The following is a 144,179-nucleotide window of genomic DNA, read 5'->3' as shown; positions in this document are numbered from 1 at the left end:
GGTTGTCCAATATCACATTGACTAACCCGTGTTTGCAATCGATCCACATGTCGAGCCAACCAGTCTTAGTTCATTCCATTAACAGAACTCAAGATCATGGTCCACCAAGTTATCTAATATCACATAAATAACTAGTGTTTGCAATCGACTCACATGTCGAGCCAACCAGTCTTGGTTCCGACTAGCCTATGCTTTCTAGGTTAACAACCTAAAGCAATATATCACACACAACTATTGGTAGCACTCATGCTCCAATATCACACAAATAATCTCATTCAATCAATTATCAATAACAATAACAATAACATAAACACGAATAATCATTAGCGTCTAGGCTGCTGTCCGGATGTATTTTCTACTATGTTTATATAATCCTAATAGTCTAGGTTGCTGTCCGGGTATATACATACCCCATTAATATAACTATAATCGTCTAGGGTTACTATATTGTTGTTGTAAATAGTTTCTAATCATAATGGATATCTATTGTATTACTAATTGGTTCTAAGTTGATGATAACCTAGTAAACAACAATGGTTCAAAGCTATTATAGTCCTACTATCCAAAACTAGGTTAAAAATTAAAGAGGGCTATATAAACCCTAGGGAAGAAGAAACCTACTTGATTTTTAGTACCAAGAAGAAGAAACAAATCCCCTAGCAAAGCCTTTTTGATCCACCTTCTCCTTCTTCTTCACTTTCTCTCTCTAAACCCTACTATCTCACTTTAAAGTCCTCTCACAACTCACGGGTGTAAGGGAAGAAAAGAAACCAAATTGAATCTGGTGGGTGTGTAGGGATTTAAGGGGTATTAATTTCGTGTTGCTGAAGGCACCCCCATAAATTAGTAGGGACACTACAATTTCTACTTCCTAAACAAAAAGAAAAAAGGAAAGAAGAAACTGAAACAGGGGGATGGAAGGAAATAAAAAAAGACAGCTATCACTGATTTAGAAGGATTGGAAGATTTTGAAAAACAATCAAAAAAGGAAAGAAGATAATTCTTTAAAGAGATTTATTACTATCATTGTTTTTCTCTCGTTTCTATCTCTTTGAAACAGAAACTTTGAAAAGAAATACAGAGAGAAACCGAGAGATGAAGAAGGTAAGTGATATATTCTTAGATCTAGAAGATCATATCAAGTGATAAGATTGAATAGTTGTGATTGAGAGGAAATTCCTCTTTATGGAGACAGAGAAAGATAGTTGGAGATGGATTTGTTTGATATTCTTACCATGTTCAGAGATTGTTTGAGAAGATATTAGAGGGAGATTGTTATTTTATTATAGAGGGAAAGAGATCAATTAAGGAGGAAAGACAGAGAGATTGAGGGGACTTCACTCGGTTATAGATATAGGAGAAAACAGAGAGCACGATTATCATCTCTCGGCTTTGAACAGAAAATACAGGGAAGCTCCAGAGGGCAAAAGAGAAAACAGAGAACCACCATTGTCATCTATTCTTCACTTTCTACTTCTTTTGTATCCTTTCTTTTTTGTGAGAGAAAAGGGAGATAACTAGAAAGAGAAAAAGTGATTGTAGAGAGAGGATTGGAAATATTCAGTAAAAACAGAGAGTTAGAGAGAGAGAGAGAGAGAAGAATTGTAAAGAGATTGATAAAAAAATTGTAATTCAGAGTTTTAATCATCTTTTCTTCTTCATCTTCTACTGTGTTTCTGATTTTTGTGAGAGAAATCAAGAAACAGAGAGTTATAGAGAGAAAAAGAGTTGGAGAAGACGAGGAAATCAGTGGGAAAATCATTTTCCGACAGAGAAATCGATTCTAAGAAGACGAGAAAATCGACTTCTCTTAGGGGTCTGTTTGGTCTGTTTTCTTGGAAAATCGTAAAAACATAAGGAAAACACTTCCCTTAGGGTCTGCTTGCTTGAAAATCAGCAAGAAAGTTAATTATCTTTACTCTCTTACTTATATATGTTTAAATATTTATCTCTTTCAGCATGAGTAGCTAATTTTCTTTAATCTAGGGTTAGGATGATACTTTGATATGCATGAGAAATGACCTCTTTATCACATGATTATCTTTGAGGTTCCTAATTGTTTGATTTATTAATCTTCTAGTATTCAAATTGCGACATTTAGCTTTACTATCTATGCTTCAGATTTGATGTATTATATTTGGGTTGTTTACCCTTAATAGTTCATGCTTATTAGTTGATAGATAATTATTGTGAGTTAGTGTTTGATTCAAGGATTTGTGATTGAGAAATTGATTTTAATTAGAAATTATCTTCCGAGGTTATCAAATCTTGAGTTATTAGAAAGATGTGAGTGATTAGGTCATGATTTATGCATGTTATGGTGGATTCCGAAACCCTAGGTTCTCTCCTCATAAGTTTTACACAAATTATATTTTCGTTGTTTTAATCAAGTTTGTTATTTTCATTATTTTATCACAAAAACCCAATTTCAATGGAAACCGTGTTACTTCTAAGTCTTAGAATAGGTTTCACTTAGCCTCTGTGGATCGATCCCGGTCTTATCGGGAAATTACGACTTGACACCTGTGCACTTGCGGGTGTAGACCTATTTAGGAAACTTTTTAGGCCCATCAATTAGATCCAACTAAATAAGCCAAAAAGGTTCGAATGGAGATTCAGAACAAAGATAAAATGAGCCAGGCTTAAAAGATAAGCTCGGAAGAAGGCTAATAATAGCCGACCATAGCATGGGCGGGCAACATTTCATAGCCATCAGCTTCTCATACGCTCCGAGAGAATGCAACTCAGAAGCAGACGCACTAGCTAAATGGGGACGAAAATAGCTTCAAAGACAGACCTGAAACGCCACCCTGCCTTTTATTTTCGCTTTTATTTAAGAGTATTTAATGTATGTATTTGTAGTTGGATTTGCCTTTATATATCTCAACAAAAAAAAGTCCAAAATAGATGGAAATTTTTTTGATTTACTCTACCTACAAATTGGGAATTGAAGATGACCCTACTTTAATAGGTAGTTGAACTTATGTTTTGTTAATTAGGGAACTTAGCCAAAATCAGTTAATCTTTTTGCAGGTGATGAGAGAAATTTGTAATTGAAAATGTTCCTTTATTGAAAATAAATAAGTAATTTGTTGAGTATGTTGTCGAACTTACTCCCTCGAATAGAAGAATTCTGTCAAAATTCATTAAAAAGTTTGACCGGAGTTCGTTTTAGTCAAACTTATATGTAAAGATCGAAAGGGTTTTTCAATAGTGGATCTTTGAGGCATAAAGAAAAATCTCCGCAACATAAAGATTGGTCTTTGGTAAAAAGGATCTGTCTCTAGTGTATTCGGACACACTTAATTTAGGGACATTGGTCCTGTTTTGTAAGTAGACATTTTCCTCAAAAAATTAAATAAATCATCATATATTCACTTTAAAATGACAACATTGAAAATACTTTAATATTTAAAATTAACACAAAAAGAATAAATATTTTAATAGTAACAGTCTCTTTCTCTATCTAAAAATACAGGACAAATGATGAAATAAAATTTGACAGAAAAATTTCGGACAAAGTAATCGAAGTATTCTTAAAATTTTGACCAATATGACCGAAAATTTGGACATATTTCAACCACTATAGTCGAAATATGTTCAATATTTCCACTACAATATGACCAAAATTCTGGCGATAAAAAATAAAGTAATCATGGTAGCCGAAATATTTACTTTTTGAGAGAAAGCTTCACGAACATTTTACACTAACAGGATAAAAAAAAAATGTAAGAAAGAAAGAGATGCGAACAACTTAAAAGTAAATAAGAATTTTGTGTTTACAGGTGATGGTTGTTTTATAGAATAAGTTAAAAATAGGATTTTGTGCTATGAGATGTGGATCTAAGGAAGGAAATGAAAATAAAAGAAAACTTCGATACTTGCATTGTTTTGATCTTAGTTTTTATCTAAATAAAAATGAATTTATTCGATTTAAATCCCTAAAAAAAATGTCTATTTTCTAATTAGTAAAGGGACTTCTAATCCAAAAATAAGATATTTTGACCATGTCCCTATACCATTTGTCCGAGTCCCTATACTATACACCTATAGATTTAGTCAATCAAGAATGATTTAGGAGGCATATTTATTTTTTAGCCCAAAAATTCACTTGATCAAATTTTGCCCCTTATGATTCATCTTCTTCTATCTTCCTCTCTCATCCTTTATCTCACTCTCTACTGTTTCATTCTCTCTCACTATTATTTTCTCTCGACCCCTATCTCCCGCGAATGATACCTTCAATCCTTCTGACTGATGGATCCTCTAGTTTCTTGGTGATTCTTGTGAAATATTAGGGTTTTTAAGGGACAAATAAACCTGTTCACTGCACCATTTTTGGTCTTCTTCTTCCCTTTCGGTCTTCTTCTGCATTTCCATACAAAACCAGACCTAGAAGAAACTCTTCACTTTCAATCTTCTCATTCACTTTTGATCTAAAAGAAACTATCTCATTTAAACCTAACTCTCTTTTCGGCGTTTTTGAACGAATATGGAGCAAACATAAACGGGTCTTCTTCAGGTTCTTTTTTTTTTGTTGAAAGTCTTCATGTTCTTATGATAAGTCTAAAGTTTATGATGTTAAGCCTTTAAAATGTTTAGTTCCTTGATTTCCAGCTCCACCGTTAGGAAAGCAAACCCCTCCATTTGTGCAAGCACCTTATTTTGGTTCTTTCCCTCCTGGGCACTCTTCTTTTTACCATGTTGATGTGACATGAAAATGTCACATTTGAGTCCTTTAACTTGGACGAGTTAGTCCATTTCGAGGTGTTATTCTAATAAGTTAATCGATTTTTCTTGATTAGGTACTTTCTAAGGAGTTATCCAAAGAAATGAGCAAAGGAGGTCCTATAAGAGTCAAGAGCGCTTACAAGAACCCAATGAGAAGTCCCTAAAGCCTAAGGAGCAAAGATGAAGTAAGGAGAGAAAAACTCACCAAGGGTATTTTGGTCATTTTACACCTAAGAGGGTCAAAATATGGTTTAAGAAAGTCTATGAAGTCTCGGGAGCACGATGACCACTTTGGTGAAGACTAGAGATGAAAAGGATAAGAAATGAAAAAGTTATGAGATAAGGGCAAAATAGGCATTTTGCAACCTTGGGGTCAAGTTATAGAGTCTATGGGTCAAGCTAGAGCTAAATAGAGTCAAAGAAGAAGTCAAAATAGCTTGAAGAAATCAAAATGAGGAGCTAACTACTAAGGAAGGGCAAAATGGTCTTTTGATAAAAATAGAAATAAAATACCCTAACTTGGTCTCTAGACTTCATCTTCTACCTTGGAAAAGAGAGAGAGAGGAAAGAGAGGAGAAACTAGGTTTTTGAGCTAAAAAAGAACAAGAGAGAGAGAAGGAAGGACTTGGCCGGACCTAGGAGCCTTTAGCCCGGCCAAGAACTCCATTGGTCCGGCCAAGCAAGGAAAAAACAAGGAGAAACGAGCTTGGAGTGAAGGAGCAGCACCTGGGAGTCGCTCGGGCATTTTGTCAAACAGTTGGTGTGCATTGGGTGCTCGGGCTAGAAGCTTCTTGGAGCACGGCCAAAAGCTTCTTGAGCCAATCTAGTGGAGGTCGAGCTTGGCACGGGACGGAGACGTTGGAGCACGGAGGTTCCCCTCGAGCATTTCATCAAACAGCTTGTGCGCGTCGGAAGTGCGGACCAGGAGCACGCCAAACATAGGCCAGAACATAGGAAGGGCCGTGCTTAGTAGGGACGGAGCGCATCTGGAGCACGGAGTTCCCTGACGCATTTCATCAAACACCTGCTGGGCATTGGAAGCACAGGCCAGGAACGTGCTCAGCTCGGGACGGGACGTGCTCAGCTCGGGACGGGACGTGCACAGCATGGGACAGAACGTGCTGGCCCGTGCCAGAAGTGTTTTGCCCGGGCCAAATTGATTTTTTCTCACTTTTGCTCGGGCCATTTGTGTTTTTCTTGCTTTTCCATCCTTCCTTGAGCATTCTAGGGTTATTTTAAGTTATCTTGATTAATTCTAGGGTCATCTTAGCTACCATAGTTGTTAATTTCTAGGGAGATAACGTGCCAAATAAGAGGAATTCATGCTTTCATGCATATTTGTGATATATCTATGATTGAATACTCTTATAAGTGATTGAATATTGTCTAATTATCCCTCTAGTTCTTAATTACTATATGTTTTCTTATTCTTACTAGTAGATACATGTGAATTAAGTCAAGTACTATGCCATGACCATGATTTTAGACTTGATCTCACTTCCGATTGAATGTTTATGTAAGAATGAAACCATGAGTAGCTAAGTCTTTTGTCTAGGGTTTTGTGATGAAGTCTTGATTGCATAAAAGCATATGTTTGGTTGGTTTGGTTCTTAATTTCGATGCAACACTCATGTTTTGGTTTATCGTTTAAGTTTGTTTCATGTCTTATGTCAAACATATGTCATAGTTACTTATTAATCGATCTTTCCTAGTTAAGACTCGATATTACTAGCATATGATGACCCTTTGACTAGTTATGACCATTAGGTATATCTAGCACTTAGAACATCTAACTTTGAGTCGAGTAAGCTAGAAATCTAGAATAAAACCTAAGCAAACACATATGTCTATGTGTTTCAAGATGGATTCACGAAACCCTTGACCTCTCTCACATTTCGAAATAAACTCTAGACTCTCAACCACTAGTCTATAGGTTTAAGTTTAGTTATCTTTGTTTCTTGTTTCTTTACGGTTTATACTTTATTATAAAAACCCCCCGTTTATCTTTTCTTTTCCGTTTTTGTCTAAGTTAGCCTTTGATATCTAAACCGACGAATAAGACCATTCGATATCCAAACTACATTCCTATCCTTGGATCGATCCCGGCTTTGCCGGATTACTACTTGATACCTCCGCTTGGGTGTGCAACCTTTTCGGGTGCATCACATGTTTTCATTCCATCTCAACCTCAAAAATCACGTCAAACTAATACCCTCAAAACTTTAATGGGAAAACATTACCTTTATCTCAAACCCCACCACTAGTTTGATGGAGAAAAATGGAGATGGGTGGAGCAATAACAAGAAGACAACACATAATTATATTGCTCGTACGGATTTAGAAGATGAAGAGACTCTGAATTCATCAGTGAGAGAGAGAAAAAGAAAGATGTGATAGAGGATGAAAAGGACAGAGAAGGTGTAACACCCAGATGTTTGAGTCGGAGAATACGACGGGTTAAAACGTTGAGGAGAGCTAGTGATTTTTTAGGATCTGGTTTTGAATATCTATTTGGGTTGAGATGGGAATTTAGGCTGGTAAGGCGTAAAGATCAGACATGGTTTGGCTATCGTTGTGTTCGATGATTTTCTTCGTTATTGAATTAATAGGGGTTGAATTAGTTAAAATTAAATATGTTATGACTTGCTCAATAAGTATTTAAATCTTAAGGACTTAAAACAAAATTTTGTCACATGATCACTTTATGCTGTGACACTTGGCAACCAACCCACTTTAGTTTTTTTTTTTTTTTTTTTTTTGTTAAGGACCAACCCACTTTAGTTGTTTTTTTATTTTTAAGGTCACCCACTTTTTTCTTTAAACAAACGTAACATCTATTCCATAGTTGTTTCGAAGAAGAAATAAATCATTTTCCTCCCACTATCACGTACTGCCTATTGCCACCACCTCTCACACCCCATTTTCATTCTTTTTCAAAATCATATACTCATTTCTTTTCGAAATTATTTACAAGATACTAGAGAAGGTAATACCGAATTGTATATTAGGGCTTCGAGGAATAATCAACTACAACAGTCGATTACTTCGCGCTCGATATAATCGAAATTCAATGAAACTTGTTACGGGTAATCTTATTCGTTCAACATATCTATCCGTTCAGAATTTTCTATTTCGTCCAAATTTGATGGTTTTATTATATTTACTTCGAATACTATATAGTTAGGTCAGATTTTCATTAGGTTCGTAATTTGGAGCTATTTAGATGGATATTATTCAATTTTTTCGAATAATTTATGTTCAAGAACATGTTTAAGATATTATGGACTATTTCAGGATGTCCATATATAGACGGGGTGTTGTCGAATTATTTTACTGCTCAATTTCTTATTTAGACTAGTTTTGACAATGAATCAGAATATAGATGCTTACCCGAACTTTGTCATATTTCACTTTAATGAAGAGTTTTAGTTATATCATTTGACAGCTTATGTAGACTTAAAAATGTAAACTAAAGTTTATGGGAAGTTGGTCTTTGGGGTTGTATAAATTTCAAGTGTTCGATGGAACATCTCAGTGGACCCTATAGTCCCGATAGGACATTCTTAGTCTAGTTTCATTCATTGTTATGCATTGTTGTTTTGCAAGAAATCTCTTGACAGTTATGAAACTATCAAATGACCATTTTTCCCTTTTATATTTCATTAGGACTATTGTACTACAGTCTACAAAAAGCGTGATGGAACTTAGTAGTCTTAGTTAGGAGGCATCGCTGGAGGCGCACTAAGAGGTAGGATCCTACGAATCTTAATTGGAGCACAGATATTTCCCGTTTCACCATTGTAGTTATTATCTTTCTTTAGTTCAAATTATGACATGATATGATATGAATGAATGTGGTGTGCTTTACGTTATGGATGTTTATCTTTACAAAACAAATTATTTTTTTTTTGAAAATAATCACGTGGTGGCTGAATCGCTTGAGCTATGTGGTCGTTTTGCGTGCATTGTATACACATGGTGGCAGAATCGTTTGAGCTGCGTGTATAACATGGTGGCAGAATCGCCTTGACCGTGTTACGTGTAATGATTGTTTGGCGTCGGGCATTGATTGGTTCCCATGTTTATTTTTTTTGTTATGGATTAGTCATGAATTCATGTTAAAGGTTACACTCGGTGCGTGGCCAGCCGTTTGGTAACGACCCTTCCAGTTCACCCAGAATAGAGTCCGAGAGAGATTGGGATTGTTTGTCTATTTATTCTGCAAAATCACAGGTGTATGTGGTTTGAGTTCTATTATGACTTGTGGTTGATACTTGCAATGTTTTCACCGAAATGAAAGAGGGTGTTTACTCGAGTTCTCTTAATAAGAAAATACTTAATCCCGTAAGTGGAAACTTATAAAAGTTTGGCTTTAAACAAGGTTTACCCTACCTTGAGACGCAAAAATGTTCTTCTCCTTTGGCGGATGTTACCTGTTAGGAGGGCTCTGTTCTTGTAGCTTTGGGAGCCACTAAGATTATTTTATATTATGTAACGCCTCAAGTCCAGATTTTCATGTCGGCCTCCATGAAAACCTAAAACTTAAAGCATTTCTCTGCAGAACAGTGAACATATTCGATATATTCATCAAAAGAGACAAATAACATCATATTTGAAGCTCATAAGAAACAATAAATCATCTAAAAGAAACTTTATTAAGTTCACAAAACTAGATAGCGGTCTCTAAACCATCAACACATGGGTCGGAAATGAAAGAATAAAAAAAATTACTATTTAGGAGATGAAACTCCAAATAACTACCTAAGAAAATGAATAAAACTGCTACAAAAACTCCTCCAAGGGCTAACTACGATTCAAGCAGGTGGCACCACGATTTCCTTGACCTTGAAAAATTAATAGGCCGGGTCAAAACCCAACAAGTAGATTTCCAAATCCCTAAGACCCTAATAGACGGTTTCAAGGTCTATCAAGTCGACTAGATTTCTTCATTACATATAAAGGTGTCAGTATATACATAGGTATAAGTTTTGAGGTATGAAAGAAATAGGCAAGTAACATTCCACAAGCAACACGAGTGATATGATAAGTTAGTGTCCATCCAGGGAAATTGGATCCATCATCTGAACCCTCCTATGACCCATGTTGCACGACAGTGTGGTCCACAAGGTTACCCTTGTATTAGTGTCGTATCCATACGCTCAATACCTAGGACATACCTCAGTACGCCTTCCCATGCAAACCCGCCGGTCATCGCATAAATACTCGGTAGAGAAGGTCGAACCAACCACCAAACTCAACAACTTCCCACCAATTCACCACATCACGCATACAAATCACTCATCATACCATACCAACATAGCATTCATATCCAATAATAGCATATAATAGAGTTACTTAAATAAAAAATTGAGTAGTAATCGAGCATTATATCACGAACATATCATCGAATTTTCTTCTGTTTATTGTTAAAGTTTATTCATCAAAGAGCATATTCATAAGCGATTCATATCAACTAGTGAGAGAGGTTTAGTTACGAATGTCATACGCTTTAGATAAGCTAACTAAGTAATTTACTAATGTACATAGTTGTTGAATTCTCCTAATATTATGTCAATATAAGTCCAATTTAGTGTAATATATATAACAACTGTCATCAAAGTTTGGGTAGTTTAATATGTTAATAGTTAAGGCTATTTTCTACTATAAATAGGTCTCTAATTATGATAGAAAGTGATCTTACTTCCTGATTTTGTAGAATGTTTAATCAAACGTGACATATCAGATATCTATGTTATAACTCTAACTCTAATTTGGTTTGTGTATAGTTTTGGGTTTCATGAATACTATCTAATTCCACGATTTTTCTACGAAAGAGACTATTAAAATCATGGGGAGAAGAAACCTACCTAGAATATACGCAAAACAAATCTCGTGCGAAGAATAACAAAGAAAAACACCAACTTTCGATCCCTTCTTCTTCTTCTTCTTCTTGGCTTTGCCCTAGATTTCTCTCTCTAGAACCAAAGTTCCTCTCTCACTGCTGTTTTGATGTCCAGGGAAAGTATGGGTTAGGGGGTTTTCACGGGAAAAAGAAATCCCCATTAGGTTGGGTTGCTAAAGGCACCCCAATATTTACTCATGAGCACTACAATCTTCTCAACTAAAAGAAGATTTCGTCCTCGAAATCGAACATAACTGACGAGTGAAAAAGATAGGGATTCTGAAGATGTATATCATCCTCGCGCTCCTAAGTAACTTCTTTATCATTGTGATGATGCCACTGAATCTTGACCATAGGAATAGTCTTTCTTCGAAGAACATGTTCTCTACGGTCAACGAAGCGAACTGGTGTCTCTTCATATGATGCGTCGGGTTGGAGCTCCAAATCGTGGTAGTCGATAACTAAATGTTCATCTTCATCTCTCGCATGCTTCTGAAGCATCGATATGGGTATATGACTCTGCTACACTAGACGAGATAGTTGTATCGTTGTGGGTATATGTCTATGCTACATGACGATGTTCTTATAGTTGTCCGGGTAAGTCATGACATATTATAAGCGTATCATTGTTTGGGTGAGATTTATTATTCGATGCGCATTGAGATCACAAGCTAGCTCGACGGGCGATTATGACGAAGGAAAAGTTACGGAAGCTCTTACCAGGTATTATGTGGATCCATGTATACACTGCAGTAGTCAAACGTTCAATAAATCGCCGCATGTCTACACGCTAACACATGCCGACCGGTTCTTCTTAGCCAAATAGTAGGTGACCTTGACTGAGGGCGTATTTAGTCGTAATCTTGTTGCAAGTATTGGTGACGTGGAGTGACATAGTTTACATCGTGGACTCACATTATGTAAGCTCGATATAATTTTTATTATATTTTCAACTTATGGTTTTATCACCACATTAATATTATATAAGTATCATTTATAATATCTTAGGATCGTCCTCTCACTTGCTTGTGGTTGTACGCATGTAACTAGTATGCATCTTGCCACTTTGAATTTGATGTTATTAATATGTTGAAGTTTATGAAAACATGTATGAATGTATGAAAGGTTTTTAGGTTTGATGGGTTCAATTTATAGAGGAGACTCTGCCTAAATTCCGTCTCTTCTGTGAATTGTTCATATATATGAATTCAAATTGTTTTTCTCTATATGAAAACTACTAATTTGGGGTACACCTTTTCCAACCATATTTGAAAAGATTTAAACTATATTTGGTTTTCCGCTGCGTTTTTTCTTGATGCGTAACCCGTGACGGGAGTTTTGGCTTGGGTTTATATTTGAAACAAATTTCAGTGAGACTTAGACCAAATTTCTTTTCTAAACTACTCGACAAACCGTGATTTGGAATAAGGTACGTCACAAAAGGAGATGACGACTAAGGGTAAAGGTCTATCACGTGAATCATTGGGCTAAAAAATAAATATGCCCCCTACGTTAATCTTGACTTACTAAGTCTTTATGTCCTTGAGACTTTTTTTTATACCCCAAAGTTGCGACCTTTTTGCAATTTACCCCCAGTAGATAACTGAAACTGAAAAAATACTTTAATTATTCATCAAAATGAAGAACCCCCAAATTTAACTTGAGAGGTAGTTTGACCGTCAAGTCAGTCAAAGCTAGTTATTTAAAATAAAATCGAAACTATTCTGGATAAATTATTTAAACCCCCGTTAGTCTTTTAATAAAATGCAACATCCACGGTTCATAAAAAAGAAACTCAAAAATCGCACTGACCATTACAATTAATCCCCCTACTTTCATTCGTCATATTTATTCGGTGGAAAGTTTCATTGCCTAATAAAAAAACTATTTTAGCTGTTAACTTTTACCACTATTTCGGGGAAATAAAAAAAAAATCAAGGTTCAAAATTTTGGGTTGAAATTCTTTTTTGTTTCCCCAAGTTGTCCATCACCATTTCTTTAAAGCTGGCAAAAGTCGTCGTAAAATGCCATTGTTGGCGACTTTAAAAATTTTTCTCTCCTCCGACCACCACATTCACCATCGCTACCATCATTTATCTTCTCCATTACTTGATCTTCTCCCTCTGTCTCTCTCTCACCTCCTCCCTATCTCTCTCCTCTATCTCTCTCTTTCTCTCATACCTTTACCTCTCTCTCTCCCTCATACCTTTATATCTCTCTCTCCCGCCTTCATCTCTTTCTTCCTCCTTCTTTATCCCCCCAAAACCATTGTCTCGTGACCTTGTATCTCTCCTTCTTCACCTTCTTATTCTCTTCTTCCATTGAACTCCTTGACTTCCTATTTGCTCATGACATTGCATTATACTTGTCAACTTGTCAAAACGACAAAAAATCGTAATAGACAAAATCCTAACCAATAACTATAGAAAATTGAAAACTGAGTATAAGAACTTTCCAGATCCCCCATTAATGGAGTATTCCTAAAAATCCCAACACCCAACCCTAATCTATATAACAAAACAGAAAGGTTATGACTAGGACTAGGACAAAATTAATGTTCTTGTTGCTGAGTTAGATGTTGATTTGGGCAGCCACATTGACAACCATCCTCTTTTAATGTGGATTTTGTTTCAAAATTAATGTGACACCTGAAACCCTTCTCATCCCCCACTCGATGCTTCTTCATCCACGATCAGTGGCCCCCCATAGTCATCTCTCTCTCTCTCTTCGACTTCTCTATCTCAGAAACTCATTCAGCATCATGGATTTCAACCATCTAGATATATTCAATCTAATACAAGAAGACGGACTTAATTTTGAGTAAATGAACAAAAAGTGATAGTGTTCAATAAATTTATCTCTGCCCCACTCTCTTCAAAACTTTGCTCCAACTCTTCCTTTCTCAAGCACGTCTAGGTTTATGATGATTTAATTCTCTTTCATGGTTCAAAATTCTTATTCTTTTACCATTTGATGTTCTTCTTTAGGGAAAAACATTTTTTACCATGGAAGATGTAAAAGTCCTATAATGAGCTCTTGTTCCTAACTTAATTTATGTTTGTTTTTAGAGTTTGGGAATCAACTGATCATTACATTTTTCCCTTTCAATTACCAACCACTTTTATAAGGATTGAACTCCATAATTAGGATATGACTTTGAATTTGTTAATCTCATCTTTGTCTTTCAAATTGGGATTTATTATATCTTTCATCCTCTTGAAAGGTAATCTACACTCTTTGTCTCTAAATTTATATAGTATCATATTTAACGTTTGTACATTAATTTGTTATTTTTACAGCAACCACCTACCTCAATTGCTTAAGTGAATTGCACTAGAGAAAAATACAAAGAACAATTGTCTTGCTCTTGTGATTGAATCAAAGATTCATTCCTAATTATTTATATATCTTAACAGTTAAGTTTGTGTGGTGTTCTTAATTAAGATGATGATGAGTTTGAGAAATTTGAAAATGTTTGTTTTTCAATTATACTTTCAACTTTATTTCAGTCAGTGATTTTATGGTTTGTGGATGGTGTTAAGTTTGTGGCCTTCCAACTCAAAACCAATTGACAATGAGTGGAGAGGACCTCTACTTTATATTCTTGATTGCTAGTTACCCATTTTCCCATGTGGGACTATTCTCACACGCCCCCTCACGTGTGGCGTTCTTTGAGCCTAACACGTGTGTTTTTTTTCTTTACGGGTGACATGGAGCACGTGTGGCTTTTAAGCCTATCACGTGTGGGCCTAGCTCTGATACCATGTTAAGTTTGTGGCCTTCCAACTCAAAACCAATTGGCAATGAGTGGAGAGGACCTCTACTTTATATTCTTGATTGCTAGTTACCCATTTTCCCATGTGGGACTATTCTCACAGATGGTGATTAGATTATAGAGCTTATAACTTTAAATGTATTTAATATGACAAAGTACAACAAAGCTAATTGCCTCATCTACTGTTTTACCCCATCTTTTTATCTTTAATTGTGATTTTACTATTTTGGGTACTTGGTGATTATTATTATGCTAATAGTATATTATTGTGTGCAGTTGTGTATCTTGATGAACAAACTATTATATCAAGAGCATTTATGATCTATTCAGATGTAGGTGGTTTTGTGCAAACTGGAAGCACTGAAGTATATGAATTTAGGTGTCATGAATGTTGCACCATCTGCTAGGGCTACTTCCATACTTATGAAAGCGCATAAATATTTAGGATGGTATGAGATGGACATGTGATGTTGTTCAAGATGGTATGTTTTTTGTGGTTGTAATTCTCTACTTTTTCTTTTGTTTCTATAAATCTAATGTCAAAGAAGAAATAGCATTAAGGAATTAATTTTTTTACTTTCATTTGGTGTAAAAGGAAGGGATTTAAATTGACGAAATGCTACTTTTATTGTGTAACAAGAGTACAACATCTGGAGCTCTCTGCCTGCTAGAGCTCAATGACGACATTCAGGTTGCTAAATACGTGAAACTTTGGGTTAAATTGTTGTTAGGCATTGTTTTCAAGCTTATGCTTTAGATAGTAAGAATCACTCTAGAACTCGTTTTGTTTCCAACTATTAATATTCTTGTTATTTATCTATTCCAAACCTCATGTTATGAGTCAAAGTTGATTTTGATGTCACTTTTGATTTTCTTAGGCTTGGGGATGAAGCATCGCAAGACACAAGAACGGTATACTCAGAATCAAAATGTTATAGTTAAGAATATCAATTATTTTTATTTAGAATAAATTTTTTTTCTTTTGTGATTAAATTTACCCATCAATTTTATCGAATAAGAACACTCAACAATTTTCTTAAAATTTTGCAGTGGAACATCTTGAAGGAAAACTCTCTACACTTTTGTGTGCCTGTTTACTCGTATATTTGATGACGCATCCAGAATGTTTATGGTCCCAAGGTTAGGTTGTCACATCAATTAATGCAAACAAAAAAAAATTGTCAATTCAAATCAAGTTTCCTACACCTTTTCCAGAAATTAATAGTTTAATATAATTTCCCACCTAAAACATGTCCTTTGTTCCTTATAATCTCACCATTCTCTTGATCTTCTCTTTCTCTCTCTAAACACAACCTTATCGCGATGAACATCTGAAATGCATAAAAAAGAAAGTATAAATCAACAAAAGCGAAAATTATGCCCTAAGAGTTTACAGATGGATATTGAAGATCTAGAGAGAGAAAGTACCTTGAATTGTAGAGAGGTAAAGAGAATGAAGAAATTTGATTCTCATGAATTCCATTAGATGACGGCTTAAGAAAATAAATAGTATTTGCTAATTTTCCTTCGAAATTCTTATCAGCGACAACTCCGGAACTGATTACAGTTTTCAATAGCTGTGGATTTATCTTCGAAACTCCACCTTGTATTCCTGAAATCAAACATATATAGATATTGAAGTCTGATTCAACTCAAAAGCAAAAGAAGAAAACGATGATTGAGAAGAAAACACAAGAAGAAAGATGAAAAATTAACGTTTAATACCTCGAAATGTTCGTCGTTGATAAAAAACCTTTTGAAATTGAGGTTTTGATGATGATGATGATGAAGCGTTTTGTTTCTAATCTACTCTGAAGAAATCGTGTTCAATTGGAGATCCAGAGGTGACTTGTTTTTCTATCTTTGTTTCTTGATCTTTAGAATTTGGATTTGGAGTTTTTTGTGTTTAGAGGGAGAAAAAGAAGATCAGGAAAATGGCGAGATTATAAGGAAGCAATGACATGTTTTAGGTGGGAAACTATATTAAACTATTAATTTCTGGAAAATGTGTAGGAAACTTGATTTGAATTGACAACATTTTTGTTTGCATTAATTGATTTGACAACTTAACTTTGGGGCCATAAACATTCTGGATGCGTCATCAAATATATGAGTAAACGGTCAGGGGTAAATCTGGCAAGAAATTGCCAACTCACTAAGAGCTAACGGAGTAAATGACGGCAAAACGAAAAAGGGGGCCATATTGGAAGCTGGTCATCTTTAGGGGGCCATTTTGGTCAGTTGGTCATCTTTAGGGGGACAAAATGGAATAACCCTTCTTAATACTGAACCAATTTGTTTTTGTATTATTGCATGTAAGAGCATCCCCAATGGTTGGCACCAAAAATATCACCAAAAAGGAATCTTCACCAAATTTTTTGGTGTTTTCAAATTGTTGAACCCAAAGACAAAACACTAAAAGCCCCACCAAATCACTATTCATCACACTTAATTTCATTTATACTATTTTTAACACTAATTTTTTATAAAATAAATCTAATTAGTTGAGATTACAAGACTTAACCTACATATTAAACTAATACCACATTTTACTAAAACAATAAACGGAAACTAATACGACATTTTACTAAAATTACGACATTTTACTAAAACTACAACATTTTACTAAACCTACAAATTAAAACTAATACGACATTTTACTAAAATTACGAATTGAAACTACTTCGTTAATAAGGAGGTAAATCATCATCTTGGTAGCCACTTCCGCATCCACCTCCATCTCCACTTCCATCTCCACCTTCACTTCCATCTCCTCCTCCATACGGACCTCCAAACGAGCTACCACTTTGTTTTCCAAAATATAGTTGTTGTTGTTCTCTTCGAAAGTATGCTTGTCGTATAGGATCTGTAATTGTATTGACGTCCATATGCATAACGTCATACTCCATCTTTTTTCGTTCATAATTAATTCTCGCCATCTCAACTGCACGTTCCTTATCATTTCGTTTGTTAATAGCGTCCATTAGCTTATCTTTCCTAGCATTCCTTTCGATTCTTGCTGTTTCAGTCCTTCTCATTATCTCGATTGCTTCATCGCCGCGATTGTGCATTCGAGCAACGTCTTTAGTTTTTTCCTCGTCTACCTTCTTCCTCATCTTTTCTTTCTTTCTTCCAGTTGGTCGACTAGAGGACTCTGGTGTAGTTTGATTATCATCTTCATCAAGATTAACAGAGAAAGGTAATCCAGGAGAACCAGATGGAGGAGTCCCTATTTGCGTCTCATTAAACGAATTCATTAAATTTATCCTTTTTGGACCAGCCACGGCAAATTTTTCACAATCTTTTAGTATAGGCCATACATGATCAAACTGAAATCCTTTTTGTTTTGCGTCTTCTTGAAGGTACAAGGTTCTCGCACTTTGGAGCTACAAGGTTGAAAATAAATCAAATTAAATGTATTAAATATATTTTTTCACTTTATTTGTAACATTATATGATATAAACTTACAGTGTCTATCTCATTGGTACCACTTTGATTTCGATTCTCAATTTGCCGGACACATCCTCGAAATTTTGAAACAGCAGTAGAGATCGTTCGAAAGCGAGCGTCCAGAGACCTATCTGATCTACATACTCCACCAGATTTTTCCATCTCTTCGTTATAACTTTCAGCAATACGAAACCATAATTGTTCTTTAGTTTGACTCATACCCACTATTGAATCTTGAGATATCCCAAGATACGTCGTACATAAAACTATATTATCATTAGCTGAGAAAGCTTGTTTGCGAGTTACGTTGTTGTTTTTGGCCATATCTTTCTAAGTATTGAGATGAAAAGATAGAAGTATTGAAGAGTATCAAGCTGAATGTTTTGTAATACATTATAAAGAGTTGTGAAGGCATGTATTTATATACCTTATGAAGACTGTAATTTTATGTGATTGAATGGAGATAAAGTGTGTAAGTGGGTAAGGAATCTGTTAGACTGTAAGACATTGGGATAAGTTTTTCTCGAAGACTGTAATTTTATGTGATTGAATGGAGATAAAGTGTGTAAGTGGGTAAGGAATCTGTCAGACTGTAAGACATTGGGATAAGTTTTTCTCGAAGACTGTAATTTTATGTGATTGAATGGAGATAAAGTGTGTAAGTGGGTAAGGAATCTATCAGACTGTAAGACATTGGGATAAGTTTTTCTCGAAGACTGTAATTTTATGTGATTGAATGGAGATAAAGTGTGTAAGTGGGTAAGGAATCTGTCAGACTGTAAGACATTGGGATAAGTTTTTCTCGAAGACTGTAATTTTATGTGATTGAATGGAGATAAAGTGTGTAAGTGGGTAAGGAATCTGTCAGACTGTAAGACATTAAGATAAGTTTTTCTCGAAGACTGTAATTTTATGTCTTTAAAATGCATCCTAACTTGTAGAGTAAATCACATACTTCTTCAACATTTTATTTGCAGTAAAACAATGTATTCTTACCCAGGCTCATCAAGTTACCCAAGCTCGGATTCTGATGAAGATTTGGATAACCAACAAAATATGAACGCATTTATGCTCATCAATAACGACGCGATAAACTATCATTTATTAAATGAAGATGATGAACCACGTTATATGGGTTCAGTTCCTGGACATATAATGATTAATCGTGAAAGAGAAAAAGGGCATAAGAAAATCTGGAATGACTATTTCTCAGAAACTCCATCTTTCAATGAGGAAAAGTTTCGTAGACGTTATAGAATGAGAAAGAATGTATTCCTACGAATAAAGTCTGCGATCGAAGCGCATGACCCAGAATTTGTTCAATCAAGTGATGCAACAAAGAAACTTGGATTATCTTCTTTACAGAAAATGACAGCCTCTATGCGGATGTTAGCATATGGAATAGGAGCAGACGCAACAGATGATTATGTAAGAATTGGGGAATCAACGGCGACAAAATATTTCAAAAGATTTTGTCGTGCAATAGTTGAAATTTTTGGTACTGAATACCTAAGAACTCCTAATGCTAATGACACTGCAAGGCTCTTGCAAAAAGGAGAAGAAAGAGGTTTTCCTGGCATGTTGGGGAGTCTTGATTGCATGCACTGGGCTTGGAAAAATTATCCTGCGGCTTGGGCAGGACAATACACTGGACGTAGTGGATATCCAACTATAATTTTAGAGGCAGTTGCCTCTTACGACCTCTGGATATGGCATGCATACTTTGGAATACCGGGTTCTAACAATGATATTAATGTACTACAGTCTTCCAATTTATTCGCAAATTTAGCAGAAGGTAAAACTCCTCCGGTAAAATATAATATCATGGGAAAAGAATATGATACGGGATATTATCTTGCTGATGGTATATATCCGAAATGGTCGACTCTTGTTCAAACTATCTCTCAGCCTCAAGGTTTGAAGAAACAACATTTTGCAATGATGCAAGAAGCATGTCGCAAAGATGTTGAACGTGCATTTGGAGTTCTTCAAGCTCGGTTCGAAATTGTTAAGGATCCAGCGCGTTTTTGGGATAAAAATGTCCTCAGTGATATAATGTTTGCTTGCATTATAATGCATAACATGGTTGTAGAGGATGAATATGGCGATCGTACGGTACCCCAAATTTTTTCTGAGATTCCAACGGTAGAAATTGTTGAAAATGAAGCCGAACGTTTCGCACGATTCTTAGTTATGCACAAGCAAATTAAAGATAAAAAGGCTCATTTTGAATTACGAGATACTCTGATTGATCATCTATGGGAAAAAAAGGCAATGATGAACATTATTGATTCTTCAATAAGTTGTTCACTTAGTACTAATAGTATTGTAATGTCTCCGAAAACCCGGAGTACACAAAATCGATAACGGTAGAAATGAAAATCATAATAGTCCGATTATGTGTTATTAAGGGTATAAATAAAAATATTTAAGGTAGTTTTTTTTTTCGAATATTTAGATTAAATGTTTAATTTTTGATTTTAGTGTAATTTAATTAATAATTAAAAATTTTATCGGACCAAACACAAAAAAAAAAAATCAAAAAGGGACCAAAAAATTAAACAAGTAACAAAAAAAGGACCAAACATTAAAGAAAAAACAAAAAGAAAGACTAATAATTAAATAAGAAACAAAAAAAGGGGCCAAACAATAATTAAATAGACCCCTGGCCCACCTCTCACCATTTTAGTGAGAGGGAACAGTAACTGCCCAGATTTGGGCAGTTACTGTTCACGGCACAGCAGATTTTTGGCAATCTGCTGTGCCGTTGGGTATTGGATTTCCAGGAGATCACCAGAATTTGGTGATCTCCTGATCCGTTAGGGATGCCCTAAGGATTCTTTTTATTTTGTTTGTTCATTGGTGAATTTGGTGAAAACATGAGATTTTTAGTATTTGATGGATAAAGCAACAGGCTGATGTGACCGTTTGTAAGATGGGTATAGAATAATCCACGGAGTGCAATCAAACTTCATATAACTTGTGTTAATTTTCATTTTTGTTTTAAATTGCATACATTTAATATTAAATCAAAGCCTTTGATTTACGATATACTTAGTGCCATAATTGGATCAACAAAGAGTTGTAGCTGAAGCCGCGACTTTGGGGAATAAAGAAAAATCTTTGGGAAAGAAATTCTCCAGAGCATCCATGTTTATTTGTAAAATCTCTAGAGAATATTTTCCAATGGCGAATACAGAAAAAGTTTACAATTTACAAAATTAACTTGAAATAAAAAATAATAATTCATCCATCTCATCTCCTCCATAACTTCTAACGAAATTTTTTGTTCTTCCTTCTCCATCACTTGTGTTACTTATCTTCCCGAAATCTCCAACCCTTACTACCCTTATTTCTCTAAAATAAAAAAGAGTTAATTCTTATATGGCCCCTTACTTTGTGACCAGCTTCCTTTATGGCCCCTTTTTTTTTTCGTAAATTCAAATATGACCCCCTATTTTCAGACAAATGTCATAACTACCCCTCTGATTAATGTATTTTCAAAATAAAATAAAAAACAAAACCTAAATTCCACCTCACTTCCTTCTCCACCACTCATCTCTCTCCACGTCACCTCTCTCTCCAACTCACCTCTCTCTCTCTCTCCAACTCATCTCTCTCTCCAACTCATCTATCTCTCTAACTCACCTCTCTCTCTCTCCAAGTCACCCCTTCTTCTCCGACGAAGGTCGTCGGCCGGCGACCTTAAAAAAAAAATTTACCCTCATCTCTCTCTCTCTAGAAACTCCGGCGAAGGGGTTTCCCCTTCGCCGGAGAACAGATCTTAGACCACGAAGGTCTGTTCAAGAACAGACCTTCTTCGGCGAAGGGGTTTCCCCTTCGCCGGAGTTTCTAGAGAGAGAAGAGGTAATTTTTTTTTTTTTTTTTTAAAGTCGCCGGATAATGATGACTTTATTTGGAAGATCAATCAATCCAATTAAATTAGGAGTCGTAATGCTTAGCTAGAAGTCGCTTACGATTGTCGGATCACTTTGGTTATTCGTGGCTAACATAGACCGGATCCTACAACGGATTACACATAAAAATGGTAACTTGAACAGTGATAATAGACTGATGGAAACTAGCATATAGATGGATATGATCCAGTCTAATAGTGCTTAAAAGATAGAAAAGAACCAGGCTCGAAAGGGAATCCCGAAAAGGAGCAAAACCCACTTTTGGGCCAATAAGGGAACTCACTTAGAGGGAGATCCCTGGCCGGCCATATGTGGGATGTGGGTCGGGCAGACTAAGCCCATTAAGGGCTAGTCTGGCCGGCCACATCATAGGGAAACCCTAATTAGGGTTTTATCCCTAATTAGGAGTCCTAGTTAGATTTAACTCTAACTAAATCTTATCTTTCTGAGGGCCTTTTAGGATTCCTTATTTGAGTGGGACTCTACTAAGTTAAACCAAGGATTCTCCATGTGGAATGCTTCACTATTTTTTGACATCAACATGTGGCGCTAGAATGAGGGCTCTCTCCAGCAACTCTATCAATTCGGTAATCCGAATTCTCTATCTCGCTGTCAACAGTCACCTCACCAGTTTGCCCTAACTCGTAAGTCATTGTTGTCCATGCAATGACCCGGACTAGGGAATTGATAATGAATCTATTCCAAATTCACTTAGTACGGTTTCATTTACCAGATCACGTATCTGATAATCCTACTTGGAATGCTTCACTATTTTTGGATTGTCGGTTAAATACTAAACCACGATTTAACGACGAAATAATTAAATTATTTCAGATAATAAGACTTTGTAAATCTTGAGCCTTCCTATGTAACTCCTTACACCCTCAAGTTTACCATTCTAAGCTTTTCATGAAAGCTTAATGCCTATGACCCTGGAATCACTTCCATCTTTAATCTTAGGTGATAGTCTAGTTAATAGATTTAATCTATGTGGATTTTGCTGGTTATCATCCCGATATAATCTTTAGTATTTTAATGCTAAAGTAAAGCTTCTTAAGCGTTAACTATTTTCTTTTGTTTGTAAAGTTTGCAATAGTCTTTGTCTGGAATCCTTACAGCTTACTATTCTTCCAAGTCAAGATTGTCATCTTCTTCTGGAAGTTTGCAACATATGACATTTTCAACCGTTTTATTTTCCCACCGAGTAAAATTCTTCTCAAGAACTGTATGCAATCCAGATTAGCTCATCTGGACTTGATTGGTGACGACCATGGATACTCCAAGTATTATGAGACGTCAAGGTGAATGCTAATCATGTCTAACATGACCGATCTTATGCTTTCCGCATAACAATCTTTTCTCATGCATGCTTTGCTCATCAGAATATCTCGAATTCTGAATCTTGCCAAGCTATGTTCCCTGAGACTTGGGTAGAAATACTCTATTGGAGTCTTTCACATTGGACTTTTCAAGACTTTTCTTGAATAAGTCTTATCATCTTCTCGATCTATTTCCATAGATCTTTTGATGCCAAAAAGCCTTACACCTTTGTGTGTGGTCCTTTTATTGAGCCAATTCAAGATGTTGTTCTCAATTTCTAGTATGTCTTCTACATACTGGATCAAAGAAAACTGGGTCACTCCCACTAACCTTCTTGAACTATCTGAATTCAAGATTTCTCTTCATTTCTTTAAAGAAACCAACTTTTGATTACTTTGCAGAATCAAAGATTCCTACTCCTACTTGCACACTTCAATCCTTCGATGGATTTCTGAAGCTTGCAATCGTCACTTAGCTTTCAGGAGAGTCAACTCTCCTTCGGAATGTGTCAGGTGCACATTCTTTTGCTTAATGATTGATCATTATGGCCTTAAACATCGTGACTTGAGAGATGGTCTTTTCAGGTCTAAACCAAGAACTCTTTGACCTTCTTTTCTAGTATAGCTCTGGGAAACACTAATGTTCCCATCCTTGTCCGTTTTTTCAAACTCTTTGAAAAACCTATTTGTACTTAACGAGAATTATTCCCTTAAGAAATTAGATCAAGTTCCAAACTTGACTTTAGACGTAGATTCCATTATGATCTTATGGCTCCAAGCCATATTTCGGAGTGATTCTGACATAACTTTTGTAGGTAGCTCATATTCTTCTTCAGCAGATTTCCAATCCTCTGAGACGGATCTATGAGCCTTCAAGGGCTATTAAGGGTTTGAACAACTTTGAGACGCTCTCAACTTCTTGAGGCCTCTCCTGTGAATCTAATTCGACTTATCCGGAAGGATCTTCTAAATCTACTATCTCTACCTCTATTTCCATATCTATCGATTAAAATAGATAGGAACCGCAATTTCTGACATCCGTTCACCACCGTTGGTTTGTAATACTATTGTCAGTTTGTTGCTCTTATCGAATTTCTTCGATATCTTAAATTTCTCCCACTTGTTGGGGGAAGAATCCCTGTATTTCTTTATCGCATAAAGAAATATTTTGTTTGATATGACAACTTGGTTCTCGGTAACCATTTACGTTAGTTTCATATCTCTAGACATTGAGAAAATACCTCTTTGGAACCATTCCAAACCCATACTCTTATGGTGTCTTTTCAGCTATTGACGGAATCTGGTTAGGGAGGAAAAACGACCGTGTTCAGAATATACCCCATAAAGTGTTCAAACGATTGGCATAGCCATCACTAATCGACTCATGTCTAACATGTTTGATTACTCCCACTGCACTCATCACCCATATGATGTGTTTGGAGCAAGATGAGAAACTATTTCTCAACCTCTTTATGGTCATCAAATTTCTGACTTAAATATTCATCATCTCGATTCAATCGAATGACTTATATTTTTGTGAAGTAGATTCTAGTTAACTCTAGTTAGTGTGTTAATAGTTTTACATACATCCGTATGTATGAAGACTATTAGTTCACTAGTCATAGCTTCCTTTCGAAAAGGTGACTTTGTCAAATAGTCATTTTCAACAAAATTCACATGTGTCGTATGATTCAAAATCATTAGACGTAGAATTCCATACCATTGGAACTTCCTCATGTGTCTTATGTCAATTTGATGCAATGACAAAACCAGAGTTGACCGGTTTGAATCCTTTGATTGTAGCCTATGGTATCATTGTTAACGTTTCAGTTTTCCTATAATCGACTTTTGTTAATTTAGCACCGATTTAAAACATTAGATGTTTCTAGAAGAACATAATAACACTTATTAAGTTTTAAGCTAGACCAGTGTCTAAAAGAAGACTTTGATCCAATTCAGCATCCTTAGTAATTACTTACTTCTGCTCCCTCTTAGATCTTTTCTCCTTTTAGTCAAGTATATAATTCCCACTAAGGAATCTAATAAACTTGCTAGATTAACTTTTGTTAACAAAGATCTAAGAATTGGAATTCTCAATTCCATTTCTTTGTCTTCTAGGTACTTAGGGTAAATTCCTGTAATGGCTAGCCATTGCTTTTAAAACTCTGACCCTTTGTCCCTATGAATCATAAGTACTCTTCTCATATTCCTTTGGTTGCTGAATCTGAAGAACTTGCTTCTTAGATTCAAACGTTCCTCAATGTTCTTTTCAGTTGTCTTCACAAACTGAGGTAACATCGAACATTAGGAATAGGATATTATCGGACTTTTGTTTCGAATTCGAGAGCGTTTCTCGGATTTAATCCAATCAAGGAAATAAGTTTCGTTTCATTCCTTCTAATGAAATGAACGAAGGTTGGAAAACTATATTCTAATAGTCATATATATTCTACTTTAAAAGAAAAAACAAAATCCTAAAACTTATTATCATTGCAAAAACATAGTTTTTGCCACATTAATACACCGCCCCCGGTGGAACAATGCGATTCCAAGACCCCATTTCTTTGAGGTTAAGCATACTAGGGCATTGCCCTTAACCCCATCGTCCTGGGTGAGTAACTCTTTACTGATCATACTCCTATGATTCTTAGTTGATGAATAACACGTTTATGTGTTCAATTCATCCTTTGCCTCGAAATCCAAAACCCTTTTGTTGACTCGTTGAGAATAACCAGTTACACATGTAACCTCTTCATAGATCTAACCGTACTGTCCCGAGGTAAAAGATGGCACCCTGCGGAGGCAGACCCACCATCGATGAACAAGGGCTCAGCAGGTGTCTTATTCTGGGTAGGCTTTACTTAAAAAAATTTTTGGGGACTTTAACGAAATTTATCAAGTTTGCGTTACCTTGAACTCTATCATAACCATTCATGACTTAGTACGTAAAGTTTATGTGAGTTTACGTAAGGAATTACTTAGTTCCTAGTATAACCCCTAAAAGATCTAATCTTTTATGTTACCTCTTGTTCGCCTATGGTTCGTTTGGATTTACGTCCTTGAACCTCCATTGATTACTCCCACTTAAACCATGATCTCATCGTTCGGTTCATCAATGGATTCTACGACCCTATACTCTAAGTATTATTCGGGCTCACTTGTGCTTAGAAACAAGAGTCGATTACTTATCTAAAGGCAATATTACTCTACGTATTAACATATACATATATACAAAATATGACATTCATAAAATAAAGTATGTATCCTAGATTCGTTTCTAGGTTCGCTATTTGTGGGAAATTGTGACATCTCTATATCTAACATGCTACTAAGTCAATTTTCGTAAAATATCAACTAATGGCACGTTGTGTTTCTTCCTTAATGATTTCTAAAATCGATTCAAGAAAAAAATCCGTTTAGGCCTTCTGATGGCCCGGGTCGATTTCGAAAAATTTGGGTGAAATCAAAAGAAGAAAAGTCAAGACCTCCCACTCGGATTAAGACCCGAGTCATACTCGAAAGACCCAAGTCAAATTGGTCAACACTCCCCTTGACTAGCCCGTGTTGCCCCATGACAAGTCTAGGACCTAGCCTTAGAACTAGCCAGACTGGACCAGCATGTTCCAAACGTGTCGGACCCATTGGTCCGAAGGCGTCTTGGCCCTAGGCTAACGCGTCCTTTGGCCTTGGGCGCGTCTCGGTGCTCCAGACGCGTCCAGGTTGCGTCTGTCGGAGTCATGGACCTTCTCGGACAAGAAGTCCGAGAAGTCTGGCCTTACCAAACGCGTCTGGGATAGGGTCTCGGTACTATACCGAGACATACTGAGACTCCAGACACATCTGGATGCGTCTGGATGTCTGAGACTTTAGGTCTCGGACTCCCAGTTCATCTCGGACTGGGACTATCCCAGTCCAGCAATCCCAGATATTTCCGCACCCGGGAATATCTCACAGGATCCGGCTCTAAGGGAATTCCTTGGTTGCCCTTAAGATTGGGTTTTGCCCTTTTTCAAACTTCCCTTCCGAGCCCGATTCTTTTCTATAATTTTTAGCACTATCAGATTGGATCATATCCATATATAGGCAAGCTCCCATGAGTCAACTCTCTCCGATCAAGCTACCACTCTTTGGTGTAACCCGTTGTAGGATCCGGTCTATGTTAGTCGCGGATTACCGAAGTGATCCGACGATCGTAAGCGGCTTCTAGCTAAGCATTACGATCCCTAATTGAACCGGACTAGATGATCTTCCGGATAAAGTCATCGTCATCCTAACTGACAAACTGTACGCATTACCACCTTGGTCGAAGGACACTCTTTCGGAAGGACATCTCCTTCACATCGAAGGACTATATTTGGAAGTCTCCCACTTGTAGTTAGAACAAGTGCAATGCTCGATTCCTATGTCACTTCGCATCTCATCTGATACGTCATATCTTTTCAGACTTTCTTGATCTAGAGAACAACTGCAAAGCTAATGATTAACTATTAATCCATTAGAGTACGGTCGTACATTTCAGTTGCTTCTCCTCAAGTGGCCCGGAGATACTAATCCTAACCTTGTTAGGAAGACATAATCCAGTCTTGTACTCCCACTTAACTTCATGCCATTCCTAGTAATCCGCTTTTATAACCTCCTTTTACGGCGCGGAGTTTGGCGGTACAAAAAGTTTGACACCAAAGAAAAAGGGTTCGATTTTTCTCAGGAGAAAACTTCATCTCTCTCACAATATACAACTAAGTGGAGAGAAAGGGTTGTAGAGAAAAAGCTCTCAATCTATCTATGGAGTTAAAAGAAGAATGGTTCTTCTTCTCAACCTTCAATAGAGTTTTAGCAGACAACAAATAAGGGAGTTCAAGTTATTTACTCGGGTGTCTCAAGTAGAGGAGCGACAGTTAAAGCTCTCATCTTCTTCGGACAAAGTTATTGGACTAGTTCGTGGAAAGTGAATCCAGGTATTCTTCTTTCAGTTTCTAGTTCATTATTAGTTCATGCATATGATCCTGGTTAAACTAGTGTTAATCATATGATGATTGAGATTCCGCTTACAACATTAGTTAGATGGTTAGTGTATTAGATACATACAAAACCCAACAGTGGCATCACGAGCCGTTTGCATGTAACAAGTTTTGGCTAGAACGAATTAGATCCATACTTGATTTATTAGATAGATTAGTTTGAATAGAGATTCATCAAAAATTTTGAGATTTTGAGATTTTTGATAAGGGTTTCGAAAACGGATCTAACGGATTATAGATTTTGAAAAACGGGTTTCCAAATCATGAGTTTTTGTGTTGAATTCATCAAAAATAGCAGCTAATTAGTAGCTGTAGCAGAAAAAAGGAAGAAGAAGACAAGAGTTTGGAAGTTTCTAAACTCTTGTCCCGGGGCAAGTTGGCCGGTCGGGTCTAGGACGGGATCGGGACGCGCACAGAACGCGTCCAGGATGTGCTCCAGCGCGCATCAAGGACGCTACCGACTCTGCCCGACCAGACGCGTCTTAGACGCGTCTGGGCAAACCTAAGTCATCTCGGAGTTGGAGTCCGAGATGATCTAGGATGTGAAAGTCTCGGTCTAGGACCGAGACCTCGACCATGCTCCCAGAAGCGTCTAGCGTCCTAACTTCTCGGACTTTTTGTCTGAGAAGGCTACAACTCGGTCATACGCGTATGAAGCACCAAGACTCGTCTTGGACGCGTCTAAGGCGAATGGACGCGTCCAGGCCTATGGACCTGACATTTGGATTGTGCCGTTCCGGTCCGGCCAGTGCTTCGCCTTGGTCCTAGACTTCTCATGGGGCAACCCGGGCTAGTCAATTGGCATGTTGAGCAAGTTTGACTTGGGTCTTCCGAGTATGACTCGGGCCTTAATCCGAGTGGGAGGTCTTGACTTTTCTTCTCCGACTTCTACAAAATTTTTCCGACATTGACCTGGGCCATCTAAGGGCCCAAACGGAGTTTTTCCTTCAATCGATTTTAGAAATCATTAAGGAAGAAACATAATGTGCCATTAGTTCATATTTTACGAAAATAAACTTAAAAGCCCGTTAGACATAGAGATGTCACAATTTTCCTCAAATAGGGAACCTAGAAACGAATCTAGGATACATACTTTATTTTATGAATGTCATATTTTGTATGTATGTATGTGAATGCTTAGAATAATATTGCCTTTAGATAAGTTATCGACTCTTGTGTTCTAAACACCAGTAAGTATGTGACCGAATAATACTTAGAGTATAGGGTCATAGCCTCATAGGACCCATTGATGAAAAGAACGATGAGATCATGGTTCAAGTGGGAGTAATCAATGGAGGTTCAAGGACGTAAATCCGAACGAACCATAGGCGAACAAGAGGTAACCTAAAAGATTAGATCTTTTAGGGGCTATACTAGTAACTAAATAATTCCTTACGCAAACTTACATAAACTTTACGTATTAAAGTCATGAATGGTTACGTCAGAGTTCACAGTAATGCATCCAAGATAATTACGTAAAAGTCCCCAAAAAGAATTTTGAGTAAAGTCTACCCAGAATAAGATACCTGTCGAGCCCTTGTTCATCGATGGTTTGGATGCCTCTGCAAGGTGCCATCTTTTACCTCAGGACAGTACGGGTAGATCTATGAAGAGGTCTACATATCTAACTGCTTATTTTCAACGAGTCAGCAAAAGGGTTTCGAATTTCAAAGCAAAGGATGAATTGAAAACATCAACGTGTTATTAATCAACCAAGAGTCATAGGAGTATGACCAGCAAAGAGTTACTCACCCAGGACGATGGGGTTAAGGGCAGTGCCCTAGTACGCTTAACCTCAAAGAAATAGGGTCTTGGAATCGCATTATTCAACCGGGAACGGTTTTCATTGAATAATGTGACAAAAACTGTGTTTTTGCTATGATAATAAGTTTTAGAATATTGCTTTTTCTTTTAGTGTAGAGTATATATAACTATTAGAAAATAGTTTTTCAACCTTCGTTCATTCCTCAAGAAAGAATGAAACAAAACTTATTTCCTTGATTGGATTAGAATTCGAGAAACACTCTGGAATTCGAAATAAAGAAAACGTCCGAGAATATCCCATTCTTAATGTTCGCTGTTACCTCAGTTTGTGAAGACAACTGAAAAGAACATTGAGGAACGTTTGAATCTAAAAAACAAGTTATTCAGATTCAGTAACCAAAGGAATATAAGAAGAGTTATTATGATTCATAAGGCATATGGGTCATAATTTTAAACGTAATGGCTAGTCCATTACAGGAAACTACCCTAAGTATCGGGAAGACTAAGAAACAGAATTAATAATTCCGGTTCTTGTATCCCTGACAAGAAAGTTAGTTTGGCAAGTATAGTATACTCCCTCCAACAGGTGTTTGTAACCGGATATGCAGCTCGGTAGGAGCTCAAGGGAATTACATACTTGACTAAAAGGAGAAAAGGTCCAAGAGGGAGCAGAAGCAAGTAATTGCTAAGGATGCTGAATTGGACCAAAGTCTTCTTTTAGACACTGATCTAGCTTAGAACATAATAAGTGTTATTATGTTCTTCTAGAAACATCAAATGTTTTAAACCAGTGCTAAATTAATAAAGTCGGTTTTAGGAGAATTGAAACGCTACCAATGATACTATAGGCTACGGTTAAAAGATTCAAACCAGTCTTGTAACAGACCGAGTTTTTAAGGGTTTTCGTTTTTGGGGAGAACAATTCGATCAAAAAGGGAAATTTCAGGTGAAATTCATAGGGGAAATTCGAATTACTTGTATAAAACATGTGTATTAAGGAAGGAGATGGAAGGAGTATGAGTTTTTGTCGAAGATCTTCAACCTATAATCTCATTTGAGTATGAATTGAAGGTGATTTTGGAATTTAAGCAATGTTAGAGAGAAGTTATTTGGATTAAATTATCGATTGAACGCCGATTTGCGAGACTGAATTTAGTCTACTGTCCGAGACTTTCTGGGCTTTATATGTTACTTGGACGGACTATCATGAAACACAAAAGTCGTAGATTAGGACCATATCTTTCCAGAATGGTATGGTACAAGTCGTTCCGATATCGTACGAGAGAGTTACGACTGTTTTACTAAACAACGCGCTATTCAGCAAATCTGAAAACTGCCTACTGTTTTTACTGAATTAGATAGTCATAGAAGTTCCAACAGATGTTTGAGTCTTCACCAATATTGTAGTATGTCTTGTGACGATTCCAGAAAGGTATAGTACGAGTTTATTGGAGTTCGGATGAGGGAAATATGAGCATTCGAACACACAGCGTACGGTTAGTCAAACTGATGCACTACTGCGTATATTTTGTGGTTTTCGGAGATGTTTTAGTTGGAATTAGAGGACACCCCCTTAAAGAAAAACATCATAAATGATATAAGATTTCTAACGACTAAAGATTTGATTGAAACCGACTAACGATAAGAGAGTTGTGATTGTTATAGTGCGTAATGCGTTGTTAGGGATATCTATGGTGTTGTTGTGTCTGTGGTAACTTTCGAGGGTGGTTCACTCGGATTTGGCGTAAACATTTAGTAACCAAATGTTAAGGACATAAGTACCGGTCAAACGGTGTATGAGTGGGCTTGAATGGATATGTCTGTGGAAGTTAGATCGATCGAATCCGGTGATATTCAAAGTCTTTCGAAGTTCGCGAATTTAATTTTATGTTTTAAGTTTTCTTTACGTTATTGCTTTGTTGTGCGAAGGTTCTTAGTATAAGAACCTAATGTTTTTATTCGGTTTTGGTTATTCTTCCTTATCTCAGAGTTCGCGAATGAGGAGGAATTGGGTCGTCTGGTAGGCGGGAGGTCTTTTGTTATGCAAGGACTGAGGTAGGGGTTCTGAATCCTTTATCCAGCATGGTTTTATAGATAATGAATATGCTAGATTCTATAGTTATATATGCGCCATTATAACTAGAGTTTAGGTAGCATGAAACTCGATTTATGTGATGAACTGAAATATGATTGAATTGTTTTACTGCGATACAAGAAATGCTTTCGAACTATTTTTACTGTTATTGCGAACTACTTAGGATTTTCTTGTATGTACCTGACTGCGGATTATGTCAACCTACGGGCATGTAGCCATTGAGGGTAGAATGACATGTCGACACGGGTGTGACCTGTGTGAGACCGGTGAGGTGGGCGATACTAGTCATGAGACCTATGGGAGTAGAGTGCTTCATTTGCTGGCCATTGGTGCTCGTGCCTCCAGTTCGATGCTCAGGGACGTACTCCTGACCGCTCGTCTGGGAGGTGACATTGATTGGGAATCCCTCTGCTTTGTGTGTGATATGGCTATTGGTTGTTCCACTTCCGTGTTTGATAAGATAATGAATTGAATATGAATATTAGTTTTGATAAATGAATGAAACTGGTTTTGAAAGATCGCATTAGATGCATGACAGGGTACCGAAGAGAAGGAGGTTCAGGTCCTTCCATGCTAATTGGGGGACGGCTCTCTTATTCGAACTCGGTGATCAAAAATGTATTTAGATACTTAAGGTATATATATATCATGAGGTAAACTCTTCAATGATTGCGGAGTCCCTTAGTGGGAGAGGAACTTACCGGCTAGGGGTAAGTCTTTTCTCGAGGAGACGTAGTGCATTAGCTAGTGCCTAAATGGGCTGGTACTATCTCACGCACTCTAGGCTCTCCTGAGGAACTCTCCTCTTATTGGGAGCGCACCATGGGTGGGCAGCTAATCACTGCTATTGCTTGTTAGATGAAGGAAAATGGTTTTGTATATAGTATATATGGTAACTGGTTTGATAACTCGTTTTGTCATGATGTTTACAACTTATTAAATGAACTTTTGAAAACGTGATGGATTTTGGATTGGTCTTCTACCAGAATAACTCATGTCGGTGAGTATTCTGACCCCCTACCAGTTGTTAGTGTGCAGGTGCTTTGTCGTAGCCTCGAGGCGGAGTTGTATTCCAGCCGGTGATCTTGTTTTACGAGGCTAGAGGTGTTGCATCGTTTTCTTTGGTTTTCGTTTATTGGCTTCTCGTTATTTTAAATTTATGTATTTATTGCAGAAACCAAACTCTAATATGTATATACGTAACACTTAGAGTTGTTTATAAGTTGTATCGATGTGTATGAGGCTTTTATAGTTCTTTTTGTGGTTCGGGTTTCGACCCGAAACTGAGTTGAGTTTGTTTAGCTTCCGCTCCATAGTTTATTTTTTGAGTATGCGAATGTATTGTTTGCATGACAGGTTTACAGGTGCGACCGGATCGATTTACAGAGGAGACTCTATCGGATTTTTGTCTCGTCTGTGAATTGCCGGGGCGTGGTCGTGTCTATTTTGGGACATGGGGTGTCACATTTGGTATCGGAGCAGTTAGTTCTGGTGTTCGATAAGTCTTGTATAGTGTAGAGCATTGACTGCTCTAGACTTTAGGGAAAGATAAAATTGGTCAAGATTAGGTGTCTAAAAGCTTCAAGATTAAAAACTACCAAGAATAAAAGATGTTATATATGTATTTGTTTCTTTTGATTTTCGTTTCTTGATTTGTTTTTTTTTTCGCGAAAGGAAGACTCAGAGCATGATTTAAGATGGTTACGTATTTCCTTCATTGATGTACAAGATGTTATAAGAGGATAACCAAGGGTTAAGAGGTTTTGATGATAAATTTTGGGTAGGTCGACATATTGATGATGTTGAAGTATTGAAGACTGAACAGTACGAGGAGGTTAAGTGTGATTGGTATTTGACTGTACACAAGTTTACAACGATCGACGACAACGAACTATTCAGAAATTTTACAAGATACATGTATATATCGGCTCATTTGGGAAGGATGCTGTATGTGGTCAACTTGTTTGATATGTATGGACTAGTGGTGAAAATTTGTGAGCCTAAGTCACACGAGCAGGTGATTCTCATATGAAGGCATTGCCAGGAGTAGCTAACCTAGGCGAACCGAAAATATGAGAAATGCCATCGGGTAATGAAGAAGTTACATATTGAACCACTTAAGAAGTATTGTGGACACAATGGTGTGACCGTAACATTAGGAAGGAACCATAAGATGAGGATTGGTAGAGAGATTCAGATGGATGAAGACGAGTTATGGTGTGATTTGGTTGAGAAGCGATGAAATGAAAATAAATCGATTCGAGAGAGATCGATGGGATAAGAAGTGAGTTGATCTAAATTTCGGGGACGAAATTTCTATAAGGGGGAAGAATTGTAACAGCCCAAGTTTTTAAGGGTTTTCGATTTTGGGGAGAACAATTCGATCAAAAAGGGAAATTTCAGGTGCAATTCATAGGGGAAATTCGAATTACTTGTATAAAACATGTGTATTAAGGAAGGAGATGGAAGGAGTATGAGTTTTTGTGGAAGATCTTCAACCTATAATCTCATTCGAGTATGAATTGAAGGTGATTTTGGAATTTAAGCAATGTTAGAGAGAAGTTATTTGGATTAAATTAATGCCGATTTGCGAGACTGAATTTAGTCTACTGTCCGAGGCTTTCTGGGCTTTATATATTACTTGGACGGACTTTCCTGAAACACAAAAGTCATAGATTAGGATCTTAGCTTTCCAGAATGGTATGGTACAAGTCGTTCCGATATCGTACGAGAGAGTTACGACTGTTTTACTAAACAACGCGCTATTCAGCAAATCTGAAAACTGCCTACTGTTTTTACTGTATTAGATAGTCATAGAGGTTCCAACAGATGTTTGAGTCTTCATCAATATTGTAGTATGTCTCGTGACGATTCCAGAAAGGTATAGTACGGGTTTATTGGAGTTTGGATGAGGGAAATATGAGCATTCGAACACGCAGCGTACGGTTAGTCAAACTGATGCACTGCTGCGTATACTTTGTGGTTTTCGGAGATGTTTTAGTTGGAACTAGAGGATACCACCTTAGAGAAAAACATCATAAATGATATAATATTTCTAACGACTAAAGATTTGATTGAAACCGACTAACGATAAGAGAGTTGTGATTGTTATAGTGCGTAATGCGTTGTTAGGGATATCTATGGTGCTGTTGTGTGTGTGGTAACTTTCGAGGGTGGTTCACTCGGATTTGGCGTAGACGTTTAGTAACCAAATGTTAAGGACATAAGTACCGGTCAAACGGTGTATGAGTGGGCTTGATTGGATATGTCTGTGGAAGTTAGATCGATCGAATCCGGTGATATTCAAGGTCTTCCGAAGTTCGCGAATTTAATTTTATGTTTTAAGTTTTCTTTACGTTATTTCTTTGTTGTGCGAAGGTTCTTAGTATAAGAACCTAATGTTTTTATTCGGTTTTGATTATTCTTCCTTATCTCAGAGTTCGCGAATGAGGAGGAATTGGGTCGTCTGGTAGGCGGGAGGTCTTTTGTTATGTAAGGACTGAGGTAGGGGTTCTGAATCCTTTATCTAGCATGGTTTTATAGATAATGAATATGCTAGATTCTATAGTTATATATGCGTCATTATAACTAGAGTTTAGGTAGCATGAAACTCGATTTATGTGATGAACTGAAATATGGTTGAATTGTTTTACTGCGATACAAGAAATGTTTTCGAACTGTTTTTACTGTGATTGCGAACTACTTGGGATTTTCTTGTATGTACCCGACTGCGGATTATGTCAACCTACGGGCATGTAACCATTGAGGGTAGGATGACATGTGGACACGGGTGTGACCTGTGTGAGACCGGTGAGGTGGGCGACACTAGTCATGAGACCAGTGGGAGTAGAGTGTTTCACTTGCTGGCCATTGATGCTCGTGCCTCCAGTTCGAGGCTCAGGGACGTACTCCTGACCGCTCGTCTGGGAGGTGACATTGATTGGGAATCCCTCTGCTTTGTGTGTGATTAGGCTCTCCTGAGGAACTCTCCTCTTATTGGGAGCGCACCATGGTTGGGCAGCTAATCACTGCTATTGCTTGCTAGATTAAGGAAAATGGTTTTGTATATAGTATATATGGTAACTGGTTTGATAACTCGTTTTGTCATGATGTTTACAACTTATTAAATGAACTTTTGAAAACATGATGGATTTTGGATTCGTCTTCTACCAGATAACTCGTGTCGGTGAGTATTCTGACCCCCTACCAGTTGTTAGTGTGTAGGTGATTTGTCATAGCCTCGAGGCGGAGTTGTATTTCAGCCGGTGATCTTGTTTGACGAGGCTAGAGGTGTTGCGTCGTTTTCTTTGATTTTTGTTTATTGGCTTCTCGTTATTTTAAAGTTATGTATTTATTGTAGAAACCAAACTCTAATATGTATATACGTGACACTTAGAGTTGTTTATAAGTTGTATCGATGTGTATGAGGATTTTATAGTTCTTTTTGTGGTTCGGGTTTCGACCCGAAACTGGGATGAGTTTGTTTAGCTTCCGCTCCATAGTTTATTTTTGGTGTATGCGAATGTATGGTTTGCATGACAGGTTTACAGGTGCGACCGATTCGATTTACAGAGGAGACTCTGTCGGATTTTTGTCTCGTCTGTGAATTGCCGGGACGTGGTCGTGTCTATTTTGGGACACGGGGCGTCACAAGTCAACTCTGATTGTGCCATTGCTTCAAATTGACATAACTCACATGAGGAAGATCCAATGATATGGACTTCTAAGTCCAATGATTTAAAATCATACAACACATGTGAATTTTGTTAAATAGGACTATTTGACAAAGTAACCTTTTAGAAAGGAAGATATGACTAATGAACTAATAGTCTTCATACATACAGATGTATGTAAAACTATTTATACACTAACTAGAGTTAACCAGGATCCACTTGAGCGAAAATATTAATCATTCGATTGGATCGAGATGGTGAATATTTAAGTCAAGAATTTGATGACCATCAAACAAGTTGAGAAATAGTCTCTCATCTTGCTCCAACAACACACGTCATATGGGTGATGAGTCCAGTAAAGTAATCGATCATGTTAGAATGAATCGATCAAGATGGGTATAGGCAAATCTTCCAAACACTTTCTGGGATATATTCTCAAACAAGGTCGTTCTTCCTACCTAACCGCATTCAGTCTAAAAGCTGAAAGACAATGTATTTCTTTATGAATAAAGAAATATAGGAGATTCTTCTACAACCCATCAGAGAACAAAGCGTTTGTTGCTCGTTATGTATTTTCCTTAAAATAATGGTTATTTCCTAGAAGACAAATGGGAGAAATTTAAGATATCGAAGAAATTTGATAAGAGCAACAAACTGACAATGGTATTACAAACCAATGGTGGTATACGAATGTTAGAATTTACGGTTCCTATCTATTTTAGCCGATAGATATGGAAATAGAGGTAGAGATAGTAGATCTCGGAGATCCTTCTGCATAAGTCGAATTAGATTCGCAGGAGAGCCCTCAAGGAGTTGAGAGCGTCTCAAAGTTGTTCAAACCCCTCGTAGGCCTTGAAGGCTCATAGATCTGTCTGAGAAGACTAAATCCTACTGAAGAAGAGATGAGCTACCTACACAAAAGCTATGACGGAATCACTCTAAAATATGGCTTGGAGCCATAAGATTAGAATGGAATCCATGTGTGAAATCAAGTTTGGAACTTGATCTATTTTCTTAAAGGAATAATTCATGTTAAGTACAAATAGGCTTTTCAAAAAGAATTTGAAAAACGGACAAGGATGGAAACATTACTGTTTCCTAGAGCTAGACTAGGAAAGAAGGTCAAAGAGTTATTAGTTTAGAGCATGAAAAGACCATCTCTTTAGTCACGATGCTTAAAACCATAATGATCAATCACTAAGCAATAAAATGTCCACATGACACATTCCGAAAGAGAGTTGACCCTCCTAAAAGCTAAGTGACAATTGCAAGCTTTGGAAATCCATCGAAGGATTTAAGCATGCAAGTAGGAGTAGGAATCTTCGATTCTGCAAAGTAATCAAAAGTTGGTTTCTTTTAAGAATAAAAATAAATCTTGAATTCATATAGTTCAAGAAGGTTAATGGGATTTAGCCAGTTTTCTTTGGTCCGGCATGTAGAAGACATACTAGAGATTGAGAACAACATTCTAATGTTGAAAACATTTTAGAACTGACTCATTATAAGGACCACACATAAAGGTGAAAGGCTTTTGGGCATCAAAGATCTATGAAGATAGATCGAGAAGATGATAAGATTTATTCAAAAAAAAGTCTTGAAAAGTCTAATGTGAAGACTCAAGAAGAGTAATTATACCCAAGTTTCAGGGAACATAGCTTGGCAAGATTCAGAATTTGAGATATTCTAATGAACAAGCATGCATGAGAAAAGATGGTTATGCTGAAAGCATAAGATCGGTCATGTTAGACATGATTAGCATCACCTTGAAGTCTTAAATACTTGGAGTATTTATGGTGATCACCAATCAAATCTGGATAGCTAATCTGGATAGCAACTGAGAAATATCATAAAGTACTTGAAAAGACTTATGATAGATTCTCAGTACAATGCAAGGAAATAAAGCAATACAGTCATATGTTGCAAACTTCCAGAACGAGATGACAATCTTAACTTGGACAAACAGTAAGCTGGAGAGGTTCCAGGAAGAGACTGTTGCAAACTCTAGGAATAAAAGAAAATATTTAAAGCTTTAGAAGTTTTAATTTAGTATTGGAGTACTAGGTTTATCGGAATGATAACCAGCAAAATCCAAATAGATAAGGTCAATTAACTAAACTATCACCTTAGACTAACTACAGAACTCATATTACGGTCATAGGCATTGAGCTTTTCTGAAAAGCTCAGACATGTAAAATTAAGGGTGTGAGGAGTTACACGAGAAGGCTCAATATTTACAAAATCTTATTATCAAAAATAATAATTATTTCGTCGTTAAATCGTGGTTTAGTATTTAACGTACAGTCCAAAATAATAAAGCATTCCAAGTAGGTTTATCAGATACGTGATCTAATAAATGGAACCCTACTAAATGAATTTGGAATATATTCATTATTAAGTCCCTAGTTCAGGTCATTGCATGGACTACAATGACTTATAAAGACTAGCATGTGAGATTGACTGATAACACAGTTTCATGGGCTATACGAATTGGGAATTCGAGTAAATTAAATGGGTGTATGATTTGGAATATACACTGGTAACCCAATATGAGAGTTCTTCAATGAGTAATGAAATATGTCATGAAATTTCCTAGACAAGATTGAAGAGATTCCTTAAACATGAGTGCTCCACTCATCTAATTGAAGAAGTGTCAAACTTTGGTACACCCAAACGCCGTGCCGTAAAAGGAGGTTATAAAAGCGGATTACTTGGAATGACACGATAGACATGAAGTTAAGTGGGAGTACAAGACTGGATTATGTCCTCCTAACTAGGTTAGGATTAGTATCTCCGGGCCACTTGAGGAGAAGCATTTAAAAATGTACGGTCGTACTCTAATGGATTAATAGTTAATCATTAGCTTTGACAATTGTTCACCAGATCAAGAAAGTCTTAAAAGATATGACGTATCATATGAGATGCGAAGTGACATGGGAATCGAGCATTGCACTTGTTCTAAGTACAAGTAGGAAACTGAAGGATATAGTCCTTCGGTCTGAAGGAGATGTCCTTCCGAAGGAGTGTCCTTCGACCAAGATGGAAATGCATACAATTTTTCAGTTAGGATAACGATGACTTTATCCGAACGATCATCTAGTCCGGTTAAATTAGGGATCGCAATACTTAGCTAGAAGCCGCTTACGATTGTCAGATCACTTCGATAATCCACGGCTTACATAGACCGGATCCTACAACGGGTTACATCAAAGAGTGGTAGCTTAATCGGAGAGAGTTGACTCATGGGAGCTTGCATATAGATGGATATAATCCATTGCGATAGTGCCAAAAAGATAGAAAGAATCGGGCTCGAAAGAGCAACCCGAAAAGGTGAAAAACCCCACTTATGGGGTGTCCTGATCAAGCCCATTAAGGAGTTGATCAGGACCGGCCATAAGAGTAGAGTGGGCCGGCCAGGCCGAGCCCATTAGTGGGCTTAAGTGGCCGGCCACACACTAATTAGAGGAAACCCTAATTTTAGTCAGAAAGAGTTCTGACGTGTTTATCTTTTCTGGGACTCTTATGGAAACCAAATTAGACCCAAATTCTAATTAGGGTTTCTCTATATAAGGGTCATTAGAGAACAGAAAAAGGGTTGGATTTTTCTCAGGAGAAAACTTCATCTCTCTCACAATATACAGCTAAGTGGAGAGAACAGAAAAAGGGTCATTAGATAATTAGTGTATTAGATACATACAAAACTCTACAATTCTAGGGTTGATCTGTCTGTGCTGAGGGCAAAACAGAGCTGATGCCTTTTAGCTTGTCCGGGCCGACCTTCCAGTTAGGGTTTTAGGTGGTGGAGCGTCGAGGGCTTAGCTGTTCTGCTGCCTTAAGCTGGGTTGACCCGTTGGACTTCAGGTCAAGGCTAGACTTTCTGACGTCAGTCAACGTCTAGACATTTTATGCGTCATCATATACTAGAGATTGAGAATAACATAGGGATGTAAGGATCAGTTGAGAACTGACTCAATGAAAGACCACAAAGGATGAACTGTTTTTTAGCATCATAGGTCTATGAGTATAGATCAAAAGATGATAGGACTAAGATAAGAAACTTGGGATTCTTAAAAGTCCAAATGCGAAAGACTCTAAAAGAGATATTCGACCCAAATCTCATGGCACATAGCTCGGCAAGACTCAGAGTCGGGGAGACCCTGATGAGAAAACACGCATGAGGAAGATGGTTATTTAATAGACATAAGATCGGTCATGTGGGACATGATTTAGCATTTGCCCAAGACACCTCAAACACTGAAGTATTAAGAGGCGTTAACATCTTAATTCAGATAAGACAATCTGAACCACAACTAACATCCTAAAAGGCTTGAAAAATACTAGAATGAGTTAGTTCAAAGTGGAACATGGAAGGAATTTAGGCTGAAAGTGTTTCAAGCCGTGAACTGTTGCAAACTCTACAAACGAAAGAATGAAATTAAAGCCTTTAAGCAAGTAAACGGTTACTAGTAATTATCAAAATTGAAGAAAGCAACCTTCAATTAATTGGTAATTGGCAAAGTTTAATCAGATTACATCCGTAGTCAACGAAACTATCATCTAAGACAAAGTACGAGAGTCATACATAAGTCTAAGGCATAAGGTATTTTCTAGAAATAACCTTGACCAGTAAATTGAGTGGGTAAAAGGGGTTTTACGAAGAAGCTCAACTTTACAAACTCTCATTATTAGAAATAAATTAGTTATTTCGTCGCCCTAAATTTGGTTTAGTATTTAAACGACAGTCCATGGATAATAAAACATTCCAAATGGGTTTGTCAGATACGTAATCTGATGGAACCCTATTAAGTGAACTTGGAATATTTCATTATCATCTCCCTAGTCCAGGTCATTGCATGAACAACAATGACTTACGAAGACTAGCATGTGAGGTCGACGAGATAACGTTGTTTTATGGGCTATAGGAATAGGAGTATTCAAATCGACTACGTGGGTGTATTATTAAAAAAACAATGAATAACCCACAAATGAGAAGTACACCAATCATGGTGAACGTCAAACGCTTCTCATTGACAAGATTGGAGAGATTCCTCAGAACATGAGTGCTCCACTCATCTTATGTAAGGAATGTCCGACTTTGGTTCCGCCAAAAACCGCGTCGTAAAAGGAGGTTATAAAAGCGGATACTGAAAAAGAGAAGATAGCCATGAAGTTGAGTGGGAGTACAAGAATAGATTGTGTCATCCTAATTAAATGAGGAAAAAGTATCTCAAGGCCACTTGATGAGTAGCAACTGAAAAATGCGTGACTGCGCTCAAATGGATTAAAAGTTCATCATTTGTCTTTGACCGTTGTTCTCGGGATCAAGAAAGTCTGAAACATGTGACGTATCAGATGGGATGCAAATTGACAAGGGAATCTAGCATCACACTTGTTCTAAGTAGAAGTGGGAGTCTGAAGGAGATGTCCTTCGACCAAAGATGCAGTGCGAGCAATTTGTCGGATAGGACAATTGATGAAGAAGATCATCAAGTCATGATGATTTAAGGGTCATAGTGTATAGCTAGAAACCAACTACGATCGTCAAATCGCAAAGAGGTTTACAGCTAACTTCGTCCGGATCCTACAACGGGCTACACAAAGAGTGTCAACTTGATCGGAAGATATGATTAGAGGGATGAGACATATATGGAGTTTATGACCAAGAGATCGAGTAGTTTCAGTCGATTAAGACAAAAGTTAATGGAGTGTCCGAGGTACCCACAAAAAAGATAAAACCTGCCCAAATGTTCAACAACGTAAGGCAACAATAAAAGTTGACCCACCTGTAATTTGAAACATAACTTCTCTCGGCAGGGGAGAAGTGATATCCATCTCCACTTTAATCCGTCCCTAATTAGTCCACTTCACCACATCTGAGTCTGGCACCGGAACGAAAGGGTTTGCCAATGAATTTACCACCTTTGAATTCAGATATAAAAAGCGAGATTCCATGTAATCGAACATAAAACTAGGCTTCGTTAAACATATAATCAAATACAGTATTGTTCGTCGAGCATGTCTCCATCAAGAATGTGTCATCTCACATAATCCAAGGGGTGCGATCCAAGGCAATGTCCACGTCTCTGAATGTAGCCATTTGAACCACAAATATGTTGTGGGACACTTCTTTGAAATTACATGCATGGGTAGATTCCAAACCCCTTTTAATTTTTGGAAAAGGAGATCAATTGTGAAATGTTTGTAACTGAGGACTTTTAACATACAACCGTGCCTGAAATTAATACTTTCACTCTCTTAATGAGACGTTTGAACAATCACCGATGTCGGGTAGTCGGTTGTCAAGGGTGAGAGTTGTTGAAGAAATTCATCCGCTGCTTCCATATTTGAAGCAATTTTGAGTAAAGAAATAAAAACCACACCCTTTAAGCCAGAGTAAAGGTCCTAAAACCCATCTTAAAACCTAGAATAACCGCCTCAGGAGGAGGTTTCCAGTGAGAAACTACCTAAATTTAATTAGTAGCCTTTTGCCCCACCAAGATAACTCCTTGCTCCGCTCCACATAGAGAAATCTTAAGTAAGTTGTTTATGGGATTATCCATTTTTTTTTTTTGTTAAGGATGATTATCCACTTCAATTGGAAATGAATTCCTTAAAAAAAAAACTGTTGTTTCCATTAGTGCACTCTTGTTTCCGTTATAAAGACTAGTCAAACTTTGAATCTTAAACGTACGTAGTTAGCTGGCTTGATAGTATTTTGTCATCTAATTGACAATTATGTTCCCAACAACATCAACTTGGTAAAGAAAAACCAACAAAGGTCTCTACACCCCACAAAGACAGAAAAGAAAAACAAAGACTCGCATCCGCGAATACCGCGGCTATCCCAGAAAACCTCTCTCTCTATTCTATCTCTCTCTCTCTCTCTCTCTCTGGTGTCCGTCTGATCAAATTAGGAAGAATACCCACTGATGAAGACGGATTTGACACTGTTTCTTTTCTTCTTTCTTTTCTGTTTCCCTAATTTCTCTCTTTTATCCGCTCTCCCAGATTCGGTTGGTGAATCCAAAACGTATCTCTCTCTACTTTTTCTTTGTAGTTCCTTAATGATTTCATTCAAGAATCAAAATGACTTCTGTTTTTCTTTTATCTTCATCTCAGGCACGAATCCTCCTTTCGATTGAAACGAAGTTTTTCGAGCTTTGATCCGACCAGAGTTACCCAACTCTCTTGGCACCCCAGGTATCTCTCTCTCTAATTTCGTTAGGAATATGTTTAATTTTTTATTCTCTGATCTGGGCATTTGTGTTTTTGTACAGGGCTTTCTTGTACAAAGGGTTTCTCTCCGATGACGAATGTGACCACCTCATTATTCTGGCTAAAGATAAGCTAGAAATATCGATGGTGGCTGATAACGAATCTGGCAAGAGCATAAAGAGTGAAGTTCGGACAAGCTCAGGCATGTTTCTCAGTAAGGGTCAGGTGAACAACTTCCCCATCTCTCTCTAGAATTCCTAGGATTAGGGTTCAACTGATTTGAATGTTCTAATGTTTGATTGATCTGGTTTTTTACTTTTTCTTTCAAGTTGCTAGATTTAGATACACTGAATGGAGTATGAATTTGGGGTTTAATTGAATTAAAAAGGACAGATGGGAGTTCCATCTATCTAGTAATCTATCATTATGTGTGACTGCGAAACCCTACTTTTTCAGTTGGGAATTTTGTCGAACAGCTACACCCGTTTAAAAAAGCTTCTCGTTGTGATATAATTTCTGAAACAAATGACCCATCATCACCAATTGGCAATGAGTGGAGATGACCTAGACATTATGTTCTTGGTTGCTAGATCGCCCTTCTCCAATGTAGGACTACTCTCACGCGCTCCCTCACGTGTGGCGTTGTTTGAGCCTAACACGTTTTTTTTTCGGGTGTGGAGCGCGTGTGGTTGTTAAGTTTTAAGCCTATTATGTTTAGCTCTAGCTCCGATACCATGTTAAATAAGTGGTCATCCAACTCAAAACCAATTGGCAATGAGTGGAGAGGACCTAGATATCATATTCTTAGTTGTAAGATCGCCCTTCTCTCATGTGGGACTATTCTCATACATCCATGTACGATCTCGACAATCCCTCTTCCCAACTACTTAGCTTCAACGATGCCTTACATATGCTCGTCAAAGCTGAAAGGAAACACAGATAAATACAACCTCAGGAGCTATGTCCCTTACATCGCCTTGTAGACATTTTTCGGAATAAACATTAATTTAATATTAAGAATCTTGCCGATGTATCTTGTTTCTGAAAAATGTATTAACACTTGAGTTCTCTTAGTGCATAGTGACCACTCCTAGAAACCCGTGAAAAGACACTACTAAGAACATGAATTGTTATTCGTATCTCTTCCGCGTTGAGGTGTTGGGCGAATTATTGGCCTCATCTTGCTAAAACCATAATTAGTTCTTCATGGGCACTTTTGAGGTTGCCCATTTCGGCTAAGAGTAAAGTTGGTTTTATCTGTAACTCCTCTTGGAGAGACATGTTACAGCATGCGACGAGCTGAAACTTCACTACATGATAACCAAGTTCTGATATTGGCATTGTAGCTGAGTAATTCCCTTAATATTCATCATCAACCTCATTAAATTGCTTTTCTTTATTCAGTTAGAGGCTCTTTTGTCGCACTGTAAGATGTGTGGTAGAGTTTCTCATTAACGGTTGACATGAATATTCTTACGATCTTCTGATGATCGCAGATGCAGCTTAGAAGAAGCCTAACATTATATTAGTTCCATGTTTAGAAATTGATATTTTTATTTCCCTTTCAGTTCACAAAATATCATGTCTTGGGAAGCTTAATCAGTTTCTTTTTTGTTGAAACTTTGAATTAATTAATAAACGAAAGGGGAACTATACAACGAGAAAAGGGAGGGCGGCATCCTCACGATATCCACGCCTCCCAATTATACACAACATCTATGAAAGAAATGTTGCCAAACATAGGTAAACTTCTTGCCCAACCAAAAATTACAGATTTTATATCCTCCACGTCTAGCCCAGAGTTTTCATTAGCATCCTTGAAAATCTTGTTATTACGATCCTTCCAAATACTCCACACTATAGCAGATGGGACTAAGTCCCAGATATCCTTCTTTCCTCTTGGCTTAGGAATTTGTCCCATTGTTCGAACATACAAGCCACCGACGATGGCAAGCACCAGATGATGGCAACTGACATGAGGTAGTACGTCCAAAGGCTTTGCACCACTTTGCAATGGAGGAACAAGTGATTGCTTGATTCCTCTTCCTCCTTGCACAAGATGCAACGATTGATGATCATGAAGCCCCTATGTCTGAGAGCCACTGTTGGGATCCTATCGATAAAGGTCGCCCAAAGCATAAATCCAACTCTCGGAGGGGTACCCTTCCTCTTAAGAATTTTCACTAGTGTTGGATGCATGATTTGATCACCTGATTCCATCAACGAATAACACTACTTGACATACATCTTTTCTTTCTCCTCTTGTCTCCAAACTCTACTGTCTAGGTTACTGTCCAGCCTAACCTCCTAAAGAACCTCGAGCAACTCCACATAATCATTGATCTCCCAATCATTTAGGCTTCTTCTGGTTTTGATGTCCCAAGTCCCTGACTCTAAATTGAACATGTTGCTCACCATCACCTTCTTCTGTATCGCAATAAAAAATATACTAGGGAACCGATCCTTAAGGGCCATGTTCCCCAACCACATATCCTCCCAGAACAAGATCTTTTGGCCATTACCCACTTTCCACTTAGTTAGGCTTCTGAATTTGGTCAAGCTGTTTTGAATTCCTTTCCAGACTCCACGCCCATACGACGATTTTTGAGTTCCTGGTCAAACTTCCATAACCACTTAGTTAGAAGAGCCTGATTCATGAGCTTAAGATTCTTTATTCCCAGCCCTCCCTTAGCTCTTGGAGCCTTTACATAACTCAAAGCAGCCCAGTGTAGCCTTTTGGAGTCAGACTTGCCATTCTAGAGGAAATTACACATTTTTGAGTCGATCTCCTTCAACACTCCCATAGGAATAGAAAAAACAGATAAATAATATGTAGGAAGAGCTTGAATTACTGCTTTCAATAGTGTTATCTTACCACCTCTTGAGAGAACATGCCCTTTCCAAGAAGCCAATTTGTTGTTCACCCTCTCCATAGCCAGATCCCATAGAGATTTTGCCTTGTATCTATGTCCTAACGGTAGCCTCAGGTACGTTGAAGGGAGAAACCCCATAGGGCATCCGAAACCCCTCAGCAGTTCGTGATTCCTATTCCCTTCCCCTACCTTAGTAGCCTCATAAATGAAAGACTTATTAAGATTCACTTTCAACCCTGAACATAACTCATACCAGATTAAAATATCACGAAGTTTGTTAATCTGACCTATGTCTTCGTCAAGAAAAAATAGTGTATCATCAGCAAACTGAAGGTGGTTAATCCTTCTGCTGGAAGCCGCTACTTGAAAGCCAAAAATTCAATATCTTTCTTCCGCCTGTTGCATACAATGGCTCAGCACTTCGCCGACTAACAGAAATAGGAGGGGAGAAATAGGATCCCCTTGCCTAATCCCACGCGAACTCTGAAACACTGGGGAAGGCCTACCATTGATCAGAACCGAGAAAGTGACCGACGAGATGCAAACATATATCCAGGACCGCCATTTATAACCAAAACCCGTACGGTTTATGATTTGATAAAGGAAGTCCCAATTTATGCGATCATAGGCTTTTTCCAAATCTGCCTTAATGATAAAACCCCTTCGCCCTTCTTTTCTTCTTGAATCTATTAGCTCATTGGCCATCAAGGATCTGCCTGCCACCTATAAAAGCTCCTTGAAATGGAGACACAACCTTATCCATAAGCGAAGCCAACCTAGAGGCTAATACCTTCGAGATAATTTTGTAGGTCCCTCCCACTAAGCTGATGGGTCTGAAGTCAGTAAAAGAGGAGCTTTGATTTTTCTTGGGGATGTGAACAATAAAAGTCTGATTGAGTCTCCAGTCCAAATCCGCTGAATTCGAGAAGGCCTCAACCATTGCCACAAAGTCATCCTTAATAACATCCCAGCATCTACTATAAAAAGATATAGGAAAACCATCTGGGCCTGGAGCCTTATCTTTGGCCAAGTCAGCTATGCCTTTCGCACTTCTTTCTCAGACAGGTTTACCTCCAGCATATCGGCCTCATTGTGCATAATATGAGGAAGGTCCATGCCTTCAATACCCGGCCTCCAGAACTTAGGTTCACAGTATAGCTTACTAAAATAGTGTATAGCTTCTTCCATAATATCCTCTTCCTTGGTAATGTTACCATTATCTTGAATACTGATGCTAATTCTGTTTTGCCTCGCCCTACACTTCATGATTTTATGAAAGTAAGCTGTGTTTTTGTCTCCCTCTTTGAGCCAGATTGCTCTCGACTTCTGAAGCAAGCTAATCTCCTCCTGAGTCATTAGTTTCTCTAACTCGCACTTCATCTTCTTCCTTTCGGCAAACTCTGAAGCATCCAAAGTATGATACTCCTCCTTCTTATCGAGCTCGCAGATGTCTGACTGTAATTACCTAGTATCGTTTCTTTCATAGCTATAAGTTATAATGTTGTTCTAGATATCTTACTGCACGTAACTTACGATACTTGTGTCTTAAATCTGTTGGTAAAAAAGTGTTTATTTTGTTTTTCTTTCTTTTCTTTCAAGACATTACACAAAAAGTTTTCTGAAAGACTTTATATCAAAGATATAATTAAAAACTTATACTTTTGGGAGAGGAAAGAGAACATCAAAGATATCTGTGCGTACTCAGATATCAGATATTTATACTTTTTGTGTATCCCTCAATCGATCTCGTATCTTACTAGATACATTACCTCAGGAATGTCTTACCTTTCAATACACGAAAAAGTTACTTTTCCAGAACTAAGCTTGGAACTATTGTCTAAAAAGTTACTTTTCTTGGTACTTGCACATTAATATCTGTAGAATCCAATGAATGATTTTTTCATCCTTTGTAAGGTTATTGTTCGTTCCCTTGCAATTTACATTTTGTCATTTAGAATAGTAACAGTTTCTGAACTGCTTTTTTGGCGTTTATGTTCTTTCTTGAGGTTCTGCACTCACACTTTTCTCTAATAGTTGAAATGAATGCTTATTGCTTTTTGTATGCTCCAAAATTTCATTCTCTTTGTTTTTGTCTTTGAAGGATGAAATTGTTAAAAACATCGAGGCAAGGATTGCTGCTTGGACTTTCCTCCCAGAAGGTAGTTCTATGAAATGTTACTCATTTTCTGTGTACAGTTGTGGTTTATTTTTAGTTTAACATTGAGTTTCTGACAGAAAATGGGGAGGCCATGCAAATACTTCACTATGAAAATGGTCAAAAGTATGAGCCACATTTTGACTATTTCCATGATAAGGCTAATCAAGAATTTGGGGGTCAGCGTGTTGCTACTGTACTGATGTACTTGTCTAACGTTGAGAAGGGTGGAGAAACTGTCTTTCCCGATTCAGAGGTAAAATGAGTTCTATTAGCATTTATAATTTTTCCTAGTTATTTTGTGTTTCCAATTATCGAACATTCATCGGTTTGCAGAAGAAGTTATCACAAATTAAGGATGATTCCTGGTCTGACTGTGCCAAAAAGGGATATGCAGGTATTCTTAAACAATCTTAAAGTTGAATAACCCATATATACTCAATGTGTCAAATATACTGTTTAACTTCGTCCTGTCAATACAAAAATGTTTCTGTCAACACTTGGTTGCCCAAGTGGTTAATAGTGTTGACACAAACTCCAGCACCCTGGAGGTCTCAGGTTGGACTCCCAGAGGAGGTGGAATCCATGGTTATTGAATTTGGGTTATACCATGTTATGTAATACGTTGTCTTGCATGTCGGCTAGGTCTTTTTTGAGTGTGGAAGCCCACGTTGCTCTATGCAAACCCACTTTAAAAACCATGTACCATGTGGAACTGAGCTGAATGAGTCTAGGTGTTGCCTACAACGAATTTGGTTGGTAGTTGTTAAATCAAGTTGTGACTCTTGAGACTGTTAAAGTCCCAACCACAAGAACCAAATCTAAATATGGCGCCGAACCTAAAGCCTTGGATAAACTAGATGATGTTTATTACCGGTAAATGTTTGTTTATACTGTTATACAGTAAATACATTGGCAGTTCAAACCCACCAGATTTATTTAATTCACGTGCTCTATGTACTTCTCAATTTGCTAATTGTTTGAGTTTGTTCTTCACTTAAAAAGTGAAAACTCGGAAAGGTGATGCCTTGTTGTTCTTCAGTCTAAACCTAGACACGTCAGCTGATACGACGAGCTTGCACGGAAGCTGCCCTGTCATTGAGGGCGAGAAATGGTCTGCTACCAAGTGGATTCATGTAAAAGATTTCGAGAAACGAATAACACGAAGTAGTGGCACGGACTGCAATGACGAGGACGAACATTGCGAACAATGGGCAGCAGTTGGTGAGTGTGAAAAGAATCCAATTTATATGGTGGGATCTGACAATTCTATTGGATATTGTAGGAAGAGTTGTCGTGTTTGTTGATTTGATCAAAGGACATACAGATGGATCTCTTCTTATATATTCAGATTAGGGTTGGAGTTTTGCTAATGCTAATTACTTTAAGAGTTGTTGATATAATCCTCAGAACTAGAATGTATCAAACTTGATATCGAACTGGGGTCTTTGACACCCCTTTTGCAGAATTTAAGTATATTTTATACCACTTGTCTATCTTGATTTCTAAACAGGACAATGGTAAAGCAAAAGACTACGAATCCAGTGAATTGATTATTCCACCACTTCTTGGGGCATAATAAGATTACTACTTGTGTATATTAATTCGTCTGGCGAAAAGATTCAAGGGGAATTATGAAGCTGACATCTTTCAAACAATTTCAAGTCTTGAAGCTATTGACAGTGACCCTCGTAAAAGATATTGCTCCATAATAAAGAGAAAAATATATAATGTTGAATTTGTTCACCTACTCACTCCCAAATTACTTTCTTACAACAATCAAACAAGCCATCCAAAGAATTGCAGATCACAACTGTGTAAAGATTTAGCTATCCATGCAACTTATAGCATTGATTATAAATGTCTCGCACTTCATCTTTTTCAACTTTATAGAGAGGGATCTGCTACTCTGTGTAGTGGTACAAAATCTTCAGAGATCCTAACAAAAAAACACAACAAGAAAATTAAGTTCTTCGCCACACGCACAAACAGTTACATTCTCAAATATACTTTCAGTTTTATAGATGCAAAGAAAGAGAAGGAATGAAGTTCTTTCTCACCTCCAGAAGGATCGTGTGTAGTAAAGAATTAGAATCTAGAGTTGCTTGGGATTCTCACTGCTCCAACTGGCATTGTAACAGCTCGTTTTCGTCTGAAGTATATAAATGACCCACTAGATAACACTAAACACAACATAATCCCCTGTCGAAAAAGTAACTTAAAGATCAGATAATCCACCTACATGTAGTGAGTATAAACCCAATGTTAAGCTTTTACCTACTTTTAAGGAAATCAGACTAGAAAAGAGAATACCTCGAAACCAATCACTGACAACTTCTCTTCATTTACTGCCGGTATACAACTCCTGTATGTAGTATAAGCTTGTCTTTTATCGTCTGGTGTAGGTGAGTCCTCCAACAGTCTTCTACTTTTTATGAGAGAAGAGAGATCTTCATCTAGCAACAATGAATTTGCGTTTGCATCAACAGAGGAGACTTCCAGAGTTGATCGATTTTTCTTCGACTTCTTGCCCTTTGATTTCTTCGGACCACCTATGACTTCTACGCATTTCAAAGGGATACGATAGCCAGTCTCACTGCATCTAAATTTTTCTTCACGCTATAAAAATATTAAGAAAAACCAGAAGTCTCTAAGTACAACAATGAAATTTGTCAACTGCCAAGTAGAAAAATGGAGATGTGAATACATTAAAGATCCAAATACACTCTCAAACGATATGAAGCAAATCCCTCATACAATCTGCAACCGATTTCATGATACTCCAACAGGCACTACTACCCCAACCTGAAGCTTAGGCGGAAACTTATAGACTGTAGATCTTAAGAATTCAGACAACCCCAAACGAGTAAGAGTCCCCTTTGGGTTTTGGTCACTCCAGAAACTCTATATGCCATTGCATTTAGTGTTTCAAATCTCACCCACCATTTCTTTGTACTCTAATGAATAGATTCAGTAATAGTAAATTGTGTGAAACAAAATCTTTACTCTGATTCTCCCAATTTGTTTTCAAAAATATATCAATCAAGTAGTTCTAAAATCTCTTCTAGATAACTAGCTAAAATTTTCAATTTTTTCAATTTTATCGAAGATGAAATTTGGGAGGAAATGTCGGTATAGATAGATAGTATAAAACATATTGTGTCTGAAAAGGGGTTCAACACGATCTACTGCCATACTAGCGTAGCAATCACTGAAGATGGGTCCCACTAACATACGCATAATAGGCAGGGAGTCGTACCTCTGTAATTGTTTGATTTGTTTTTTCCACTTATTTTACCGGGTATTGGACTAGAAAAGAGAAAACCAAAAGTTATAGAGGAGCTGTGAATACATTAAAGATCCAAATACATTCTCATACAACATGAAGCAGGCCAGTCGCCCAATCTGCTAACAACTTGGTGATATTCCAACAAGCACGACTACACCTACCTGACGCTAAGGCGGAAACATATGCTAAGGACTGCATATCTTCAGTATTCAGGCAACCCTAATTGATTGAGAATACCCATTGGGTCTTGGTCTAACCAGAAACTCTCTATGCCCATGCATTTAGTGTTCCAAATCTCACCTACAATTTTGTAGTACTCTAACGAATAACAATTCAGTAATGCTAGATTGGGCGTACCAAAATCTTTACTCTGTTTTCCCAATTTTTCCCAAAAAAATCTATGATGACTTCTACAAACTCTTCGAGCTAACTAGCTAACGTTTAAGAACTTCAATTTTATTGAGATGAAAATGTCTGGGAGTAGATGCCGATATAGATAACTAATATTTTATAGGTAGCACAAGGAAATAACTAATATTTCAACAAGTAAACTTGCAGTTTTTTGGCTGTTTTATACGAGATCACGTAAAATTCAATTATGAGGTTTTGAACAATTTTGGATGTGATAAGGTAAAAAAGTTTTTGAATCGTGATTTGTGTATTGACATTATCCCACTTTGCTTGCACATTAGAATTTGTGAGTTAGGCAAAGTCTTGGGCAATCCTTTTCCTTACAAACCAGTTCTCAGTGGGTGTTAAACCGATGTGGCTCTAACATGGTATCTGAGCTAGTGTTTGAGGAAGGTGAAACTTTGTAACCTAATCCTAAGTACGAGCAACGAGAAGCGCCTAGTGACTCCATCGCTCGCATTGCGGGGAAGTATTAGCATTATCCAACATTGTTTAGGCATTAGAATATGTGATGTATATAAGTCTCAAGCAACCCTTTGTCAGTAACCCGGTTTTCAAGGAGAGTGGGGCCTAGTGGACTCTAATATCATGAATGACATGAGCAATTAAGAGCAAACTCAATAGTTGGGAGCTGCCAACCCCCAGCCTGGGTGCTCCGAGAGGGGGCCCTTAGCCATTGGGGCTCCCACACCTGTCCAGATTGTTGGTTTGAGGGGATCCTTTTTTTTTAATTTTCTCTTTTTAAAGTTCTTTTTTTTATTTCTTCAAATCCTTGTTAGCAATTTTTTTCTTCTAATCCTTTTTTGAGTCCCATTCATAGAAATAAACGATTGACACATGTTAAATTGAAGCCAAGAATTTTGTAATGGAAAATTAGAACTAAAATCCCACACACGTACATCACACACGCACTAAACAAATTAAATTTGGGTTGTGAGCCTCTCTTGGAGTAGAGAAATCAAAAATTTAGAGATTCCCAAAATGAGATGGGATCCTCCCACTCAGGAGCCTCTAGTGGGTTTGCTCTTAGGTTCTTTTTCTAAATCATAGTTTTTCTAAAATACTACATATAGAAACTACTACATTAGTCAGAAGAAGAGCATCCATTTCCTTTCACATTGTTGTTCACCCCCTTTATGAAAAACTTTGGAATCAAATCTAACCGAGCCATTAATCTTCACCTTTTAGAAAACTGTTCATTTCTTGAACTAATGAATCTAATAACTTTCTCTAAATCCTAATTGAGGAAAATATCAAGTAACCCACAAGTCTCCATTTACATGGCACCATAATTAAGTCAACTGTTCTTATTTCTGGAAATCAAAATCACACAACCCAGAATCAATTTCTACATTATCTCACTAGGGCTATAAACTAAGATGGATCAGAGAAATTTCAGGTTCCTTAATTGCAGATATAACTGAATTAAGAAGAGTAAAATAGACAAGAAAATAAGTATGTGTTTACCTTTTCAGAGTATAGACAGGGAACACAGGGTCCAGAAGGAGAGCATTCAAAGGTAACGTTTCCACCACCAGGGGTTTCCCTGAAACTCAAAAGTGAACGACTTCCTCCTCTCACAGTGCTGTAAATCAGAAATCAGAAATTTCTCAAACCAGATCTCAGTAAGATCAATGAAATTTATGGTAATCTGAGAAGGAAGAAAGGGTACCTCAGGGAGACGACCAGGGTGATATAAGATGAAGATATGGAGATCAAAAGAATGGAAGGTAGAATTAGGGCTTGGAAAGAGAGGATTGGGGAAATCATGATTATCTCTCCTCCCAGTCCACGACTGGGTATGGTTTTCTTTTTTTTCCCCTTTCCTGATTCTCCTCTCAAACGAGCAAATAATTCTGCAAATCAACTTCCTCATGTTCTGGTTTAGATACAACAATTGACCCGACCCAATTCCAGCCCGAATACTTTTTTCCTCTTTTTATTTTTATTTTTTTTGAGAAATCAACTACTGTCCACGTAAGTCGTTACAAGGGATTGATACATCATGAAGGTGTGATGAACACGATAACTGTCTAATTTAAATCAAAATAAAAGAGGCCTAAAGCCTGAAAACATGAAAGAGGCCTAAATCCGGACAAATTTATTACATTATTTACTATATATATAAAAATCTTGATGACAAACTGTTTCAACAGAGACTCGACCCACGACCTCATGGGCTTAAGAGCGGTGTCCAACCGCTGCACCAAAGAGTGGTGGACACATCTTTTTTTCCATCTAATCTTGATTTTCTTTTCTTTTTTGCTAGAGGGGGAAATAATTTGTTGTGACGTTTTTTTTTGTTCCTTCCACTCCATCACTATATTTTTTGAGTTAATTCCTATTTAGCCCCTACTTTGTGACCAGCTTCCTTTATGGTCCCTTTTTTTTCGTAAATTCAAATATGGCCCCCTTTTCTTAACACCGTCAGTCAACTTTTATGGTTAATCTTTTTGTTTCCATTATTACCCTTGTTTATAAAAGGATTTTGGAAATTCAAATTTGACCCCCTTAAAAAATGTGTTGATTCCGAAAAAACTTAAGTTGTTTAGAAAAAAATAGGGGTCAAAACAGAATTTCTTTTAAAAATACCAAACACACTTCTCTCACCTCCATGTCATCACCAATATGCCCACGTCATCACTCACCTGCCACCTCACCATCTTCTCCGGCAATGGTCGCCGGCCGGAAAAAATTCTGGCGACCATGTTTTTTTTTTCTTCTCTTCTTCTATCTTCTTCTTTTTCTTCTTCATTCTCTTTCTTCTTTCTCTTTCTTCTTTATTCTCTCTCTCCCTCTCCTTTCTACTCTCTTTCTCTCTCTCTATTGCTCCGGCGAAGGGGAGGATCTCGTCTGGTTTCAAGACCAGACGAGAGTCTGGCCTGGTTTCCAGACGAAACCAGGCCGGTTTCGTCTGGAAACTAGTGCTACGGCGAAGGCGTCCTCCCCTTCGCCGGAGCATTAGAGAGAGAAAGAGAGTGGAAAGGAGGGAGAGAGAGAGAATAAAGAAGAAAGAGAAAGAAAAGAGAGAATAAAGAAGAAAGAGAAATAAGAGAGAGAAAGAAGAAGAAGAAGAAAAAAAAAAAAGATGGTCGCCGGAATTTTTGCCGGCCGGCGACCATTGCTGGAGAAGATGGTGAGGTGGCAGGAGAGTGATGACGTGGCACATTGGTGATGACATGGAGGTGAGAGAAGTGTGTTTGGTATTTTTAAAAGAAATTCTGTTTTGACCCCCAATTTTTTTCTAAACAACATAAGTTTTTTGGGAATCAACCCATTTTTTAAGGGGGTGAAATTTGAATTTCCAAAATCCGTTTATAAACAAGGGTAATAATGGAAACGAAAAGATTAACCATAAAAATTGACTGACGGTGTTAAGAAAAGGGGGTCATATTTGAATTTACGAAAAAAAGGGGGCCTATAAAGGAAGCTGGTCACAAAGTAGGGGGCTAAATAGGAATTAACTAATACTTTTTCTCCACTTTGGGGATGATCGCCGATAAACAACCATTAGCGACAATCTTTAATTTTTCCAATTTTTTTCTCTGCCACCACCTTCGACCGTCATTGTTCTCTCTTCTCCTCTCTCTCTCTCTCTCTCTATTTTCACCCCTCTCTCTCTCTCTCTCTTCTCCTCCCTCTTTCTGTCCCCTCTTCTCATCTCTCTAGATTTTTCGGCAAAGTGGATTATCCTCCTTCGCGCGGAAGGTATTGGACTAGTTGGGGGAAATCCAAAACCAGTTCATATTGTTTTTGGGATCTCCCAAACCGATTTTTCGGTGAAGGGATCCTCTCCTTCGCTGGATTAGATAGAGAGATAGAAGAAGAGATGGAGGAATAGAGAGAAGAATAAAGAGAGAGGATGGGAGGGAGTAGTAGGGAGAGAAGAAGGATGAAAACAGAGATTGTGGTTGTATTGGAAGGAGAGAAGAAGAAGAAGAAGAAGAAGAAGAAGAAGAAGAAGAAGAAGAAGAAGAAATGGTGGTGGTGGTGGTGGCCAGAGTTGGAGTTCGTGGTTGGAGTTGGAGTTGGTGGTAAGAGATGATTTGTTCCCCTTTAATTTTTGGTCCCGAAAGATTTGTCAAAACTCACATTTTCCCTTTAAAATTTTGTATCCCGTAAAATTTTCTTATTTCCCTAAAGAACCCACTTTTTTAAAACAAAATACCTTATAAACCCAAATTACATCCGCGTATTGTTTTATTTTGATGGGACTAAATCGTTACAAGATGATTTAGTAATGATACTTCTCGCTAGGTTATGGGCTATTACATTAGGTTGAATAATGCATTTTGAGAATTGAATTGAAGAAAATGATTTCTTAAGATCTTGAAGGCCATGCAGAGTTGCTTGAGTAGTCCAATGGAGAATGGATCATTTACCTTAAAGGTTGAAAGTGATTGTTTGAGTGTCGTTCTGAATGGTGTTCTGGTTTAGGTCCAAAAACTTTGCCCATAAAACTCTTTCTACTATCGCCTTAGCTCCACCCTATTCACTATCTCGTGTCTGGTAAGCCTCCTAGTGGTGATGATCATGGATGACTAAGCCAATTCTCACTTTCTCCGTGATGTCTATAAAAGCTGCATCGACGTTAATTTTGTAAAATTGGCCTGGAAGAGGAATCCCTATTGCATGTGTGGAACTATGGAGTATGACATCCTCTATCGTGTCTCAAGTGGTGATGTTCTGGGTCTTTGGGAAGTTTTGAATATGTGTCACTATTTCGTCTGGCTAAGTACCCTTTCCTAAAATGAGACTTATAACGTGCTTTCCATATCATCCATAGAATAATTAGGAATAAAGACAATTGTTGAGTTCCGTCTGCTTGCTGAAGCGAAGTCTAGGATAAAATCCATGTTGTCATAAATTATATTCTAGAAGATTGAACGTTAAAATAAAGCCAGATATTTCTAACATAATCACAGTGTAATAACGCATGTACAATTGTTCAGTCCCGTCTGCTTGCTGAAGCGAAGTCTAGGATAAATTCCATGTTGTCATAAATTCTATTCTAGAAGATTGAACGTTAAAATAAAGCCAGATATTTCTAACATAATCACAGTGTAATAACGCATGTTCGATCGTTATTTCTTGATTGCATATTTGACATATGTCTGAGTGATCTAGTATTTAGCAGTTCGTGTTTATACTGGTATGGACCCAGTGCAACATTTCTATAAGAATAATTTAATTTTCGGAATAATATCAAGATATCAATGAAAAACCAATTTATAGGAAGATGTCTATATAATGTTGAGATGTAGAGAGAGTCCATTTTAATTAATCACTTCCTGATTTATGAATATTAATAGCCTGAAATAAGATGAACAATGTTATCCTCAAAGGTTTCCTTAAGAATGTTTTGATTCCATTTTCCATGGGATAAAATTGTGACACTCTACTGAGGTTAAATGTTGGTGATTAGCAATAGGGGGTTTATTGTTCGAACTCCAATAGTCTGACCAGATGTCCACCTTTTGGCCATGTGAATTTCTCATATGGAATTATTATTTATATATTTGTTTACTTTATAGATGTTTTTCCAAATCCAAAAACGGTGATTTTTCGGTGTTATATTGATTCGAGTGATGAAAATATTTAACTCTAAGGAATTCTGCCTAAGGAGCACTAAACTCCGTCTTAAGGCGCCATGCCAATATAAGAAAAGTTTGTCTGAAGTTTCTTATGTTGAATCCTAAACGTCCTGTTTTCTTGGAAGAACAAATGGACTCACAGTTCATTGTATGAAGTTTCTTATGTTTTCCCAACCAAAAAAAGCTTTAAACGACCTCGATGCGTTTACAAATTCCTTTAGGAATCACGAAATATTGCATCTGGTATATGGGGACGACTGCTACTATTATCGAAATAACAATAGAGCGACCAACTTGTGACATAAATTGGATCTGCCATGCTGAGAGCTTATGCTTGATTGAGTCAATCAATTTAGAACACACAAAATTTTCCTTTTTCCAGTGAGAAGTTAAGCCCCTAGTAACTATCCAATGAAGAGCTACGATGAACTTTAGGATTGCGAGAAGTCGATTGTTTGAATTTTGGTTGAGTGGTATTTGAGAAATAAAATTTGAGATTTCAAGTAGTTAATCAGTTGACCTGAAGAATCACAAAATTTTTTTTTTTGAATAGTCTTAAGACTATGAATATCTTCGAGATAATTTTTTACCGAAAATGATACAATCATGGGCTAGGAATAAGTGATGAATGTTCGAGATTGATTTGGTTAGGATGAGAGCTGTTATAGGTTTGGAGTGGGATGCTTCCATAAGAAGTTTGCTTAAGCCTTCCATGCAAAAGATGAAAAGGAAAGGAGATAACGGGGCTTCTTGTCTCAGGCCTCTTGATGGATGAAAAGTCTGGCCTAGATGCCAATTTATAAGTATCAATGCGAACGGTGTAGAAATACAGGTATGAATGAGCTTGCACTAGTGAGGTGAAAATTTTAGTTTTATGAAAATAGCCAAAATAAAAGACCATTCAATACGATCAAAAGTCGTAGACATATCTATTTTGAGGCCAAAATAACTATTCTACCCTTCTCATTCTTGAAAGAGTGAATAATTGCATGCACTATCATAATGTTATCTGAAATCAGGCAACCCGGAAGAAAAACAGATTGAAAAGGAGAAATAATCATATTGAGAACCAGTTGGAGACAATCAACGGGAATCTTAGTAATAATCTTGTAGGTAGTATTAAGGAGACTAATAGGCAGAAAGTCAGAGGGAAATTTCGGGGGATTTTGTTTTAGATAATAAGAGATGTGAGTATAATTACAACGGGCCGGAAGCTGAGCACTTCTGAAAAATTTTGTAACCATCTCATGGATATTAAGTTTATGAGTGTGCCAGTTACATTGATAGAACTAAGGGGAATATCTGCTAGGCCCGGAGCATAATCCTTTTTGAGATCTCGAATGACATTGTCAATTTCCTCGTTAGTAGAAGGGGCAATAAGAAGATCATTTTGAGTAGGTGAGATGTGATAAAAGAAAAAATTGATAATGTTCGAAGATATTTCTGGGATTGTGGTTTGAGAAATAGACGAAAAATGATCATTGAAAATATGATGGATTTTAGTGATACCTGAAGTCCACTGGTTGTGTTGATCCCAGATGGACAAAGCAAAAATTGTTAAGATTTCTACTGGTAGCAAGAGAATGAAAAAATTTGTTACTCTTGTCCCCTAAGTTGGAATGATTATCTCTAGATTTCTCTTTCTAAGTACTCTCTAGTTTACGATAAAGTTCCCATGCTCTCTAGGAAAAATAAGATGTTGACTAATAAATTTATTGGTAAGGAATTTTATGTTGGCATATATATAACAAAAGATCTTCTCTTATTCCATTTGGATAGCTTATAACTAAGTTTTTTTTTTCTTCAATATGAAAAGGATTGGTAAGATCATGCAGTTAATGATCACAAATGAAATTGTGGCAGTCTGGATGAGACATCCACGTGCGAAGAAATTTTGAATGGTTTACAATTAGAACTATCGTTGTAGGTAACTTTAAGTAAAATAGGAGAATGATATGAACCAATAAAAAGAAGGTGATGAAGAACCCTATTGGTATTGAGAAAAGACCAGTAAAAATAGACTAAGGCTTGGTCTAGTCGCTCTTGGATAAAGTTAGCATTATATTACGATTAGACCAAGTGAAAGGATTGCTTTTCAAACCTGGGTCCCGAAGACCTAAAATGTTACCGATTCGATTTGAGCTTGAAACAATTAGGAGAAGGAAAGGTTGAACCCCCTATTTTATCATTTGAAGAGAGAATGCTATTGAAATCGCCAATGATGGACCAGTGGGTAGTGATGTTTTTTCTTAAGGAGTGAAGAATATGCCAAGGCATAAGTTTATCTTTAGAGTAAGGGTTTCTGTAGAAACCCGTCAGAAAAACTTTCTGATTATTGGTACTGGAGGTGTGACTAGTATGGATCGTGTTTTTATCAGAATAAACAAAAGAGAGCTCAAAGTTGTCTTTTCAAAGAAAAATGAGATCCCTTCGCCTTCTGAATTTGATCGACGTAATGATAATTGTAATTAGTGTTATGAACTAAGTGTAATGAAGAAAACACTTTATCTTTTGGATATTTGGTTTCAGAGAAGAAAATAAATAAGGTCGGTGAGTAGGGAATGCTGGGTTATGTGGTCTCTAGTGTTGGTAGCGGAATCTCAGACATCTAAATGTTACCATTAGTGTTCTAGCTTATGCATGAGATCCTGGGGATACTAGCGTTAGACATATTAGATGTCTGAGATTCCCTTACCAACACTAGAGACCACATAACCCAGCAATCACCTTGATCTCTCACCTTGTTGATAGCTAGAACACTAATGGTGGTTAGATGAAGAACACCTTCTTCCTTGACTAGGTAGATATTTGAGACAGTTCTCCCTTTCTTACTCTACTTGATGTTGTAGAATAAGAGAGCTCCTTGAGAATTCTCCACACCTTATTCAAGTTTTAAGAAACATTATGACCATGTTCGGCGCGGGAATGGAATGTGATTCTTGGGAATCACATTCCCGTAACGTGATTCTTAAGAATCAGATTATTATAGTTTGATGTTTGGTTTGACCAGGAATGAGAATTTGATTCTTGACATATTCCTAATTAGGTGTTTGGTTCGTATAGGAATAGGAATGTAAATATTTGCAAAAGTTCACTTTTACCCTTACATAAACTACATAAAATATACATCAACTTTTTTTTTAGCGTAAAATATACACATCAACTTTGTAATATTTTAAAATCAGTATTATTTATTCAAATTCGTAGATATGAAATAATAACACGATACATCCAAGGGTTAGAATTTAAAGATAATAAATAAATATCTTAATAAAAATTTATCTAAAATAAAATTTTGTTCGTAAACCTATATAGAAATTTATCTAAAATTAAATTTTGTTCATAAACATAAATAGTACTTATTTATACCAAATCCTACAAAAAAATAAAATTGTTAATTCAATATTTTGTTAAGGATATATTTGTCGATAAATATTAATATATGTGATTCCGGGGGAATGGGAATCACAAACCCACCTCCCCCCTGGGTTTGCTATTACTCCTTTTTGAGGGAATCACATTCCCGGGCCCACACCATTCTCGCAAGCCAAACAACGGTCTGGAATGTGATTCCCGGGAATCACATTCCATTCCCAAGCCATTCCCGCGCGCCAAACTTATATAAAACCGTAAGTTAGAGTAAAACCCTAATTAGGTCTCCCAAAAAGTCTCATTTGAATAAGATTAAGGAAATAGTCGAAAATAGAAACTAGTTTCTATTTCCTTATTTCCTTGCTTTGGGTCGGCGAAGATATGCTTTAAAAGGGCAGATCTGGCCGGTCCCCTTAAGCTGGTCGGCCAAGAAAACCGACCCCTATAATGGGCCCAAAAGGCCCTTTTAGGTGCCCGACCCGACTAACTCTTATTCCGCACGTTTGTACTATCTTTGCCCAAACTTCCTTTAGGCCTTAGGGACATATTTATGGGTCTTATCCATGCATATATGTCTCATCCTTCTAGCCATATCTTCTGATCAAGTTGACACTCTTTGTGTAACCCGTTTAGGATCCGGAAGAAGTCAGTCGCAAATCGCTTTGCGATTCGACGATCGTGGTTTGTTTCTAGCTAAACACTACGACTCCTAAATCATCCGGACTTGATGATCTTCTTCATCAATTCTCCTATCCGACAAATTCCTCGCATTGCATCTTTGGTCGACGGACATCTCCTTTAGTCTCCCCACTTGTACTTAGAACAAGTGCAATGCTTGATTCTCGTGTTTATTTGTATCCCATCTGATACGTCACATTTTTCAGATTTCTTGATCCCTAGAACAACCGTCAAAACAAATGATTAACTTTTAATCCATTCGAGGGCGGGAACGCATTTTTAGTTGCTACTCATCAAGTGGCCTCGAGATAGTTTTCCTAATTTAATTAGGATGACACAATCCGTTCTTGCCATCATTCCTCTACGACCACCATCATACCTCAACCGCCACCAAACCCCGTAACCATACCTTCAAGGCACCGCCACCACTACCACTAATATCGCCACCACTTCGTATACAAGAGTAATCGTGGAAATCATAAATAAATTCATTAAAATCAAGTATCTCTACGAGTAAAAGAAAAATAAAATTATCAGAAGTAAATTGGATTACCAAACTAACATTTTGACTTTTTTACTTATAAGTAACATTTTTGTCAAATATACTTTTGAATTTTTTTTACTTTTTTAAAGCAAAAGAACTTTTACTACAAGCAAAAATACTTATACTTTTGGTCGCCAAACGACACCTAATAGTACTGGAATCAAACAAACTTATTTAATAGAAATTAAAATACATTTACGAGTCATTTACTCACTTGTAGATGCATCCTTCTTATCTGTTGTTCCCTCTTTTTCTTTTTCTTTTTCTCCCTCTTTTTCTCCCTCTTTCTCTTTTTTCTCCTTCTTTTTTCTCCGGTCAGTGACCCTCAAACATAAAAAAAAAATAATAATTCTCTCATCTATCTCTGTCTCTCTCTAATTTTCTCTTCTGAACTCTCCGGCTGGAGGTCTGTCAACAATCTGGAAGGTCAGTTCAGCTTCCAAAACTGATGAACCAGACCTACGGCGAAAGGGGTAAACCCTTTCGCCGGAGTGTTTAGAAAGAGGGAGAGGAGAGATTCTTTTGTATTTTGAAGGTCGCCGGCCGACGATCCTATCGGAGAAGATGATGAAGTGGTGAAGAGATATGACGTGGCAAAGAGAGGTGATGAGATGGAGGAGAGATAGAGTAAATGTTATTTAACGACAACGGAAAAAAGAGTTTTCTGAGTGTTTTTGATAAAGTAGGGGGCTTCGCGGGAAGCTGGTCACAAAGTGGGGGCCTTTGAGGAACTAACCCATTTTTTAACCAAATTTATTGTATCAATTTTGCTTTTGTTGAAATATGTGGAGTTGTTTCTTTGGTTAGATTTGTTATTAATTTGGAACGAATCATATAATTAAGAGCATCTCTAATGCAAGTTTCAAATGGAAAAACTTAAAGCGCCATATATTGTTTTTCGAATTTGAGCCTAAAGATGACATGACAACATTTAATTCTACGATGTACCAAGAAGAAATTTAATATTTAAGATTTATCTTGGGTAACTTAATTGTCCACTATATATTAAAAGCAAAACTACCCATCTAGGAGATAACACTTAAGTCATTTTTAAGTTCTTAGAGTGTTGGCATTATTTATTTATTTTTTGTTTAAAGTGCTGGCATTTAATATTGCTAATGTCAAAAAATGGTCTTCCGTTATATCAACATGAAAAAGGGAATTGATGCATGACAGCCTCCGTTATGTGTGAATATTCTGTGATGTTGAGTCTGATTCTTTCGCCTGGTCCTCGCTCCAGCTCTGGTTCTTGCTCATGCTCCTTGCTCTAGCTACTCCTTCTTTGATTCCAGGGGAAAAACCTGCAAAGGGTTCGAAAATCGCTCCGATGGTCAAGATAGTCATGGTGTTTTTGCAGTAAAAGATTGAATATTGATTGAACCTTTTGGGGAGCGAGAATGTATTACTCAGAGAAAGTGAACATTTCTTGTGCAAGACGATGGGCGGGGGTGGGGGGGGGGGGGGGGGGGGGGAGGGAAGGTTTATAGGCAATGTTAAACCGACTTTGATTAGTGGTTGTGGTAAGGCGGTGGCCATCGAACCGTTAGAGAAGTTTCCTCTTATTCGTATCTAGGGTTTCCCTTAGAGTATCTTTGGGGAGATACTTTCTCCTCTCAGATTCTTGAAGTCCAAGTTTGCTTAAACACTTAAGATCTGTAACCGACTAGGATCTTTTAGGGAGGTTCCGGGATTGAGTTGGTAAGCTGTAGGCACTTTCTTGTCTCCCCAGTTTAGGGCGTGAGATAGAGGCGTAGGTTACACGGACCCCCCTTCATTCCTTTGTGATTCTAAGGCTGATCTATCTATGTCGGGAGCGAAACAGAGCTAATGCCTCATAGCTTGTCCAGTCCGACCTCCCTGTTAAGGGTGTAAGTGGCGGAGCATCGAAGACTTAACTGCTCTGCTGCCTTAAGCTGGGTTGACCCGCTGGACTTCGGGTCAAGGCTTGACTTTCTGACGTCAGTCAACGTCTAGACAATTTATGCATCATCAAATATGATTTTTTCAATTGAGGATCTCGATAATGGCATCGAAGAAAGAAAATCTCAATTGAGACTTGACACGTAGGAAAAATTGATTTTTTTTTGAGTTTTACGTTGAATAAGCTCTTACTATAAAACATATCCGCTACAATTTGATTATGTTTCTTATTTTGATTTCGCCTATACGGAATTGTAATTTTACATCTACGAAAAAAAGATGTTTCAAACCCCATTAATGCCAGTTAGAATACAGAGTTTAAACATGAAAGTAACTCATTAGTGGGAATAAGCATATAGAATAATGAATGTTGAACCAAAAATGAAAAGCCATTATGTGCTGAATATACTAAAACGACTTACATTTTCTTGGGTTGGATTAAGAGATAAAAAGGACTGATTTGAAAGTAGTTTCTAGGTTTAATAGGTCGAGAAGGGGAGAAAAGAGGAGGCGTTTTTTTGCTTTGGAAGGACCAGTTTTTTGCTTTGGAAGGACCCGATACCTCTTTCCAATTATATTTGCCTTAAACCTTACAAGAGTAAGGTAAGATCATCGCCAATGGAACACTTAATCTTAAAAATTGCGTTACGCAAGATTTTTAGTGTTACCCCTTAAAATCTCTCTAATGCAAAATTAAATTTAGATCTCTAAAATTATGTGGCGGTAGTCAAACTCCATTTCTAAAGTGTCCTCTTCACATATCTCTAATTGGCCAACTTATAATATTTAAAATTTATACCAACATAAATCAAGTCTCCATATATCTTCAAAACAACTAAAAGATTCTTTACAAAAATTATCATGCCACATACAACTTTCACATTAAACGCCATAAGTACATTGAACCAGAGAGGGATGATAACTAGTGATACAATTCATGTAACAAGTTTAAGAAAATGAACTCTTATGAGATAGAATGAAGTACAAGTCTATCATTCATACTAAGCTTGTGATTCGTGGACAAGGGTGACTAAAGCTTCTTACAGGACATCGATGGAGAAGTAAATGATCCTTTATTTGAATCGGCAGATGAAGTCGCATAGACAAGAAAAGTTAAAGCACACAAACAATTTTCTATTATACACATATTACACAAATGAGGTTGTAATTGGAAGTACAAAGTGAACAATATCATTCAATTAAAAAGCTTCACATACCTAGCTTGAGCTGCAGAGTTTGCAGTGTAGATGTTCAATTCAATCACTGTTTCATCTGCCCACGATTACTATTTATTATCAGGTTCTTGTTTACCAAATATGAGTGGAAATTCATCAAACTGTTCTGAGAAACCGTGTGGTGCCCCAATGGTCTTCAACGATTGATAAGTTTGGTACATGGAAGCCCTATCTTTGGGCCTAGAAGCCACACAAGTACTTGCAATTCTCAAAACTTGTAAAACTTCTTCATCGAATCCCTTCCCAGAAAGAGACTTATCAATGACATCTCTGATTCGACCCAAGCTCGATAGGTGATTAATCCAATCTACTAAGTTACCCTTAAATTCTTCTTCGGCATTACTGATGTCCAGAGGTTTCTGCCCAGTAACCAATTCAAGAAGCACAACACCAAAAGCATATACGTCTCCTTTCAAAGATGCAATCATGGTACTAGAATACTCAGGAGCAACATAACCAAATTCACCTAAAGCCCCACTTATAAACGTACTATCATGTGTGACATCTGAATTTATAAGTTTCCCAAGGCCAATATCGGTTATTCGAGCTTCAAAATCATCATCAAGAAGAATCGAATTAGAACTAATATTTTGGTGCAGAAATGGAGGTTGACAGCCATGGTGAAGCCAAGCTAGTCCTCTTGAGATACCAATACAAATTTTAAGTCTTACGGACCAATCCAACAACCCATTTTGACTATTGAATTCTGATTCACTATGCAACATAGAATACAGAGTCCCATTTGGCATATGTTTATATACCAAAAGTTTCTCATCTTCCACAACACAAAACCCTAAAAGAGGAACCAAATTGGGATGTCTGAGTTGCCCTAATCTTATCATCTCGGATCGAAAATGCTTCTCGTTAAGGTTACAACTATGAAGTCTTTTGATAGCAAGGCCTGATCCATCACGGAGAATCGCTTTGTAAGAAGTACCCGTTCTCGTTGTTATGATGATGTTTTCTTTACTAAAATTCTTAGTTGCAGTTAGTAAATCTGCTAATTTGATCTTCACAATAGGTTTCTTAAACAAATTAACCTGAGTAAGTTTTCGATGTTTCAACCTCTCGCCCCATCTAGTATCATCAATTTTACCAGTTCCTGCCCTACCCTTACCTCGACGACTTGATCTTAAGAAGAACCACCACCAAATAGCAAACCCTAACAACAATGAAGCAACGGCACCCAAAACACCAGCAGCAATTATAATTATCAAATTTTTCTTCTTACCACCACAGTTTGATCCAAGAGGACCACCACAAAGTCCTTTGTTACCATCAAAATTAGCAGCATCAAATTTAGACATAAATGAAGGGATTTCACCAGTAAGATCATTCTTGGTAACAGAAAATTTCTTGAGACGATCAAGACGAGCTAATTGATAAGGAATCTGACCAGATAATCGATTATCAGAAAGAACAAGACTATTGAGGAACTTACAATTAACAAGGTCTGAAGGTATAGAACCAGTAAGATCATTTCCTGAAAGATCTAGGGTTACAAGGTAAGGTAACCAAGTACAAATTTGAGAAGGAATTGTACCAGAGATCTTGTTCCGTGAGAGATCTAGTGTTTGAAGACTTGGACAGTACTGTAAAGAAGCAGGAACTTCACCAGATAACTCCATGGATTGAAGTTGCAGACTGATTAAGCGATTCTCTTGTTCATTCCAACATGAAACGCCGGGGAATTTACAAATATAACCGACTGTTGAGTTCCGGAAATTCCATGAAGTAAATATACCTTGAGGATCTTTGAGTGAGCTCTTAACTCCTTGAAGACAACGAATATCATCTTCTTCCGCCATAATCACATCTGAGAAAATGGTGAAAAGAGATAGAGAAGATAAGAGTAGATGAAGAAGAAGTAACCTGGTTTTGTTTCTGGACCTGATCATGGTGGGATCAGTTGAAGCAGTAAAGTTAGGAATATCAGATTGTTTTGGGGATGAAACTAAAACTATAGATTCTTCTGATTAGGGGTTAGGGTTTGAAGGAGAAAGAAATTTGAAGAGAAAATGCAAGAAGACCATTGACATTTAGAGAGAAAGTAGTTGTCTGATTTTAACCTGTTTGGTGGTATGTTGAATTTCAAGGGGGTTTTAGTAACTTGAAATTACAGCTGAAGAGTTCAGATAGACAAAATTGAAAACGAAATTGGGCTAATTCTGGTTGGCTGAATTCCATTTTGGCGACCTAAAGATGACCAACTCACCAAAATGGTCCGTTTTAGATGATCTGAGCTTCCACCATGACACCCTTTTGAACTTTTCTGATATTCAATCATAGTGAACTTTTGAACTTGGCTGAATTCCTTTCCTTTTAGTCCTCCTATAAATAATTTTGGGGGAATTTAGCGATACCCCTCACCTCTAATGTTCAATTAGCGATACCTCTTTTTAATTAGATATTAACACCCTTTTTTTATACTTAATAATACGAAAATAGCCCTACACTTATTATATATTTTCCCCTTTCATATGACTACGACCTACATAACTCTTTAATATCGGTCTTGCATAACTTTTTCTATCTAATTTGTAAGTTCATGGTCGATATAACACTCTAACTTCGGTCTTTTCATGAATTTTTCTATTTAATTTGTAAGTTTAATTAATAATTTCTCTTCTAACATTTAAATTTTTCGTTCATTCATAATTTCAGTTCGCATTTTTATATTTTGAATGTATAAGATTTATAATTAATAGAAAAACAACAAATATCAAAAAGTCTTTTTCAAATTGATTACACTTGAAAACATTAATTATAATGTACAACAAAGAACAAATGAGAAGTAATATTTTTTTTTTTTGTAGAATTTACGATTTTTATTTCAAATTATTTTGATTTGTTATTTTTAAATTTTGGGTTATTTCCTAAATAGCTCCCAACTTTATGACCAGCTTCCTGCCTAGCCCTCTTTAGAAATACCCAGATGGCCCTCTTTTTCAGTTACCGTTATATGTCCGTTAACTAGTCATCACCTCTCTCTCCTCCATCTCATCACCTCTCTCTGCCACCTCACCTCTCGCCACCTCGTCCTCTTCACCGACGAAGGTCGCCGGCCGGTCAATTTCTCGACTGACGATCTTCAAACATAAAAAAAAAAACTTTTTTTCTCTCTTCTCTTCTTCTTCCTCTCTCTTGTTCTCTCTCTCTCCAATCACTCTTTCTAACTAATCTCTCTCTCTAACTAATTGCCATCACAATCATTACCCATCATCACCTGATCAATTAAAAAAATCAAAACCCACTTCTCGAAATTCAAAGAAATCATCTTCAACGATTTATGGGGTTGAGGAGATTCAGAAGAAGATCAATCGTATTGATAAAACTGCAAAATCATTACTTGTTAGCATACCAGGTTGGTCTAAGATCCTTAGAGAAGATCGAAGAGATAATAATCGAACCTTCTTTGAATAATACTTATATCGATGAAGATAATGATGAAGATGAGGGAAATGAGATAATTCCCCCTCACGAGTTTTTGGCGAGACAATTAGGGGGAACTAAAGTTTCTTCATTTTTTGTTCACGAAGGAATTGGGAGGACTTTGAAAGGACGAGATTTGAGCAGAGTAATATATGCGATTTGGGAGAAAATTGGATTTGGAGATTAGTAATTTCATAGATAGTAAGTGAGTTCAAAACAAGAAACTTGATCGAATTAGCTGATTTCAACTTTTTGAGGCATAAACCCTTAAAAATGGGGGAAATGAGATAATTCCCTCTCACGAATTTTTGGCGAGACAATTAGGGAGAACTAAAGTTTCTTCGTTTTCTGTTCATGAAGGAATCAGGAGGACTTTCAAAGGACGAGATTTGAGCAGAGTAGGAGATGCGATGTGGGAGAAAATTGGATTTGAAGATTAGTAATTTAATAGATAGTAAGTGAGATCAAAACAGAAACTTGATCGAATTATCTGATTTTAATTTTTTGAGGCATAAACCCTTAAAAAATTTATGATTTGCCATAAAAATAACAACATATAACTTATTATCAAGCTATCAAGGTATGAACACCACCAGGCACCAGCTCTTTTTCCTACTGTCCCTCTCTTGAAAGTTTAACCTCTCTCTATATCTTCAATAAAACAAGAGTTGGAGGAAGAAATAGTAGTAGGTTTTAGGGAGAGAGAGAAAACCCTAAAACTGATGAAAGAACAACTTCAGTTTGAGCTTCATCTCTGTCTTTTTCCTTCATTTTAGAGACAAAGGGAAAGATTTGATATTACCAAACTTGTAGTCCACTAGAAACCTAGAAAGTATTGATTTCTTCTATTCTTGCTCATTTTCTTATGAATCGAAGGTTAGATATTGTTATCCTTAGGAACATTAAATGTTCGATAGTTTTCTTGATTTAGAAGGAGAGATGGGTTCAGAAACCCTAAGTTCATGAAGCCTACAAAGTTCAATGAGTTGTGAAAGTTGTAGTAGTTTCAGTAGTTTTTCCTTTCATACACAACTTGAAATCCAAACAAAATCAACACCTTCATCATCATCTCCAGAAAACCCTAAATCTTTAAAACCTCATAGATCATCTGATTCAGGCTGGAAAGCTATTCGTTCTGCCTTATTTCGTAAGAAAACACACCTTAAATTTTAGAGAGAGAGAGAGGAGATAAAGGGAGGGATAACAGGAGAGGAAGAAGAAGAAGATAGAGAAAAAAACATCTTTTTTTTATGTTTGAATGTCGCCGTTCGAAAAATTGGTCGGTCGACAACCTTCGTTGGTGAAGACGATAGATGAGGTGGCGAGAAGATGAGGTGGCAGAGAGAGGCGATGAGATGGAGGGAGTGTTTTCCTTTGTTAGGAACCTTCGTCTCTTTGTCTTCTTCCTTCTCTCTCTCACTCCATTCTCAACTTCTGGCAAGGGAGTGTTTTCTTTTGTCGGAATTCTTGCAAATTCCAGACTAATCTGTGATTTGGAAGGTTAATCCAAATGACTTGGTCGTCTAAGTTAAGATCCAAGATGACCACTTTATCTAGCTTGAGACTTGAAATTCCTTGAATTTTTCATCCATCATCTTTCATAAACAAACAAAAAATAGTCGTTTAAAACCTACATATATATATATATATGTAGTTTCCGATAACCTCGTCTCTGTAAATATATTTGAAACTTCAATTCTCAATATCCCTTTTGTCTTTCCTTGAGTTTGATTGAGCTTAATTTCTTGTTTCGATCTTCACATCTAATCATTTTCTTCTAAAAATTTTTATCATTTTGATTGGACTCTTTGTTGTTTAAATAGAAGACTGTGTGATATAGATAAGATGATTGGAGCCTTTTCTTTTGACTAATGTTTGTTCTAATGATGATTGTCTTCTAGCTTCTCATTCTGGTAATCTTTCTTTATGTCTTTTTATGATATTATGAAAATTGAATTTCGATAATAAAGATTATTAACTTATCTCAAATCATCGATTATCTACCTACATTTTCGATTTATTTAACTAATTCATGCTTTTAGGATTCGAGATTATTTTTTCCACATTGAAATACACAACATTTGAATCAAATTGAGACAACAGAGATAATAAAGTAGACAGAGGAGAAAGAGAGGGAGATAAAAAACTAAAGGGGGATGGAGAGAGATAATGATGGTGGTTATGGTAGTAACAGATTTTTCTGTGATGGTTGAAGGGGATGAAGAAGAAAACTAAAAGACAAGGTGTCGGCTGAAAAACCCTTCTTCCCGATGGAGAGAGAAAATAAATAAAGATGACATGTTTTTTTAATGGAGCGGTAAAAATCGAAAAAATTAGTAGTTGACTGATCAGGTTGACTAACAAAAAAGCTAAAAGGGGCAATATTAGAAGCTGGTCATCTTTAGGATCAATTTTGGTGGTTTGCTCCTCTTTTGGGGCTAAAACTGAATTAATCTAATCTACTTTAGCCCCCTGAGATGTGACAGTCGCCCATTCGACCAACTTCTATTTTAGCCTCCATATTTAGAATTTAGTTATGACTTTTCTTTCCACTTTGTCTTTTTTGTTAAAAAAAACATTATATGAGTGCAATAGACAATCATACATCATACACTAATTAACTTTTTTTTTTTTTTTTTTTTTTTTTGTTGAAATATACACTAATTAACTTGAATACATCATAAGGATAAAATATACACTCATAACCGTCGTAATTGTCTTAAAGACATTCATACATCTTAAAGATCATACAAATTACCCTATATACCACCCCCTTAATAAGAAAAAATCAATAATGGATGGATTTTCGCCTCCATTGAGTTTCAATCATGTGATCTTTGGGTTCCAAAATAGATGCACAAGTAACTGAAGTAACAGTTATTTTCAGCAAAAGATATCATAAACCATCTGCTCTTCTCTATCGTTGTTGTTTTTCTTCTTTTGTTTTTCCTCAATCTTCATCTTCTCTTTACTTTCTATCACTACTCTGTCTTTTTCACTCTTTTCGCCTCTCGTTTCTCTTTATCCAACCCATGAAACCCCATATGAAGTTTCAAATAAAAGCAAAGAGTATTAGAAGTCAATGTAGACTTTTGATTAATGAGAACTTTTTAAGTCTAAAATTGTCTAGGACCTCCATTGATGGAGGTTCTTAATAAACAGATTTAATTTGAAGACGGCGGAAAAGAGAAAGAGAATAGAGAAAATAATGAATTAAACAAAAAATTATAAAATAAACATAACTTTCTCTTAATAGAATGAGACCAAAATGGGAATTGGTCAAATAAAAGGGGTCAAACAACAAAATTAGTCACATCTCATGAGCTAAAATAAAATTAGCCAGAAAGAAATTGTGGGTGGGTGTGAACCTTTTTGGATAAATGGATGTGAATCCTATTCTAGTCTTTTTTTTTTTGACTTGCATGAACTGTTACATATTCCCACTTTCCTTTCTTTTTCTTTAAAATGTTATATTATTCTCTTTCAACAGCGGCCACCTCTGCTAAGGGAAACATCAATCCGATTTTGTTTCAATTTCTATCAGTGATGTTGTATCTATAAGCATCATTTAATATATTTTTCTTCTCTTTTATATTTGAGGAAGCAAATAATAGTTTCCACGAACACTAAGGGTTCGTTTGTTAAGTGGGAAAGAAAATGCCTTTCTTTCTCATCGGAAATTCATATTCTTGTGTTTGATTGGTCGTAGGAAAACTGGGAGTGCCTTTAAAATTCAATTCAATTGTCCCTATTCTGCAACTCAAATCTTCAATCGTCTCTCTTCTTCATTTGTAACTCTTTCATCCATTTTTTCCTCCCTCATGCATCTCTCTCTCTCTCTCCATATATATATATATATATATATATATATATATATTATATATTATAAAATATATAATATATATATATATATGTACAGAGAGAGACTGGTTATGTATAGAACATAGAAAAGGAAAAATATGGTACAACTAGGAGGTGTATTAGGGTTTTGTTAGCATTTTTAAGTGGGTGAATTAGGTTTTAAGGTATTACATTAGCTATAGAGATATTGAGGATTGTCGCAATTGCTGATGTCAAAAAATGGTCTTCCGTTATATCAGCATGAAACAGAGAGTTGATGCATGACAGCCTCCGTTAAGTTGATTGTACTTTTAAGTCAGGTTAGATTCTATCGGTCGAATCTGCTTGCAGCTCTGGTCTCTGCTTCTCCTGCTCCTCGCTCCTTGCTCCTGGCTCCTGCTCCTTGCTCCTGCTCTTAACTTCTTTTTCCTTGCTCCTGCTTATTGCTCCTGTTCGTCTGTTCCCAAAGGGGGAAAACCTGCAAAGGGTTCGAAAACCGCTCCGACGCTCAAGCCAGTCAGGGTGCTCTTTGTAGTAAAAGAATGAATATTGATCGATCCTTTTGGGGGCGAGTTATGAGAACTCAGAGTTAACTGTGATCTTATAGGGTTTTGAGATCGTGTCCTGTGAAAGACGATTTGGGGGCCTTTTATAGGCTTAAGAGGCGGCGATGGTTGCTGTGGAGGGAAACTTTCCCTTTATGTTTATCTCGCATCCAGGATAGATGAAAGTTCCTAAGTTCAAGGATCTTTCGTAGATATCCTGCCAATGTGATAGATCTTTGGGGAGTAGTTTCCTCTCTTGGACGCGTGAAGTCCACACTTGCTTAAACACTTGGACATCTGTAGCCGACTGAGATCTCTATGGAGATTCTGGAATTAAGTCGGTAGATTGCTGGTGCGCTTTGCCTTCCCAGTTCTGGGCGTAAGACATCGACCAAACCTACTAGGACCCCTCCTCATTCCTATAGAAACCCCAGGGCTGATCCGTTCATGCCAAGGGCGCTGCAAGGCTTGTTTCCTCTAGCCGACCTCCCAATTAGGGGACTACGTGACGGATAGTTAGGGGTCCAGCTGAACTGCTACCTTAAGTCGGGTTGACCCGATGGACTTCAGGTCTGATCTTGACTCTTCAGACGTTAGTCAACGTCAAGACATTTTGTGCATCATCAGCAATGACGTTTCTTGAGCAATTGAAGATGAAGAAAATAAAGAATCAATCAGAATTTGAAGAACAATTGATTTAGCTTAGTGGACGACTTTCTGGATCGTACTTTGAGAATTGGAAGTTCATAAATTGATTTAATTTGGGTATTTTCAGAAACCTTAAGCTTGTTCATCAGATATTGAAGAGAGATGGTATCATTTTGTTAATCAAAACTCTAAACAAAATAGGTTTAACATTACTTTCGAATTTTCAGTCCTTTTCATATCCAAATCCCTTAATAGAACTACACTGATTTTGCTGCTAATGGAAATTACTCTGATTATTAATACGAATCTCTCTCCAAACTAATAAGAGATGGTGATGGTGGTCGATTTCCGTGGAAAAGATGGAATCATAGTCTGCAAGTTTGATGGCTAATGGCAACTACACCGGTTATTGGTACAAATCTCTCTCTCAAATCGACCATCATCACAATCTCTTATTAGTTTGAAAGAGAGATTTGTATGAATTCTAGAGAGAGGCAGGGATGCATCAAAATTATGAAGATATTTGTATTAGATCTGTGTTTTCTCTCTGTAATTCTTGCATCACTGATTGTTGGTTTAACTATTGTTAATGGGTGGTGTTGTTGATGAGTCTTTTGAGAGAGAGAGCGAGCGGAAGAGAGAATCTGAGAGACGGGAGGAGAGAGGGCAAAAATGTGAGAGGGTGAGAAAGTGACTTTCCCATGTATTAGATGGTAAAAAATTTCATTAGATTTTCTCACTTTTTTTACCAGAGAAATCGACTTCCCCACTTCTTTGGTCCAACCAAATAGTGGAAAATGGATTTTCTCGCGAAAAATATATTTGCTCACGAAAAATGGATTTTCTCAGCCTATTTTCTTATGTATCGAACGGATCCTAATTCGCAATAAAATCCAATTTTGACTCAAAATATATGTGGTTTAACCAAATTGGTCAAAAATAATACCGAAAATAAGTAAAAAAAAGAGTAAGTATTTCATAATTATTATCAAGGTAAAAAAAGATGTAAAGATTAAAATACTTTTGTCATTTGGAGCAACTAAATTCTTTTCATTTTGAATCTATATTATTTTTTCTTCAAATGTCGAATTTTTATGAAATTTATATGTTTATAAAGGATTTTTCACTATCTTTCTAACAAGATCCACTTTCAATACTTTCTCCAAAAAAAGAATCCTAGAAAAAAATGGCGTTTTATCTTCTGTAAGCTGAGTTCGCAATATTTCTTTTACAAACTGAGTTTGCGCCTAATATTTCTTCTGATACAGAGTTTGCAATATATCCTCTACAAATTGAGTTTGCGTTTGTAATATTACAAACTCAGTTTGAATTTGCATTTCCAATATTGCAAACTGAATTTTCACAAGTTTATAGCTGCAAAGTGGTTGTCAAACTCGGTTTGGTGATACAAATAGGGTTTCAAATTCAGAAGCTTTGGATCTACTTTTAGGATTTCCTTGGAGAAAAAGAATGAGAATAAAAGTCGAATAAGAATAAGAAGTAGAAGATCAGAGACGAAAAAGAAGATCAAAGACGAAGATCTTGGAACCAAACATTTAGAAACCCTAAAATATTTTTGGCTACTCAATGAAGCCCGTAAAGCTGTATGTGAACGTTAATACTAAACTTCAACAAGAGTTCATTATTTTCATCAGAACTAACAAATAACTGATCTCGTTTTGTCTTGACTAAAAACCCATCGTTTATGAAACCCAAAAATTTCTTTAATAATCTTGCATAATGTCTAGCCTTGGAATTTTAGCATGTGAGAAGATCCTTTGCTTTTGATGACAATGATGGTTGCAAGGATGAAAATGGGTGGTGGTATTTCATACTGGACTGGTACTTTGTAAATTTGTCCAGATATAACTTGTCGATAGGCATGTCAATAATCTAGAGGTTCAAGATCGCGCATTCTATAGTGACAATCCGAACTTGTTCTGGTTTGAACATGAATCGCCTATGTTTGATCCTTCTTCAACCGAATCTCGTTCAATTTCTTCAACAATTACAGGTTCTTCTACAAATTCAACTTTCTATTCAATCTCTAAACCAGAATTTCATATTACTACAAAATCATAGTGAGTTTGATGAAGCAAATCGATGAAGAAGCAACACCTAAGAAGTTAGAATTGTAGGGGTTTGTACGTCTCTAAGACTACTTAATCACCTAACTAGTGTTGTAAGAGGAATCTCAAACATCATATGTTTAACAGTAGTCTACCAGGATTGCATGGAAGAACTAATAACGAACTATAAACTGAAAGTAGAATACCTGGATTCGCTTTCCCGAATAAGATTCCTACTCCTTTATCCCGAAGAAGAGAGCTCCATGTGTAGCTCCTCTACTTGAGACACCCGAGTAAGTGACTTAATCTCCCATCTTTGATGTCAGCTAGAACTCCATTGAAAGTTGATAAGAATAATCATTCTTCTTTTGACTCCTTAGATAGATTGAGAGCTTTTTATCTAAAACCCTCTCTCTCCACTTAGCTCCGTGAGAGAGAGAGAGAGAGAAGTTGTCTTTCTCTTGAGAAAAATCCACACGTTTTCTATTCTATAATGCTCCTTATATAGAGAAACCCTAATTAGAATCTCAATCCAATTAGGTTTCAATAAGAGCTCCAGAAAAGATAAACATCAGAGTCCCATCTGATTGGGAATCCCAGATGATAGGGATTATTATTAGGGTTTCCCCTAATGGTGTGGCCGGACACCTTACCCCATTAATGGGCTTGACCTGGCCGGCCCATCCCCTTTATGTGGTCGGCCAGATCAAACCATTAATGAACTTGATATATCCGACCCATAACTTCCTTTTTAGCCATCCAGGGTTTCCCTTTCAAGCCCGGTTCTTTCTATCTTTTTGCGCCTATCAAACTGGATCATATCCATCTATAGGCAAGCTCCCACTAGTCAACTCTCTCCGATCAGGCTACCACTCTTTGGTGTAACCCGTTGTAGGATCCGGTCTATGTTAGCCGCGGATTATCGAAGTGACCCGACGATCGTAAGCGGCTTCTAGCTAAGCATTACGATCCCTAATTGTTCCGAACTAGATGATCTTCCAGATAAAGTCATCGTAATCTTAACTGACAAATTGAGCGCATTTCCATCTTGGTCGAAGGACACTCCTTCGGAAGAACATCTCCTTCAGACCGAATGGAAATATCCTTCAAGAATTTCTATAAAACTTTTAACAATAACCTACATTCAGAAACATATGATCTTGCCCTAAATTAATCATCATGATATAATAAAAGAACAAATCAAGTCTCGTTAGAAATATATAAATAAGTTACATACCTAATAATCCAAATGTCTTTCCTTTCTAGTCAAAACCAAAAGTAAGTAGTAAAAGAGTCTTCACCTCTCTCACCTCTTTTAGCAAAACAAAATGGATTTCTGAGAATTGCTTTTACGGTTGAGAGGTGGGATTCCCCTTCTTTTATATAGTCAAAAAATCTTCTAATTATCCCACCATTAAGGGAAGTAGAGAAATAAAGGGGTACACCAACCAGTAGGGAACTGCCAACACATCCTAGTAGTTTTATTAAATCACGAAGCAATATTAAAGTTAAATTACTATTCTATTTTCACTTTCGCAACAACCAAAAATCTCGATAAAAAATAGTGTTGTATTTGACCAAAATAGTTTTATTTAATGGTAAAAGAAATTTACAAATTTTATAAAACATTAAATAAAATAATTTACATTCTCTCACTTGGTCAATACAAACACAGTTTTATTTTATAAAAGTAATAATATGGGATTTTTAATGTTTTTAGAAAACGGGTGGCCACCTTAAAGTTCAAAAGAATTTGCTGCATTGGTGTTTATTGAGATCATTCATGATAACCTTCACCCAAATTAAAGAACACCACTAATACCAGATCATGAAGATACAATACATTAATTTTTTATGCAAAGGTCATTCCATGGTCTCAATGCTAGTACCATTAATCTTTTTGAGTCATCCTTATACTTTACGGTGGTTATGAATATGGTGTATTTGGGCTACGCAATCTGCGTTCCCATTGTTGTCCAAACTTCATGCAACAACATGTGTATGTCATCTTAATATTTTACAGCATCCACCATGTGAAAAACCAACATTTGATATCCAAGATGAAATCCTTTTGAAAAACATGATGCCCTGCCATGTTCGGCCAAAGTTACTTCTAAAGATTAGATAAAACTCATTGGGCTACTAATTGATTATACTCTGCATGTGCAAATTTATTCGTAATGCAGAAAAATAACATTTATTTCAAAAAAAAGAAGAAGTTACAATTACTCACTGATAAACTCAAACAAAGGACTTTACAACTCTCATAAGTGACACAAGTTCTTTATAAACCTTAGGCGGAAGTCCTTTCATTAATGGATCTGCAATCATGAGTTTAGTTGAAAGACAATGAGACCTTCTCGAACCTTATCTCTCACATAGAGATACTTGATCATGATATATTGGCTTCTCTTAGACAGATTATCACTCTCCACAAATCTTACAACAGAAGCGTTATCACAATAGATTTTCGTCGGTCGATGAACGGAATCTACAATAGACAACTCGTTAATGAAGTTCTTCAACCGTTCAACATGTTGAGTAGCCTTGAAACAAGCAACATATTCTACTTCCATGGTTGATGACATAATTAGTGATTGCTTTGTAGTCCTCCAAGATATTGCACTTCCCGCAAGCATAAAAATAAATCCTGTAATAGATTTCAGACTATCTCGACAACCAGCATAGTCTAAATTAGTATATACACAAGCTTCTAGGACACAAGAATTTATTTACATAAGTATGTACTCCTTTGTTCTTTGAAGGTATCTAAAAACTTTCTTAACTACCTTCCAATGAAGTACTCCAGGATTCTTTTGAAGTCTTCCAAGTATTCCGACTATAAAACCAATGTTAGGTCTGGTACAAATTATCACATACATCAAACTGCCAACCGCTGATGCATATTCAATAGGATTGACCTGTCGCTTTTCAAACTCGTTTTTCGGGCGTTGTTGTTGGCTGAAAACATCTCGCTTCACAATTGACACATCTCCTAGTGCACAATCCTCAATTCCACATCTCTTTAGAATTTTATCAATATAAGATCTCTGAGATAAACATAATACTCCAACATCTCTATTTCTGTGAATTTTAATTCTAAAAGCAAATGAAGCATCCCCCAAATCCTTCATGTCAAAGTTTTTCGACAAGAAATGTTTAGTTTCATACAACAAATGGATGTCATTTCTGGCTAAAAGAATATCATCCACATAAAGTACTAGTAAGATGAATCGACTCCCACTGATCTTGAGGTATATACATCAATCTATTGGATTTTTCTTAAATCCAAAATTTGTATTTACTTGATCAAACTTCAAGTACCACTGTCTTGAGGCTTGCTTGAATCTGTAGATTGATTTTTTCAGTTTACATGCCAAGTGGTTTTTGCCCTTTTCTATAAATCCATCAGCCCGCTCCCTGTAAATATCTTTATTTAGATCTCCATTAAGAGAAGTTGTTTTGACGTCTATTTAATGAAGTTCCAACTCATTAGGTTCAGGTACCACTTGGTCCAGCTCATCAGGTTCAGGTACGACAACTTCCATTGGTATAGCTTCCTCATGTTGGGTTATAGTGTCTTCTAGTGTTCTCAGAGGAATCTCAGACATTTAATGTCTAACACTAGTATTCCCAGGATCTCATGCATAAGCTAATAATGATGAACTAAGAAAACTAGTTGCATAAATCCCTTTATCGCTAGTTTTCCCTCGAACCTTTCCAATTACTTTCGAGAAGACCAAGAGCTCCAATTGTAGCTCCTCTACTTGGGATACCGAGCAATCACATTGATTTTCAACTTTTTTTTCTAGCTAGAACACCGATAGTGGTTAGATGAAGAACACCTTCTTTGACTAGATAGATAGTTGGAAATTTTCTTTCTTTCTGTACTTGATGTTATAGAGGTTGAAAGCTTCTTGTGAATTTCCCACACCTTCTTGAAATGCCAAAGAGATATTATATAGAACCCTAAGTTAGAGTCCCACCCTAATTAGGTTTCCCAAAAAGTCCTTTTGAATAAGATTAAGGAAATAGTCAAAAATAGAAAGTACTTTCTATTTTCTCTTTTCCTTAAGTTGTGGCCGCTCCATGCAAGCCTTTATGGACTTATCTGGACGGCCCCTTATGGGCAGCATATCATGTATGGTCTCTTTTGGGCCCAAAACATCCCTTTGGTGCCCCGACCCAAAATCCATCCATTCGGGTCCTTTGTACTATCTTTGCCTAAACTTCTTTTAGGCCTTTAGGACATATCTTATGAGTCTCTCCCATGTATATATATCTCAGCTCTCTAGTATTATCTTCCGATCAAGTTGACACTCTTTGTGTAACCCGTTGTAGGATCCGGATGAAGTTAGCCGCGAATTGCTTCGCGATTCGACTATCGTAGTCCAACTAAACACTACGCTCCCTAAATCACCCGGACTTGATGATCTTCCTCATCAATTATCCTATCTGAAAATTTCCTCGCATTGCATCCTTGGTCGAAGGACATCTCCTTCAGACTCCCACTTGTACTTCGAACAAGTGCAATACTCGATTCCCATGTCACTTAGTATCCCATCTGATCCGTCACGTCATTCAGACTTTCTTGATCCCGGGTATAATTGTAAAAACAAATGTAATGTTTAATCCATTTGAGCATGGCCATGCATTTTCCGTTGCTACTCATCAAGTGGTCTGGAGACACTTTGTTCTAATTTAATTAGGAGGACATAATCCATTATCGTACTCCTACTGAACTTCATGTCTATCCTCTCCTTCCCAGTATTCGCTTTTATAACCTCCTTTTACGATGCGGCGTTTGGCGAAACCAATGTCAGATATTCCTTACATAAGATGAGTGGAGCACTCATATTTTGAGGAATCTCTTCAATCTTCGTAACGAGAGGTATTAGACGTTCATCACTTTGATGTGCTCTTATTTGTGGGTCATCCAGTGTATAATCTCTATTACACACCCACGTAGTCGAGTCGAATACACTATTTCTATAGCCCATGAAATTGCGGTATCTCGTCGACCTCACGTGCTAGTCTTCATAAGTCATTGTTGTCCATGCAATGACCTGGACTTGGGAGATGATAATGAGATAATTCTAAGTTCACTTAATAGGGTTTCATTCGTGAGATTAAGTATCTGATAAGCCTATTCGGAATATTTTTTTATCAATGGACTGTCTCTTAAATACTAAACCAAATTTAAGTGACAAAATAAAACTCTTTTATTTTAGATATCGAATGTAACTAATTAGGTACATAAACTCCTTTATGAATCCCAATTACATTTGTTGTCATTTTCCAATGCGCTTTATACCAATGCCCCTCATGTGTGAGTTGTGTTTGGGTTGAGGTAACGGTTTAGTAAACGGATCAGCTACATTGTCATCCGTTTGGACTTTGCAAATGACCACATCTTTTCTTTCTGTGATTTCCCTAATCACGTGGTACTTCCTTTGGATATTTTGGATTTCTGGTGTGCTCTAAGTTCTTTGGCTTGGGCGATTGCTCCATTTTTGTCACAATACAGAGCTATTCCTTCCTCTAAGCCAAGTACGACACCAAGTTTCATTATGAACTTCTTAATCCAAACTCCTTCCTTGGCCGTTGCCAAAGTTGCTAGGTGTTCTGCTTCAGTGGTAAAGTCTGCAACAGTGCTCTGTATGGAACTCTTCCAGCTTACTGCTCCTCCATTTAGACAGAAGACGTAATCCGACCGTGATTTGAAATCGTCTCTATCTGTTTGAAAACTTGCATCCACATGGCTACAACCTTGAGTCTATCTTCCCCACCGTATACCAAGAAGTATCCATAGTCCTTCTCAGGTACTTTAGAATATTCTTGGTAGCGGTCCAGTGTGCTTCGCCTAGATTCGATTGGTAACGACTACACATGCTCAAGGCACACGAGACGTCCGGGCGAATCCGGATCATGGTATACATGATTGATCCTATTGCTGAAGCGTAAGGAACATCGATCATGTATTCTAGCTCATTAGGTTTCTTAGGACACTGATCCATGCTAAGTGTGATGCCATATGACATGGGAAGGAATTCTCTTTTAGAATCTTCCATTTTGAACCGGTGTAGCATCTTATCTACATAAGTTTCTTGACTGAGTCCAATCATCCTTCTTGATCTATCTCTATAGATCTTGATGCCCAATATGTATTCTGTGTCCCCTGGATCCTTCATTGAGAAACATTTCCGAAACCAGTCTTTAACTGATTCTAACATCTGAATGCTGTTTCCAATGATTGATACGTCATCGACATAAAGGACCAAGAAAACTTGGTTGCTCCCACTAACCTTCTTGTAAACATAAGATTCTTCTGCATTCTTAAGGAAACCAAACTCTTTGAACTCCTGCTTGCTTGCTTTAGTCCATAAATGGATAGATAGGTTTCTCGAGTTCCTCTAACTCTATCTCATTATCCTCTACCATTTGTTGTGGATAGATAGGAGCCGCTAAACCTTTTTATATCTCCATATCATTGTTTATTTGTTGCTCATATCGAATTTCATCGATATCTACATTTCTCCCACTTGTCTTCTTGTAAATAGATTCCTTTTCCAGGAAGACACCATCACGAGCAACAAACACTTTGTTCTTTGATTCGTTGTAGAAGTAGTAACCCCTTGTCTCTTTTGGATAACCCACAAAGAGACATTTGTCTGACTTGGGTGCGAGTTTATCTCTTTGTAAACGCTTTACATAAACATCACATCCCAGACTTTGAGAAAAGACAACTTTGGAACCTTTCCATACCATAGCTCATAGGGCGTCTTATCTATATCTTTTGGCGGAGCACGGTTAAGTGTGAAAACAACCGTTTCCAGAGCATATCCCCAGAACGTGTTTGAAAGGTTGGCTAAACTCATCATAGATCGAACCATGTCTAAAAGGAGCGATTTCTCCTTTCAAAAACTCCATTCATTCATGGTGTTCCAGGCAAAGGGAGTTGGGATATTACTCCGCAACTCTTAAGATGATCATCAAATTCTTGACTCAAATACTCACCACCCCGATCGGATCGGATGGCTTTTATTTTCTTGCAAAGTTGATTCTCTGCTTCGTTCTAAAATTGTTTGAACATTTCAAATGATTCAGATTTATGTCTCGTCAAGTATACGTAACCATATTGCCTGAAATCATCTGTGAACGTGATGAAGTAGCTAAAGTTACCTCTTGCAGGCGTACTCATCGGTCCACACACATCCGTATGTATGATTTCCAATGGTTCTTTGGCCCGTTCTCCTTTTCCCTTAAAGTAGGACCTTGTCATTTTACCCATTAAACATGATTCGTACGTGTCGTATGTCTCTAAGTCACTGTTGGGTTATGGTGTCTTCTAGTGCTCTAAGCGGAATCTCAGACATATAATGTCTAACACTAGTATACCCAGTATCTGATGCATAAGCTAATAATGATGAATTAAGAAAACTAGTTGCATAAATACCTTTATCGCTAGTTTTCCCTCGAACCTTTCGAATTGCTTTTGAGAAGACCAAGAGCTCCAATTGTAGCTCCTCTACTTGGGACACCGAGAAATCACCTTGATCTCCCACCTTGTTGCTAGCTAGAACACCGATGGTGGTTAAATGAAGAACATCTTCTTATTTGACTAGATAGATAGTTGAGAATTTTCTCTCTTTCTTTCTCTACTTGATGTTGTAGAGGTTGAAAGCTTCTTGAGAATTTTCCACACCTTATTCAAATGTCAAAGAGAGATTATATAGAACCCTAAGTTAGAGTCCCACCCTAATTAGGTTTCCCTAAAAGTCCTTTTGAATAAGATTAAGGAAATAGTCAAAAATAAAAACTACTTTCTATTTTCTCTTTTCCTTAAGTTGTGGCCGCCCCATGCAAGCCTTTAAGGACTGATCTGGACGGCCCCTTATGGGCATCCTATCATGCATGTTAGGCCCCTCTCTTGGGCCCAAAACATCCCTTTGGTTCCCGACCCAATATCCCGCCATTCGGGCCTTTTGTACTATCTTTGCCTAAACTTCTTTTAGGCCTTTTGGACATATCTTATGGGTGTCTCCCATGTATATATGTCTCATACCTCTAGTCGTTTCTTCCGATCAAGTTGACACTCTTTGTGTAACCCGTTTTAGGATCCGGACGAAGTTAGCCACAAGCGATTCGACGATCATAGTTGGTTTCTAGCTAAACACTAGGATACCTAAATTATCCGGACTTGATGAACTTCCTCATCAATTGTCCTATCCGACAAATTGCTCGCATTGCATCCTTGAAGGACATCTCCTTCACCTTGACTTGTGGGAGATCAACTAAGGTACCCGATAAAACACCAATTGAGTTATCTATAACTTCTTCAAAATTTGAACTCCGATGATTCGAAGTACTACTATTTTGCTCAAGCTCCACAAACTTAGCATTATGCGTCTTTGCAATCTGGGTTGTCCTTCTAGGGCAATAAATCCTGAAACCCTTGGATCTCTCTAGGTATCTAATAAAATAACATTTTGAAGTTCGTGGATCTAATTTTTGAATATCTGGATTTTAAACTTTGCCTCTACTGGACAACCCCAAACTCGTAAGCAGTTCAAACTTGGTTTTCTTCCAGTCCAAAGTTCAAATGTGGTTCGACACAGATATACTAGAAACTCTCTTAAGTATGTAAACAACATTTTCCAATGCCTCTCCCCAAAAACTTTCCGGCAAATCAGAGTGACTCATCATATTTTTAACCATATTCTGGTATGTTCTATTCCTCCTTTCTGCAACTCCATTTTTCTTCAGTGTACCAGGAGTTATATACTGAGGAACAATTCCATTTCCCCGAAGGTATTAAACGACTCACACCGTTGTTATCTGATCTTCTATAATACTCTCCACCACGATTAGAACAAACAACTTTGATCTTTCGATCTAATTGCTTTTCTACCTTCACGGGACAAAGCTTAAAGGTTTCCAGTGCCTCGTACTTATGATGAATAAGGTATATATATATGCATACCTAGAGAAATCATCGATAAAAGAGGTAAAGTAACGTTGACCTCCACGAGATGAAGTTGATAAAGGTCCACATATATCTATGTGGATTATTTCCAAAGGACCAGAACTTCTAGTAGCAGTGAGTTTCCTACGTTTTGTCAATTTTCCTTTGATACAATCAATACAAGTATGAAAATCACTGAAGTCCAATGCACCAAGCACTCCTTCAACAACCAACTTTTGAAGGCGTTCTTTATAAATATGTCCTAGTTGTTTATGCCATAATATCAACGAGTTTTCTTTAAGCAAAGGTCGTTTAACACCAGAAGATGAAGATGCAACAGAATCGACTGATAAGCATAATGATGAAGCAAAACAAACATCTAAAGACATTTTATACATCCGATCAATTAGAGTACCAAAACCAATACTTGTCTTATTCAATTTAATGGAAACTGTAGCATCCTCCGAAAGAAATCTGGAATCAATAGAATCTAACTTCGAAACAGAAATTAAATTGTGTCTTATTGTAGGCTAAAAAAATGTTCCTTCTAGATTCAGGGTCGTGGATGAAATTGTTATATAATCGACCTAACATTTTCTCCATTTCTTATCTGTTGAGATTATTGTTTCCTCCTAGCATATTATAGGATGAGAAGATTGATTTTTTTCATTAAAGGAAAATACCTTTCTTACGAGATATTGAGACGTTAGTATTTGGAAACTTAATGGGAAGATTAACCTTTTAATTTTTCCATGCGTAACATCCAAAGTTAGAGTTTATTTTGTGCTTCGTCACAAAAATGTAAAATTAGAATTTAGAATGATAAATTTTATAGAAAGGGAATTAGACTGAGAGATATAGAGAAAAAATATGGCGAAAAAATATGAAGGACGAAAACAAAAGAAAAACTTGCAAGAACGAGATGTTGAAGAGGGATCAAGAGTAAAAATGTATTGGAGGCAGGGTAGCCCATACACTCGGAGTAACAGGCAGTTCGGGGAAAATCTTATTCAAGAGAGACTGGATAGAGCTTTATCCATCCTCACTTGGTTGCAGATGTACCAATTTTCTGGTATTACCCATCTTGACTCGGTGGGTTCAGATCACCTTCTTATCCTTCTTTCTGATACCGACCAAAACCAGCCTAAACCTAAGCCGTTCAAATTCATTCTTACGTGGATGTCTCACCCAGACTGCCATGATTTCATTGCCGCTAAGTGGACCAGAAATCCCAACATCCAGTTAGATCCGAAGAATCTGAGCAAGCACCTTACCAAGTGGAATAAGAGTGTCTTTGGTAACATAGAGAAGCATATCAATAGGATTGTTAACTCAATACAGAATAGTAGCAGCAAAGAGGATATCACTCAGCTTCACATCTAGCTGGAAGAATGGTACAGAAAACAGGAGAGCTTGTGGAAGGAAAATCGAAAAACAATTTTTTCTCTGCTGGCGACAAAAACACTAAGTACTTCCATTCTCAAGCCATCCAATACAATCGTACTAACAAAATTATAGCCATTAAAGACAACAAAGACGACTGGCAAGAGGGCATTAGCAACATCCAATCTGCTTTTACTTCCCACCTCCTCAATATCAGTACCTCAGTTAACACCAGATCGGATCCCAACATCCTTAATCTTTTTCATAAATCCATTACTCCTTCTCAGAATCATGAATTAACTACTATCCTAGATCACGAAGAGATCAATAGGGCTATTACGGGGCTGAAGAGAGATGCTACTCGGGGTCGGATGGATACCCTCCCTTCTTCTTCCAATCCAATTGGGATACGGTGAGTCCAGACATCCACAAATAGTTCAGAACTTTTTCCAGTCTGCCTCACTACCTCCGGAAGTCAATCACACTCATGTCTGCCTGATCCCGAAGACGGCTTCCCCCCAAACCCCGATAGATTACAGGCCTATCTGCCTCCTTAACACTACGTACAAGGTTATCACCAAAATCTTGGCGGACAGGCTTAAAAATACTTTGAATTCTATCATCACCCCATTCCTAGCTGTTTATATCTCGGGTAGACAGATCACGGATAACATTATTATTAGTCAGGAGATCATTCACTCGCTCAAGAAGATGAAAGGAGCTACGGGGTACTTTGGCCTTAAGCTAGATATGTCGAAGGCATTTGATAGAATTAAAGGGAACTTTCTGACAGATATCATGGACAAACTGGGTTACTCGGAGCACTGGATTAAAATGATCTCCAACTGTATCTCCACTTCGTCCATGGCGGTGTTAGTCAATGGTCACCCAGGTCCTACTTTCTATCCTACCAGCGGCATTAGGCAATGAGACGCTCTATCCCCTTTCGTATTCACTTTAGCCATAGAAGGATTGAGTCGACTTATAGTAGCAGATCAAGATATCGGCCAGTTCATGGGTTTTCCCACCAACAACCCCAACCTTATGATTTCGCACCTTCTCTTTGCTGATGATTGCATCATCTTCGGCCGTAACTCTCTTGATAACATCCACATCCTCAAAGCCATTCTCAATACATTCTGTAAATCTTATGGGCAGATGATAAACTATAATAAGTCTAACATCTTCTATTCCAAAAACTCACACCCCAAATTCAAACGCCTTATCACGCGCACCCTTAAAGTCAAGTACGCTTCCACGTTGGAAAAATACCTCGGAGCTCAGTTGTTCATTGGGGCGAATAAAACTAAGGTTTTCAATGATATTGTCCAGCAGATAAAAACTAAATTAGAGAAGTGAAACCACTCTTTCCTTTCTCAAGAGGGTCGCACTGCTAATAGCTGCGGCCGTACCCCGATACCAAATGCAATGCTTTGTCATCCCTAAAGGTATAAGCAAAAGCATTAAGACCATTCAACGGTCTTTTTGGTGGGGTAAGTCTAAAGGTATTTGCACCAAATCTTGGTCTTCTGTATGTCTTCCAAAAAGAATCGGAGGCCTAGGTATTCATCTTCCAGAGCTAGACAACAAAGCAATGCTAAGTAAATTAGCATGGAAACTCAAATATGAACCTAATGCTATTTGGGTTCAATTCTTAAAATCCAAGTACTACCCACATACGGAGAAACCTGTACCGGCCAAGGCTCACCACTCTTGGAACTGGAAAACCATCAGTAAACACCTCAATCAAATTGACGACTTAACTATCTAGGAGGTCCACACGGGAGAAAAGATCAACATATGGAAAGATAACTGGATTCCCTCTATCCCCAATCCCCCTAGTAATAGCCGTAACTTCAATCTTATCAAGGTATCACAACGAATAAAGAATAATAACTGGAATGACGAAGCTCTTACTAGCGCTTTTGATAACAATACTAGAAACTTGATCAAAGCTATTCCTATTAATAATAACGGTAGAGACCAAATGAAATGGACCCTTACCGAATCGGGTAACTACTCTGTTAAATCCATGTACCATTATCTTTACATGAGTATGCACACTCCCCACCCCCCATCCAATAACTGGAATTTCATTTGGAATATTCCCACTGTGCCTAGGATCCAACTTTTCCTATGGAAAGTCTGCTCCAAGCCGCCCCCGGTGAGAGATGGAATTGAAAAATACATTGATAACAATTTGTATTGCCCTAATTGCAATGAAATAGAATATATCGAACATGCTTTGCTTCACTATTCTTTAGCGAAAAACATTTGGTTCTACTTTAATATCATATCAGAAAACATCACTTCGGTGGCAGAATGGATCTTCTCTTGGCACCTGCCTTCTCAACATAGTATCACGGAAAATAATATACACTACGCTACTATTATGTGGATCATATGGAAAACTAGATGTGATCACTGCTTCCAACACGAAATTAACTTTATTAATAAGGTGATAAGCATGATATCAACTTTCCCGGAAATTCAAAACACTTAAGTGAACAATAAAACAAAATCTCCAAGAAAAATGGCAACCACCAAAACGTCCTTTCCTGAAAATAAATGTAGATGCATCTTTTACCAACGCCCAATCTAATGCGGGTATAAGCTTAATCATTCATGATGCATAATCTAAATTTGTAGAAGCACATGCATCCACAACAAGGAGTAGAAACAGTGAGGAAAGCGAAGCAATATCAATACTCAATGGCCTCCAATGGGCAGAAGCACACAATTACCGGAACATCATCTTAGAAAGCGACAACATTAACATCATCAGAAATATACAAAACAGTAGACACAGAATACAATGGCAATCCAGAATCCACATCCAGAGAATTCAAGAAATCAGAAACAGACTGGACAGGGTCCAATTCAATTACACAAACAGAAAGTTCAACTCTCCAGCGGACAAATTAGCAAAATGGGCTAAAAAAAAGAACAGTACGAAGACGTAGAAAAATGTACCTTATCTTCTAGTTAAAATGTATTGTAGTAACGTTTTAATTCCTTGTAATAATGTTTTGTCTCCTTAATATTATAAATACATTTCAAGAAAAACAAAAAATCATTACTTATAAAGGATAATACCAATATTGATCTAAATAAAATATTGATCTAAATAAAATATTGATCTAAATAACAAATAATAATTCAAAAAAAAAAATCTGATTTGTATAACCAAAAGACTTTTTACAAATATGTAAATCATATTTGAAGTCTTAGATGTAAACTTAATTTCATTATAAGAAACTAAGATTAATTAGGGCATAAGTCAGGCTCTGATACCACTGTTAGAATTTCTGAACTGTTGTCCCTTCTTTTATAGAGTCAAAACATCTTCCAACTATCCCACCCATTATAATCACCTTCGAACCAATGGAAATGAATAAGATAACGAATTGATAGAATGGAACCACATATGGAATATTAACACTATTCCGCGGATAAAATTATTTCTATGGAAATGTTTTACCAACAGTCTACCAGTTCGCGACAAAATAGGAAAATTCATTGGTAATATCTAATCTTGTTTGAAATGTAATCATAACGAAACCATTGATCATGCGTTATTATACTGCAACTATGCGAAAGCAATATGGTTCTATTTTCAGGTCAGAACAGACAGAATACCATCCATCAAACAATGGATCCTGGTGTGGAAAGATATAGATGAGGAATTAACAACTCTGTATGCTAAAATATTATGCTTCACATCTAAAAGACAAATGCCCATGCAGGTGATTCAAACAATTCAAGCCCTCTCATCAACACCACTGAAAACGACAATTAAGATTAAAAAACTAAAGAATCAAACATGGAGCCCTCCATCGACACCATTTCTTAAGTTCAACACTGATGCTTCTTTTACAGATCTATCAGAACCAATAGGAATAGGCTGTGTGATTCATGACTCCCAAGCAAATTGGATTTCAGTTTACGCAGATAGGACCAAAGGTCAAACGGCAGAAAAATGTGAGTGTATTGCTATTAAGAAGGCTCTCCTATGGGAACTCCAACTCAACACAACACATGTACACATTGAAAGAGACAACCTCAACGTAATTACATTCCTGGATGACCAACACTACACAATGCAATGGCAGTCAAGAAAGCATTTATAAGAGATTACACAATTGAAAGCGAAATTGACCAAATTCAAATATTCTTATATCCCTAGAGCAGCTAACTCCACAGCAGACGCATTAGCAAACTGGGGCAGACAACACCGACAAAAGAAGATTTGGAGAAATTTGTTAGAGTTTTGTATGTTTTAGTGGTTTGTTTGCACTTTTTTTCAACAAAAAAAATTAGAGTTAATTCCTATATGGCCCCCTACTTTGTGACCAGCTTCCTTTATGGCCCCTTTTTTTTCGTAAAAATTCAAATATGGCACCCTTTTCTTAACACCGTCAATCAACTTTTATGGTTAATCTTTTTGTTTCCATATCTACCCTTCTTATAAGAATGATTTCAAAATTCAAAATTGACCCCCTTTTAAATTTGGGTCAATTTCCAAAAACTTATAGCTACTTAAGAAAAAACTAGGGGGCCAAAATAGAATACATATAAAAAAAATTTAAAAACACCTCATCTCTCCCTCTCTCTCCTCCACATCATGTATTCCGCCACCTCATCATCTTCTCCGATGAAGGTCGCCGGCCGGCCAAATTTTCCGACGACCTTCAAAATATATATATATATTTTTTAATCTTTCTCTAACTAATCTCTCTCCCATCTCTCTCTCTCTCACTCCCATCTCTCTCTCTCTCATTTCTTTCTCTCTCTCTCTCTAATTTCTCTCTCTCTATCTCTCTAATTTCTCTCTCTCTATCTCTCTAATTTCTCTCTCTCTCATCTCACTATAATTCCGGCGAAGGGGTCCTCCCCTTCGCCGGAATAACCAGACCGAGTCTGGTCATTAACCAGACCTTGAAGGCAGGGGCAGAACTAGGGGGTGGCCGGGGAGGGTAATGGCCCTCCCTGGAATTTGACTTCTAATAGTAATTTTGACTTCCACAAAATTTTTATGTATGATCTCTTCTATTAGATATCATTTTTGCCCTCCCTCACACTATTTTCTGGTTCCGCCCCTGCTTGAAGGTCTGGTTATTCCGGCGAAGGGGCTCCTCCCCTTCGCCGGAATTATAGAGAGATGAGAGAGAGAGAGATGGGAGAGAGAGAGAAAGAGAAATGAGAGAGAGAGAGATGGGAGTGAGAGAGAGAGAAATGAGAGAGAGATTAGTTAGAGAAAGATAAAAAAAAATATATATATTTGAAGGTCGCCGGAAAATTTGGCCGGCCGGCGACCTTCATCGGAGAAGATGATGAGGTGGCGAGTTACATGATGTGGAGGAGAGAGGCGATGAGATGGAGGAGAGAGAGGGAGAGATGAGGTGTTTTTAAATTTTTTTTATATGTATTATATTTTAGCCCCCTAGTTTTTTCTAAAGTAGCTAGAAGTTTTTGGAAATTGACCCAAATTCAAAAGGGGGTCAATTTTGAATTTTGAAATCATTCTTATAAGAAGGGTAAATATGGAAACAAAAAGATTAACCATAAAAGTTGACTAACGGTGTTAAGAAAAGGGGGCCATATTTGAATTTACGAAAAAAGGGGGCCATAAAGGAAGCTGGTCACAAAGTAGGGGGCCATATAAGAATTAACTCAAAAAACTATCCCACCCATTAAGGGAAGTAGAGGAATAAGGGGTACACCTACTAATAGGGAACTGATGTGACACGAAAATGTCACATTTGGAGAGCCTAACTTAGACTAATTAGTCCTTTTCGAGTGTTATCAATAATATTTTATGTGTTTTTCATGCTAGGTTTCTATTTTGGAGTTAGGCGTTTGATTCGGAATAAAACGCAACAATTATCACTTTCATCTCATGCGAACGAAATGGGAGAAAAAGATACCAAAGCAAATCAAATGACAAGTGGAGTTAATGACGAGTCCGCCGGTGAAAACGGAAGTCGAATCGGAGTTCGGACGGGGAGGTTATTAAAGAAAGGAGCCCGAGGGTATTTTAGTCCTTTGTGAGAATTTGAAGATGTAGAAATAAGGATGGAGGCACCCTCTTGGTTTCTAAATAAAAGCCCAAGAGCCCAAAGAAGAATGACAAGGAAGATTTTATGAGCACTCTCTCTTTATGGATCTAAGTCAACAAAGTCTAAGTGAATTGACTAAGTCAAGGGACCCTAGGATTTTAGTAGTCTATTCTACTATTCATCATCTTCTTCACCAAGCACCAAGAAAGAGAGAGAGAAAGGAGGCAAAAAGGGTTAGGGTTCTTCATCACTAAAGCCTTAGCTTGGTCGGCCAAGCTATGCCAGCACTACAGGAGCTCGGGTAAAGCAGCCATGGAAGCTGCTTGGGTAGCAGCATAGCACACGGGACGTGCACTGCTCACGGGGCGTGCACTGCTCACGGGAAGATGCGAGCAGCAACAGCAGCAAGCGTCGACAGCTCGGGCTGGTGCAAGCTCCGACCGGAACAGCACTCGGGGAACTGTTCCAATAGCAAGGACGCATCTACGGGATGCGACTGCAGGACGCGCACGGAGCTGCTGGCCGGACCTTCTTGTTTCCTGGCCGGATTTCTTCCAACTTCGGCAAGATTTTCTAGGGTGTTCTGGCTACTTTCTTGGCCGGAAAACTAAGGGCTTTTGGCCCCATGTCATGATCTAGCTACCCATGTGGTTTGATTTGGTTTTGGACTACAAATTGCTAGAGAGAGAAAGCTAGGGTTTAGCTTTAATGGAGGTTGAGTTCTAAATGGAGAAGATGATGATGGTCGCTATGGGGAGATCGGTTGCACCTTAACTACTCATATTTTTCGACAATCTTAGCCTCGAACCATATCGAAAAGGGGGGATTCTCTCATCATTTTCTTTCCATTTATTATTCAATCACCATGTTTAGCTAACTTTAGTGTGTCGTTTACATGAGATGAAATGTGATGAATTCGTGATGATGTCTAATATGATTTGATGTTTTGATTATAAATTGATGTTCATTTATTTCGATTATCGTTTCGATCGCATTTTCATGTGTCTTGTCAAGCACTTCGCATAGTTAATAGACGAAACAAAGTATTTGATATCGATCGTAGTCTAAGACATATTTTCATGTGTCTTGTCATGCACTTCACATAGTTATGCGACTAGACAACACTTTCTTTGACTCGCGATTAACTGATGCACCCGAAAGGTTGCACACCCAAGCGGAGGTATCAAGTAGTAACTCGGCAAAGCCGGGGTCGATCCAAGGATAGGTTGGTAACTCAGATATCGAAGGGTCTTATCCACCGATTTAGATATCAAAGGCTAACTTAGACAAAAAAAACAAAAACAAATAAAGTAAAGAGGGGGGTTTTAATTAGGCATTGACAAAAAAGAAATAGAAGAGAAATAAGTAAACTTGAACTATTAACTAAAGATTCTTGGGAGGCTAGGGTTTTATTCTAAATATGAGAGAGGTTAAGGATTTGGGAATCCATCGAGATATATTTGCATAGATGCTTGTTTGGGTCGATTCTCAAGTTTGAGTCTTCTCGACTCTAAATTAGATGCTCTAAGTGCTAGATATACCTAATGGTCATAACTAGTCAAAGGGTCATCATATTCCATTAACATCAAGTCTAGATCGGAAAGATCGATTAACAAGTAACTATATGACATATGCTTGATAAGACATGAAACAAGTTTAACCGATTAACCTAACATTATAGAGATATCAAACATACTAATCTAATCAAACAAACACATACATAAACATATCAAGATTTCATCATAATCCTCAACAAGAGGTTTAGCTAGACAAGGAGAGATTCTTGAATTCAAGCACAAATGAGAGTGTGATGAACATTATAAACACCATAAAATCCATAATCATACTCACTTTATTTTAATTTCTCTCTCTCTCTCTCTAAGGTGTATGTAGCAAGAACAACTAGTAATCAAGCTTTAGAAGGATTATTTATAAACTTTGAATCAAGAATGAGAGTAGTTATTCATAAAGATAATCAAATCAAAGCATAATAACATGAATCACTCATATAAGTACTTTATCTCTCTAAAATTCATCACAAGCAAGTTCAAATAACTCAATACAACCTTAAGAATAGCTTAAAAAACCTTAGAAATCAAAAGAAGAAGAAGATACAAACAAAGGAACTCAAGGGAAGCAAGAGGGGTGTTTGGACGACCAAACCCTATGCAAAACAAGCTTTCCCACGCCATTAATGGGCTGAAAAAGCTGCTGGCCGAGCTGGGTAGCCATGGCCAAGAGCACCAAAGCATAGCCAACCCATTCTTCACCTTCTCCACCTTCTTTGTTTCACTTCCTTTTGATTTCTTCTTGTTTTCCCTCTCTAGATCTTTAAATCTCCATGAACCCTAGGCTCTATTATCATTTTCTCTCTCTAAAGTTGAGTACATAAGCAAGAAGATGTAGCCTAGAGACCTAGTTAGGGCATTAATATCTATTTCCTACCCAAAAGACCACTTTGCCCTTCTTTAGTAGTTATAGCCACTCCTTTGTCAAGCTTGACTTCTTCAAGTTATTTTGACTTATTCAATGACTCCATTTAATTCTACTTTGAATAATGGGCAGTCTAACTTGACCACAGGATGCAAATGATAATTTTGCCCTTGTCTCCTAACTTGCTCATTTCTTATGCTTTTCATCTCTAGTCTTCACCAAAGTGACACTCATGTTCCCAAGACTTTATAGACTTTCTCAAACTATATTTTGACCCTCTTAGGTGCAAATGACCATAATACCCTTGGTGAGTCCTTATCTCCTTACTTGCTCCCTTTTGCTCATAGACTTTAAGGACCTCTTCTTAGATTCTTTTAAGTGCTCTTGACTCTTCTAGGGTCTCCTTAGCTCATTTCTTTGCATAGTTCTTTTATGGTACCTTGTCATGAATATAAACATATCTTATTAGAACTGAAGCATAAAATGAACTAATTCATCTAAGTTAAGTGACCTAAATGTGATGTTTTCACATCACATCAAACATCCCCAAACTTAGGTTTTGCTTGTCCTCAAGCAAACAATAGAAATTACACATTAAAGCAAAAAAGTCTTAGTCACTTTCGGAGGAATCCCGGTTGCATTTAGCCTATGCAACAAGCCTTTAAACCCTTAGGTTACCCCTAAAGGACGAGTGTTGTCTCGTGAGGGTTTCCAGTGAATACATCCACAAAATTCAAGATTTCTAAAAGACATAAGAGTTCAATTATCGATGCAAATAAGGTGATGATCAACGAGTGAGAGACTTAAGTATGTCAAACATATGAATCAAACCAATAAACACAAAAGCATACTAAGAGCCTCCTCACTATTAATTTCATGCTCAAATGCAAGTGTCCCATCATCATGAGTATCATCGAAGTCTAAAGTAACAAAACCTTATTTCCTATCATAGCACATTTCGCCTCGACTTTGGCCTCACGGTCATACGCTCTTAAACATGAAATCACTCAAAATCGAATCGTAATGGTTCACTCTCATGTGTGAGCATAGAATAAAGTAAACTCAACACATACAAAAGTAAATGAGGATAACAAGTTATAAAACGAAATGATCTCTTTGGAATGGAAATAACCACTAACGGAATGGGGAAGCTCACTCACTCTTCTCACCCACTCTACCCTCTAATAATGCCTCCTAAAGGTAAACGGATACAAGTGATGGAATGGAAGATGTATGAAATCCCGAGAATGTCGACGCCTTCAATGATAAAAGAACACTCCAACAACCTTTAAACTTGACTTCTTGCATTGAATACTTTATTTTCCACAACACTCAAAAGTTCACATGAACTTTTACACAAAAACAACTTCCCTTTTTTTTCTTTCTCTTTTTTTTTCACTTCTTTTTTTTTTCTTTCCTTTTCTTTGCTTTTTTTTCACACATAACCAAACACAAAAAATACAAACTAGTATTCTCAACAATTCACTTTTCAAATCTTGCTTTCACATTCTTTCTTCTTTACTTTTCATGCCTTCATTCTCGGGAGTAGTATGATGAATGGATGGTGGAGTATCCGTTTCCCTAAAGTTGACACCATTATCGGATTTCGTGGACTACAAGAGTAAGGTTTATTCGCTATCCTGATGTCACTCCTAGTGGCTAAGGAAGTTGAGCTCATGAGATCGTCTAAGCTCTGTTGAAAGTTGCGAAGTTGAGTAGCTCTTCATTTTACACGGAGTTAGCGCGGAAGAGTACACTCAAAGGCAATAAAAAAGGCTCAGATATCTCACATGGGTTTAAGTCTCCACTAATGACTATTCTAGGTCACTCAGAAGTGTTCCTTCTTCCTACTCATATGATAAAACACCAGCACCAAAGGACTCAACATTCATGAAAAGACTAAGAGCATGCATAAGATTTATCGAGAAAGACACACATGCATCAACATACTTAAGAATACCACTAGAATCATACCAAATCTACCCAAAAATTTTCAAATTTGTCAATTTGTTGAGCCCTCTTGCCTTTTGAAATCTAAGGTCATGATGTCATGCGACTAAAAAGTCGTATCCCCATCCCCAAACTTAAAACTAACATTGTCCTCAATGTTCTAAGCATATACTCACCAAAAGATAAGAGGTACAATAAGTTAAAGAGAGGAGTGGAAGGATATTACCATAGTCGACGGAGATAAAAATTTATACTACCAAGACTTGTGTATTCGAGTTCCAAGTTGATGATAAGCCCATCGCCATCCCCAAACTTGGAACGAACCACGTCCTAAAAGTATACAAAGTGAGAAACACTCCTAACACATCAATATAAAACATAAGAATGAAGCATAAGCATGACCACATAAAAATGAGCACTCACGCGGGATCACTCGATTGCATCAAGCCATGCAACTAGCCTTTGAGTCTCTCGTATGCACGAGAGCACGAGTTTTGTCTCGTGGAGGGTTTCCAGAGATGATACCCACAAACATCAAAACCCATCTTAATTGGTTCAACGGTCATAAAGCAAAAGACGAAAGATTTGAGGATCAACCCAAAGAAAAATATACAGGTGCTAATCGTCTCACAATAATATCAACGTAAAGAAGTGCACGTGAGACCACAAAAGAAAAGAAGCCATCCCTAAACTTAGTGGGTGCACAATCCACTAAGTACGCATAAATACAAGGAGTGAAGACTAAGAAGTCATCAAAAAGATCAACATACAAGTATAGGGTCAAGAGGTCAGTCGAAGGCATAAAATCATCTACAAGCTTAGTGGATAAAACATCCACTATGTCTATAGATGTCTTCGGGAAGACGTCCGAAATGTCCCAAAAGGGATCAACAATCGAGTCTGAGATTGTGTGGAAGGTCAGACGAGGCTCTAAGGATAATGCAGTAGGCTCGGGGACCAAGTTAAGGTCCATGATCTCCTTAGGTAAATGGTCTGACAAACTATCCAACATGTCTCTAACTACTACGTCATCAATATCCTCAAAGGCATCTAGAGCCTCGCAGTCAGTTATAATATCAGGCCTTCCTAACATGGCATCTAAGACAGACTCCTTACAAGTGTCAAAACTCGGAAAGTTCAGAATAGTGTCATTCCCAAACTTGCTCATATAGCCATCATTTTGAACATCGAAGTCTAGAGTAATCCTATCATGGTGAGACGATAATGGTCCAGGTAGCGAGCAATAAGGGTCATCGATCAATTCATGCTCAAAGGGTCTACCAAGAGCATCTTCGACATTTAAATTAAGACTAGGGTTAAGTGTATTACCTTCACCATCATTCCTAGTCTCCTCTTGAGTTTGGGGTGGGAAAACCCCTTCCTCGTTGACGATAAGCTCTGACTCAATTCTATAAACAATTTTGAGAATCCATTCCGTGATCTCAATTACATCTCGATTAAATCAAGTCTGGTACTTTAAAAATGCTTGGAGACTATCTTGAGAAGTCTCCTCGTAATAAGGCATATGAGTATAACTAGATGAAGACTCTCGCGGAACACGGGGCATGGGACAATACTCGGTCAAATGGCTTAAGCTTGGACAAATAGCACAAACCGGGTTAATGGTCTCCATGGTCTTTTCTTCACTACCTTCATGTAGATACATAGACTCGACTCTTTGAGTGGAATCAACGAGTCAGGAATTTTCATCACTAAATGAGCCATTCATATATGCTTGTCGATAGTCATGAAGACTTCGACATGGTCGATCAGTGGTAATAGAACTACGGGCATCATCAAATTACAAATTCATACATGAAGGTATGGTCAACCCTAATGTTTGTTGATAGTCTCGAAGAATCCTACGGGATTGGTTACCCTCATGCTCATAATCCCTAAGACCATATCCATCTCTAGTCTGACCGTCTCTATACATCTGTCGGTATTCACCCATGGTAATCCGAGGTCGGTCAGGTTCAAATCGCATATTTCCATTACTAGTCGGGGCGTGCCTATATGCATGTCTATTGTCCTGTAGACCTCTAGGTGATCGACTAGTATTAACGGAATGAGGATAACTGATATAGTCACCATCATCATCGTAAGGCCAATCCTCATAATGATGTGCCATATGTACCAATGACACGATACTATGCAACTATGTTCAATGATGATAACACACAAGCTATAAATGGAAACTAACACTTTTCCAACCAACCACACACAAGTAAGAAAGAGAGAATAGAATACGATACTAGCGAAGGCCTCTTGCTTCGTTCCGCTTCTCACTTATCAACCCTTCTCGATTGCTTTCTTTTCCTTCGCTCTTATGTCTCTTTTTGGCTCTTTTCGAAGAAGAAACCTAAGGAAAATAAAAATTAAGAAACCACGAAAAATAGAAGAAAACAAAAACGCCTAAGTAAGCAAATAACCCTAAACTAATAAAAAAAACAAACAACCTATATCCAAACTACTAAACCTATCCCCGACAGCGGCGCCAAAAACTTGATGCATCCGAAAGGTTGCACACCCAAGCGGAGGTATCAAGTAGTAACCCGGCAAAGCCAGGGTCGATCCATGGATAGGTTGGTAATTCAGATATCGAAGGGTCTTATCCACCGATTTAGATATCAAAGGCTAACTTAGAAAAAAAAACCAGAAGCAAATAAAGTAAAGAGGGGGGGGGGGGGTTTAATTAGGCATTGACAAAAAAGAAATAGAAGAGAAATAAGTAAACATGAACTATTAACTAAAGATTCTTGGGAGACTAGGGTTTTATTCTAAATATGAGAGAGGTTAAGGATTCGGGAATCCATCGAGATATATTTGCGTAGATGTTTGTTTGGGTCGATTCTCAAGTTTGAGTCTTCTCGACTCTAAATTAGATGCTCTAAGTGCTAGATATACCTAATGGTCATAACTAGTCAAAGGGTCATCATATTCCATTAACATCGAGTCTAGATCGGAAAGATCGATTAACAAGTAACTATATGACATATGTTTGATAAGACATGAAACAAGTTTAACCGATTAACCTAACATGATAGAGATATCAAACATACTAATCTAATCAAACAAACACATACATAAACATATCAAGATTTCATCATAATCCTCAACAAGAGGTTTAGCTAGACAAGGAGAGATTCTTGAATTCAAGCACAAATGAGAGTGTGATGAACATTATAAACACCATAAAATCCATAATCATACTTACTTTATTTTAATTTCTCTCTCTCTCTCTAAGGTGTATGTAGCAAGAACAACTAGTAATCAAGCTTTAGAAGGATTATTTATAAACTTTGAATCGAGAATGAGAGTAGTTATTCATAAAGATAATCAAATCAAAGCATAATAACATGAATCACTCATATTAAGTACTTTATCTCTCTAAAATTCATCACAAGCAAGTTCAAATAACTCAATACAACCTTAAGAATAGCTTAAAGAACCTTAGAAATCAAAAGAAGAAGAAGATACAAACAAAGGAACTCAAGGGAAGCAAGAGGGGTGTTTGGACGACTAAACCCTATGCAAAACAAGCTTTCCCACGCCATTAATGGGCTGAAAAAGCTGCTGGCCGAGATGGGTAGCCTGGCCAAGAGCACCAAAGCATAGCCAACCCATTCTTCACCTTCTCCACCTTCTTTGTTTCACTTTCTTTTGATTTTTTCTTGTTTTCCCTCTCTAGATCTTTAAATCTCCATGAACCCTAGCCTCCATTATCATTTTCTCTCTCTAAAGTTTTGCACACAAGCAAGAAGATGAAGTCTAGAGACCAAGTTAGGGCATTAATATCTATTTCCTACCCAAAAGACCACTTTGCCCTTCTTTAGTAGTTATAGCCACTCCTTTGTCAAGCTTGACTTCTTCAAGTTATATTGACTTATTCAATGACTCCATTTAATTCTAACTTGAATAATGGGCTCTCTAACTTGACTAAAGGATGCAAATGACAATTTTGCCCTTGTCTCCTAACTTGCTCATTTCTTATGCTTTTCATCTCTAGTCTTCACCAAAGTGACAATCATGTTCCCAACACTTTATAGACTTTCTCAAACTATATTTTGACCCTCTTAGGTGCAAATGACCATAATACCCTTGGTGAGTCCTTATCTCCTTACTTGCTCCCTTTTGCTTCTAGATTTTAAGGTCCTCTTCTTAGATTCTTTTAAGTGCTCTTGACTCTTCTAGGGTCTCCTTGGCTCATTTCTTTGCATAGTTCTTTTATGGTACCTTGTCATGAATATAAACATATCTTACTGGATTTGAAGTATAAAATGGACTAATTCATCTAAGTTAAGTGACCTAAATGTGATGTTTTCACATCACATCATTAACCGATTATGACGTTTGTTTGACTAAGTATGATCTCCGGATATACGTAGTACTTAGAGACATCTACTTTCGGAGTCGAACATCTATTATACTTTGGAACATTAGATCGTACTACATATAGTTGTAGATTTATCATTATAGATTCTTGGACTTCGACACCTCTCTCACTTATTTATTGCCTCCCGACTCTTGTTCCTCCGACTCTTCTCTCGAACCCCTCTTGCCCATTTACTTAGATTGTTTAGTAGTTTTATTTGTTTTCATTATTCCCTCTTAAATCAATCTTTAAACCCCCCATTTACCTTTGTCCTTTTCTTTTTTGTCTAAGTTAGCTAGTAATACTAAAACCGACAGACAAGACCTTTCGACATCCGAAGTACCTTCCTATCCTTGGATCGACCCCGGCTTTGCCGGGTTACTACTTGATACATCCGCTTGGGTGTGCAACCTTTCGGGTGCATCAGGAACTGCCAACACACCCTAGCAGTTTTATTAAATTAGGAAGCAATATTAGACTTAGTCAAATAGATGATCTCTTTCCACTTTTGCAGCAAACAAAAATTCCAGTAAAAAACAGTGTTGCGTTTGACCAAAATAGTGTTGTATTTTACCAAAATAGTTTTATTTAATGGTAAAAGAAATTTATAAATTTTATAAAGTATTTAAATAAAATAATTTACAAAACAAACCCTAAAAAGTTCTAGGATTTGTTTAAAGAAAAAATGAGTTTTAATGTGTAAGAATATCTTGGGAACCAAACCGTTTAAGAATGACTTGATTGTTAATTACCCATATTACGTATCATTAATCATAATATTTTTTCAAATTCTAGTTAATAGAAAAAGTTACTTGTTTTTTGGTTACTGTGAATAATTTTTTGACCCAACAACCATTTTTCACAAAATATATTTTATAAGATAAATCACATTTTTGTTGTGGCATAGGGAGAAAAAATGGCCAAAACACAGGATAATTATTTATGATGATGTCTAAAAACGGCTTTTAGGTTAACACTCAAGATATGAAGATTCATTGAACCACGCAATGAACTTTTCTTCGTAATTCTGGGACAAAATCTACAAAAAAAAACTCCGAAACCTCTCTAATGCTCAAGTCAGTAGGGTGTTTTTGCAGTTAAAGAATTCAAATTAAAATACGAGTTTAAAAGTTGAATCTTGCATGGTTCGCTAGGACAAACCTATTGTCATTATATAGGCTTAGTTGGCCGCCTTTGATGGTCGACTGAGATGATGCGGTGGCGAATCATCTACTCAGATGAGATTATGTTTTGAAGGTTGTAAGAAGGATAAGTTTCTTTATTTGCATATCTTTTATATTTGATAGATCTTATTTCCGATTTTTTAGATATCCTATAAAAAGTTGGATTTTGGCTTGTTTTAGCCCTTTCACGGTACTTAGATCGATCTTATCAATTTCTCAGCCCCGGATCTTGGGATAGGTCAGGGCTTAGGTTGGGTAAACTGGGACTTGGATTCGTCTTCTCGTTCCTTGAGGCAAGACATGCATAAGGACCAAGCTGATTTCCCCAAACCGTCCTTACTACGATATGATCTAGAGCAGAGTTATGAACAAGGCTAACTTGGTTGTTTTTAAAGCTAGAGCAGCGCTTAAGGTGCCTAGGACACTTGTGCGGACCTCCTAGTTCCGAGCTTAGGTGGCAACGCTTTTTCGGATTCACCTCCTCGATGACATAGACACGAGTTGACCTATTCAGTTCTTGATATTTCTTTGACTTGTTGACTCGGACAATTGATGATCAATATTTGGATCATCAATTTATACCCATGTCTCATGGCACAACGCATGGCAAGACTCAATGTCTGGGGGACCTTATGAGCAAGCAAGCATAAGTAAGATACATTTTGTCTCGGACACATGATCTATCATGTAGGTCATGATTTGTATTTGTCCTGACATCTCATATGTTATAAGTTTTTGCAGTCGTTACCAATCAAATCCAGGTGAGGCATACTGGACCGCAACTAAGAGCATCCTCAAGTACTTGAAAAGAACTAAGGATTGTTCTTAGTATATGGAGGAAAATAAAAATTGGTCGTAGAAGGCCATGTTGACGCGAGCTTCCACACAGACATAAACAATTTCCAATCTCAATCTGGTTATGTTTTCTGTTAGAATGAAGAAACAATGAGCTAGAAAAGTTCAAAGCAGAGAACTATTGTAGACTCTACCACTAAATTATAATATCTAACACCTTCGGATGCAGCCAAGGAAGAAGTTTGGATCAAGAAGTTCATTATGGAACTTGGTGTTGTACCATAATATAGGAAATTAGCTAAACATGTACTCCCTCCGTCCCATTTTGTTTGGTTGTTATTCCTTTTATGGATGTCCGAAAATATTTGTTCACTTTCCTTTTATAACATTCATTTAATTATTAAAATGATGAAACCCTCAAAACTGCCATTTAGTTTGAATACCATTTAAGGGTTCCAATCGGTTATACACTTCTACCAATGTTGTATTTAACGAAATACTCTATATTAAATGAGGGTAGTTTAGAAAAAGTCTTTATATTTATTAACAATAAATAACATTCCTTATTAAGTTGATTTCCCCAAAACTACAAATAAAATGGGACGGAGGGAGTACTAATACTGAAAACTGGTAATCTTTAAAGGGGCATTTTGATGAGTAGGTCATCTGTAAGGGGCAACATGAAGTTAACCTTTTCTTTTGAGAGTGAGAAATTATTAGGTTTTTATTTCGAGAGTGAGAAATTATTAGGTCTTAGAGGAAGGAGTTCGTTGTGGGAGGTAAAGGATCGAGAGAAGATGAGTGGAATTGGTGGAGCAGCGAGTAAGGTAGGAGACTGGACATTCAAGGCTTTCACAGCTGGTCTTGGCGTCGCCACCATTTACCTCACCGCTACTTTCTCTGTTAACGTTTACAGAGGTCTTTCATGGCATAACGCTCAATCGGTATCTTCTTCCCCCTTTCTCCTTTTCTTTCCATTTGATTTACTATTTATTCCACCTATTAATGTTTTCCCTATCAGTTTTGATTGATATTATAGAGCTTAATTATTTGATCAAATTTTTTTCATTCAACCTAACTGCTTAGAATTTAGAAACTCATCTAAAGAATTCTAATCATCATTGCCTTATTTCTTTGTATCTCTAGTTCACAGTTCACTTCAGGAAGCAAGAGTCCATAATTTTTACACCCAAATGTTATAGTCTAACCCTAAATTTTGATATGTCTGTTGTAATCAATCCCATATACGTGGTGAGTCGGAGTGTGGTGCTTCTCTCATGAGGGTAAACACCCTTCCCTGTGAGGCTTTTTAAAACTGTGAGGCCTAGAAGTACCAAAGCGGACAATATCACCAGCAGCCCCGAATGCTGGTCCGTATCATCCTATAACAATTTCAATATTTTCACATTCTTTTAGGCCTTCTTTTAGTAGTTTACCCAAGTGAAATTGAATGAAGTAGAATCTTTTGATGTCAAATTACTAGTACAAATAAAATTTATCATCAATTTCACCTCGTATGATAAAATTTTTTTGGAAAAGAACTCTTTCCCTTCCCACATTTAAACCACCAAAAATTATTTTAATTTATAAAATCAATCTAATTCAATTATCAAATTCTTTTTGCTGGAGTGTTTGTTGGTAAATATTTTCATTTCATCTGTGACATTTGGGTTATTAAGTTACACTAGATTAACGCTTACTTGGGATAAATGTGACTTTTATTGTGGCGACCAACTGTTGACATCCTTTTGATGTTACAATATGTTGGGCTTGGGCCTGGGTGTCAAAAGTGGGGTCAAATATGAATAAGAGGCACCTGTATGAGTTTAGCCCCATGCGCATCATGTGAAGTTTTATGTATGCTTGGTTACGGAATGGTGTTAGCTCTAGTTTTATGCAAGGAATGAAACTTCGGTTTCGGTGGAAATTTCGGTCGGTCCAAAAGTGGAAACGTTTCGTGGAAACGTTTCGGTCAATGTGGAAATTTCACAAATCTACGGAAATGATATAAATGTGACACAGTTGTGCATAACAAGACTTTCAACCATAACTGAGCATAAAAATATGTAGTCTTGACTCTAACATGAAGTACAGGGTAAACTTGAAAAAAAATTGACGGGTTTGTGACAAAATTCGTTAACATGAGGGTTATCCTATAATAAAATAGTAATACCAGGGGGCTGACTTAAGAAAAGAAACTTCAACCCGTTATAGTAGGGGGTAAATATTAGAAATGTGAAAATTGAGGCATCCCAAAGGAGTGTTAAGAGCGCACCCTGTTAGTGTCGAAAGCGCCTCTCGTGTAAGTGAAGGTGGCGCCCATTACACTAAAGACGGCGCCTTTAATACATTCCATTTAAGCCTAAGAAAACCCTAAAACTCAAATCGTTTTCTTTCAGCCGACATGCTATCTCTCTCTAGATTTCTACCAAGATTGAACACTAAAACCCTTAATTTCTTCACGAATCTTCACCTGTAGTAAGTTACAATTAACTCCACTAAAGACGGCACCTTTAATACACTAAAACCCTTAATTTCTTCACGAATCTTCACCTGGAGTATTTTTTAAGAAGAAGAGAAAGGATTACTTGAAGATCTGAGAAAAAAGATGAAGATTAAAACAGAACAAATGAAGAACAAATGAAGAACAAATGATGAACAAATAAAAGTAAGTATCATCCACTCCAACTTCAAAAACTGGGCAAAATTGTTTGAAATTTCGTTTGATTTCGAGCGAAATTTTACACGAAATCTATGTAAGTGTGTTTTTGTATACCTAAACTGAAAAACCGAAAAGTTTCGGTCATTTCGACCGAAACTTTTCGACATTTCATTCCTTGGTTTTATGTATAATTTGTCCGTATCTCCTCTTTAAATTTCTATAGAGTGATCCAAATATCCAAGGTTTAGGTTTATTTTTTTGTTCTAAACAATCACCAATTATGTGAAGCCAACTTTAGATGGGTGGTAACTTGTTTGTCTCCCCACTAAGGAGAAGACCAGGGTTCAAGTCATAATGTTTTGAAAAAAAATGAACTACCAATATCTTTGTATTAGTTCAGTAGTGGTATATGCATCTTCTCTTTCTTCCTCTTCGTTTTTACTTCATATTTTACACTTCTGGCTAACTTACTATGTATGTTAAAATAGAAGAGAACGTATAGATAGGTAAAATAGTATTTTACTACTGAAATGAGTAAGAAACTCGTAAAGTCTTGCCTTTTTCTAGCTTCTGCTGTGGATATGCGCCCTTCAGTCTCTTCAAAATAAGTTCACATTATGATTCTGTCTCTTTAACTTTCAAGTAAATTGGTGCTACATAGAAATGTGTGGTGTGAAATTGTGCAATTAACTGTCGGTATTCACTCTTTTTCATATTTTGTTTGGAACAATTGGACTCAAAACCTTTCTCTGCCCATTGGAGAGACATGACCTGCTCAAAGTGGGCTGTGATGCTGCACCCATTGTTTTTCATATTAGTCGTTACCTCTCCCATTTAGGATCTTTACTTGTTGTTTACATATAACTTGAAGTGAAAGAATTTCAAACTGCCGCCTTTTTTGTAAATTCTTGATTGTTAAGCTCTAAATGGTAAGATTAGTTGTTCATTGGCTCTCTACTATTTTCTGCACGCCTATTATTTGAAAGCTTTCTGACTAAAACTTGCCTCTCTTTTTTCCAATCAGAAAACTGACAAGGAAGAGACTCAAGATTAAAGCTAATAAGGAGAAGCTCTGCCATGGCCGTCTAATATGAATAGCTCTCAGTACTTCTTTAGGTTCTCTATTTCATTGTTTTCTTTTCTCTGAGGTGACACGGAAATAGATGGAAGTCATGCTTCACACAGACAGTATATACAATTAAAATGTATAAACTCGGAGAATTGTTATTATCAAATGTTAAGTCTTAAGAATTAGTCCTCGAAAAATGTAACTGGTTTTGATTATTTTGCTTAATTCACATTTCATCAATTTTATTTCTTTTCAATTGCATTGAAGTTGTTCTTATGAATTTTTATCTGTTATGTATTTGTTTGGACATGTAGTAATTCACGTGCAAACGACTCATTGGTCTAGTAGTTTGCATCCTCATCTTAAGCTCTACAGGTCAATGGTTCAAGCCTTGGAAGTTATTTATCTCCAAGATTGATGAGATGTAATTGTAGTCTGTTATAGTAATCAATGTTAATGTGAACAATACGAGTAATCAATCAAAAGCAATAGGAATAATAAAGAACAATCAAAGAACAGAATACAGAGATTTACGTGGTTTGGTTGGTGAGACCTACTCCACTGCGACAACGGCGCGATGATTTCCACTATAATAAGCAAACAAGTTTAAACAAGAGATTCGTGAGATTGTGCTACTGATATCTCATTAGGGTTTAGTTTATATAGCCACTAAACCCTAATCCCACCGCCTCACCAACTCTCTACAACCGACTCTCTCTACAACCGACATTATACACGGATACGCTAATCACTAATAACCGACATAGGCCTAGCTTCGCATTCCAGCTCTGCCTCGGAATCCAGCTCTGCCTCGGATCCCTGCTTCGCATACCAGCCCTGTCTCAGTAATCAGCTCCACTAACAAGTTCAAAATTCGGCGGCGAGACTTTGTAAGCGGGTTGAAGGATCATAAATCGAGTTCCATACCAATCCATATTCGAGTCACTTCTAACATAATCTTTAAATAAAATGAAGGTAGAATGGAGATCTTTTAATATAATAAAAGTAGAACAGATGGTACTTTAAGAAGTGTTGTGGTTACGCGGTTGATGTATCAACCACTCGGCCATCTCTCCGAAAGACAATCTCTATTTTATTTGTATTCCCCTGAATAGAACATGGTTAAGATATTTACCTAAACCAGTAGGTCCTTGAGCGGATCCCACGTTAGCCCCAAGACGTTGGTCTCTAACTAGAAAAGTAAATGCTTAAGCTTGAGAAGCTTCTGGCCCAGTGGGCCCGTAAAATTCACTAGGATAAGCAGTATTATTGAACCAGACAAAACAACACGCGATGAAACCAAAGACAGATAAAGAAGCTAAACTATAAGACAAGTAAGCCTCCCCAGACCATACAAGTGCGCGGCGAGCCCATGCAAAGGGTTTGGTTAAGATATGCCAGATTCCACCAAGTATGTACTTCATGATGTATTAATATAATATAATGAATGTTACTACTCTTAGACTCACATTTGAAAATAACAATCAAATGGTTACATCGGTAGAGATGTGTTCTTAAAAAAAAAGGTTGTGACTTGGAGTAATAAAGAAAAATCCCTCGAGAATAATTTTTTTTACAAAATTGACTAATTAAGATTGATTTTTCTATTTCTATTTGTTTATGTTGGACTTCCAATTTGTTTCTAAAGGAACTTTTGTAAACTTAAACAAAATCTTTCTAGATATCTAAACCATAAACTCCTTCCAAGTGTTTCTTCTTTTCTTATCTTCTTCTCTAAAGCTTTGTTTTTTCTAATCACTAAACCCTAAAACATGTGGAGAACAAACCTAATATGTTTAGAAGTGATGAAAAATATGTTTTATGACTCAAAATTAATGTCTGAGGTAAACACATTTTAAAATTATTTTATGTAAACTTCAAAAATAAAATTTTTTTAACTCCTAAAATTGGAAGCCCTACAGAAACAAATAGCAATAACAAAGTCAATCTTAATTTACCAATTTTGTAGAAAATTTCTATTTCTCGGAAGACTCCTCAAATTTTTCCCTCCTTTCAGCAAGATACAACTCTCTGAGCACATCTCCAAACCACCTCTCGATTTTAAAAATCTAGAGGGTGCGTCAGTACATTAGTGGACATTGTAATGTTTATCGAGTTTCCCAAATTGGTTCAAGACATTTGAAATGTCTTATGTCTGGGGGCACTGGATCAGGATGTTTTAAATGTTCACTACGATTTGTGGCATCAGTTCAAGATATTTCGATTATCTACCAATGGTCGTGAAATATTGTCTCAAATCAATGCCTCAGACATTAGTGAACATTTGAAATGTCTCGAACCAATTTGCATTCATAAAGTATTTATCCAGTAAGGGCCACTCTTTTCTCGTAAGACTCCTCAGATGTTTTTTTCATCTCGCAAGATATAACTATCTAGGGGGGGGGGGGGGGGTAAGATCATCTCCACTGCAACACTTAATTTTAAAGATCTAATAGAGAGTGCATCAAGACATTAGTGGACATTGTAATGTTTATCAATGTCTACGACATTGGTTCAAGATATTTAAAATTAAAATGTCTTTTAGTAGGCATTGGTCAGGACATTTCAAATGCCCACTAATATATGCGGTATTAGTTAGTATAAGACGTTTCAAATATCCACTTATATCTAGGGCATTGATTCAGGACATTTCAACCATAAACCTATCTCATCCAAAAAAAAAAAACCATAAACCCAAAAATTATTTAATACCTCCCTCATATTCTTCATAGTCATCTATCTTTCAGTTTGACTTAGAAACCTATTCCGAGGGTTGCTTTAGGTTGTTTTTTCTTCTGCCTCTGACTAAACTCGAATTGGCTGAACTTAATTAGAGTGCCCTTGGAAGGGGAGAGGTTTTTTAGGAGAGAGAAGTTCCCACCTGACGTCAGCAGGCGTTTTTCCTTCCCCTCTCCTTTCCCCTCTGCAAAACCCTAAAAACTCCATTAACTAGGGTATACTTCCTTCACAATATAGTCTCCAAATCCACATGCAAGTAGAGAATCCCATAGATCATACATAGGAACCGTCCAGATCAAACTTTTGCAAACATCAAGGCCTCGGATCATCACCTATCAACAAAAAACAATAAAAAGCTGAGTAAAGAACATAAAAGGGGAATTAGAAGCATAAAGAAGAATCACCAACCAACGTCCTAGGGAACTGACGACAATCCAGAAGCATAATCACAAAGGATTCGACGCGGATACAGAGGTAAGTGTTTTAATTACTCCTATTTGTGCATTACGTACATGTGTCAAGAGTAATCTAGTCTAAACTAGGCTGTTCATTACCCCCATCACGCATGCGCCGGACTCTTCGTCTTCTCTTACGTCTGGTTGTGGGAGATTGGTCAGTTGGTTTTTGCATTACAAGTGGCTACTGGTTAGAGTTTTTTCGCTCCCTCCCGAGGATACTTTGACGAATAATCAGGCTTGATTTCTGGGTTTAGTGTTGTATTTCTTCTAGATCATGCATGCATTGAGCGTTTATTGCTCTTATACCTTGAGAGAGAGACTCAGTTGGGTAGTCTTATTTCTTCTACTGGTAGTTTCAACCAAGCATCACCTCTTTCACCTTCCTCCTTACCTGTTAATGTCGAATACTTTCTCTAAACTCAACATCGACGAACTCTCGGAAAGGATGGCTCTGCAGATGAATATCACAGAATATGGTAACCTAACTATAGCTTACCAAAAACCATCTGTTAACAAAGATCTCCAAGAGATTGATGCTGGGTTTGTGGCTCGGTTGTGCTGTTCTTATGATTACGGTATCGGTTTCATTAGGAGAAACCTCTCGGCTCAATCAAGGTTCTTCAGAGAGTGTGAGATTTCGAAATCAACCTACGGCCCTAATCACTTTATTATCAAACCAAGGAGTTCAGTGGTCATGAACGAGATTAACCAAGGAAGACCCTGGATAATCAGAGGGCTTTTGGTGGTGATGCAAGAAGTAGATTTCCCTTTGGGCAAAGAAGCACCCGAACTGATGTGTGAACCCATGTGGTGCAGCTTTGCAAATCTCCCCTCAGCAATTCAGAATCGCCAAGACCTCGATATCATATTTTCATGCATGGGTTATATTATGCAAGTCCAGCCAAAGAATTTTAGCATGGTGACCAACACAGTGATCCGTATCCAGTTCATGTACGACGTGAGGACCCCTCTTTTAGCTACTTTGAACTCCATTTTTACCGATGGAGGTAAGCCGGTTAATTTCAGCTATTTACGTTTTCCCAAAGCCATTTGCCATCGCTGTCGTATAGTGGAGCACTCCCCTATCCCATGTATCAAACCAAATGTTAGAGCTTCCAGTTCCAAGATGGACATCACCCCCTCTCCTCTCCCTTCTGTTCAGAATTGGGCTCTTTCTATAGTGCCTCCCAACTCTCGAAACAAAGAAAAAGTTCCTTCATTGGAACTAAACTCCAAGAGCAGTAAGAGGAAGGGGACTGATCATCTGATGGAAGTTAAGATTGAGGAAGGGGAGATCCGCAGATCAGGAGCAAAGAAAGTCAGAGACAGAGGTGTTGGTGGAATGGGTGAGGGAAGCAGTGGAGGTGGCAACAGGTTTCAAGCATTGGTTGACTATGATCTTGCTCACTCGCATCTCCCAAATTGGTATTTCCCTCCACCTGAGCCAGTGGATAGCCAGGAAGAGAAGAGACGACATCTCTTTGCAGACTCCTTATTGGAGACTCCTGATGATGTGTCGGATGCTAGAGATGGGGGTACTGATGAACAGCCTAGTTTAGTTGTTTAGTTTGATATTTTGTCGCTTGTCCCTGGTTCTTTTGTCTTGCTTAGTTTGCCTGTGATCCTTTCTATTTTGTTCTTGTCTGGTTGATAGTGTTTTGTGTTTGGGGCTGATTTTCTCAGTCCTAGGTCTGGCTCCATTAGGGTTTTCAGGCATAGGTGCTTGTCTAGTTCTTGTTGATATTTATCTACTACTTCCAGGGACTGTTAATATTTAGCTTGTGAATGAACTATCTATGGTTTGTTATTGTCTTATTTTCTATCTTTCTTCTTCTTAGTTAATTTTCGATTCTAGTTGCTATCTTTCTTGCAATTGTGGTTCCTTTGGGTTCTTTGCCTGTTGTCTGTTTACCTAGGGTTGCTGTTTTTCTCTCGGGGAAGAAGGTGACAGACTCCGCCAAGAGAAGAGGAAGTGAGTGCCGTTATAATCTCATGGGCAACCAGGTCACCCCTAATATTAGCCCAACTGTTTTGAGCTGGAATGTTAGGGGCATCTCGTCGTTTATAACGAAAAAGCACTTACTCAATATTATTTCTCGAAAAAATCCGGATATTATCTTCCTTATGGAAACCAAAAACAAATCTTTTAACATCATGAAACAAATTCGGATTGGCAAAGAGTATGATAGTCATTTCATAGACCCAGAAAATAAGGCTGGAGGCCTAGCTATGTTCTGGAAACATAACATCCAAGTCTCTATTATTTTCTCGGACCAGAATATGATTCACTTGGAGATGATAGATAACCATAATAGTAGCCGTACTTTTATTACGGGCTTCTACGGAAGCCCATATAACAAAAACAAGATGAAACCTTGGAAACACCTCATCAACATAAACCCGGGCCCTGATTGTAGGGTTTTGATGTATCCTATACACTACCTAGTGTTGTAAGCGGAATCTCAAACATCTCATGTTTAACACTAGATTGCCCAGGACCTATATGCATAAACTAATCAATGAACTAGAGAGGGATAAATACCTTAACGCGTTTTTCCCTCGAACCATTCCAATCGCATGCAAAGATCGAGAGCTCCAATTGTAGCTCCTCTACTTGAGACACCGAGTGAATAGACTTGATCTCCCTTCCTTTCAGACTGCTAGGACTTAGTAGAAGGTTGAGAAGAACTCTTCTTCTTGACTAGATTGATAGAATGGGAACTTTCTCTCTATATTCCTCTCTCTCCAATAGCTGTATATTCAGAGAGAGAGAGAGCTGTATAATTTTCCTTAGAGAAAAATCCACACCTTTTCTGTTCTCAACTGACCCAATATATAGACAAACCCTAATTAGAATCTCATTCAGATTAGGTTTTCTATTTTCTGGGTCACAGAAAAGATAATTACCAAAATACCCTTTTTGGGGTATTTTGATAATCCCCTTAAGTGTGGCCGGCCAGGGCAGCCCACCATGGGCTTTATGTGGCCGGCCCACTTACTCTGGTCGGCCATCTCATGGCCGGCCCAAAGAGCCTTCCTCTATCTTGTCCCGAATCTCCATTCGGACCCTTTCGGCCTTTCTAGTTGAATCCCATTCAACTTTAGCCAGTTCCCGTCTAGTCAAATCTCTCCGATCAAGTTACCACTCTTATGTGTAACCCGTTGTAGGATCCGGTCTATGTTAGCCTCGAATCAACTCCTTGATCCGACGATCGTAGTTGGCTTCTAGCAAAGCATTACGACCCCTAATTGGACCGGACTGGATGATCTTTACGTGTGGTCATCGTTATCCTAACTGACAAATTGATCGCATTGCCACCTTGGTCGAAGGACACTCCTTCGGAAGGACATCTCCTTCAGACCGAACGGATAAATCCTTCAGTCTCCCACTTGTACTTAGAACAAGTGCAATGCTCGATTCCCATGTCGCTTAGTATCCCATCTGATACGTCACACGTTTCAGACTTTCTTGATCCAGAGAACAACTGTCAAACCAAATGATTAACTCTTAATCCATTTGAGTGTGGCCACACATTTCCAGTTGCTTCTCCTCAAGTGGCCCGGAGATACTTATCCCTAACTTAATAGGAGGACATCATCCAGTCTTGTACTCCCACTTAACTTCATGTCTATCCTGTCTCCCCCAGTATGCTGCCTTTATAACCTCCTTTTACGGCGCGGCGTTTGACAGTACCAAAGCTCGACATTCCTTACATAAGATGAGTGGAGCACTCATGTTTACGGAATCTCTCCAATCTTGCCTATGAGAGTTTGTGACGCCTTTTCCAACTCCTTGGAAAAACTCTCATCTTTGGGTTAATCCAATGTAGATTCCCCAATCTACATCCATGTAATTGACTTAAATACTATATTCCTATAGCCCATGGAACTGCGCTATCAGTCAATTCCCATGCTAGCCTTCTTAAGTCATTGTTGTCCATGCAATGACCTGGACTAGGGACTTAATAATGAATCTATTCCACGTTCACTTAGTGGGGTTCCATTCACCAGATCACGTATCTGATAAACCCACCTGGAATTCCTCATTATTTTGGACCGTCATTAAACACTAAACCATTATTTAACGACAGAAATAAACTCTTTATTTCTTTTTATTGAATGTAGCTAATTGATTACATGAAAAACCCTTTTTCATTAATCCAATTACAACCTAAAGCCATTCATCGATGCGCTTTATACCTATGCCCCTTCTATGACTCTCATACTTGGGCTGAGGCAGTGGTTTAGTTAACGGATCGGCAACGTTGTCGTCCGTATCGACTTTGCAAATGACCACATCCTTTCGCTCAGTGATTTCCCTAATCACGTGGTACTTCCTTAGGATATGTTTGGATTTCTGGTGTGCCCTTGGTTCCTTAGCCTGGGCGATAGCTCCATTGTTGTCACAATATAGAGTAACCCCATTCTCTATGCTAGGAACTACACCAAGTTCGGAGATAAACTTCTTTATCCAAACTCCTTCCTTCGCTGCTTCCGAAGCGGCAAGGTATTCTGCTTCTGTGGTAGAGTCTGCTACAGTAGTCTGCTTTGAGCTCTTCCAGCTTACTGCTCCTCCGTTTAGACAAAAGACATATCCCGACTGCGATCGGAAATCATCTCTGTCTGTTTGGAAGCTCGCATCCACATGGCCTTCCACGATTAGTTCCTCTTTCCCGCCATACACCAAAAAGTGATCCTTAGTCCTTCTCAAGTACTTCAGGATATTTTTGGCTGCGGTCCAGTGTTTCTCCCCTGGATTAGATTGGTAACGACTACACATACTCAAAGCATATGAGACGTCTGGGCGAGTGCAGACCATGGCGTACATGATAGATCCTATTGCCGAAGCATAAGGCACCTTTTTCATGTGTGCTAGCTCATCAGGATCTCGGGGACACTGAGTCTTGCTAAGCGTCGTACCATGTGTCATGGGTAGGAATCCTCTCTTAGAGTCTTCCATCTTGAACCTCCCAAGAACCTTATCTATATAAGTCTCTTGACTAAGTCCAATCATCCTCCTCGATCTATCTCTATAGATCTTGATGCCCAATATATATTCTGCATCTCCTAGGTCTTTCATTGAAAAACACTTCCTAAGCCACTCTTTCACGGAGTCAAGCATAGGAACGTCATTTCCAACGATCAGTATGTCATCCACATACAGGACCAAGAAAACTAGGTTGCTCCCACTAACCTTCTTGTATACACAAGATTCCTCTTCATTCTTCAGAAAACCAAACTCTTTGATTTTCTCGTCGAATCGAAGATTCCAGCTCCGACTTGCTTGCTTCAACCCGTAGATGGACCTTTGAAGCTTGCAAACCTTTCCAGCATTCCCGGAATCCTCAAAACCCTCAGGCTGTGTCATGTACACATCCTCTTCCAGTTTACCGTTCAGGAAGGCGGTTTTGACATCCATTTGCCAAATCTCATAATCGTAATGAGCTGCAATTGCTAGAATAATCCTAATGGACTTAAGCATCGCGACAGGGGAAAAGGTTTCTTCGTAGTCTATACCCTGGACTTGTCTGTAACCTTTTGCCACCAGTCTAGCTTTGAAAACGCTCACGTTTCCATCCTTGTCTGTTTTCATCTTGAAAATCCATTTGCATCCTATGGGTTTTACTCCATCGGGCAAATCAACCAAGTTCCAAACTTGATTCTCAGACATGGATTCCATTTCGGATTTCATGGCTCCCAGCCATTTTTCGGAGTCTGGGCTCGTCATAGCTTCTTCGTAGGTGCTGGGTTCGTTATCCTCTACCAACAACAACTCTTGTCGTTGAGACAACTCAATCAGCCTTGCGGACCTACGCGGGGCTTGAACAACAGGTGAGACACTCTCAACTCCTTGAGGGTTCTCCTGCGAATCACATTCGCTCTGTGCGGGAGGATCTCCGAGATCTACCATCTCATCCCCTCTTTCCTCTTCTATCGGCTCATAATAGTTAGGAATCGCGACTTCTGACATCGGTGCAACGGTGTCAGTTTGTTGCTCAGATCGAACCTCTTCGATCTCTATATTTCTCCCACTTGTCTTCTTGGAAAGGAACTCCTTTTCAAGGAAGACACCATCACGAGCAACAAACACTTTGTTCTCTGACGGGTTGTAGAAGTAATACCCCTTTGTCTCTTTCGGATAACCGACGAAGAGACACTTGTCTGATCTTGGTGCTAGTTTATCTCCTTGTAAACGCTTTACATAAACATCGCAACCCCAGACTTTGAGAAAAGACAACTTTGGAACCTTTCCAGTCCACATCTCATGTGGCGTCTTTTCTACAGCTTTTGACGGAGCTCGGTTAAGTGTGAAAGCAGCCGTTTCTAGAGCATACCCCCAGAAAGTGTTAGGAAGATCGGCTAAGTTCATCATCGATCGAACCATGTCCATCAATGTTCGATTCCTCCTCTCGGACACACCGTTCATCTGAGGTGTTCCTGGAGGAGTGAGTTGTGAAACTATTCCACAACTCCGAAGATGATCCTCAAACTCTTGACTCAAATACTCACCACCTCGATCCGATCGAATGGCTTTTATTTTCTTGCCAAGCTGATTCTCTACTTCATTCTGGAATTGTTTGAACACTTCAAACGATTCCGACTTATGCCTCATTAGATACACGTAACCATATCTAGTGAAGTCATCAGTGAACGTAATGAAGTAGCCATAGTTACCTCTCGCGAGTGTACTCATAGGTCCGCATACATCCGTATGTATCAGTCCTAAGGGTTCACTCACCCGATCTCCTTTCCCTTTGAAGGACGATCTTGTCATCTTGCCCACTAAGCATGGCTCACATGTATCGTACGATTCCAAATCACACGATCCCAGAAGTCCATCTGCATGAAGCTTCTGCATGCGTTTCATGTTAATGTGACCCAAACGACAATGCCAGAGATAACTTTGGTTAGAATCATGAGTACGAAGCCGTTTCGTGTCTATGTTCAGGATTTCGTCTTCTATGTTCACAACATAAAGACCATTACGCAGCTTAGCACTGGTGTAGAACATCTCATCCTTGTATAAAGAACAACTCTTGTCCTTTATTATAGCGTGATATCCCTCTTTGTCTAACACCGACGCAGAGATGATGTTCCTCGATATAGTCGGTACGTAATAGCAATTACGTAGCACTAATATCAACCCAGTCTCTAAACTGAGCTCGAAAGTTCCTACAGCCACAGCAGCAACTCTTGCCTTGTTTGCGACTCGTAGAACAATCTCGCTCTTTGTCAGATACCTGACCTCCTTGAGCTCATCTAATTCTGAAATTATATGAGCTCCACATCCGGTATCATATACCCATGAGGGAGAGTCAGCCATATCTGCCAAATTGACCTCTATAACATAGGCACCGACTTCCACTTCCCTTTCTGGTAGCTCTATTACGCTTTCTTTCTTTGAAGCATCGAGAACTCTTCTCTGATCTTCTTCCCAATCTAGAAAGTCGTATAGATCTCTATCTAAATGTGAACTAATCCTATTTGCCATCTCTACTCTACAGAAACAAAATAAGGATTTTGCTAAGTACTACATTCAATGTTTACGCAAAAACACTTTTTGCCATATTATTCAGTGAAAACCGTCCCCCTTTGAATAATATGATTCCAAGATCCCATTCCTGTGAAGTTAAGCGTACTTTGGCACTGCCCTTAACTTCACCCTCCTGGGTGAGTAACTCCTTACTGATCATATCTCATATGACTCTTGGTTGATGAATAACACTTTATGTGTTAAATTCATCCTTTTGCCTCGAAATCCAAAACTCTTTTGCTGACTCGTTTGAGAATAACCATTTAGACATGTAGACCTCTTCATAGGTCTACCCGTATTGTCCCGAGGTAAAAGATGGCACCCTGCTTTGGCATGACCCACCATCGATGAACAAGGGCGCAACAGGTGTCTTAATCTGGGTAGGCATTACTCAAAATTCTTTTTGGGGACTCTTACGTTTTTGTTTGCATGCATTACTGTGAACTCTAACATAATCATACACCACACAAAACGTAAATAAGTAAATGCGCGCGAGAAAATAAATCAAGCAGATATGATCCTAGTATGGCCCCTAACCTAAAAGATCTAATCTTCTTAGGTTCTTTGCTTGTTTAGCCTCCGTTCGCCTGGATCTCCATCCTCGAACATCCATTGAATTCTCCCACTCGAACCACGATCTCATCCTTTGGCTCTTCAATGGACTCAATTGTACCCTTAAACTCTAATTACAAGACTCAACGATTCGCAGATCGTATAAAACTTGAAATTAAATTAATTACATCGGGCACCCATCCGTGCTTAAAAACAAGATAGAACAATTCTATGGCCATACTAGAACCCGCATTCACATCCATACATACATAATAATATGACATTCATAAAACACCCAAGTATGTATGAGATTCGCTTACTAAGGTCGAATCTAGGTTTGCTATGTTCTAGATAGCTTTTCGGGAGATACTACCGACATCTCTATGTCTAACGTGCCTTAAGTCTAATTATCTCATAATTCTGACTAATGGCTCGTTCTGTTTTTATCCTAAAAGATTTTGAAATCGTTTTGGAAAAACTCCGATTCGGGCTTTGGTGGGCCCGGGTCGCTTTCGGAAAAAATATGGTCAAAGTCGGAAGAAGAAAACCAAACCCTCCCACTTAAGTCAAGGTCCAAAAGACCCGAGTCTAACTCCAAAGCCTTAAGTCAAACTTGGTCAAGGGACCCTTTGACTAGACCTAGTCAAGTCTCGGTCAAGGTCCGAACCAAGGTCGGACCCGGATTGGCACGTTCCAGACCGTGCCAAGTCCCTCGGGTGGTCGCGTCCTGGCCCTAGGCCAGACGCTTCCTGACCATGCAGACGCGTCCTAGACGCTCTGCCCAAGTCTTAAGCTTCTCGGACTCCCAGTCCGAGACAGCTTCTGGTCTCACCAGACGCGTCCCAGACGCGCTCTGGAAGGTTCTGTCCTGGTCGCGTCCGGATTCTCAATCCGAGACGCGTCCGGACTTGTCTCCGTGGTCGCGTCTGGAAGACGCGACCTCAGGTGCTGGACGCGGATCCTTCGGGATCCCTGTCCGAGACGCTCTCGGACTCCCAGTCCGAGACGCTCTCGGACGCGTCCTTCTGTCCGAGATGCTCGGACGCGTCCTAATCCGAGACGCTCTCGGATTCCCAGTCCGGGAAGGACTGGGACGCGTCCTGAGCGTCCGCGACTGGCCAGACGCGTCCTGGGACGCGTCCTGGTCAGTCCGGTCTCTGGACAGCACCCTGTTTTCCTCTAATTTTCGAAAAAACTCCAACTTTTTGCTGCTGTTTTGATGATTCTTCATCCAAAACTCAGCAATTTGAAAACTCTTTTTCAAAAAACCATCCACTTTAAAATTTTATTTTGAAAACTCTTTTCAAAAACACCAAATTTTAAAGATTTACCATTGAAACTCTTTCAATTTTCTATCCGATTAAGTCTAAATCTAATTTAAACTAATCAATTTCATGTCTAAATCCCTATTTAAACATAAAATCATCTAATCAATCAAGCTCGAATCTAATTCGACTAGTCAGAGATAGTTTCATGCAACCGGCTCGTGATGCCACTGTAGGGTTTTGATGTATCCTATACACTACCTAGTGTTGTAAGCGGAATCTCAAACATCTCATGTTTAACACTAGATTGCCCAGGACCTATATGCATAAACTAATCAATGAACTAGAGAGGGATAAATACCTTAACGCGTTTTTCCCTCGAACCATTCCAATCGCATGCAAAGATCGAGAGCTCCAATTGTAGCTCCTCTACTTGAGACACCGAGTGAATAGACTTGATCTCCCTTCCTTTCAGACTGCTAGGACTTAGTAGAAGGTTGAGAAGAACTCTTCTTCTTGACTAGATTGATAGAATGGGAACTTTCTCTCTATATTCCTCTCTCTCCAATAGCTGTATATTCAGAGAGAGAGAGAGCTGTATAATTTTCCTTAGAGAAAAATCCACACCTTTTCTGTTCTCAACTGACCCAATATATAGACAAACCCTAATTAGAATCTCATTCAGATTAGGTTTTCTATTTTCTGGGTCACAGAAAAGATAATTACCAAAATACCCTTTTTGGGGTATTTTGATAATCCCCTTAAGTGTGGCCGGCCAGGGCAGCCCACCATGGGCTTTATGTGGCCGGCCCACTTACTCTGGTCGGCCATCTCATGGCCGGCCCAAAGAGCCTTCCTCTATCTTGTCCCGAATCTCCATTCGGACCCTTTCGGCCTTTCTAGTTGAATCCCATTCAACTTTAGCCAGTTCCCGTCTAGTCAAATCTCTCCGATCAAGTTACCACTCTTATGTGTAACCCGTTGTAGGATCCGGTCTATGTTAGCCTCGAATCAACTCCTTGATCCGACGATCGTAGTTGGCTTCTAGCAAAGCATTACGACCCCTAATTGGACCGGACTGGATGATCTTTACGTGTGGTCATCGTTATCCTAACTGACAAATTGATCGCATTGCCACCTTGGTCGAAGGACACTCCTTCGGAAGGACATCTCCTTCAGACCGAACGGATAAATCCTTCACTGATATGCCGTGGATGATTATTGGGGACCTCAACATTATTCTGGACCCACAGGATAAAAGCGGGGGTAATGTCAACTCCAACTCTTTCACCCCTAAAGTTAACAACATTATTTCGAACCTGGAGATGACGGATATGGGCTTTCAGGGAAACCCATACACTTGGTCGAATAAACAATTTGGACATAATCTGATTCAGGAGCGTTTAGACAGAGCGCTGGCCAACCAGCCTTGGCTCCAAAAATACAACAATTCGGGCATCACTCACCTAGAAGGTATTGGGTCGGACCATCTCCCGATCCTGCTTTCTAGTTTTGAGCCGCATAATAAGCTACCGAAACCTTTTAAGTTCATCCGGACATGGATGTCCCACCCGGATTGCCAGGGCTTCATTGCGGGCAAATGGTACTCCAAAATTTTCCCTCAAACAGACATTCAAGCAAATCTTACCCACTTGAGCAAACATCTCTCTCAGTGGAATAAGCAGGTCTTTGGCAACATTGAAAACCAAATCAACCACATTGTGGCCTCTTTGCAGCTTTGTAGCGGCCATAACGAGTATATCGGCCTTAGTAAAAGGCTTGAGGAGCTGTACAAACTGCAAGAGAGCATGTGGAAGGAAAAATCTCGAAACAACTTCGTTACGCTTGGAGACAAAAACACGAAATACTTCCATTCTCAAGCGATTCATAGAAACCGAAACAATCGCATCCTTGCTATTAAAGACAATCTAGGTAACTGGCAGGAAAATATCAATGATATCCAATCCACCGTCTCTGCACACCTTTTAAATATTAGTACCACGGATAATACTACCATTAATCAGCAGATTAGTGACCTTTTCACTGCCTCTATCTCGGATTCCCAGAACATTGAGTTGACGAGAATTCCGGATAAAGAGGAAATTGAGGAAGCCATTAAGCACTTAAAGAAAGACGCTGCTCCGGGGCCTGACGGCTTCCCCCCTTTCTTCTTTCAGTCCAACTGGGATACGATTAACCAGGATATTTATTTGATGGTCACCAATTTTTTTGAGACTACCAATCTCCCCGAGGGCACTAATCATACTAACATTTGTCTTATTCCCAAAACCACTACCCCTCAGACACCGACAGACTATCGTCCAATCAGCCTACTTAATACCACCTATAAGATTATCACCAAAATCCTGGTCGATAGATTCAAAGACACCCTAACTAATATTATTTCACCTTTTCAATCTGCTTTTGTCCCAGGCAGGCAAATATCAGACAATATCATCATGGCGCAGGAAATCATTCACTCCTTTAGAAAGATGAAAGGTAACAAAGGTTACTTCGGCCTCAAACTGGATATGTCTAAAGCTTTCGACCGGATCGAATGGAATTTCCTAGTAGAGATCATGAGGAAATTGGGCTATGCGGACCATTGGATCCAGATGATCAAATCCTGCATCTCAACTTCCTCCATGGCGGTTCTTATTAACGGCAGACCAGGTCTCAGATTTTATCCTACCAGAGGTATCAGACAAGGAGACCCTCTTTCTCCTTTTCTATTCACTTTGGCGATAGAAGGTCTTAGCAGGCTCATCACTACAAACACAGGTACCTCTTATTTCCTGGGATTCCCAACTAATAATCCTGAGTTAGTTCTGACTCATCTATTATTCGCGGACGACTGCTTAATTTTCGGCAGAAACTCCTTAGATAATATCGCCAATCTAAAGAATCTTCTTCGAATTTTTTGTGACTCGTCGGGGCAAATGATCAATTATAGTAAATCTAATATCTTCTTCTCCAAGAACTCTCACCCAAAATTTAAAAGAATGATTACCAAAGCTCTTAAAGTTAAATATGCGTCGACTTCGGAGAAATATCTAGGAGCTCAGCTTTTTATTGGGGCTACCAAAACAAAAGTCTTCAATGATCTTATAGAACAGGTTAACAAAAAATTAAACTCTTGGAATCACTCTTTTCTTTCTCAGGCAGGCCGTACGGTGGTGATCTCTGCTGTTGCGGCAGCCGTACCCCGATACCAGATGCAATGCTTTGCACTCCCAAAGAGTGTAAGTAAACGCATAATGACTCTTCAAAAGTCTTTCTGGTGGGGTAAGTCTAAAGGTATTTGTACAAAAGCGTGGAACTCGATCTGCTTGCCTAAAAAAGAGGGAGGTCTGGGCCTGCACCTCCCAGAACTAGATAATAAAGCTTTCCTTAGCAAATTAGCGTGGAGATTACGCACGGAACCTAATGCCGCATGGGTTCAGCTTCTGAAAGCTAAATATTATCCCAATTCTGACAGGCCAGGACGAGTTAAACCTCACAACTCCTGGATTTGGAAAAATATAAACAAATATAATGATCAAGTGAATGACCTGTCATGCTGGGAAACTCATTCGGGGAACGATATCAATATCTGGACGGATAAATGGATTCCAACCTTTAGTTCCCCGCCTCAAAATAGCTTTAACTCAAACCTTACTAAGGTTTCTCAACTCATTACAAATGATACTTGGAATGAGCACATTTTAATAGAAAATTTCGATGAAAATACTAGAAACATGATCAAAACGATCCCAATTGACAGTAACGGGAGAGATCAGCTCAAATGGAATTTAACGAACTCGGGAAACTTCACTATCAAGTCGATGTACTACCATCTTAGGAATCATAATTCCGATAACCCCACAAATAATCATAATTGGAAATTCATATGGGAGATACCCTCTATTCCACGAATTCAACTTTTTATATGGAAAATTTGCACAAAAGCGTTACCGGTTAAAAACAGAATAGGAAAATTTATTGGAAATGACCTGCTGTGCCCAAAATGTGCAGTCCCTGAAACGATGGAGCACGCCCTTTTACACTGCCCGATGGCAAAAAATATCTGGTTCTACTTTAATGTCATCTCGGAGAATATTAGCTCAATCATAGATTGGATCTTCACTTGGCAAGCCTCGTCTCAGAACAGTTACACTGCTTCAAACCACCATTTCGCCACGATTCTTTGGAATATCTGGAAAATGAGATGTGACAACTGCTTCCAACATATGATTTCGGACCCTGAAACCGTCATAAAGAACATCAAAAATTTCCCTGAAAAACCTATAGATAAGATCAAAATAAACCCTCCAAAAGCTACCAAATGGAAACCGCCAAATGCACCCTACATCAAGATCAACGTTGATGCCTCCTTCACCTCTTCGGCAGACAACGCGGGCATCGGTGTTATAGTTCATAATGCGGACTCAAAATTCATGGGAGCTTTCGCGTCCATGGATAGAGTAAGGAATAGTGAAGAAGGAGAAGCTATAGCCATTTTAAAGGGACTCATCTGGGCTGAAGAGAATAAACACAATAATATCATCATAGAGAGCGACAATATTAATCTCATCAACCATCTCAAAGATCGAAGGAAGGCCATTCACTGGTTCTCCAGCTTTCATATTAAGAAGATCAGAGAAGCAATGAGTAGAGTGGGCAACGTGCAACTCAGCTACACAAATAGACTTCTGAACGACAAAGCCGACAAACTGGCAAAATGGGCGAGAAAGCACAAAAAGTCGAAGTCTTGGACAGTTGTTCCTTCCTTTTTTATTAATTTGTATTGTAATAGTGTACTCGTTTAAGTTTTAATCTATGATAATATTTAACAAAAAAAAAAAAAAACTCGAATTGGCTGCCAGGCTGGTTGAAACTCACTAATTTTTCTTTTTCGAACTCTTCAAGTCACTTATTTTTTACAGTCTTCTTTGTCATTTTTCTTTGAAGTTCCGCTGGGAAATCTATTTTGAAAGTTGATTTAAGTTGTGGTTTTCTTCTTTTGGATGGCTGAACTAAATTAGCTGAATCTGAATTATTAGGTTGATAAACATTGTAGGCTCAAATTTTTACGTTAAAAATTTAGTAGTCATCATGGTTCATCATGGATCCGTCATAATCATCAATAATGAGAAGGGGAACAAATTAAGTTTTTTTAGAAGATGAGATATCTAAAGGTCAATATTTTAGATCGATAGACGACCACGTTTAAATAGATTTCAAGCTGAATCATTGAAATAGAAAAAGGCTTTATTATAGTAGCGAAGGGTGTCTAGACAGATCCATAATTAAAAAAATATTTATGCTCTAGTCAGCACAAATCCCTTCTATTTTATTATATAGAAAAAAGTTTTATTATAGTAATAACGAGTAGAGTAGTAATATATCCCATTGATAATAGTTTCATATTAGTTTTTTTTTTGTTGAACTAGATTGCATTAATTAGATCAAAAAGTTATTACAATAACTATTAGCTAAAATACACGGAACATTCGACCACACTTTATTACGTTTATTCTTCCTCACCCATCTTGCCAGTTTGTCTGCGTTTGAATTCAGTTCTCTCCTGGTATAATTGAATTTGATCATCTGAAATTCTTTCCTGTATTTCTTGATTTTCTTTATGTGGGTGATTGATTGCCATTGAACTGCATGTTTTCAGTTGTGAAGATGTTGGATAAGATTGATGTTGTCGCTTTCTATGATAATGGAAGTATAATTCAATTTTTTAGCCCATTCGATACCAAGTAAGATAGCCATAGCTTCGCTTTCTTCACTATTTCTTGCTCTGTACGATTTAACCTGTGCTCCGATGAATTAAATTTATCATTATGAGCGATAATGCTAATTCCCATATTGGATATTATGTTCGTAAAAGATGCATCAACATTGATCTTTATAGAGTTTTTTTGAGGGGGTTGCCATTTATCATCAGTTGAAGGTACATTCTTACTTTTTTGGTTATTTCCTGGTTTTTTAATGATTTTCGGGTAGTTTTCAATCATTTTGATGATCTTATGAAGATCATTGATTTCATGTTGGAAGCAGTGATCACACCTAACTTTCCATAACACCCATAGAACTGTAGTAAAATGAATCTTTTCTTTGGTGTAGCAAAGATTCGCATTAACTTCCCAAGAGAAAATCCAGTTCGAGATGGACAAGATATTCTCCGAGATTATGTTAAAATTAAACCAGATGTTTTTAGCTAGAGCATAATGTAATAGCGCATGTTCGATAGATTCCGTGATGTTGCAGTTAGGGCAGTTAGTGTTATTATCAATGTATTTTCCAATTCTTTCTCTCACTGGTAAATCCTTGTTGTAGATCTTCCAGATAAAGTTCTTGATTCTAGGGATTGTCGGGAGATTCCAAATGAATTTCCAGTTGTGTGTGCTAGGATTTGAAATGATAGAGCTACTGATTAGGTATTGGTACATAGAGGCTACTGTGAATTTGCCCTTCTTGGTGAGCCTCCATTTAAGTTGGTCTTTTTCTTCGCTATTGACTGGGATGACTTTGATGAGTTCTTGAGTATGTAGTTCAAAGTTCGTCCTGAGCATATCTTTATTCCAGTTGTTATTGGTGATCAATTAAGCAACTTTGGTGAGAGGGTAGTTGTTGACATTATGAACTGTCGCGTTAAGTTCTGGAATCCATTTGTCTGTCCAGATATTCACTTCTTGACCTGAATTCACCTCCCACGTGGTGAGATCACTAATGATATTATAATGTTTTCTTATAGTTTTCCAGTTTCACGAGTGGTGGTTTTTTGCCGGCCCCGGTGTATCAGTTTTGGGGAAGTATTTCGCTTTGATAAGTTTGGCCCATACGGCTTCCGGTTCAGTCTTGAGACGCCACGCCATCTTGGAAATTAAAGCTGCGTTATCCAACTCAGGTAGGTGAATACCTAGGCCTCCCTGACTTTTCAGAAGGCAAATATATGACCATGCTTTGGTGCATATACCGTTAGACTTACCCCACCAGAAGTTCCGTTGGACGGACTTGATGCTTTTAGTAATTCCTTTAGGAATAGCAAAGCATTACATCTGATATCGGGGTACGGCTGCAGCTATGGCCGTTATGACCACAATGTGACCAGCTTGGGACAAAAACGAATGATTCCACTTGCTCAGCTTGTTCTTAATCTGGTCAAGAATATCCTTGAACACTTTAGTTTTCTGTGCACCAATGAATAACTGGGCTCCAAGATATTTCTCTGAAGTTGACGTCTGTCTAACTTTAAGAGCCCGCATAATAAGAAGCTTAAGCTTAGGGTGGGAGTTCTTCGAGTAGAAGATATTAGATTTGGCATAGTTAATCATCTGGCCTGAAGTGTCACAGAAATCTTGCAGAATGTCCTTAAGATTGTGAATATTGTCAATAGAGTTCTAACCAAAAATGATGCAGTCATCTGCAACGAGGAAGTGAGATATCTCGAGATCCAAGTGAGACGTAGGAAACCCCTTGAATCTATTCTGGCCATTCTGTGACATTAATCTCCGACTAAGGCCTTCCATGGCAATCGTAAAAAGGAACGGAGATAAAGGGTCTCCTTGTCTGATACCCCTAGTGGGGTAGAAGGTTTGCCCTGGCCTCCCATTAATGAGAACTGACATGGAGGAGGTAGAGATACACGTATTAATAAGCTTAATCCAATGATCATCGTACCCTAAACTTCTCATAATTCCATCAGGAATTTCCATTCAACCCTGTCAAAAGCTTTTGACATGTCTAACTTAAGCCCAAAGTAACCCTGCGCTCCTTTCAACTTTTTAAAAGAATGGATCATTTCCTGGCCCATAATGATGTTATCTGCAATCTGCGTCCCCGGCACATAAGCCACTTGGAAAGGTGAAATGATGGGGTTTAAAGTGGCTTGAAGTCTCTCAGCTAACAATTTACTGATAACCTTGTAGGTGGTATTGAGAAGACTAATAGGACAATAATTTGCTGGAATTTGTGGGGTTGAATTTTTGGGGATAAGGCAGATGTTGGTGTGGTTAATACAAGGAGGAAGATAACCAGAATAAAAGAAGTTCTTGACCAACTCATAAATATCCCCTCTAATCGTATCCCAGTTAGACTGGAAAAAGAAAGGAGGGTACCCATCCGGACCTGGGGCAGCCTCCTTCTTCAGACTATTAATAGCCCAATCTATTTCTTCAAGACTAGGTATGGTAATGAGATCATGATTTTGTTCAGAGGAAATAGTAGGATGGAACATGCTCTGGGTATTAGGATCTTCTCTAGGATTGATAGAGGAGTTGATGTTGAGCAGATGAGCAGTAAAAATATCTTGAATATCCTTGATATCCTCTATCCAATCTCCGTTATTATTCTTGATCGCATTGATCTTGTTGTTTCTGTTGCGTTGAATGGCTTGGGAGTGAAAAAATTTCGTATTTTTATCTCCTAAGTTAATAAAATTGTCTTTTGATTTTTCCTTCCAGAGACTCTCTTGTTGATTGTATAGCTCTTCTAGCTCAGAGTTAAGTTTGTTGTAGACTTCTTTAATCTTGGTGTTTTGGAGCTCTTTGATGATCCGATTAATGTTGTTCTCTATGTTGCCGAATACTTTTTTATTCCAAATAGTCAGTTTTGTGCTCAGCTTCTTAAGGTCGGTTTGGATGCTATTCTGATCTTTGTTACTCCTGATATTCTTCCAATTGTCTGCTATATAATTGAAACAGTCCAGGTGATCCAGGTTCTAATAAATTTGAAAGGCTTAGGTTTACTAAGACTACTATCTTTATTCTCTAGGAGAATAGGTAAGTGGTCAGACCCAACAGTGTGTGGGTGGGAAACTCCGTATGTGTGAAAATTATTGAGCCACGGAAGATTAGCGAGAGCGCGATCTAGTCTCTCCTGGATAAGATTTTCTCCGTATTGCTTATTACTCCAGGTGAAGGGATTGCCCTGAAAACCTATAACAGCCATTATTGTTTGTCTTCTTCAGTGTTTCAAATATGATAGGCTCAAACATCATCAACATTATCACATTGCTTTTATGGGTCCCCAGCTTAATTTAGATAGAGACACTCCGTGGATTATGATAGGCGATCTCAATTGCATTCTAGACATCACGGAGAAGAATGGAGGCAGCAAGGGATCTAACTCTATCACTGATAGGGTCAAGGAGATTATTAGTGATCTAGGACTTTTAGACGAATCACGGCCTCATTAATCTCTATCTAAATTAATATCTCGGAGGGTCTTCCAAGGTTTGAGCTTATTTTTGTTATATGGGGACCCATAAAAGCCCGTGATATTAATGTAATGATGTTTGGCAGTATCTCGAATCACGGCCTGAATGATATTATTATCCGAGTAATCAATGTAAACGTCCAAATGGTGCTTCCAGTAGAAGGCAAGCCCCCCAGCTTTATTAATGGGTTCCACCATATAACTAGCATAGTTCTTGGCTATCGGGATATTCTTATTCATCATGTAATAAACAAAATATTATCTTGCTAAAAGTATTCTAGGACCAAAAAGTGATTAGTAATAGCCACAAAAATGAGTGTTCTTTTATAATGTCAAAAGAAAAACCAATGGAACAAAGATTACAAAAAGGAAAATTAATTAAAAGATGTAAAAGTGGCAATTGAGTCTCCTTTTTTTTTTTTTTTTTTTTGTTGAACTAAGTGGCATTTGGTCTTGCGTATAAATCTAATTTTTTTTTTCGTTGAGAACCTATAAATCTAACTTGTTAATTTTCTCTCTTTAGATTGTAGTTCAGGCAAAGACAATATTGTTTGCCTTCTTCAGTGTTTCAAATATTTTTTGGTTACCACTAATCGATTTTGGTTGATATTTGGTGAAAGCGGACAGTAATTTTTTGTTGAAACATCAGAGGCGGAGCTGTTAGTGGACTGAGCCGGGTTGTAGCCCGGGCCAACCCACTAACATCCAAAAGAAAACCTACCTCATGTTTGGTTTGGCTAAAGTGGTCATATAACCTGTTACTGCTAATAGCTCAGGAGTTCCGGTCCCACCATTCTTCTTTTTTGAATGAGAAACTTACTATTTTATTGAATATAAGGGTGCGTTTGGTTTGGGATGCTTTATATATATAGACATATTTTTTTTCTTGAAAACTAGAGTATATCTCATTTGAACCTAACACAAATCTTTTTTAAAGTAATTCTTGTTCTTACACATATCAAACGTAATTATATTAAACGTTTTTTTTGCTGGGAGAGAGAAAGTCAAGGAAATTGATTTTCTTCCCTCTTTTTCCCCAAAAACCAACCCTAACCCTCTTTTAGATCAACCAAATCCACCTTCTTCCACCACCCAAATCATACATGCAATTGCATCTTCTCATTTAGCATACCAGCATAACCATATATCCAAATCAATAACTCCTTACCTCCATTATTGTTCTCTAAACTACCATAACTAAGTCACCCCAAGTAAACCCTAATTTTTATAATCCAAATCAATCACAATCAAATAACACAACAAGAAAATCGCTGCCTCTTTCAACTAGATCTTACGGAGAGATCATCTCACGGAAATCTTATCTATCCTGAGTAAAATAGCTTCACTTGGAACCAAATCATAGAAAGAAGAAACCTCTTGGAGAAAAACATGGAGACTCTGAATTAATCTGCTTAGTTCATCATTTTCCAGGGAGTTCAGGGAAGCTTCTTTCTCTCTTATCTCTTAATTTAATCTGCTTTCTCTGAATTCTTAGCTTTTTATCTAGTGCTACCCTTTATCTATATAGGTGAAATCGATCTTCTTCTTCTGGCTTCATATTGCCTTTTTTCTATCTTTTGTATCTAAATAGGTGAATATTTCATCACTTAGAGTTTCAATTTAGATTCATCTTTTGAATCTGATAATATTGCCTATCATCTCCTACATGTTAGTTTAGTGTTCTTCACTTCGAAGTATAGCCTAGTATCTGATTTTAATTCAATCGGTCGACCGGTCATATTGAACCTTTATGCATACTTCGTTCTTAAAACTTATCCTCGTTACATTATGTTAGCTTATCGTCGATCTACTTGCGATCGTTTTGATCGGGTTTCCATGTTAGTTTCATCCATCATTAACTGTTATCAATTTAGGAAGATTAATCGAACAGTAGCTGGCCACTTTGGCCTCTGGATCAGCCGAATAACATATAGAATACACCTCAACTTTCCATTCGACCCCGGACGACATTATCTGTCGAATATAATTCTTCTACTCTGTGGTGCAGTTTCTGTTGTTTTCCTTCCAGATCACTTTTTGTTGATTACCTTTGAAGCTGGTTATCATACTGATTTAACTTTCTATCTAAGTTCTGTAACATTTTCACTTCCACCCTTTGTCGCAATTCTTTGCGATCGTTTGTCGGATTAGCAGGGTATTTATACTCGGGCTATGACGGCGATCCCATTTTCCAGGTGTCTGACCTGATTCTACTCGGTAGAACTCAAGCGGATATGGTCTCTGTACATGGAGAATACTGGCGGGATACCTCGGAATCAATTTTTGATTCCATCTTGCAGTCACCGATGTTTCTTCTTGAAACTGTAGGTGCTTGTTTAATCCATCTTCTATGTCACAGGAAGTTAGGTAAAAGTTTCATCATTAAACCAACCAGAAGAACAGGTACTACCTTCGTCTTTCAATTAATCGAAAGGTCTCTCAAGATCAATTGTCATAGCATTCTCTTGAAGAGTTGGAGGGCTTATAAGCTTCAGAATGAAGGAAGCACCACCAAACGAAGCTTTTTGTGCAATTCCTCATATCGGTTTTATGTTGTTGTAATTTGTGTACCTTTATGTTTGTTTTTATTTTGGATATTGTAACTGACGCTTAAGTTTATGTATTTACTTTCAACAAAAAAAAAAATTATATAAACGTTTTTTAACACGAAAATGAGGTTTTTGACAATTTTTCTTATTTAAAATTTTCTTATATCAAATTTAAAAAGTTCTCTACCGTTCCAGTTCCAACGATAACTATGTAATATGAGGAAATTTGGGCATTTAAGTGGGCATTCTAGCTGGGCACTCTATCATTTCCCGCCTAATATTTTCATTTAGTTTGTCTAGTTTGAATGATGTCGTAATGTCATTGGAATTATGAAAATATGTGTCACTGTTTTCATATATTTTTTTAATTCTTAATATAAAAGATATTTTTTCTTCAACTAATTTTCAGCCCGTGTCCATTCTAAATCCTGGCTACGCCTCTGTGAAACATGTTCTATGTGTAAAACAAATTGAGTGTGACATGCATATGTTTTCTATAAATAGACAATTGCTTTTAATTTCAATCCATAATGCATTTTGGAGTTACAAGACACATCTCTAAAATTGTTGTTTGTCTTAAACTGCTAATTTGTTTTGAACAAATTGCTGTTTGTTTTAAACAAATTGTACTTGTCCATTATTATTTTTTTTTTCATTTTTTCTTTTCATTATTTTCTAATAAATGTTTGAGTCTAAAGTCCAAAAATGGGGGGGGGGGTGTAATTAGTCATATATCCACTCCTAAATCAATAAACATAAGACCAAAATAAACACATGAAATGGAAAATAAGTACAAAAATATACTTTTTGGCGAGTCTCATGCTTCAAATCATTTGTTTTCTCTCATTATTGTTCTTTCAACAATAAAGAAGAGGAAGTAGTTATTGAGTATCGATTATATGTTATTTGGTGCTTATGGAAAGCGAGAAATGCTTGTGTCTTTAATGGAGTACAACCAGATGTGTACAAAATATTAAAAGAGGCTTCTACTATGCAAGCAGACTACTCGGTTGGGAGAATAAATAGTGAAGAGAAGGTAAATATACAAGTGGAGAAAGAAATACAATATTGGAAACCACCATCACTAGGTTGGCTAAAAATCAACTTCGACGGAGCTTTTTCGAATGATAAGGGAGGTGCAGCTGCTGTGTGCACAAATGAGGGAGGTAAGTTCGTTATGGCTTTGATGAGAAAATTCAAATCTTCATCGGTAATGGAGACCGAAGCTATTGCAGCTCAGTTGGCAGTACAACTTGCTCTATCTATGCCAGAATATGAGTATATACTTGAAGGAGATGCATTGACAATCATAAAAGCTTGCTCGAAGGATAGGGAGGTTATCCATGGAAGATTAAACCAATTGTTATGGAAATTGTCGAGGGTCTTGCAAGGTTACAAAATACTTCGTTTAATTTTTGCTATCGTGAGGCAAATAAGGTAGCTCATATCTTAGCAAAATCTGCATATATGAATGTTTCAAATCAAAGTACGGAAATCTATGAGATTCCAAATTCTATTGAAAGTCAGTTGGAGACAGATTGTTCCAACATGAATTCAAATTCAAGTACTTAATACATTGAGATATTAACCTTCTTTCATAAAAAATAAAGAGTTAATAAATATATTCTTTCCATAAATTTTAAGAGAAAAAGTTATAGTCAAAATTTATTCTCAAAATTTATTTTCAAAACTTAAAGTTGTCAAAACCAACATACCAAATCAGTCGTTCTTGTCCTAAAAATGAGATTCTCTTCGCTCCCTCTCTCTCTATATGTTAATGTTTTATCTCTACAAACTATTTTGTCTTGAAAATCATTATGAAAATTATATATATGTTGATTAAATTTCAAATCTTCTTAAAACATTTATTTAATTCTAACAAGATACTTTAATGTAACACATTTTATCACTTTTTTTTTCTAAGAAAAGAAGTTGAATTTTCGGTCAGTACAACCTTGTTTTCGTAAAAGACATAATATAAACTGATATTTATTTTGTTAACATTTTAAGTTTTTTCTAATAGTTTATTGATTCTATTAGCATAATATGCTCAGCACATGCTCTGAATTAGTTAGAGTAGGTGAGTAAAAGTTTGATTATTCATCTAGCATCTTATTGATTCTAACAACATTCTATGATATAACAAAATTAAAAAAAAATCTAGCATTTTATTCATTTTAAAAATACAGGGGAGTAGTTTCCTTGGGAACGTAAAAACGGCGAGCTGCATCCCAGGCAATCTGAAACGCAGATTTACGTTGCCGCCTCAAGATCACCGAGAACTCATCCCCCTCTTTAAAAGTCGCTACCGCCTTCTGACGGTTTGAGCCGGCCAATTCGAAGATATTCTTGTAAGAAGCTTGAAGAACGATCCTATCTTTCTCCCCCTGTTGAATCAAAGTGGCTTCTTTCTCCTGAAGGGCTTGAAGTCTCTTTTCCAAGCTAAAAACACGAGCGTCAGATTGAGAAGATTGAAGTTCAGCACTGGCTTTAGACTGCTCCGCCTCCAACTTCCACGAATTCCGTTCGGCGAAAGCTATCTTCACGTCATTAGCCAAGATTTTAGCTTCGGCTTTATAAGACAAAGCATCTTTTTCAACCTTTGCAAGCTGGGACTCCAGACGCTCAATTGAGGATAAGTGGGACGCGACATCATGACTGAACTGATAATTTCGAAAAGGGGGAAAGATACTGAAAAATTAGAAAAGAAAGAAAAAAGAGAAAGCGAAAAACTGGTGCTGGAAGTACCTCACTCTGGAAATGGAAATAAAACCATCAATCAGAGAAGTCACGTGACGGGGAACGTCCTTGGGCAAAGTGGACATCTTCGCCGATAAACTCAGGGCGGATGAAGATTTTCCTTTACTAGCCAAAGAATGAATGCTCGCCCTAGTCTGGGAGGAAACAGCACCACGATTGATCGAAAGAGGAGCAGGAGGAGAAGAGCTGGTAGGAATCGAAGGAGAAGCTGGACTAACAGGTTCCCGAATAACGATGCCGGCTGACCAGAGACTTGGTACGAGATTTTTTGACACCAAAAGAAGACGGAATTTCTTCATCCTTATTCCGTTTCCCAGGAAAGCTGAAAAAGAAGAAGGAAAGCAAGAGGATCAGACACATAAGGAAATACCGGAAAAAAAGAAGAAGCATATCCGACCGAAACTCACCATGAAGAGAAGGAAGTGTCTTTTTCTGATAAAAGGGTCTGTAGATCAGCGACGCCTTCAGAGATGAAACCCTCTTTCCTCCTATCCAAAGCGATTAAAGCTTCAAAACATCTAACTTCTCCCTCATCAGGGATGATTTTTGGACGAATGTGGGCAGAACCGGATACACGAAAACCATAGTCCTCAGTTGCAAGAGAGGGAGGAACAAAAAGGAATCAATCCTTGTAAACCTTAGGGATATTCGGAGAAGAAAAGAATGAACCGACACGAGAAGAAAAGTAATGCCAGCACCGATCACTGGACTTAACAGAAAAAATCTTGTCGAAAACATAAAGACTCGCTTTCTCACAATGATGAAGACAGAGGAAGTAAAACGCCATGATAGTCATTACGGTGTTAGGACTCAGTTGAAATAGTTGTAGCCCATAATGGTTCAACAAGTCAACAAGAAAGAGAGGGAAAGGAACCACTAACCCCAGATTGAAGAAGACCTCGTATACACCGACGCAGTGGTCATCTGTGAGGTAAATGTTGTCTTCAGGCGAGGGAAGAAGGAGCTCAACAGTGGCTGGAATCGCATGAGTATTTCGAAGAGCGTCGATCTCCTCTTGAGTCATCCGACTTGTGAAACGATTTTGGCCGGAGAAATCAACGGCAGAAGAAGGAGTCGCCATTCTCTTTCAGAAACAAAAAAGATCACAACACAAGAAATGAAGAACTGACTACACGAAGAAAGTAAAAGAAGAAAATATGAGCAAACCCAGAGGCTCAAAAAGACTCAGCTTGAGGGTTAAGGCTAACGCGCACCGGACCAATAGGAAAAAGACACGCAGCAGCAGTCACAACTAGTAAAACCCTAACATTTCTTCAATCAATGGTGAAAGACAATTGACGGTCCGGATTAACCCAAGACGGTGTTAGGAATTAATAGAACCCTAGGGAACGCGCCTAGTCTCCCACTAACAAGATACCACGTGTCCACGTTTGCCGAAAATACTGCCTTGAACAGTACTCCAAAAGGATCAGCACCGAAAGTAGGCCATCAGCAGATCAAAAACGCGACGTCACAAAATCGCGCATGGAAAAGTAATCAATTACTTCAGCAGAAGACGAGACGTGTCTCGGGAGAGCAAACCACATGTCGAGACAAACATAGCTGGGATAGCTCTGGCAAAAACAGCGCTACGTGAGAAAGGATCTCCCCTTAGCAAATATCAATCAGCTCTGGAATATCATCACAATACTAAGTGCCACAAAGTAACCCTGGTCAAGGTATGACACAAAAAGTTTCTCAGCACAGCTCTGGGACAGGTAATACTCTCGACTTCAGGCCTTCAAATAAAGTAAAAAAACACACGAGTTACTTCTACTCCTTAGTCTCTTTACTTTCAACTAAGGAGTGGCGGGACTCATGATGATGCATAAAATGTCCAGACATTGACTAACGTCTGAAGAGTCAAGATCAGACCTGAAGTCTCTTGGAACGATTCGGCTTAAGGCAATAGGACAGCTAAACACCTGACGAACCACCATACGTTCCCCTAACTGGGAGGTCGGCCGAAAGAAATCAGCTCTGCACTAAACGCCCTTGGCATGGATAGATCAACCCTGGGATCTTAAAAGGAATTAGGGTGTCTCCACAGGTTCGGCCCATATCTTACGCCCAGAACTGGGGAGAAATCAGCGCTGCGCGACCAAATGACTTAATCCCGAACTTTCTAGAAAGATCTCAGTCGGCCTCACATCTTGAAGTGTTTAAGCCCAATTGGACTCCACGTATCTAGAAGAGGAAACTTCTCCTTTAAAGTCTATCACTCAGGCAAGATATATACAAAGTATCCTTGAACTTAGGAACTTTCACTTATCAAAGATCCGGGATAGACTCGAGGAGAAACCTTAGATTCGCAAAAGAGGTAACTTGCCTTACGGTTTGACGGCCACCACCTCACCACCGCCACTAATCACAGTCGGCTTAACTTTGCCTATAAAAGACCCCCCACTTCGTCCTTCACAGGACACGATCTCTTCACTCCAGAAAAGATCACCCCAAAACTCAGAGTTCTCACAACTCACCCACCAAAAGGATCGATCAACATTCATTCTTTTACTGCAAAGAGCACCCTGACTGTCTAGAGCGTCGGAGCGATTTTCGAACCCTTTGCAGGTTTTCTCCCTCGGGTACAGACGAACAGGAACAGGGAACAAGGAACAAGGAGCTGAAGCAAAGGAGCAAGGAGCTGGATCAAAGAAGCAGAGCAGAACAGAAGAGCAAAGCCGAGAAGCAGAGCAGAGCAGAGGAATCTCTCATTTCCAAACCGAATATACCATCATAACGGAGGTAGCATTCCCTGGCTACCTTCCTCGTGGCCTTGGGCGGAAATGAGGTAGCATTCCCTGGCTACCTTTTGGTCTCCTCTGACCGTCCCTATGAGATTCATTCCCGGAATTGAGAATTTCATCATGAGGTGGTTCATAAAAACTATTGCTCCTGACTCTCTCAGGAAGTTTTTGCCTAGTATGATGTTATAAACGTACATCTTGTCGACAATGGCGAAGTTTAACATCATTGCTTTCTCTGATTCTCCTTTGCTGATTAGTACGGGCAGGGTTGCTATTCCGTCTGTTTCGACCTGGTTGTCGCCGAACCCTGTCAAGCGACTTATAAGATTTGAGGTAGTGCTGACTTACCCCGAGTTTTTGGAAGCATGTCCGGCTCATGACTTCCGTCGAGCTTCCTGTATCGATCAGGATGCGTCCTAACCTCCAATTGGCCACCACAGCTGTTATTACCAACGGATCCGCGTGCGGAGTTATTACCCCAACTCGATCATCGTCAATAAAAACGATGGGTGGTGTTTCTATGGTAGGTTTGATTATCATGACTAGCGGGTTCTTTGCCTCGTTGGCATATCTACGCTGTTCTCCCTAGATTGCTCTACCGAGGGTTGGTCCTCTTGCTATGGTATTGATATTTCCCATCACTCCTGCGGGATCCTAAAAGCCCTTGTTTGCCTTTTTGAAGGTTGGGCCCTGCTAGTTAGTTTCGGGTTTCGATCCGATTCCTGCCCTGTTTATTGGCCTCTTGTTCCGGTGTTCATAGGGTCGTTGTTCTTTCCAGATGTATTTGTCCAGCTCACCCTTTCTCACCATTTCTTCGATATGATTTTTGAGGTAACGACAATTGTAGGTCTTGTGGTCGTAGCCTCTGTGGAAGGCACACCACGCAGTCATGTCTCTGGGCCCGAACTCCTCTCTGTCATCATTGGGTTTGGGTAACTCAGCCTTTTCTTTCGCTATCAACACCTGCAAGGTTTCCTCCCTCTCTTTCATCAGTGGGGTGTAGGCGGCGAAGTCAGGTATGGGCCTCCTGCCTCGCTCTTAATCCCTGGGCGGCCTGGCTTCGTCCCGTTCCTTCTTTCGGGGAGGTTCACTCTCATATGGGATGTTGGCCACTTCCTTCATTCATAGATAATTTTCCTCTCTTCTAATAAACTGTTGCAGCCTCTCTATCAGTTCTGCGAGAATGTCTGGTTTCCTCCCCGAGATATCTCTAATTATGTTGTCCTGTCTGAGGCCTCTCTGTAAGGCGACAAAGGAAACCTTTGGTTCTAGGTCGGGGACCTGCACCATAAGGTTGCGAAATCTCTACCAGTAGCTTGTCAGAGCCTCGCTTTTTCTTTGTACCACATTGAACAGCTCTTCGGTTCCTCTTTTGATGGGGGTGCTTTCCCGGCAGGCTTCGCAGAAGGCCTGGGCGAGCTGATTAAAGGACTTGATCGATCTCGGGGCTAGCGCTTGGTACCACGCCTGAGCTGGTCTTTTCAGGATAGGGGCGACGACCACGCACCATATGTTTTGGTTAGTCGTGCATAAGCTCATCATAGCAACGTAGTTGTTAATGAATACCCCTGGATCTTCTAAAGCGTGATAATGATCCAGCGTGGGACATTTGAAATTTTTGTGTTTTTCGGACACTAGTTTTTCCCGGCAGAGGGGTGGCTGTCGAATTACCGTCCTCCTCCAGAGCTTATCCTTCTCTCTTTCTCTGGTCAACTTCGCTACCTGGTGTAAGAGTACGTCGCAAATAGTAGGGTCGTCCATGCATCCTTCGCCTATCCCCGCCTTCTTGGGGACATAAGGTCGGTTCGGGTCCAGCACGCCCTGTTCATCAAAGATTCTCTCCAGGTGCATCTGGTCGCCTGGTTGTAGAGTTAGGGTTCCGGAACTGTAGGCGTCGTCGGGCGAGAAGAGCTTTCTCGCGTATTATCTGATCACTTCTTTCCTTTCCTCGGGTGCGGCAGCCTTCCTAGCTGTCTCGCTTTTTGGGAGGCTTTCCTCCAATCGTTTTGCCTCCTGATCCCTTCGGACGTATTCAGCCTTGAGCTGTTCCAATTCGGCCATAAGCTCGACCGAGTCGGGAAGCCTGTAGGGTGTCCCACGTGGAGTGCGTTCGTCCGAGGACATTTTTGCCTGCGGAACTTGGGGGAAATAGGTAGTTCTAAAAAAGGTATTGAATGAGGTTCGGGTTACCGAATCTGGTGATTTGCTGGAGAGATCCCCTCTTTCTAGCGCCAAATGCCGATGTCGAAAATTGACCTCCCGTAAATCAGCATGAAAAAGGGAGTTGATGCATGACAACCTCTGTTATGATGGTATATTCTGGTGTGAGAGGAGAGATTCCTCTGTTCAGCTATGGTTCTCTGCTTTGCTTCTCTGGTCCAGTTCCTCGCTCCAGTTCCTCGCTCCTTGCTTCCTGTTCGCCTGTTCCCGAGGGGGAAAACCTGCAAAGGATTCGAAAACCGCTCCGACGCTCAAAACAGTCAGGGTGCTCTTTGTAGTAAAAGAATGAATATTGATCGATCCTTTTGTGGGGCAAGTTGTGCGAACTCTAAGTATTGGGTGATCTTTTCGGGTTGAAGATCGTGTCCTGTGAAGGACGATGTGGGGGGCCTTTTATAGGTAAAGTTAGGCCGACTGTAATTAGTGGTGGTGGTGAGGCGGTTGCCGTCAAACTGTAGGGGAAGTTTCCTCTTTAGCGTATCTAGGGTTTCTCTTTGAGTCTATCCCGGATCTTTGATAGGCGAAAGTTCCTAAGTTCAAGGATACTTTGTATATATCTTGCCGGAGTGATAGACTCTAAAGGAGAAGTTTCCTCCTTTAGATATGTGGATTTCAATCGGGCTTAAACACTTCAAGATATGCGTCCGACTGAAATCTTTCTAGAAAGTTTGGGATTAAGTCTTTAGGTCGCGCAGCGCTGATATCTCCCCAGTTCTGGGCGTAATATATGGGCCAAACCTGTGGAGACCCCTTTTTTTCCTTTTGAAACCCCAGGACTGATCTATCCATATAAAGGGCGTTTTGTGCCGAGCTGGTTTCTTCCGGCCGACCTCCCAGTTAGGGGAAAATGTGGTGGACCGTTGGGTATTTAGCTGTCCTGCTGCCTTAAGCCGACTCGATCTAAGAGATTTCAGGTCTGATCTTGACTCTTTAGACGTTAGTCAACGTGGACATTTTTTGCATCATCAAGAGCCATCACAGATGTGTTTTGTCTTGACATGTGGTTTGTTCTCCCAAGACACTCTCATCTTCTGCTTAAGTAATTAATCTTTCCATGCGTGATTTTGTGACGTCATAGATTTGATCCTCAGATCATGCGCTTTCAGCGTTGATCTTTTGGGTTACTGCACACGGCAGTTCGTTCCCTCGCGCGAGGACGCGTGTAGTCTTGCTATGGGGGGATAGGATGCGTTACCTTGAAACCCGCTGCTATTTTCTCGAGTCCGCTGCCCTCGGGCTGTCTTATCTTTCAGTAATTACTCCTTTGAGTGTTTCCAAGATACGTTTGGTATTTGTCTCTAATGACCCCTTATATGTTTCCAAGAGGTCTCTTGGTTACCTTCTTCTGATGATGCACAAAATGTCTAGACGTTGACTAACGTCTGAAGAGTCAAGTTCAGACCTGAAGTATCTTGGATCGACTCGGCTTAAGGCAGCAGGACATCTAAATACCTAATGGTCCACCACATTTTCCCCTAACTGGGAGGTCGGCCGGAAGAAACCAGCTCTGCACAAAACGCCCTTGACATGGATAGATCACCCCTGGGGTCTCCAAAGGAAAAAGGGAGTCTCCACAAGTTCGACCCATATCTTACGCCCAGAACTGGGGAGATATCAGCACTGCGCGTCGGAGCGATTTTCGAACCCTTTGCAGGTTTTTCCCCCCTCGGGAAAAGGCAAACAGGAGCAAGAAGCAAGGAGCAATGAGCTTGAACAGAGAAGTAGAGCAGAGAATCAGGCTGAACAGAGAAATCTCTCATCTCACAACAGAATATACCATCATAACGGAGGCTGTCATGCATTAACTCCCTTTTTCATGCTGATTTAACGGGAGGCCAATTTTCGACATCAGCATTTGGCGCTAGAAGGAGGGGATCTCTCCAGCAAATCATCAGATTCGGTAAGCCGAACTTCATTCAATACCTTTTTTAGAATTAACCATTTCATACGATCTATCAGGAAAGAACGATGTCAGAACTCGAAGCGGTCGCCAACCCAGCGGCAGAGTCGCATCCTCCGAAAGAACAGGCACCTGGAGCCGAAGCAGTGGCGGAAAAAAGAATCAAGGTGGAAGAAGAAAGAAAAACGGACCTGACGGTGGCCGTGAAGATCGGGAAAAAGCCAACGAGGTAACGTAAGTTGGGAGCACCCTGAACGAAAGCGATAGGGCGGAACTGGCCACCTTTCTAAGGGCACATCGCCACATCTTTGCCTTTGGAACCGATGAAGTACCTGGGATAGATCCCGGGATCATCGCTCATAAGCTAAACATCAGAGAAGGCAGCAAGCCCCTGAAGCAAAAGAAAAAGAACATTTCAGCAGACAAGCAGGCCGAGATAGCTTAGCAAGTCGAGAAACTCCTGGCATCAGGGGTGATAAGGGAGGCTAGATACCCGGAATGGTTAGCCAACGTGGTGTTGGTAAAAAAGAAGAACGATACATGGAGAATGTGTATAGACTTCACCGACCTAAACAAAGCCTGCCCAAAGGACAGCTTCCCGCTGCTGTCCATAGATCAGCTGGTAGACTCCACGGCTGGCCACGAACTATTAAGCTTCATGGACGCCTTTGAAGGATACCATCAGATCGCCATGCATTGGGCAGATCAGGAGAACACCGCGTTCCTAACAGATCGAGGGCTATACTGCTATCAATATATGCCCTTCGGTCTCAAAAACGCCAGAGCCACATACCAGCTTTTAGTCAACGGAATATTTGGAGATCAACTCGGGAAGACGGTCGAATGCTACGTTGACGATATGATCGTGAAAAGCAGAGCTCCCAATGACCTAATACCCAACCTCAAGGTCGCCTTCGATAGACTCCAGACCTACAACATGAAACTAAACCCCGAAAATTACGTGTTTGGAGTGACGTTGGGAAAGTTCCTAGGGTTCATGGTAAGCCACAGAGGAATAGAAGCCAATCCCGCCAAGATCACGACCCTAAAGGACATGCCCAGCCCACAGAGTCGGAAGGGCGTTCAGCGACTAACGGGAAGGTTGGCATCACTCTCCAGATTTTTCAGCAAGATGGGGGATAGGGCCCTGCCTTTCTTCAAATCTCTCTGCAAAATACCCGACTTCATTTGGACGGATGAGGTGGAGAATGCGTTTCAAGAGCTAAAGACATAGCTTATGAAGTTACCGTTGTTGGTCAGCCCAAACCCCGGAGACGAGCTCATGATTTATCTTGCAACCTCTGGAGAGGTGGTCTCGGCAGTAGTGATCAAAATGATAGAAGGAGTGATGCACCCTGTGTACTTCGTGAACAAAGTGCTAAATGGGGGGGAGCTAAATTACCCAACCATAGAAAAGTTTGCTTACGCACTTATTCTGACAGCTAGAAAGTTGCGTCCCTATTTCCAGGCTCATACCATGGTTGTACAAACAGATCAACCACTCAGAAATGTATTGCAGAAAATAGACCTCTCAGGGTGATTAACAAAATGGGCAGTAGGGTTGAGTGAATTTGACATCAGGTACGAACCCTGATCCGCGATAGAAGGCCAAGCTTTGGCAGACTTTGTAACGGAATGTTCCATTGCGGCAACCAGTATTGGACCAGAACAGATCTGGACTCTTTTTGTAGACGGAGCTTCGAGCAAGGCCACGAAAGGAGCAGGAGCAGGAGCAGTGCTGATCAACCTTGAGGAGGAAAAGACCTTCCAGACTACTTTATTTAGGTTCGTGGTAACGAATAACGAAGTCGAGTACAAAGCTCTACTGGCGGGGCTCAAGCTAGCTCTAAAAGCCAGGGCAGTCGACATTCGAGTGTACAGCGATTCCCAGCTGGTAGTCAACCACGTCAACGGCGACTATGAAGCAAAAGGAACCGACATGATTAAGTATTTAAAAAAGGTAAGAGAGCTGATCAGGCACTTCGGGAAGTTTGCTATCACCAGGATACCCCGATAAGAGAATACCCTGGCTGACGCGTTATAAAAAATGATCAATGATCAATGATCAAACCACGATCCCCGGGGTAATATTTCACACACTGGAGGAGAGAAGCATTGACGGAGCACAGGAAGTTATGGCAATCAGAATAACCCAAGGTGATACATGGATGAAGCCATACGTCGAATATCTACTAACTCAGAAACTACCTGAAAACGCCAGCGAAACCAAAAAAATACGCAGGAACGCCGTAAGGTATACCCTGTTAGGAGGACTGTTATACCGAAAATCCTTGATTCACCCCCTGCGGCGCTGCCTAGCAAAAGATGAACAGGAATACGTCATGAAGGAAATGCACGGAGGAGCAGCTGGAAATCATGCAGGTCCAAACACTTCGAACAGACAGCTTACCCTGGCCGGGTATTATTGGCCAGGGATTTTAGAAGATTGCATAAATCATACCAGGCATTGCACGCCATGCCAGATGTACGCTAACGATAATCGCTTGCATCCCACAGAGCTGACGCCTATCGTGAGCCCTTGCCCCTTCGCGCAATGGGGAGTCGACTTGGTGGAAACATTCCCGGCTGGCACAAGAGGAAAGAAGATGTTGCTAGTCATGGTAGATTACTTCACCAAATGGGCGGAGGCAGTGGCACTAACCAGGACTCGCACACAAGAGATTGTGTGTATATTGTGGACGAACATAATAACCAGGTCTGGAGTCCCAAGGATCCTGGTCATGGATAACGGACCTCAATTCAACAACGACGCCATGAAGGAGTTCCTTACAGAGTATGAGATCAAGCTGCCTTACGCTAGCCCCGCGCACCCTGCCGGAAACGGACAAGTTGAGGTAACCAACAAAACTCTGGTTTAATACATTAAGACCAAATGCCATGAAAACAAAAA

At 38.3% G+C, this 144,179-nt stretch overlaps 5 protein-coding genes and 1 long non-coding RNA gene across 8 annotated transcripts; 4 read left to right on the top strand and 2 right to left on the bottom strand.

Annotated features, from left to right (window-relative positions):
- Positions 1-31,340: 31,340 nt before the first annotated feature.
- LOC147567738 (uncharacterized) lies at positions 31,341-33,255 on the top strand. The gene is made up of 2 exons (XR_015237875.1): positions 31,341-31,932; positions 32,997-33,255. It is a non-coding gene; the product is annotated as an uncharacterized LOC147567738 (long non-coding RNA).
- Positions 33,256-43,325: 10,070 nt separating this feature from the next.
- Positions 43,326-50,483, top strand: LOC147567737 (putative prolyl 4-hydroxylase 7). Of its 3 annotated transcripts, XR_015230837.1 has the most exons (8): positions 43,326-43,672; positions 43,762-43,842; positions 43,920-44,082; positions 48,832-48,889; positions 48,966-49,141; positions 49,222-49,282; positions 49,891-50,329; positions 50,399-50,483. XR_015230837.1 is itself a non-coding variant. In XM_086654326.1 (7 exons), the coding sequence occupies exons 1-7, from the start codon at positions 43,572-43,574 to the stop codon at positions 49,930-49,932; spliced, it is 645 nt and encodes a 214-aa protein (XP_086510452.1). In that variant the 5' UTR covers positions 43,326-43,571; the 3' UTR covers positions 49,933-50,373. The 3 variants fall into 3 exon arrangements, 2 of the variants coding, with proteins under 2 accessions (XP_086510452.1, XP_086510451.1); XM_086654326.1 differs by lacking the exon at positions 50,399-50,483 and having other exon boundaries at positions 49,928-50,373; XM_086654325.1 differs by lacking the exon at positions 50,399-50,483 and having other exon boundaries at positions 49,891-50,373.
- Positions 50,484-50,574: 91 nt separating this feature from the next.
- LOC147567736 (structural polyprotein) lies at positions 50,575-54,505 on the bottom strand. The gene is made up of 5 exons (XM_086654327.1): positions 54,258-54,505; positions 54,053-54,170; positions 51,199-51,504; positions 50,946-51,087; positions 50,575-50,824 (listed from the first exon to the last, which is right to left on the bottom strand). Exons 1-4 carry the CDS (start codon positions 54,353-54,355, stop codon positions 50,974-50,976), a joined length of 636 nt encoding a protein of 211 aa, XP_086510453.1. The 5' UTR covers positions 54,356-54,505; the 3' UTR covers positions 50,575-50,824; positions 50,946-50,973.
- Positions 54,506-65,485: 10,980 nt separating this feature from the next.
- On the bottom strand, positions 65,486-68,296 carry LOC147567735 (putative inactive receptor kinase At1g27190). Its single transcript, XM_086654324.1, has one exon. The coding sequence runs from the start codon at positions 67,824-67,826 to the stop codon at positions 65,979-65,981; it is 1,848 nt and encodes a 615-aa protein (XP_086510450.1). The 5' UTR covers positions 67,827-68,296; the 3' UTR covers positions 65,486-65,978.
- Positions 67,825-69,800, top strand: LOC147567734 (protein S40-4-like). Its single transcript, XM_086657789.1, has 3 exons — positions 67,825-67,845; positions 69,232-69,330; positions 69,648-69,800. The coding sequence occupies exons 1-3, from the start codon at positions 67,825-67,827 to the stop codon at positions 69,798-69,800; spliced, it is 273 nt and encodes a 90-aa protein (XP_086513915.1).
- Positions 69,801-86,297: 16,497 nt separating this feature from the next.
- LOC147567733 (uncharacterized) lies at positions 86,298-86,810 on the top strand. The gene has a single exon (XM_086657780.1). It carries the CDS (start codon positions 86,298-86,300, stop codon positions 86,808-86,810), a length of 513 nt encoding a protein of 170 aa, XP_086513906.1.
- Positions 86,811-144,179: the final 57,369 nt, after the last annotated feature.

The sequence above is a fragment of the Eschscholzia californica genome, unplaced genomic scaffold (genome assembly GCF_041429995.1).
Source record: "Eschscholzia californica isolate CP2 unplaced genomic scaffold, dmEscCali1.0.p SCAF_1, whole genome shotgun sequence".
NCBI classification, from domain to species: Eukaryota; Viridiplantae; Streptophyta; class Magnoliopsida; order Ranunculales; family Papaveraceae; genus Eschscholzia; species Eschscholzia californica.
This window is presented reverse-complemented; position numbering and strand designations above follow the sequence as displayed.

What these genes read in the sequence shown, in the direction of transcription:
- LOC147567736 (XM_086654327.1), bottom strand. Translation starts at nt 54,355, where the DNA reads ATGATTTCCCCAATCCTCTCTTTCCAAGCCCTAATTCTACCTTCCATT. An exon ending in CCTGTCTATACTCTGAAAAG is followed by an intron (nt 51,505 to 54,052) that starts GTAAACACATAC and finishes ATATTTTTATAG; the next exon opens with CGTGAAGAAAAATTTAGATG. An exon ending in TGTCAGTGATTGGTTTCGAG is followed by an intron (nt 51,088 to 51,198) that starts GTATTCTCTTTT and finishes CTTTTTCGACAG; the next exon opens with GGGATTATGTTGTGTTTAGT.
- LOC147567737 (XM_086654325.1), top strand. Translation starts at nt 43,572, where the DNA reads ATGAAGACGGATTTGACACTGTTTCTTTTCTTCTTTCTTTTCTGTTTC. An exon ending in CAACTCTCTTGGCACCCCAG is followed by an intron (nt 43,843 to 43,919) that starts GTATCTCTCTCT and finishes GTTTTTGTACAG; the next exon opens with GGCTTTCTTGTACAAAGGGT. An exon ending in TGTTTCTCAGTAAGGGTCAG is followed by an intron (nt 44,083 to 48,831) that starts GTGAACAACTTC and finishes TTGTCTTTGAAG; the next exon opens with GATGAAATTGTTAAAAACAT.
- LOC147567734 (XM_086657789.1), top strand. Translation starts at nt 67,825, where the DNA reads ATGGTGGGATCAGTTGAAGCA. An exon ending in TGGTGGGATCAGTTGAAGCA is followed by an intron (nt 67,846 to 69,231) that starts GTAAAGTTAGGA and finishes GGGGTTGAGGAG; the next exon opens with ATTCAGAAGAAGATCAATCG. An exon ending in GAGAAGATCGAAGAGATAAT is followed by an intron (nt 69,331 to 69,647) that starts AATCGAACCTTC and finishes GGGGGAAATGAG; the next exon opens with ATAATTCCCTCTCACGAATT.
- LOC147567733 (XM_086657780.1), top strand. Translation starts at nt 86,298, where the DNA reads ATGGCGAAAAAATATGAAGGACGAAAACAAAAGAAAAACTTGCAAGAA.
- LOC147567735 (XM_086654324.1), bottom strand. Translation starts at nt 67,826, where the DNA reads ATGATCAGGTCCAGAAACAAAACCAGGTTACTTCTTCTTCATCTACTC.